At 39.4% G+C, this 121,896-nt stretch overlaps 6 protein-coding genes across 11 annotated transcripts; 3 read left to right on the top strand and 3 right to left on the bottom strand.

Annotated features, from left to right (window-relative positions):
* Positions 1-825: 825 nt before the first annotated feature.
* cfap221 (cilia and flagella associated protein 221) lies at positions 826-20,911 on the bottom strand. The gene is made up of 25 exons (XM_044345414.1): positions 20,755-20,911; positions 20,062-20,266; positions 19,233-19,333; positions 18,768-18,854; positions 18,557-18,652; positions 17,991-18,091; positions 17,702-17,805; positions 15,814-15,973; positions 13,862-13,991; positions 13,251-13,377; positions 12,951-13,062; positions 12,783-12,870; positions 11,391-11,480; positions 9,971-10,066; positions 8,725-8,812; positions 8,329-8,420; positions 7,833-7,913; positions 7,425-7,532; positions 7,105-7,260; positions 6,868-6,953; positions 6,491-6,569; positions 6,198-6,298; positions 2,990-3,082; positions 2,807-2,914; positions 826-1,419 (listed from the first exon to the last, which is right to left on the bottom strand). The coding sequence occupies exons 2-25, from the start codon at positions 20,189-20,191 to the stop codon at positions 1,284-1,286; spliced, it is 2,550 nt and encodes an 849-aa protein (XP_044201349.1). The 5' UTR covers positions 20,192-20,266; positions 20,755-20,911; the 3' UTR covers positions 826-1,283.
* Positions 20,912-21,630: 719 nt separating this feature from the next.
* LOC122976677 (secretin receptor-like) lies at positions 21,631-29,187 on the top strand. Its single transcript, XM_044345298.1, has 13 exons — positions 21,631-21,857; positions 21,942-22,041; positions 22,512-22,625; positions 23,068-23,174; positions 25,023-25,132; positions 25,277-25,409; positions 26,717-26,870; positions 26,986-27,046; positions 27,133-27,202; positions 27,314-27,405; positions 27,700-27,838; positions 27,951-27,992; positions 28,102-29,187. Exons 1-13 carry the CDS (start codon positions 21,789-21,791, stop codon positions 28,288-28,290), a joined length of 1,380 nt encoding a protein of 459 aa, XP_044201233.1. The 5' UTR covers positions 21,631-21,788; the 3' UTR covers positions 28,291-29,187.
* Positions 29,188-29,290: 103 nt separating this feature from the next.
* Positions 29,291-31,971, bottom strand: LOC122976681 (acyl-CoA-binding protein-like). The gene is made up of 5 exons (XM_044345302.1): positions 31,882-31,971; positions 31,661-31,776; positions 31,229-31,346; positions 30,510-30,572; positions 29,291-30,304 (listed from the first exon to the last, which is right to left on the bottom strand). Exons 2-5 carry the CDS (start codon positions 31,664-31,666, stop codon positions 30,231-30,233), a joined length of 261 nt encoding a protein of 86 aa, XP_044201237.1. The 5' UTR covers positions 31,667-31,776; positions 31,882-31,971; the 3' UTR covers positions 29,291-30,230.
* Positions 31,972-32,199: 228 nt separating this feature from the next.
* LOC122976676 (metalloreductase STEAP3-like) lies at positions 32,200-102,504 on the bottom strand. 5 transcript variants are annotated; one of them, XM_044345294.1, is made up of 9 exons: positions 102,308-102,503; positions 96,935-97,071; positions 58,709-58,780; positions 40,730-40,800; positions 39,598-39,831; positions 38,075-38,341; positions 37,352-37,879; positions 36,462-36,626; positions 32,200-33,962 (listed from the first exon to the last, which is right to left on the bottom strand). In XM_044345294.1, exons 5-9 carry the CDS (start codon positions 39,823-39,825, stop codon positions 33,675-33,677), a joined length of 1,476 nt encoding a protein of 491 aa, XP_044201229.1. In that variant the 5' UTR covers positions 39,826-39,831; positions 40,730-40,800; positions 58,709-58,780; positions 96,935-97,071; positions 102,308-102,503; the 3' UTR covers positions 32,200-33,674. The 5 variants fall into 5 exon arrangements, with proteins under 5 accessions (XP_044201229.1, XP_044201230.1, XP_044201228.1 ...); XM_044345295.1 differs by lacking the exon at positions 40,730-40,800 and having other exon boundaries at positions 102,308-102,504; XM_044345293.1 differs by lacking the exons at positions 58,709-58,780; positions 96,935-97,071; positions 102,308-102,503 and adding exons at positions 46,389-46,433; positions 50,173-50,221.
* On the top strand, positions 42,509-49,309 carry LOC122976680 (complement C1q-like protein 2). The gene is made up of 2 exons (XM_044345301.1): positions 42,509-46,451; positions 47,166-49,309. The coding sequence occupies exons 1-2, from the start codon at positions 45,852-45,854 to the stop codon at positions 47,343-47,345; spliced, it is 780 nt and encodes a 259-aa protein (XP_044201236.1). The 5' UTR covers positions 42,509-45,851; the 3' UTR covers positions 47,346-49,309.
* en1b (engrailed homeobox 1b) lies at positions 63,348-68,209 on the top strand. 2 transcript variants are annotated; one of them, XM_044345299.1, is made up of 2 exons: positions 63,348-64,209; positions 67,436-68,209. In XM_044345299.1, exons 1-2 carry the CDS (start codon positions 63,666-63,668, stop codon positions 67,765-67,767), a joined length of 876 nt encoding a protein of 291 aa, XP_044201234.1. In that variant the 5' UTR covers positions 63,348-63,665; the 3' UTR covers positions 67,768-68,209. The 2 variants fall into 2 exon arrangements, with proteins under 2 accessions (XP_044201234.1, XP_044201235.1); XM_044345300.1 differs by having other exon boundaries at positions 63,349-64,209; positions 67,448-68,209.
* Positions 102,505-121,896: the final 19,392 nt, after the last annotated feature.

Genomic DNA, 121,896 nt, shown 5'->3' with positions numbered 1-121,896 from the left:
TTAAATGTATATCATTGCAGTGGCTTTAATTAAATATGTAGCTATGGTATTGCGTCCCTTTTTTAGCAAAAATATAACTGCATGAATGTTCATAATACAATGGATTTTTCAATGGAATTTTCTTTTCTAAGCTGCAGTAAAAGTAAGACCACTGTCCTTTAAAAAACACCCTCTACTGTCATCTCAATGTATTCTGACAGTAAAGTAGTATGACTATAGGCTTTAGTATGTGGGTGTAACCCTATGTCTAAGCAATGTGACCCTTTTTGCGTATGTGTGAGTCCCCTAGTGTGTGTCTGTAAAAGTGGGTTCACTGTACAGTACTATCCTAAAGCACACTGCTATTAAGCAAGTACACACACACTCACTGAATGCCAAATAAATTTGGAAACCTCCTCTAATTATAAAACTCATAGAGTTGGAGCTCCCTCTAGAGGTAGAGCAGACACATACTGGATTGGACTCCATCCCAGTGAGTTCACAGGCTGTCAGCTCTTTTGAAAATTAAATTCTGACCTACTGTAAGCTACTTTCTTGTTACAACCACATAAATATGTACTGTTAAATGTTGAATTGATGTTTCAAATACATAAATGTAGAAATAATACACAATCCTGGGATAGCTTACAAATTATATTAGAGGTTGGATACTAATCAATAAGAACTGGCACCAATGAGCATTTCTGGCAATGACAATCTCTTCTAAAACTGCAGTCAAGACTCCCTGTCATATCAATGGAGAGCATGTGAATTACTTCTTAATGCATTTAAATCAAATCAACTATTTAACTGTCACCAAAGATCAAGTATGACACTGTTGTTTGCAACATAATACAGTTTAATAGTGATAAGTGTTGTGCGTTGCTCCTGACGTTGTAGTTACATTTTGCTTCTTGTATAAAAATGCAGAATTATCATTTTTTATTTAATGCAGTTGTCAGTAATGTGATGTAGCTTGTCAGAGTATACTGTAGCTGTGCTTATATACGGGTCTGTGTGGGTGGAAGGATAACAAATTTCAAGGCTTTGTAAGAGCAAAGGAGGGGAGCTTACTGGTAATTTTGAGTGGGTGGGAGGGAGGCTTATAGGTGGGTGAGAAAGTAACCAGTTTTTATTTTACAGAAGTGGCAAAACAAACAATGTAGAGTCTCGTATGGGTGAGTAGGATGAGTATAATGCTTATTTTTAGACCTGCGATTGTGTTTGCTTATGTATACGAGTGCGCACATAGCCTGTTTCCAGGTTCTTGTGTGTTTCTGGGGAGTGTATATGGGGTGTTTTGCCTATTCACGGTCCTCTCCTGGCGAATGAGAAGTTCTGTTAGTGACTCCAAGATGCTTCAGCTTGCCCATCACTCTTTTTCCCATCTGGTTGAACTCGGACGTGTAGGTTGCCTCCATCTGACGCTCCGTCTGGTGCCTGTGACAAAGCAGTGTAACATTTCCAATGAAAAAACAGTGCAATTAAAACTGATTAAATGGACTAATACAGTAGTGAATAGAAAGACTGGTAAACTAGCCTCCATTTGGCATTAAAACCACTATCAATTTAAGCCCTGCTGGGCAATATTGTTGAATTTAGTACTGTCTAACAATGCAGTATTAAAAATTTCTTCATTAAAAAAAAAACTTAATTAATCTCTACTTTGTAAAAAATATGACAAAATGTCTCTCAAAAATGGAAAAAAATCTTAGAGAAATATGATAAAAACATATTAAAATGCAAATTAAAATGTCATAAAATCATGACTTATTAAACCTGCAGTGTGGAACTTTAACAAATAAATGAACGTCCGTTACATTCAAGCCCTTGCCAGATGAGTTCATGCAATGCTGCCTATCACCACCAGATAAATCTCTGTATTTCACAGTATACCAAAGTTTTTAATCTGGTGTCAGGTTTAGCTCTCTGCTAACTTGAATGGGGATAAAATAATTTGATCATTCAGCTCTTCTAGACTTTCCAAATGTTATCGGACCGAATGGATAAAATTCTGAGAAATGAGTCATTTCGTGGGGGTTGTGTGATGCTTAAAACAATTTATCCAGGGTTTTACAACCACAAATTCTTAAAAAATAAATGAAGAATAAAACATATTACTCTACAATGTGTCAATTTTATCATGAAAAGTTGGTCACTAGTTAGACACATCAGACCCATTTTCAGTCACATAATGAGTAGCTGTTACAATAACTTTCACATTATCATGTGCTACAAGATTTACATCACTACAATGTAAATACACATATTAAGATGATAACAGGATGATGTTTATTATGAATTTATGTGATAAGAATGTGTTAGCTTATAAAAAAAAAGGAGAAAGGATCATCCTCTCTCAGTTATGAGTCTTTGTTAGTTATGCTGAAAGGCTGAAACTTCTTCCAACAACATAATCTTGATTAGTGTTCATAGTTAGAAATCTTTGATGTATCCGTCTGCCTGCTATGACAGCAGTTGAAAAGTAGTATCATCCAGCGTGTTCCAGCTCACAGGAAGCATTTGTTGGAAGGAACCCAGGTACATGATTTGCACATTCATTAACTTCATGTTTAGTTTATCCTGAACACTTCCCCTCTTCAAACGAAAAGTACATGTTTTATTGTCCATTCTAAGAAACCCTATCTGTAATACGTGACTGTCTTGAACATTCATCCTATTTATTGCCTGGGAAGTGCTTCCTTTGTGTAAATAAGCATCCATTGTGCCTAAAAACTGTTATCTCTTGCCTTGCTACTTGATTGTTGATCCCTTAGTAAACTTTGTCTTGACATTGCCGTACAATTCATCATGCAAGTACGCTTACCTGGCTGTCACTCCTGTGTGGAGGTTGCTATTGGAGACCAGTGCTTCCCCAGACAGGAATTCTGCTCTGATCATCTCTGGTGTCAGTTGGACTCCTGAGTCTTCACACCTGCACACAGGCAAACATAATCTAGAAAACCCTTCCAACAAAAGGATCAATATTGTCACTGTTATAAGTGCTTACAGTTTGTCCGTTGGTCCTGCCAGATCATCAGGAGGGCCGGTGAGAGGAGGAGGTGCTGTGAGTGGAAGTATATCGGTGCTGTAGTCGACAGACCTATGGGAAACACACACAGTGCATTTTCCCCTGAAGAGCCAGTCCACACATTACTGAATTGAGATGATGTTAAGGCAACTACTCCATCTTACTTAGATGAAAGGACTGCTAAGCGTTGTTTGAACAGGAATGATAAAAGTATGCCAGAGTAAAAGTTGATACCACTTAGGAGCAAAATAGAATCCAAACACTGATAACCTAAAGGTTTTGCTTTTGCTGGCGACCCTGACTTGACTGTGAGCAGAGACTTTAAAATGTTTGGGTCATGGGAATACATAAAGTACACAGAGAAACAGTCATATTGTGCAAATGAAGGAGTCATGACCTGGACTGGATGACACCAGCTATGTGTAAATCCATTATTCAAATCCTCCAAAAGTAGTAGTAACTATTAGCTAGTTTCAAACTAGTGACTGATTCAATTGGGCTGCTATAAAACAGTAGCCTATAAAGTGCTATAAACAGTTAGCGTGCAGCAATCAATAACCGAATACTGGATTACTGAATCAAAAATATGCATTATAATCAAACTCTTGTGTATGACAGGTTTCAGCTGCAGTCGTATGAGCTATGTGCTGTATGGTCACAGTAATATGGCTCTAAAATACTGGTAAGTAGACTGTATGCAGAGAGTTACTGTTTTAAAGTTTGTTGGTAGCTGAGACACAATTAAGTCTTTTTAATCTTTCACATACCCTGTACATATAAGGTGTAACACACACTTCTCTCTTTCTCCTGCTGTGAAGTTGCTGTCAAGTTAATACTCATCTTCTATTATGATCATCTGACATTAATCATATTGTTTGTGTTCATACAATAACTGGAGACACTGTGAAAGTATGTATGTATATGTGTGTATGTGAGGCAGTGATAGAAAATTAATAAGACTGAGCAAAGAGGCTGGGAGAAAGTCATCACTTGCATAAAAAACATCAACATATCTACAGCTATCCTGCAGATCAGTGCTGATGGGCATACAGAGAATACTTTCTCTTGTTAGGCATCTGATTATGTAACATAATGAGGAAGGTGAGGAGAAAAAAAGAGAGAGAATAAGATCCAAACCCACGCATTCATGAGTACATCATGTTAACAGTGGTGGCCCAAATTACTTAGGCGTTCAGTCAAATAAAGACTTAAAATGGTTTCAGATCTATCTGGGAACATGGCTTCATTAGCTCTGCAAATTTAACTTTGGTACTTAAATCGGCTTTAAACAATAAATTCTGTCATGCAAGACAAATTACAACATACATGAGATAAGTTTCTTGAATAGTGTCTGAAACTGTTTTGCACACCTGAGTGGTATTGGTTGAGACAGGGTGCATAGACAAGCATGCACCACAAATAGAACAGGACAGCCCTATGCTGTGTTCACTAATATACTACATCAAAATATCATAATTTATTCACTGTCCATTTAGGCTAAAGGCTGAATAAATCATTATCTCACAGTGTAAGTGTAGACAGTGTTTGGGTGTCTTTCCCTCCATATGGCCTAAATTCTGCACACAGAAATTATTGAACTTGAGGTATATAGTAGTACTGGAGGAAAGACGGATTTTAGAGAGTATTTTTCTGCCTGATGTAGCCTATGTAGTATAACACTAAAACTAAAATCATAATTTTATTAAAATAAGAGACAAACAAATCTTCCAACAGGGAGAGATGCATGTTTCAAAGGAGTTGTCCTTTGCTTTGGGATTTTTCTTGAAAAAAGAAAAAGGTATCAGTGCATATCTTGTCAATCCAAAACTACTGAAATATGGTAATTTGCATTGCAGTCATGTGTATTTTTGACAGTGTTTCGATGAAATCAGAGGTACTGAAACCTGAGGGAGAAAACTAATCTCAACACTTAGGACTGATTTTAGGAATAAACAACTAAGGGACTATTTTGCAAAAGTGGGACTGATGAGTATAAGAACACAACTACTGTACAGCATTTCTCTATCTTTATCAAACCCTAAAGGGTCATAAATAAAAGCAGCCCATTTCACAAAAACTAAATAGAATCAGTCAATAATTGAAATCCAAAATGACAACTGCTGCAAGTGCAAAATGCAGTTTCAACTCCATGAATTAAGAAGGAGTTCTGCTGGATATGTTACCAGTAGACAATTTGACATCCAGCAACCTGGCAGGTGCAGGAAGTTGTGTGGACAATTGGACGTCATGTTCCTGAAATACTGTGCGTGAGATGATGAATGGAATCCCAAGCTATGAAATATTGATGCTGTGTTTTGGCAATTCGACAGAGGGCTTAAAGAGGATGAATGTCTATATAAAGAGGAAGGAACGAGACAGGCAGACAAAAAAAGCTGTCTGTTTGGACATCTCTTGTGTTTGGCAATACATATAAATGTAATAAAACATTAAAAATATAACCAGTTGTAAAGCTACTAATATCAGCCTATGTCTTACCTAACCTTTCTAACGTACTATAACCTACCTCTGATAAATCTCATTATATCTACAGATGAACATCAAGAACAAGTTAAAAAATTGATTGATGGGATGTGTTTGCAGGAAATAAAGACAACTGCTACACATGACATTGCTACTCCCACTTGTCATTTGTTTATTGTATTTATCTCAAAAGCGTCAGTAATGAATTGATTGGGGGTCTTGCAACCAGAGGGTCATAAGTTCAAATTCTTCCACAGGCTGGAAAGATATGGTCAGAGGAAGTGAACAACAGCTACTTTCCACTCTGTAAACAAGTACTGTAAATATTAGCAGTACTAGTGCTTTTGGACCCCTCAATGCTCCAGTTGGAGCTTGTCAGTGGTTTCACATGGAAATCTCTGGGTGAATTTGACTCTCTCCTTCAACTTCTGGGTGGCTACTGCCAGTAAAAATGCTTTCCTTTTGCCTTGTTAAGTGAGTAAGAGAAAAAATGTACACAGTGATGTGCAGCAGGTAGTGGTAATAAACTCTAACTGCTGATCATCATTCATTTATGTCAGCTAACATCAACAGAGATTCTAAAATCTGTTCTACAAATAACAAAGGCAGGTAGATAAAAGGCTTTTCACCGTGCGGCTCACATTATGAAGTATCCCTCTTAATTGAATCGAGCAAATGGGTCGTACCCATTTCAGTTCTGACCCACCTGCGCAGGGCAAAGTCGCTGGTGAGAGCTGGCTGGTTGGACAGACAGTTCAAGGTGATAGAATCGAAATTCGTCCATGTCATGACTCCTTTGATCACTCCCTGCATCAAACAAATTTGATGAATGATATATTAGCAGCTGGTGGTCAAGTCCAGCAACAAAAACCTGTTTTTTTGTTTAAACAAAAACAACATATAGTGTATATGAAAAAAATCTGGTTCAAATGCTTTTAAGATAAGACTAGAAGCATCCAAAGACACTTACGAACTTGAAAGTCTCTGAAACAAACTTACCTTGCGGTCCAGAAACTTCTTCTGAGTGTGTTGGGTTTGTGTTTTGACACCACACGTGTTGATCTCAGGGTTTGTATATCTGCATACAGAAAGCACTTTCTTTATTAATATCTGGGTTTGGTCAGAGAATAATCAATACATTCAACACTCAGGTGTACAGCTGGGCACTATCGAGTAAATTCCTTTTCTTACATTTTTTACTAAAACAAAGTAAGATTTTTGTTACCATAAACATTTATTTACTGATGATTTTTTAGACAACCCCCACAGCACTGGTCTCATATTCAGATAGATTGCTTTATAAATGCAAATACCATGGAGAACTGGTTTGATGCTTAATAGAAATGGATAATGCAAGTGTAGATGAGTCTTTCTACCTGGGCAGAGGGCAGAGGTGGAACTCCAAATCACTCTCTAGGTATTTAGGAGTCGGTTTGTAAGTCTGGAGGCCTGGAGCTGGGTTCTAAAGCACAACATGATGACAGAAATATGGAAACAACACTAGTTTAAATATACAGTCATACTGATATCTGTCACGTCATGTAAGGAAAAACTACATTCTCTGTCGGTTTTGCAGTCACTTTAGATAAATGAAAATGAATAAAAAGCCTTACAAAGATTCTGAGTGGGTTTGCCAGAAAAGGTCTGAGCAGAGCTTCAGGGGCACTGAAGGTGAGATTGTCTCGAGCCTCCTTTGCTTCCACATCCTCCTCTTCATTTTCATGCTGCTTTTCCTCCCCTGCTCTGGGAGACTGTGGTACCAGCTCACTCTGAAAAGTGTCAGCGCAGTGAGGTTTTATTTAAACAAATGAAAGAACAAATGAGTAGATATCTCTGAATGACTGAGTCAAACAATATCTGGATGACATATTATGAACGAATGAGTAAATATTGACTAAATCTGGATGTTTTGGTCTGGGTGCTGTATAATTACCGGAGCTCCAGTACGAAGTGGTTTGGCTAAAGTAGTGGGTATATAAGAGTTAAATGCCTCCCAGGCTGACACAGGCCGGTAGCCCATAAGCTTGTAGTGCTGAGGAACCTAGAGTGGCAAAACAATATGAACAGACAATATGGTTATAATGAAAACACAACATTGACACAGATAAGAGAAATGATTTGTAGGATGACTTATAGAAACCAACAGAGCAGAGCTACACATTGCAGGCAAATTATAATTTCAATCTCTTGTCATATCCATTTTTATAAAGTGTAATCAATCACACATAGAATACATCAAATATATTTTATATTGTCATATTTTCCATTAATTATGCCTGCTAGGTACGTCTGTTGATTTATACGTATGGTGTTCAGATGACCTGGTGCAGTAAATACCTACCTGAAGCCTGAAGAAAGGAATATGTGCTGTCACAGTCACATCAACAGGATCCACAGGCACTGTGACCAAATTACTGGGAGCCTAGAAATATCAAGGAGACAAATGACATTATTTGTCCAATTGAGCACTGAGGCCTTTTCTCTGCAGGGCATCAGGAAAATGAAAGATTTAATCAAAGTGCGGGAAACTGAGCTTCCTCTTTGATTCCACGGTTAGATCAAAGATGTCTTTTAAGGGGAATAATGAATGAAAATTGTTTCATGTGAAGATAAATAACCAGCGCTCACTTTTCGGTAGTGTCTCATCCTCTGTGTGTCAGCTCTCATTAGCGTAGTTTAGGATTTTAATTCAATAGGCTAGATGAAGTGATTTGCAAAGAAGTTGTTTTGCTAGTAGACATTAATGGGTAGGTATACTTCAAACATAACTAGCAACTTCTAATCTGCAGTAAGACTGTCTGATATTTACAGTTTGTGCGGTTATGTAATGTACCCACCAGCTGGTCAGCTTCATCAGAGAAAATGGGGAAAGAAAATGGAAAAACTCTCTCTGAGGAGATCTTCAGATCACATGTCTTCTCTTCTTCAACTGAGAAAAACATTTTTAAAAAAAGGCAGCACAAAAAAATAAGGAAAAAAAGTTAATTTCTACATATTACCTTTCAGGGTCAGTGATAAATGTGGCAATATTCAGAGTATGACTAAATGCACACAACACCACAAATAGCCCTGCTCCTGAGGCCTGCGTGTACTGTATGTTTCAAGAACGTCATAATAACCGGAGGGGATCTGATTTCAATTTTACCTCTAGGAATAAATTCAATTAAGTATGCTTTATTGACATGGCATAATGAAATTATTTCTGAATCAAGAGATCACGGGATAAGCAAAACCTTTCTGTGCCGAGGGCAGGTTCATCATACTGTCAGACAGTTTCTTCAGCGAGGCCAGTCTCCGGTTCATTAGACATCGGATCACAACCTGTGAGAGAAGAGCACAGCGTCTTACTGTTTTACATGACTCCCAATCTGTAGAGGTTTAGAGAGTTTCTGATGGCCCGTGTTCCCAAAGACAAATCCAGTCGGGATTGGCTGATAAAAATACATCAAGCAAGTGAAGATTTTCAACGTATACTATATAAAACATATTCAAATTATTTTCTAGTTTTACATTTACAAAAAAAAACATTTATCAGCCATCAAGTCTAAAATTCGACAGCTGCGCTAGTAGCTCTGTTACTGAGATAAATGCTAACGTAAGCATGACATGCTCTCAACGACAATGCTAGCATGCTGACGTTCAGTGTTTACCATGTTCACCGTTTTAATTTAGTGTGTTAGCATGCTAACATTTGGTAAGTAGCCTTAACAAAGTACAGCTCAAGCTGATGGAAAAAAATTAGTTTTGCAGGAATTTTTTCATAGACCAAAGTTTTGGACTGACAATGGTGCTAGATAAAAGGGTAAGGGATGACAAAACTTACAAATTTTCCTGAAGTGGGCATGACAGTGCATCAAATAATTGCCGAGATATTTCACAAAAAAACAAAAATTTCAGCCTCACAGCAGTGCTTCAGGGATTATTTTGTTTTATTTGAATAACCTTTAGAGGCTTGAGGAGATAAAATACAGTAATTCACAGTAAATAAAACAAAAATGTGAGGAAAGCTTGACAAAAAAAATAAAATTGTGGGTCAGAAATATATATTCTATTTTTCCTAACCTGAGCTACCATCTCGCGACCTCTCAGATTAATCTAGCGACATCTTGTAGGGATTTTGAACCCTAGGTTGGGAACCACTGCTCAAATCTATTAGGTCAACCAAGTGTTCAGTAATAGGAAAAGAAATGTATGCTCTTCCTGTGGCTCTAAGAGGCCATGTGAGATTACTCTGCTTTTACTGGAATGCGCTCTACCCAGGAAAGTCGACCCTACTGTAATGAATATTATACATTTAGTGTGTGGAATTTACACATGGCTGAACTAAAGGGAGGGGACCCGCAGGAACACTAGCCCTCTCCCGAGGGAAGAGGAAGGTGTGTGTATGTGTGATGTGCATCAAAGCAAATGCTCATGTATGTGTGCATTTGCACATATAACCCCAGTGACTTCACTGTATTTGTACATGGATGTTTGTACCTTTCGTGCCGCCTGCTGGAACAGTCTGAGGGCTCTTTGTTTCAGTTCCCAATGAAAACTGGAGTAAAACTGGAAGGACGGGGCTCCCTCTGGGGCCTTGAGGAGGTTAAAAAGACATTTATTGCTGACTTCCATATGCTCATTTGGCATCGTTACACTGAGTTCATATAAGCAGAAGCATAAAGTGAAATTTCATGAGATCTCAGCTTGGAGTACCTAAATGACAAAAGATAGCAGAATAGTAAAAGTGAATGTTAGATTGAATTTAACTGCAGGATAGGCTGTAAAAAACAGATTAATTTGACCGAAGAAGCCCCTCTTCTGCAGAAGCGAGCAGAAGAAAATGTAAAATCCACATGTTCTATGTTGGTACAAAATAATAAAATCTTTTACCAAGACAAGATATGGTCCTACTAAGAATTAATTTGAGTTTCATATTGAAATGTTTTATATAGTGCCTTCAAAATTTCCCACAATGGAACTAAAAAAGTAGTAATAGTGTCCGTATCATGTATAATATTTTCTGCTAATAATATCACAATATAATTTTACTACTCACTATTGAGTGTCTATTTTATAAGGAGTCATGAATGAGTGAACGAGGGAAACAGTCCAAAACTAACAGTGTATTAATCCACCTTGTTCTTTCATACTTCTCTACCATGTCTGTGGTTCTAAGTCCAAAGTCCATTAATTCCCACTGAAGATGTAAATCATTAAAACTGCTCATAAATATATTGTTTCATTTTTGAAAAAAGGCTCAGTAATTTCCTATAACAGCAGGGCACTGTAGTTTTTAGCAAATGTTACTCAAACAGGAGTAATGTGTGAATTTGTTGGGGACTATTTTTAGCTGTGGATTAATACATATTTGGTGCAACAATGAGTATTTACAGCAGAAGGACGGCGCATTTGGAATTGTCTCAAAATAAACTACAGTGCCCATGTTCATGGTAATGAAGGAACATGTCACCCAGTGCAACAGTGTGGCTCACTGATGTGTTTTTAATAAATATTGGAGCTCTACAGCACAGAGGAAACAGACAATACAATAAAATTGATTGTTGGTTTTGCCTCTTTGCGGGATTTATTGACAGTAAAAAACTTAGAATATCACCAGACTTATCCTTTAACTTATAAGCCTAAACACGATGATGCAACCAATGCTGTCTGATGCTTTACATGTGATGGAGGGCTGATGAAACGCACAAGCAAATTCCTGGAACTGCAGGCAAGTAAATGTGTCACGCATGATGCCAAAATTAAGCTAATGATGAAAGGATGGCTCAGACTAGTGCAGCAATGTTGCATTCAAGTGGGGAGTTACTTTTGTCATGTTATCAGCAAAGCAAACTAAATGAAATGTGGAAATTCTGAGTCTATTTAGGAAATAAGTAAACATAAAAGAGTAGAGGTTTACCTGTCCTGCTTCACAAAGCACCCGCCTGGAGGAAAGTTTGGGTGGTCCACTGGCAAAGTCTTCCTCCTGCTTTACATCCCCCCTTTTTACCTACAACAGAATCAGTTCACAGTCTTTTTCCCCAAGGCAAAGAGATGAGACAATTGCTAAAAAGATAAGTGGCATCTACACTGTAGAAAAATGTAAAATCCTGATACCTTGACAGCAACTGCCACACATTACTGTTTTTAGTTTGACAAGAAGTAACTTACTATCAAAGCATTTTACAGTACAGTGTGTCACCTTGTCAAGAAACCTGCTAAAAGAAGCTGCAGTACAAAGGGAGACTGGTATATGGCATAAAAGTGAATGTATATGCTGTTCTTTCTATTTTTGCTCGGTACTTCAGAGTTCTAGCAATGACAGATGGTGGAAGGCTGATGGAAAAAAAATATTCCCACATGTTTATCCTCTTTTTTTAACTTGAAATCTTTTTGGCTGAAGAGGAATAGAAATGGTCTTGGCGGGGTATGTCTTAATTCTGTGAAACAATAGCTATTACTAGCTATCAATCCTTCGGCGCATTCAATTCCTTACCGCAGACTCACAAATTCTAGACTAATAAACATATTATGAGTTCAACAAAAAAGGCCAACATGTATCTTGGTTACCCAATATAGTCTGAGCGATGAAAAGATTGTGTTGCAAAGCAGTAAATCATTTCACTCTGACGCAAACAGAAGAGGAGGGTTTATCTGTCTGGTTATTTAATTTCTGGCCTGCAGTCAAGATTCAAAAGAGGACCTATAGAGGAAGATGATAGCTCTTCCTATAATAAAAACAACAGAGTTTCCATAAAATATCAAAGTATGGTGAAAGATATGAGGCTGTAAACATGCATGTGTGTGCGCGCGTTATAAACAGTGCAGGTGAAGATGAGAAGAGGGAGGAAGTACTGTTAAGTGTCTGTGAGAGTTCTGTCGACTATTCAAATAACTTCTCAAAGGAAACTCATACACGTACACAGACTCATAATTCAAAACTGATTTTACTTTGGCTGAGTCTGAGTTATTGAGTTTCCTCAATAAAATCAATCACAGAGGCAGAATGTTTTGTTTTTTTAAAGGATAAAAATTGCCGTGTGATTCAATACTGTTACAACAGAATCGGGTTATGACATCAGCATGCATATGGTGCCTTCAGAGAAAAACATCCCGCACAAGTTATTAGTTATCAACACATCCAGTACATGTCATGTTGAATTAAATGGAAAGAACAACTCAAAGGCCATAAAAATACTCAACTGTGGTTCTTGAAGGTCAGTGTCCTGCAGGGTTTTGCTCCTTTCTACTGTATTTGTTAATGAAAACAGACCCTCAGTAACCACATGTTCAAACTGAGGGAAAATCTTACCATGTATTCATGTAGTGCAATCTCTCTTTCCTCCAGTACCTGTCTCCTGGTGTGCTCCGACATGGGGTCCTTACCCAGATGAACTTGCCTGTTTGCAAGTTAAAAAAAAAACTTAATAGGGACAAAAAATGTTGACAATCAACATAACAGAGTTGTAGTTACACTTACCATCTGAGGTGGTTGGCTTGCTCTTCCTTTACATTTTGTTGAACCTTTTTTATGAAGAGGGCTTCCTTCATCTGCCTGTTTTGAAGACCTACCATACTGCCACCGGACATGACTAAAGTGAAGAGACACCAGCAAGATTAAAATACATTAGGCTGACTTTGTCATATGTATTCTATGAAATGCAATGCAAGCAACTTGAAAAAGATACAGTGCAAAAAGAGAATATGACAGGACGCAAAGTTAATTTGTACAGCCATAAGTTTGATGAAGTGACACGCATGTTACTAGAACTGCATCCACCTTCTCTCAGGTCTTTAGAGCTGAGTTTATTGGAGTCTTTGATCAGCATCTTTGCCACCCCTGCAGGGGTACAAACATCCACCGGAGGCTTCTGTGCAGGCTTAATCCCAGTCTGATCTCTCACTGTCTACAGAGCAGGAAAAAGAAAACATTTAAGTGTAGCTGTGATGTCTAGAGTGGATTTTTACTTTTTACTTAAACAACAAAATTTCAGTTGTTTCCGAAACTGGTATCAAAAAAGACAAATGTGGAACCAAAACTAAAAATGTCAGGGACTGCTGAAAGACAATGAGTCTCTCCACTCCCCCTTTATCTAAGGTGAAAAGTGAAAATTAATTAATTAAGATAGCAGACTAATAAGTACATCTTACATTGTACTTAAATAAAGACCTTAACATTTTTCATGAAAGAGAGAGTTTCTCATACCTATTTTCTGCATAAGAATGAATTCATTAACCTTTTCATGGAGCACCAGCCAACTACTGCTGCATTTCAAATTAGGATAAGATAGTGATGTGATTGATGAGTTAACTGACACAATCAGCCCTCTAATTTGACCATTTTTATACAAGTAAATGAGAAAAAACCTCAGCCAGTAATACATGCACTACCTTTGATTTGTCTGCCTCCTTGGTCGACCTGTATTTGTTTCTAATCCGAGGAGGCGTTTGGTTGGCAGGTGAAGATCCTTTGTACTCTGCAGACAACGCGTCTCCCCGACCCGGCTTTCCTTCCAGCTGACTATCATCCAAAAAGATTAATAAATAAATAAGGATGTACTCATATTGGAGTAAGACTCACCGTCATTTTAATTATGACAGAGCCGTGCACATTAGTAAGGGCTGAAGTAGATTCATCACTAATTTGACTGCAACTGACATTTTTTTGCAATTAATTTGAGTTTGCAGAGTCAATACCAGAAAAGTGTAAATGAACAAAAACAGTGGATAGATGAAAATGAAACAGTTAGGGAAGGGGGTGGCGGGCTCAATAATAGCTTCAGTTTTGTTTATGAGGTCCAGGTTCACCTCTGGAATCATTCCAGGATCAGTTCGTAACAGATTAAGAATGGCTCTTAATTGAGTGTTTATATAATGATAAATGGGCAGCTGGAGACTTGAAGGGCATGGGGGTGGCAGGGAGGCTGAACAACGAGGTCAGAAGACAGATAATGAATTTTCATTATATTTACATTTTTTTCTAGCTGCCAAATATTTTCAGAATCAGTGTCCCCCTCATGTATGTAAACGGGCATGGACGAAACATTAAAAACACATTTCAATCACTAATGATGTCCAAAAAACAACCACAGAGTTGACTCAACACCTCTCTGACACAGTATCAACAAAAGCTGAACATTATAAGCGTCACAAGGATTAATTTATGGATTTATAGCAGGGCTGTTGTGTTGAGTTGCATTAGATTGCACTACATTGACGGAGAATGCAACACAGAAGCATAAATCATTCAAGTAATAAAATTAATATGTTTACTTTAAACATGGCCTCTACTGTATCTATGTTACATAAGCCGAGCAGGGGACAGTTAGCAGCAACCTAGTGTCAGGCATTGGTTCAAGCTGGAATAAACATTGACCCTCACAGATGTGTATATTTCTTTCACGCACACATACCTCATCTTTTATTTGTTCCACTGCAGGGAACAACAAACAGAGGGAGAATGTTTTATATGCTAAACATTCATTGGGAAGCATATCCATCTTGATATCACTGCACCAGCTACCAAGCTATTTTCATGAATTATTAACTTTCGGCCGAGATAACACCAAGACAGCGCAGTGGATAGAGCTACTGCTGTGTGATGGATAGCGCTCTCATGGGAACAGAATTAAATATTAGGTTTTATACTGGCTAGAAAACAACCAGGAGCACACAAGGCCATTTTGTCTGAATCCAGTAGGTGTGTGTTTTTACCCCCAAATGAACCATCTAGTTATAGTTTGCACATAAAACCTGCAAGTTACCATTACTGAACAGCAAGAAGAAGAAGGAAAAGGTTCTTTTTGATCACTTTATCCCATCATTTATGATTTTTGTTGCTTACAAAAAGGAAGACTAGCTGGTTGTTCGCTCACCCACAATAGACACTACAGGGAAAAACTAAGAGAGTTAAAGATCTGTCAATAAAATATGTGTTTTATATAAGCAATTTGTTGTATATCTTTGTGATGGAGTGTTGTATTCTTCAAACAGTCTCTGCTATCGCTGAGTGGTACTTCTACTAGAATGTTAGTATAACCCAGAGAAGTTGGAACTTGTAGCATCAGCTGTGGGTTATAGAGAGAGTACAACAGAGTATGAGATAGAACAGTAGGATAAGATAGCACAGTAAGATGTGTTACAGTGGAGTACAAATACAACACCAAACAAATATTTTCTGGTGACTCCTGGTCAACTGACATTAGTGGAAATACTGGTGTGTTGGTATCTAATGTCTGTACCAGGGTGAATACAGAAAGAAGCCCTTTATAAAATCTTACATAAGCATAACATTTTTTGTGAACAGTGGATTTCCCTACAAAACAATCAACAGCTCTTTATACCTGAGGGCTATGTGAGGGGCGGAGCTCCCAGTGATGGTACAGAGATAGGGTTTGGTGTTGAACTGTGAGATGACCAGCTGGATGGTGACCTGAGAAGTTTCATACTGGAAAGGACTGAAGGTCACAATGATCTTCAGCTCACCATTGGCTGGTATTACACCTGGAGGAGCAAAGATAAAACAACAGAGATGAATGAATGTGTGTGTGTGTGTGTGTGTGTGTGTATGTACTTGGCTTGTGTCAGTCAACCCAACCAGGGGTACTTGCACCCCAGGGGGTACTGATGCAGCTGCTAGGGGATATGATGAAAGATTGTCGACCAGCTCAGCTAATCTGAAAAAAATATTTTAAAAATACATCCACATATTTGTGTTAAGCATGAAAATAGTGGTGCTGATACAAACGTTTATTAATGCACACATTTATCGTCACAATAACCAGTAAGCTACCAGCTATGACAGTCTGACTGCATACCTCCCACCAACCTGAGTCAGTTGTAATTCTCATTGCATGTGTGTGAAACCTAGTTGGCAAATGAGCAGAACTTGAATAGGTAGCAAAAAGTAATGGATAACTGGTTGAAATAGTTAGTTTAAAGTAGTGGATAAACAGTTAAAATAGTTAGCTTTAAGAAATGGATAAATGGTTAAAATAGTTAGCTTAAAGAAATGGATAAATGGTTAAAATAGTTAGCTTAAAGTCACTTACAAACAACTGAAATAGCTAGCTAAAAGTAATGGATAAAGCTTTGAAAGAATTAGCTAAGAGTAATTTATAAACAGTTAAAATAGTTAGCTTAAAGTATTTTACTGTATAACCAGTTAACACAGTTGAAGAAATGGATAAATAGTTGAAATTGTTAGCTTAAAGTGGTAGTAGTTGTACAAGTGCAAAGTTAATCAAATGGACCTCATTTGTTTGAGAAATTTTGTAGCAATATCTGCTTTTATAGTATACTACTATACTATACTATTTAAGTGATAAAGTTAAATAGTATCCACTTGATTCACTTCTGTCTATGAAGGGGTATTTGTGCTCATCAGATAGGGCTGTGGGCATACGTCAGAGAAGAAAGGTTGGGAACAACCGGTGTAGGTTATCCAGCCAACTGTGATATGAAATCATTGATTACTGGGTAATGACTTCAAATACAAATGAATGATCTGTGGTTACAAACGGGTGACGAATGACCTTTAAAATGATTGATGAGAGAGTGTGATTGTAGGGATGGTTCTTATTCTCTTGATCCCCAAGAGTGATAATTACTGTACCGAAAAATAATATAATGTTGAATTACTATTGTTAACTGCTGTGTGACTGAATGATTTTATATTGTGACCTGCTAATGTTTTAAAGTGGCCTTGGTTTATTGTATATATAGAAAGGAAAATGGACAACAAATGAAAAGCATTTCCAAAATGAGAAACTCAATTATGTCTCTTCTTTTCATTCCTTGTACCAAGTTAAAATTGCAGCTGTAATTCAGATCCCAAGTGCCGGTTCCGCCATGTGTTCTGATGCTTCCCAGACCATGAATACTGCGTAATGTCAGTGTTTGGAAACTGGAGGCCTCCTTCAAGTTCTGCGATGACTTATCTAATACACAACACATACCAGTCCAAGGTTTTGAGAAAACACAGCTCACTGCTCTCCAGATGGGTTATGTTCTTAATCTGGTAGGCTAAATGAAAAACACTTGAAGGAAATGCAACTTTATTTATCCATTTGACCTTTTCTTTTTGTATCTAAGAGTAACAACATGTAGAATACCATAATGTTATCTATAAAATACATGAAAAATCTGCTACAATATGTACTGTAGAAATCACATGCAATGCAATAAAAAGGTACTTTTGATGGTAAATAAATTGATTTCACTAGTTCCTACCTGCTAGAGGATGGATGGAGAAAGCCTCATGGGGCTGAATGACGTACACCTGAAACTCAAAATCAATGGGGCAGCTGCATCTCAGAGGAATAGCGTGGCTCAGGCTAGAGACAGGAGGAAACAAAGAGATGAAAGTTGTTTTTTTTTTTTATGATTTGACACCAGCAGGTGAATGGATTGGAAGCATGGTTGATTGTATGGAAGAATACAAAGAGACAGGCAAACCCTCAGGCAGGTTGGAGGTCAAAAAAAAGTCCACCATAGATGCTGCACAACAATACACACACACCTTTGTCCAAGTGGTACGGCTGGTAGGTAGATATGAGGAGGGATGTGCAGGTCATCGATGACAGGGTAAGCATGAACTGGAATAAACAGGTTCTCTTCCCCCTTAGGAAGAATGTAAGTAGGTTGAATGAACAAGACAGAGTGAAAACATGAGAGAGAAGATAAGAGAGTTTTCCAAGTAAACATGGAGACAAAAATGTACAATATGATCAGCTGCTATAACAAGTTGATGACTAACACTCTATTTGCTTGCGTGGAATAATAATATTAATCTCGAAATGAGCACCAGTGAAGACATCTAAGAGTAAATGTATGACACAGGAAATACCAACCATCTCCCAAATACCAATGTTTGGTTTCAACACAATCTTATATAAAAGCTTTCATTAGTATTTCTTGAGAGTTCTTCCTTGTATGCTCAGATAAACTAGGTTACATGAGCTTGCTTTGGAGGGCATTTGTGTCTTTTCTGTGATTGTTGTTTGTGATTTAACAGCTTCCACGAAATGAGATTTAAGCGTAAAACAAACAGCATTAACGCACTGAGGTAGACTGTAGGATCCTAACCTTGCAGTGAACCCGAACGCAGTCATAGAAGTAACGCCACTCATCAGGACGGAACTGGACCTTCAGTGTATAGGCGAGGCCGGGGATGAGTCGATACTTCAGAGGAATCAGATGGAACGAGGTTGAATCATCAGAAACAACTGATTGCACTACGGGCAAGAGGAGTCTTGAATCTTATATTCAGGTCACGATTTATAATGGAAAAAAGTACCTTTTTGGTGTAAGTTGTTTGGAAGTGCTTAGTTTGGGTGGGGATGATATGAATATTCATCACCTCGGATGAGATGTTGATTAGTTTCTGAGGGAGAGGAAGAGGAGAGAAAAGAATAATTCATTTCCATCCAATCATGTGCACTTGAGAAAACAATTTCCATATTCTGGATGCTTACATCCAGTTTCATCAAGCATATAGGGGGTAAAATCATTGCCCATTCAATTATATCCAATTTATCCTTGATGGAAATCAAATGAGAGGAATTTAAGATGGGATTGGATTTTTACTGTTATTTTATAACTGTGCTGCAATATTTTGTAAAAATCAAAATGATCTGCTTTCGGTGGGTGCATAAAGTTTAGTGAGATCTGTCATGGTGCGAGGCAGACTATTTGTCCTGTGTTTGTATATAAGAAATTGAAATAACTTATAGTAAAAACACCATGAATATTCAAAGCTCACCAGGCTCTTTAGGTAATCCTTCCCCAGGTCAAACCCACTGAAGTGAAGCTCTGAGGGCTCTGCTTGTATCAGGCTGTTGCTTTTCACTTTGGTATAGATTTCTATACCAACAAAAAAAAGAAAATAATTACTGAAACATAATTAGCTTTTTGCATCACAGAAAACTGTTTGAATGAAGGCTTACTCGAGTCTGCAAAGAGGCTCAGCATACTTGTAGAAAATCAAATATACCTCAGTTTTAGGGATTGTAAGGTGTACAAGACAATGCAAATGATATAACTAGTCCAAGCAACTATGTAAACCAATGGAGATGATGTACCTTCTGCTTTTATCACACATAGTAGATTGTTAGTCATTAGGATGGAAAAAAACAAAAGATGTGGGTGCCCAATGACTGCAAATGATAACTTTATGATCTATCCCAGAGGCAATGGAGAAATGTTCATTTCTCTTGCTTTCCTCCAAAGGGAGGTCAGGGTCAGCTGTTCTGTACATCAGCAGCATCCCTTTAGCAACTTAGACTTCAGTGTGGTGATAAAGGTCACAGTTAACACGGGGCATTTAACCTATGGTGTCTGGATGAAGGATTGTATTTCTATGATTAGCTGTCATTTACCTGCAAGTCTCTGTGTGTGTGTGTGTGTGTGTTTGTGTGTGTGTGTCTGCATACAATAGCATACTATGTCAATCATAGTCTGTAGTTAGTCTTGTATCAATTTGCTACAGTAATTAAGCTAATTGTTAATATTAATACTCAGTGTTGGCAGTGAAAGAAAATATTATTTATGCACCACATCAGAGGGTTTCAAAGGTCATGGTTAATAAGTACTTGATTCCAGTAGATGATTGGGGATGTTGGCTCGGCTACTGCTCTCCTCCACCAGCTGGCTCAGTGGCAGAGGAGTCCCTCTCCTGAGAGGCTCCGGGAATATCTGCGGGCCAGACAGGGCCACCTCCATCCTGGCAAAAGGTCAGCTCTCACTCTTCATGAGAGAAATGACAGAAGGCTGGAGGACAGTCAAGGAGACAGCAGCCTGTTGGGAAATACTATGTTAGTAAACCTGTGACTTTTTTAATCAGAGAATCAAAGAAAGTTGCGGAAGTATAGCAGCTTATTTTGAGCCTTAAAGTGAGTGAATTAAATGTGAGTATTTGTTCATCTTAACTGTCATAGTGTTGATGAAGATGCAGAAAGTACAGAGCACTAGAGACATCACATCCCCCCTAAATCTGCCATATTTGTGCTGCCCTGATTCAACTAATAAATCCAAAAAAATCATTAGGCTACATATCCTAGATAAGTTAACTTCACAGATAGTTTAAAGTTGAAACAATTTAAGAAGATATAGCTAGAAAGATACAGAATCATACCAGAATCTGATTATAGTAATTTTTATAATATTGACAGTTAGAGACGTGACAAACCTGTGAGCAAGAAGGCTACCAAAAGCTACTAGCATTAACTTAGAGACTACACAGCAAGAGTTTTACCAGCTTCTCGTGAAATACCTTCAGGACTTACTTATGTTTTACATGCACGCTCGCATTTGGTCGTTTAGATAAAATGCTCATATTCCTTCTATTTTCGTAACAAACGCCTTTCGTTTGGACGTCTCTAGTTGTTGTTAGAGGACCCTGCCATCAAACACTGTCGTTGCCATAGTGACATTTGGACTCTCAAGAGGGCGGGACAGACGTCCTGAGGGCGAATACGATTTGTCGGCTCCACGTTCCATTAAAATGTGTCAAACTAGCCAAAATAAGACCGGAAGTCAATTATTTTATCTTTCATATAAAAACCCAGACCAGAAACATACTGTTTTTGAAGTTATAGCAGGCCATTTTTGTTTGTTTTTTAATATATACTATTATACAAATTAAAGGAAATAGCACACTGTTTTTCACACTGATGCACTATACAGTATATATATGTGCCCATATTTAGGCAAGGCAAGTTTATTTATATAGCACCTCTCAACAACAAGGCAATTCAAAGTGCTTTACATGACACATAAAAGACATCAAGACAAATTGTAAGAGCAACATAAGGCAATATGAAAAAGGGTTAGGGTTAGGGAGTTTGTTCCAGATATGTGGAGCATAAAAACTGAACACTGCTTCTCCATGTTTAGTTTTCAGAACAGATAGCAGACCTGTCCCTGATTAACCTGAGAGGTCTGGATGGTTCATAACGTAGCAGCAGATCAGAAATGTATCTTGGCCCTAAACGATTCAGTGCTTTATAAACCAACAGCAGTATTTTAAAATCAATTCTTTGATAGACAGTTTAAAGATCTGAGATCTGGAGTGATGTGATCCACTTTTTTTAATGATATTATTTTGAAAGTAGAAACAGGAAGTTGCAGTTTTATTATAGCTACCTTGATATAAGCGCTCAGCAGAGTGACCTGGAGGATATCGTGCGTAATTATCGACTCTGTGCGTATAGGCCTATGTTTGATTTTCACAGCTCATATATCTGCTGCATGGCAGGATGCTTGCCTTTCATTGTTATCAGATATGCAGCTTGAGGTCTGGATGTAGTAACCTGTCTTGATGGAAAAAGGGAACCTGGCCGACACAATGAAAAAACTTGGACTTATTGGAGTGCTACTGGCAGCCCAGGTGAGAAAAAAAGAGATGCGTGTTTGATCCGAATCTATGATTTCTATATAAGAAAAAGTGCGTGAACAGCTGCGTTTATTACAGGCAAAACTGTCATCAGGCTGCCATCCTCATCATCATCTCGTCAAAGAGGAAGACAAGTGCATGAAAGATCTGCTACGTTTTAAGTCACTCAAAGCAACAGGTAAGTCAGTACAGTTTTTAAATAGTTTATTTTAGGCATATGTCACCTGATACTGATAATACTAAAATATTCAGCCACTGAAGAATACTGTTTTGTGAAAATTTCCATTGAAAAAACACTTTATGTTGGTGATCTCTGAAATGCATGAAACAAATGATTGAATAGGCCTTTTATAGTGTAACCTATTGAAATCTGATGCAATGTTTCAGTGACATCTAGTGGTCATACAATATAATGCACGCTAACGCTTGTATTTATGAAGAGAAATTTCAGAAAGTATTTTATATTGCAGGGTCAAGACTAATCCAGATATGGTGGTTTTGTAGTTTTTATCCTGCAATTAAAAACATCAAACCAAATATTTTGTTTTATATTTTATATTATATCATGATGTTATAATGTCTCTCCATTTTTTGGGTGGAATTCCATAAAATCAAAGTAAAACGTGTAATTTTTTTGTTTCTATCAAGAAAACAATATGACTGTACACTGTAAGGGAATGTGGGATTACCTGAACTGCTGGCCACCTGCTTCTCTTGGGGAAACTGTCTCTCAACCGTGTCCCGAATTTTTCAACGCAGAAGGTGAGATACTCCACACACACACACACACACACACACACACACACACACACACTGACACACAAATACAAACAGACATCCATTATCTATACCACATTGCACTGGTTAATTATTTGCCAGGAAACGAATTTGTTTTCATAAGGAACTGAGACAGCTTATCCCTCTCAGGGTCTCTCTACAAACATTCAGCCATAAAAATGCTTGTGTACATAGAGACGGCGGGTAACACATTGGAGTGCTACGTTTACGTGGGGAGATGAGGATGATAGATTTCATCATAATTTATCTGAAGAACCAGATGTTTATAGAAGCAACTGAAGAGGGAAAGTGATGGTTTTGCAGCTTCTTACTGTCAAATAAATCAGAGAACACAGACGTATTTGGCTCAGATGCATATACACTCAGAGGACAGAGACAGACCTGTGGTTGTATTGCCATTTTGCAGGTAAAGTGTATCGCAACTGCACTGCCAACGGCTGGACAGACCCTCTTGTTCCACATGAGGATGCATGTGGCTACACTTTCAATGAGACACTCCACTTTCTTGGGGAGGTTGGTGGCATCTAATACACATTCAATACATGTAGTTTATCCAATATAACGTATGACTAGGACAAATGCACCCAATTTTGCATTTACAAAATACCATAGTATCTACACATATGCCTCCTGAGATGGTTGATAAACTGTACGAATTTTATATCACCATAATTATTATTTCTATGTGTGCTGAAAGGACAAGTACACATTTTTTCAAGTCTGTCAGTCAGATGCCCAAATGAACACTGAAACAGATTTTTTTTGCTGTAATATGAAGTTGTCTAAATGAGTCAAATCAAGTAGATATCTTTCAACGTTACAGTCTTTTTAGTGCCAAAGTCCATTTTTTGTAACTATACATCCACCACAGCTCAACAAGGAAACACAAAGAGGGAATTTGATGCTAAGAAAGACTGTAAGTGTGGCAGATATCCACTTGATATGACAAACTCAGACTGCTGAAGCCTCATATAAGCTTCAGATAAACTTTTAAATGCATTTTTGCATGAAATGACTGTGTGGACACACTGTGGATTTTGGCCTCCATCACTTACATTAAAAGCACATTTGATGGGGGTCTTTTAATAGCCAGTATGAATAGGAGGAATGATTACAGTGAGGAAAACCTCTTTCAGTGTTCATACTGACACCTGACTGTTGTTTTCAGACAGACTGGAAAAATTGTGAACCTATCTTTTAAAGGAATAGCTTGAAAATTTGGGAAATTCTCTTTCTTGCCAAGAGTTACATGAGAAGATTGATTCCACTCTCATCTGTGTGCTAAGTATGGAGCTAGAGCTAGGAGACGGTTAGCTTAGCTTAGAATAAGATTGGAACCAGGGAGAAACAACTAGCTTGGCTCTGTCCAAAGGTACAAGAATCTTCCTACCAGCACTTCTAAAGCTCACAAATAAATACAATATATTTTGTTTGTTTAAAACAAACAACGATTGCAATGTAAAAATGGCAAGTTGTGGTTTTACAGGGAGTTACATGGTGGACCTGTTTCCTAGTATTGTTTTTCTTGTCTTGTTGTCATCATGGGGTTGCCAGGCAAAGTGGTTACTGGCCCAGCCATGAAAGAGTCCTGATATCTCCTTGTAAAACCACAGCTTACTGTTAACTTTACATTATGTTTTTTTTTTGTTTGTTTGTTTGTTTTTTTCTCCACAAATTATAACGTTAGGTCGTGTTATATTTGAATGGAGTCATGCTAGCTGCTTTCCCTGCTTACAGTCTTAACACTAAACTTATGTAAGAGTGAAATTGTGTCATGTACAAAATTATATAAACAAGTTTAGCATAGTCTTTTTGAATTGCTATTTAGTATCTTGTTTACACATATTTAGAGTGTTTGTACATTGAATTTGAAGCTAGGTCCTGCAGGCAATTAGCTTAGCTTAGCATAAGAAGTGGAGGCAGGGGGAAACAGCCAGCCTGGCTATAAATGTTAAAAAAAAAAAAAAATCCCACCTAGCTTTTGACAGCACCAGGCTAACTGTCTCAACCTGCCTCCACTCCATATGCTAAGATAAGCTAACTGGCAACCAACTCTTAAGAGTTTTAACATGTTACCAAACTTTCAGTTGTAAAATAAATTTGATACCTGAATTTTTTATTTGATCGCTTTATCCAGACCCAGGCCGAAATACTGTTTAAAATCATAAAATATTGTCAGCAACTTAGTATTAATTCAATCATGCATACATTTGAGCTCACTTTAAGCAATAAACATTCTCAAACACTTCTCCTCACATGAGCTGTTTAAACAATGGGAGGTGATAAACTGTATTATCAAATCATATTTGTGCTGTTATGGAGGTGATAAACTGATGAGCATGTTCTCTTTTCTTTGTTCAGCCGTTAGATTCTCATTTGTACTTCTCCTACGTGAAGACCATGTATACAGCAGGATACGCGCTCTCTCTCATCTCTCTCACCATCGCCATCGCCATATTCTGTCTGTTTAGGTGAGAAACTTTATTTTTCTTATCCCTGTGTCCCTCCTTCTTCCATAATAACCCGTGTGAAATGCAGTTTTTGAAGTGAACCTGCCCCTAAAGCTGATGAATTATGCAACAAACCTCAAACTGTGAATGTTAATATTTCTTCAGGAAGCTGCACTGTACCAGGAACTACATTCACATCCAGCTGTTCATCTCCTTTATCCTGAAAGCCATCTTCATCTTCATCAGAGACTCTCTGCTATTTAAGAATGAAGAGCTCTACCACTGTGACTCCTATCCTGTATCAATACTACCATTAACACATTTACATGCCCAGTTGATATTCATAAACTCACTAAAATATACTACATACGTTGAACATTTGCTACTTGAAAAAGATCCAGTGAATCTAAAACCTAAAACCTGTGTGAATAGTAAATCTATTCAAAGTGATCATAATTTAATCTGTAAAAGGCACATAAAATGTGTAAAAGGTTGGATGGGTGTCATTTGGATTGTTAAAAATTTTGGGTTCTGCTTATTTTCTTTGTTGCAGAAAATTAGATGAAAAGATCGACACCACTCTGTATGCTAAATATAACACTAGAACCAGGTGACAGTTAGCTTAGCTTAGCATAAAGACTGGAAGCAAAAGGGAAACAACAGCTATTCTGGCTCTGTCTTACAGTCTTACAGGGGGTTACATGCTGAAACTATTTCATGGTAGGGAGCGTTGACTTCTTGTCCTGCACATAACCTCCAGTAAAATCATGTTCTCTGTGAGAATCGTGTTGTTCTCACAGAAAAGTTTTATTAAACATAGGAGACATAATCTGTTCATTAGTGAGCTTTGAGGCGCTCATAGTCTGATGTTTATTTAACTTTTGGACCGAGCCAGGCTAGTTGTTTCATCATGCTAAAATTTGTCTATAAAAATCCTAAGCTGAATGTTTGGTGCAGTAAAACAAGTGTGTTTTGCCACAAGATGGTGCTAGTTAACTATTAGATGTCAACAAAAGCTACTTTTTTGTTACACTAATGTGAGTGTGTTGAACCAGTGTATTTCAGGGTACAATACATTATATGACCACTAGGTATCAGTAAAACATTGCATCAAATTTCTGCTGGTTAAAAAGGCTCACACCTTAGTTTTTGTATGTTGTGATCAAATTAGATGTGTTAATTTGTGAGCTATGAGTTGCTGAAAGGCAGTTTTTCTTCCTTAGGACAGAGCCAGACTAGCTGTTTTCCACTGCTTCCAGTCTTTATGCTAAGCTAAGCTAATCGTCTGCTGCTTCATATTTAGTGTACAGAAATGAGAGTGGTATCAATCTTCTTATCTAACTCTCTGCAAGAAAGCTAAGTGTATTTCCCAAAATGTAAAACTGGTCCTTTAAAAATATTGTAATATAATTTGATTATTACTTGTTTAAGCTGCTTGTTTAAGATTTTTGTATTTACCCAAAAACCTTACACTCTCTTCAGTCCATACAATCATACAACAAGGTCCATAGCAGGACTTTTACAATATTGTAACATGAACAAATCACATTCAGCCTTTAACCAGCTCCTCAACACTAATACCACTCCTGTAACTGTGTGTGGCAGGTGGCATGTAAGGTCGTGCTGATGTTTTCCAACTACTCCATCCTGGCAAACTACAGCTGGCTGCTGGTGGAGGGTCACTTCCTCTTCACGCTGGTGAGCCGCTCCTTCTTCTCCCTGAAGAAACACCTCGTCTGGTACATCGTCCTCAGCTGGGGTAGGGAATCACATATTTCTCTGTGCTTCACACATATACATATCTGAAGTTGGCTTTATGAAACACTGATTCAGTGCTTTTTTGAGACTTAACAAAAACTTACTTCATCACACAGGTATACCACTGATTGTTATTGTCTCCTGGGGGTGTGCCAAATATTTTTATGAGGATGAAGGGTAAGGAGTGTAAAAATCAGTTTCCTTCATTCATTCATACATTTATGATATTATCATATAATCATTTTTTTATTTCATTGATAAAGCTGTTGGGAAACCAGGAAACTTGAATGGATTTGGTGGATACTTCGAGTTCCAGTTTTACTCACTATATTTGTAAATACTTTCTTTATTACTAAAACCTCATTCTCTTTTTTAACATTAACATGTAAGATGTGTATTATAAAGTAGCATAGCAGCAGCGCTTATAGGTTTTTATCATTTCAGATTAATCTCATCTTTTTCTTGGGCATTTTGAGGATACTGGTGAGCAAACTCAGAATGCCAGATGCACAGAGGAATGAATTCAACCAGTACAAGTGAGTAGTACACTGATCACACTGTGGTATTGTTACAATGGCATACTGTTGATATGTAAAATTGAAGCCTGTAGTTTATTATGTACGTAAATACGCTGTTTTTGAGGTATAGACCTTGTATTTTGCATAGGATAAGGGATTAAAGAGCATTTGGATCCTTACTCCAGTTTGCTTTTATTAACATTAGCAGGTTCATTTCGACGGGACAGACATAAATACATGTGTGAGAGCTGGAAAAAGTTAATTATCTCTATTGAAATGAAAAAAAAAATGCTTCTGCTTTTCCTTCACCAGGAGGCTGATCAAATCCACATTTTTCCTGGTGGCTCTGTTTGGTCTGCAGTACATCGTGTTTGCTTTGTTACCAGTTCAAGTCAGCAGCTTAGTGTTTAAGATATGGACCTTTGCTGAGCTGGCTCTGTCATCCATACAGGTAAATGAGGTGTACGTGTGAAGCAGACAGAGCACCAGATAAACTCAGAATAAGGACAAATACAACTGCAGTCGCTGACATATGCACCTTTCTCTTTTATTTCTTCTTAAAGGGCTTTGTGGTCGCTGTCCTCTACTCTTTCATGAACGGAGAGGTAAGAACCAGTCAGCCAATTAGAGCCAAAACCTTTCAGTTCAGAAATTATACATGCAGGTTTTGATAGCGTGGAGTAAGTTGGGGATCTGTGACGTGCACATTTCCAGGTGCAGCATGAGATTCAGAGGAGGTGGAGGAGGTGGAGGCTGACTCAGCACCTGCCCAGTCGACCCAAGCAGCATCACAGCTCCGTCAGCCAGAGCGGGTCTCCTCACACACAGGTCTCCCTGCTACCCTGCTCTCCAGGCAGCCTGACAACCAGCGGGCTCCCTATGGATACTATGGACGTGATTTAAGTTGGGACTGGCATGTTTTCTTTCATTCCTTGTTGATACATATTCAATCCTGGCTTAGAGCTGACTGTCAATTAGTAATACAACTGCAGCTTGAGTGTTTACTGCTGTCAAATGCATATTTTTCTAATCCCTGGAGTGGTTTTATCTGAGAATGTCAGGATGTAAAATGTACAGTTGGTAAACTGTCAGTCTTTGTAGTAATTACACATATTTAAAATGAATATAGCAATGATTTATGTTCACATGCTACAGTTACAACCTGTAATGATGCACTTAATTGTTCAGGTGACAATAAGCCTCAAAAGGGCAATAGCAAAAATTCTAAAATATCTATTAAAGGGGTACCCATGCTATTTAGTATTACACTTCATAAAGTCAAGGGACTTGGGAAAGACAGATTTGAGAAAGAGTGGTCAAAATTGTTACAGCAGAGACTGAGATATCCTGACTTTTTGTACCTGGTACTGGTCAAGCTTCAAGAACACTGGATCCTACACTTCCCATGATGCAATTCATTAGCTTCTTTCCTTAGATAATAAGTACTTTAAACTCAACGACTCCAGTTTGTAACGTACAAGCTTTCTGTAAAAAAAAGTTTGAAGCCCAATCTGAGATAACCCTGATCAGGTTTGTTTTATCAGACTCTTCCAGAGCCAGAGAAGACATTATCACATTGTGCAACTGGGTACTTTTCCTTGTGGTGATTAAACTGAAAATTGGTTGGCTATGTGCTTATAAAACCCCAAAAACATGATTCACCATCAGCCGAACTACAGTGACTGCCCTCAAGTGTTTTTCTAGCTGCCCTGTGATCCAATTCGACAGTTGAAATGAAGCACCACCCTCAATTACAACTGTGCACAATCTGCCATCTGTACTGAACATCTGTAGGACGAAGGTGTGTCTTCTGCAGATAAGTGTCAAAACTCGCTGGACATTTGGACATCGTTGTTTCATAGAGGACAACAGCAACAAATGAAACAAAGAACAGAAACTAATGAGAACAAGTATTTATTTTTAATTGCCATTTCTGTATACAGACACTCTGTTCTGAAGGTTTCTATATGAAAATGTATTTGCATTTTAGAAAATTCACTTATTCACTTTCTTGCCTAGAGTGAGTTAGTTAGATGAGAAGAACATACTGTTTGGAGTTTTTATTTTTTTTATTTTATTTAAAAAAAAATTTGTACCTCACTTTTCTATTATTACCTTATTTTGCTATTTGGAATTTTCATCTATTTCTAATCCTGCCTCTGGTGTTTCCTCACTGCAAATTAATGAGATTTATGATAACGTTCCCCCAGTTCCTGTTTTTATTGAGCGTTGTTACTATTGAGTGCTTTATTAATTACAAAGTCATTTATCGCTTTGTGTGTGGATAGGGGGGGGCTACTGTTTTATGGTGTGAAGCACTTTGTATTACATTTTGTTTGTAAGAGAAGTGCTATACAAATAAACTCTGATTGATTGATTGGTTGAAGATTGATAACTTTCTCATGTTTGTAAAATATGAAAGCCAGCAGGCAATTAGCTTAGCTTAGCATAAAGACTGAAAGCAGGGGGAAACAGTTAGCCTAGCTCTGTCAGGCTGATTTTTTAACCGTTGGACAGAGCCAGGGTAGTTGCCAAATTTCCAGTCTGTATGCTAAGCTAAGCTAACCATCTGATGGCTCTATAGATTCAAATGAATTTCCCAAAATGATGAACTATTCCTTTAAACACTTCTATGTTTTAACCGGTGTGGAGTATCAGAAAGTATTCCAAATTGTGTTGTTCTCTAGCATTTGACCTTTTATGTCTTACATGGCAATAAAGTACTCTTAGAGAGTAGCATCATTTAAAATCAGTCCTTAAGATTCTCAAATTTCTTGTGTCTATTAAAAAAGGGAGATATGACACTGAAAATACTTGTAATAAGTGTTTGTGAGACACAAACTCTAGATTCCATATTTTGCCTTCAGCTTCTCCACCACATCAACATAGGAGGCCATTGCTTCTTCTTTGGACAGACCTGTAGGTTTGGAAACAGAAACACCAGTTAAACATCTGCTCAGCAGTTTAAAAATAAAAATCTGACACAGTCAAACCCCACATTTATGTTTTTTGTAGATAATTTCATTAATGTGTTTCAAACTAGGCTTTGTGGAAGAATAATCTTCCCTAAAACAAGATGTTTAGACATTTTCTACTGAAAAAAATAGTTCTATCAATCTGACCTTTCTTTTGATTCCATGCATCCCATTTTCCTCGTCCTGTCAAGTCAAACATCCCTGGACGGTCTGTGGATGTAAATGCAACCATTGTTCGCTGTAGTTAAAGCCATTTCCAAAACTTTGTGTCAGTTGCTCTTATACCCACACAGTAACAATAAATAACAATAACAGATGCAACACAGGTGAGCTTCAAAGTCCCTGAAAACCTATTTTCTCAATCAGCTTCTTGTTATGAGCAATATGGTTCTACATAAACACACAATTATCTGCCAAATTCAGAGCATTTTAGTAGTTATTTTGTATGAAGAATTTCTGTATTTTGTGTTTTTGAGAGTCGTAACTCTTAATGAATAACAATAAAGTGTTTTTAAACCAGGTTTTAACTTTGATTGTTGCTCATTTAGTCATGAAAATTAATGTTGTAAAGAAATAATATGGATATGAAACTTTCATATCGGTTTTCAGGGGCTTTAAAATCCTCATTTTGAATATTCATGTCAGTAATAGTGCATTTTTGTCTATGTAGACTATGTAAACTTATCAGTCTTGCCATCATTCATAGTATGACACCTAACTCGTCGGGCCTCATTTTTTCCCTCAACCACACCTCACTGTGAGTCTTTGCACAAGTACTTGACAGCCCAGAACACCACAGAACACCACAGAACAGTCTCTCTCTTTAGTGTATCTGTTTGAAATTCTACAATGTTAAAAACACTCACCTGTGTTAACATCTCCAGCTGTGGCTTGTTTATATAAACCATATAGTGCAGTCAGTTCTTCACGGTTTGGTCTCTGTTTCAGTATCTTCGCCTCTTCTGCTGCTTTTTCAAAGGATTCCTGGTAGGGGAAGAAAATACAAGCTGATACAGAGATCTGTGTCAAAGTGTTGATGAAATGCATTGTCATCTTCAAACTTATAACTCACACGGTGCAGCACTGAGAAGAAATATTGTTCTTGTAAAATAATAAGCTTATTTAAATCTTAACACAGCTAGCTACAGTAAACAGAACCATTCCTATGTTATGTAACAACCTCATTACAATTCCTGTGAAACAATAGGCCAGCATACCTGAGAGATAACTTCATAATATCATAAATATTTGATGTAACATTGTAGGGAAGGCTCATATTCAAAAGCAATAGTACTTACAGTCATGGCTGCAGAGAGAAAGTGACACACCTTGCTGTTGCAGCTGAACTCACATCCCAGTTTTCAGTCGTCAAACTCGTCCTACAATGATGTTGTCTGTCATTGTCACACATTCGCTGAGGGGAATAAAGTGGGAGGTCGCTCTTTAAGTCAACACCCTCAGCGAGGACACATTATGAATAGTCTCCATGATGAAGAAAAGTGATTATTATTCAATGTACCTGCTGTATGTTTTGCCAAATGTTTCATTATATCGTTCCCTCCCACGTGACTTACTTGTGATAAGGCTGCATGGAAAACATATCTCATTACTCTTGTGTTCCTCAATGTTAATATTCATGTCATGTAAAAGGTTTCTGTCTTGTGTGGAAAGATTATTCACCCACCACAATGTGGCAGCACCTACACAGCTAACAGGCTGTCTGCAGACTTCTTTGTCCTTACCTGATATTGATAAAAAACACTGACAACCCAATGAGCCCAATATCTACAAACCTTTTTCACACTGAATGATTAAAGCATTAAATAAAACAATGAAGAACTTGTAGAAAAAATGTTTTATTTATGTTCTAGAAATATCAGTTTGAAATTGTAACATTCATGTCTTCATGGTAAGAGACATTTAAATTTCAGTACACTACTATACTATATTTTCATTTAGATTCATAAAACATCTATCTGTGACGGTATCAGAAAATCATCTTTGGCAAAGACACAAAAACAGAGAAAATGCAAACTCACTTGAACATAAAAACACAAACGGCATCTTTTTTTGTTCATAATGAAAACAACTGAGAAGTTATTTAACAGCCCGCTCAGAGTTTTTAGTCAACTGTATTCTACTTATCAGCAGGTGAGTTAAGTACAACATACAAAATAATAATCAGTAACATAAAAAAATAGAATTAAAAAAAAGGCCAAATGTAGTTTTCTTAAATTCTGTACACACTCGTACTGTGGTTGACAATGCCAGCCAACCCACAGCAGCACAGTGTGACAGATACTTCAGCAGCAGTGCTTCAGACTTTGTTTTTCCAGATGGCACAGTAGAGCTTATGAACAACGCACTAGTAAGGGACTGTATGAAAATGATTAGGGGTGGGGGTGGTCAGAGAAGATAATATGGTACAATTAAGATAATATGATTTTCATTTTTGTTGAAGGCGGGGTGGTCTGACTTTTTGGAGAGAAGCAGTTTCTTTCTTTTTCTGTCCCCATATTTATATTTTAATTCAGCCTCCCCTTGACGTGGGTCACTTTAAATTCTTTATGCTTCGCCTCTTTTAGTGATTTATGGTTAAAGGACTTATACCAACCCAATACTGTTTTAATATTTTTGAGAGGAGGTTCATGCTTTTTTTAAAAAGTGAACCCCGTCTCCACCCAAATAATTTGCATACAGTCCCTTAACATTTAAATGAATATGACAGCACATTGAATTTTGAACATATTGCAAAACAAAATATAGAAAAAAATGAAACACTGACTTGTTGTGATGAAGATGATTGGCTATTTTTCTAACGTGGCTGACAAAAATAACTTTTACATCAAAATCTTTGAAAGACAGGAACGTACCAGACAAGAGGAAGAACCGACTACCTCTGATGATCACAGTAAAGACTCAGTTATGAATTTGTATCGCTTCTGCTAAAATAATTTTTCTTCAGTTCTGTGTTGAAGCTTCAAACGGAGTAAAAACAGAAATAATAAATTAAAGTAAAAAGCATGAGGACGAACTAAATACTCATTGTTGAGATTGCATAGTGCAAAAAGGTTGAGGGCATCAATACTCGTCAGATATCTCTAAAGACAGATATATTCTATTTAGCTACCTGTTACTTGTTTAAAGGACACTAAATCACTGAAATTACTCAGACGAGAGACATGGAAACGATCTTTCAATAGATTCCAAGCTTGTATAAATCATTTCTCTTCTGCGTGAATGTTGTTTAAGAGCTCTGCTTTTACACCTTTTTCTCTGGATCATCTAACACACATCTATACAGCACGTTCTTCACACGTTACTGACATCCTCCAGGCCGCTGTGGCAGTCGTCGTCCGGCAGGGTGAAGCGGATGTGCCGGCTCTTCTCCCAGCCGCGGCGGATCTGTCGGAGCCGCAGGGCCACGCAGGGCACGAAGAGAGCCAGGCGGCCCAGCAGGACCGTGATAGGGAGGATCAGGACCAGAATGAAGGTGGGCGGCAGGTGGAAGCGATACTGGGCCGCATCGAAGGCGCGGCCCCAGCCGTAGAGGAGTGTGTGGAGGGTGGCCATGGATAAGGCACAGTAACCCAGAGTGGACTGCAGGAGGTGGGAGAGGGGTGTCAGATTACTACATCGAGCTTTTTACGACATGGATCAGACTTTTGTAGCGGTGGCCAACACTCCTCTTAATTTAGATATTTTAATCACTATATTAAGAATGTTTAGGGACACAAAGACATTGTTTGGAAGTCCTTTACATGCCATAACGCTAAAAATATGACTCACATCGTTTAAAAAAATGAGAGAGAGTGAGATTTTCCCTTGAAGTGACTCCTCTTCAGTCCAGTCGGCCCACTACATTAGCTCACAGGCTACTGAAGACCCCGAGGAAACACACTGACCTACCACTCATGACCTAAACGAACGCCACCAGTGTATGCATGTGTGTGTGTGTGTGAGTGACTGCCATATAGCCACCTACACAGCCCACTAATTACAAAGACTTCCCAAGGTTGAGTGGGGTAGTGGTCAAGGGTTAAAAATAGCTTCTCCCTTGTTCACACACTGACTGGGCTGAGTGGATTATAATTCCCAGTGTATCTACAACTGCAATGGACATGTTGGGAGATATTTGATATCTTTACAACAAGTACAGTAAGTCTGTGCAGAAAATGGTAAATGTCTGTGAACCTGGATCACATAATTCAGAGATTAGAGAAATGCTTAAGACTAATCTGCTGCACATTTTTGTCATTTCTTACTAAAACCTGTCATATGATGAGAACATGTGCTATTTTATATAATGTGGTTTATATAATACTGTTTAGGTAGTTTTGGGGTACTAGTTCTTGTATGTGGAACTCTGGGACTAAGATATACAAGGTTCAGTTCAAATCAAACGTTATTTTGCATTGATGTGTTTATTCACAGTATTCATCTTGTCATTCTGACACAGACGATACTGAAAATGTCCTTAATTCTTAATGCAAAATGCAACATTCCTTAATTCCCAATTTGAAACATCTGTATTAAATCACAGCATCGCCACATTGTATACTGCATTCATCACTGAATTTCAATCAGTTTGGCATTTTAAAGGTGCAGTGTGGGGCTTTTGTCTCCCCCCTCTGGCAATGAGAGTAAAGGGTGGCGCTCAGCTGGGATTGCTTGACACAGGCATGTAGCACATGAACCCCAGATGACAGGCACACAGAGAGGGCAGGTAAAAACAGATATGTTTTGACAGTCCACCGGCCCAAAAAACGTATTTTTTGACAGCCTACCAGCCCACCAGCCGGGATTTGTCCCAGTATGCCCGATGGCCAGTAAACCACTGGCCGTAACCTCCTGTTGCTGCTGTAAAACTGTGGATTAATTGTTTCAGCGTCACACAACCCCCCCCGATAATTTCACTATCAGAATCTGATCTAGTAATAAGCATTGGAACTCTAATATGAGGTGTCTGTATTCTGAGAACTGAGCATGTATGATTTTGCATCGATTTAGTGTTTTGAAATTTGTATTTAAGCAGCATTTAGTGTTTAAAAGGTATACTGACACTCTGTTGTGAAAATGAGGCCAAAGAAATGAGTAAACACTGTAATTTATATACATTTTCATCCAGAACTTCCTAATTCCTTATTTCTAAACAGTTTACCCGCTGACCAGTTTCCCAAAAATGTCAGGTTTTCATGTTTAAAAGCGAGCTAGACGTGGTTGATCCCTACAAGTAGTTTCAACTAATTCAAAACATACAGATTAAGTGGACAACATCCTGCCCTTGAGGACTAAGTGTGTAATCGTGAATGAGACCAAAACAAGCGCAAACACTTCTCACACTCACAGATATTTCTATACACGCATACACACAAGATACGTGAACGCACTGTCCTGCGGCAAGCTCGGATGTGCCGGGCAGAGACTTTCACCGCGGCCGGCTGTCGGCACATGACTAATCTGACGGCCACCAGATTAGTTTAACGGAGAGATGAAAGAGGGAAAGCAGAGCAGACGGACCGCGAGGAGAGAGGAGAGGAGAGGAGAAGAGAGGAGAGGAGAGGAGAGGAGAGGAGAGGAGAGGAGAGGAGAGGAGAGGAGAGGAGAGGAGAGGAGAGGAGAGGAGAGGAGAGGAGAGGAGAGGAACTGTGTGTGTACTGACTCACAACACTCCTGACGGCTTTGTCACAGCCCAAGTTTAACACTGAATCTGGGGCAGCTGCAGGAGTGCAAACACTTGTGTGTGTGACTCCAAGCCCATGTGAGCATATAAGAGAAACAGCACGCCAGGATGTGTGTGTGTGTGTGTGTGTCAAGTGTCGCGTGTGACAATCTTTGGCTGTCATTCTGCATTAGTCGCATCTGTGTGTGTGTGCTTGTGTGTAAGGGCGGGAATCACAGAACTCACGATACGACACTATCATGATATTCTTCCCACGATAACGATATATCACAACAAAGGCGATTCTGCGTTACACGATGCATCTGCGTTTCTAGCTCCGACACAGAGAGTCTGACAGCTTTATTTTTTATTTTTTGGAAATATCGCGATACGTCGCAGTGTCCCACCCCTACATGTGTGTGTGTGACTGCGTTTACCTGTATGAAGCTGAACTCTCTCCAGTTGATGGTGTTGGCAACCGAAGGCAGCGAGGCGACAGCCAGCAGAGAGAGCAGCCCGAGGGCCATGATGCCCACGGAGACGTACAACTCCATCCTCCACACCTCCTCCTCAACCCACGGGTCCTCCATCCCCGTCTTCATCTGGACACCACAAAAGCAATTGGTTTCAGAAGACAAGCCCTTCAGTCAGCTTTACAGCCATTAGACTTGTCACTTCCAGGGATTACATTCAGGAATCAGGTTTTTTTTAACATTATGTCTGGCTGATGCGCAAAAACATATGAAAGCAGAAGAACAGCATGCTGATTTCATGTATGTGGACACATCATTGTGTTATCATAGTGTTGCAATCATTTGCAACCAAGACACAAAGCTGTTTATCAGTGTAACTGTTTTAACTAAAACCACTATGGGATATTTTGAATTTTTAAGACAAATGTTACAGACAGAATGTGAAGTTACAGACTAGGAGTAGTACTGATGCACAGACATCATACCTTAGATTTCAGTCTGAGTATCATGCTACCATCTCTGCAGGCTAAGAGATGAATTGGCCCTGAGAGGTTGTTATGCTTACATTTTGATTGTTGGCAGGTAATATATCAAAGCTGGGTAGGTCGGACAAGGCGACAACTTTTATCAATATCAGGCTCAGTGTGCTAGGCTGCGGCTATTTCCTACCAGTGCAGAACCAGCACATAGAGCTGAAAAAGTCTCAGTAGACAAGATGTGTTCATTCATTTTTTGCTTGCACTAGATTAGGAGAAATTCTGAACCTCACTGATATGATCCCTTGACGTTTAGATTGACAGATGGATGCCTTAATCTCACTCATGCACAGAGACTCCTCTGCTGCTTCCTCTCACCTGTTTCAAAGCGTTGCTGATCAGTTTGAAGCGGGCAGACTTCCTCATGGGCAGACACAGACTGTAGATGGCGTGCAGAACCGCGCACAGGAAGCTACACAGACCAAACTGCTTCCTCTTGATGAGCCAGCGGTCCAGCCAGTTAGGGAAGCGTTTGTACTTGGTGCCCCACCACAGCTGGAGGAAAGCAGCGCACAAACCCGGCATGTAAACCAGCGCCAACATCACCAAGGCGACAGAGGGAAGGGTGACGTTGACAGTGTCAATGGGCATTTTATAGAAAGCGTTCTTCCCTGATGTGATGTAGGGCTGCAGGACGTCACGGGTGAAGTTGTACAGGTAGAAGAAGATGAACAGGAAGAGGGTGCAGAGGACGGGGATGCGCCAGGAAGGAAATAGATAAAGGGGGAGGTTTTCGATCTCCAGAGAGGAGGAGAGGAGGCCCATATCCACGGGGACGAAGCCCATTCTGCGACAGAGCTGTATGACCGAGCTCTTGGCTTTACTACTGTCACTGCACAGGAAAACCTGAAGAAGAAAGAGGACAAAAAGATGAGTGAGCCCCCAAGTCCTCACTAGAATTCTTACTCCCACTATTCTTCTTCTATCTCTCCATATCTCTCTTTCCTCATTTTGTTAAATTTTCCTGCTGTTTATAACAAATCTTTTACTATTTGTTTGCAAAGCTAATCTAAACCATAACGGGCTGTTGATGTTTCCTACCTGTCTGCTTCCATCTCGAGGTCCCACCTGGAGCGTCCAGGCTGATATGGTGTTAAAGGCTTTGACTACACAACTCTCTGGAAACAGGTCAGCCAGCTGTTCGGCATTCGAGGGCCCGTCTCGGTTTATTCGCAACCCGTTGCTGACGTCCACCAGAGTCTTTCCAGCTAGCGCCGGCTTTAGGCCCACCAGCGTGGAGTGATGCTCAGGGAACACAGCAACAAAGACCAGGTCTGCCTGGCTGGCCGCCTCCATCTGGGAGGTCACCTGAAAGACAAAGAGAGAAACAGTCTGCATCAAGAGGAGTGGACGCACAGTAGAAGTACATACGATAAGCACAGGAATATTATTAGACATTAAAATAATTGTGTCCAGTTTAGTATCATGTGATGAACTAAATAATCATCCAAAAAATTATGAAACCCCTAATTTTTTGCAACTTCTGTACATTTTATTATTACTCTTACACTTATGATTGCTCCTTTCACTTCAAGTGTTATCCCAAACAAAATGTATCTCTGTTATTTATCATAATATTGTAGTTATTTTATCTGTTTTCAAATTTGTTACTTGTAATACATCATTAGTTAAGTTAAAGGAACAGTTAAATATTTTGGGAAATGTGCTAATTGACTTTCCTGCCAAGACTGAGCTGAGAGGATCGATACCACTCTTATGTCTGTTTGCTAAACATAAAGCTAGAGCCAGCAAGCCATTAGCTTAGCTTAGCATAAAGACTGGAAACAAGAGGACAAAGCTAGCCAAAGCAAACCTCTAAAGCTCACTGATCACTAAATATCTAGTTTGTTTAAACTATACAAAGACCAGAATGGAATGCTAAGCTGTTTCCAGTCTTTATTATTTCATTAAATTTTTAGCTATTACTTTAATAAAAAATATATTACGGATTACAAATGTTAGCTAATCTTTTACCTCTGTCATATGACTGTGTCATGAGAAAGTTACCATAGAAAACATGCAGCTCTAAGTGTATGAATTAGGATATAATTCATCACATTTTCATTCAAATGACTGTACATATACGCATTGATTTATATTATTTGGAGGAGAATACAAATATCAGATATTCTACCACCCGTGAAAGTTGATGCTGATACTGAAATGCACCTCTTAAGCTTTTCAGAAAGCGGTTGAGTATAAATAAAATGTATGATATCTGATAGAGGCAATGCTTTTTAATGCTGATGCAGTCTGACAATATAACAGGACATCCTTCAAAAATGATTAACTTCTTTATGCTGTTCTCATACCACAGCTGACTCGATTATCTGTTACAGTACCAACAGTTTGGACACACCTTCCCATTCACTTGAATGAGAAAGTGAGTCCAAACCTTTGACTGATGCTGTGTATATATGTATTCAGGATACTAACAGCTATTATTCCTTGTGGTTTAAGTATGAGTAAATATATAATTATCACCAGAGGGAGAGAAACAAAAACACCAGTTACATGGTGAGTGTGAGTGTCACTACGAGAGACAGGCAGACTGTGTGTGTCACCTCGGCCTCTTCGGGGAACAGAGCCACGGAGCGTTTGGGGGTCCGGCTCCCCACCACCACCTGGTAGCCGGAGGCCACCAGCCTTCTGGCGAGCGAGCGGGAGAAGTCACCCGTACCCAGGATACCGATCACCGGAGTGCCAGGTTCAGACACGGAGGCTTCGAGGTGTCTGGAGCCTCCTCCTTCGCCTCTGTCTCGTATTAAAGGCCGTGACATTTCATCAAGCATAGTGCACTGACACACAGAGAGAGGGGATAGTGTTATTCTTTTGGTTTATGTGTATTTGCATCCATATTAACTCACCTGGTTCCTACGATGTACAGAAAAAAGAATAAAAAGCAAGAAAAACTTTGTTCTAAAGCCGTAAATCTGCAGTTATGATGTTATTGTTCTTGATAAAATACTACTGTGAATTACACATAAAGATGCTCCTTTTTAGAAGCCAAAACTGGGATTCCTATTATCTCTGTGTCTCTATTGACACGTCCTACATCAGTAACTCGCATTGTCAAAGCAGTGAGTAGCGACCCAATAATAGCATAAGTATAAATGGAGATCACGCACCCTAAATACAGCAGATACATCCGCCTGCGTAGCTAGTACACACAGCTGGCTCAAAAATAGCCGTCATAATATTAATTTCATGCACAATTAACAAGCAAGTGTGACATTTACCCACTGAGTGATTCGATACATCCAACCCGCATGACGTACGGTACTTACATTAGCGGTGGAAATACTTTAAGTGTTGATTTCATTAAAATGCTGCTTTGGTAGTTATCCAGCTTTATGGCGAAGTTACCCGAAAAGCGTGACTATTCATAAATAGTCGTAAATAATGTCACATAATGTATTGAAGCTGGTCGATACGCGATAAAACATTAAATTGACAGAAATTCATATTGAATTTCGCTTCAAAAGCAGAAAAGCAGACTTGAACCACCTTGCTTGTTGTCCTTGGCTGAACTCGTGGAAACTTTTCCTCCGAATAAAGTTACTTTTCTAAACACACAGGGCGACCAAGACAAATAAAGACGTCTCCTTTTAGACAAAATAACAGCTCACATTACATAGTTTAGCTTCTGTCGGTGTTTAAAGCAACGTTATTACTTATTTACAGTTAGTCACTCACCCCGCTTTCTGAGCTGGTGCGCTTCTTCCTGATTAAATGACGCAACTGACCAATCCACGCCCTCGCCACGCCTCCACGTGTGTTCAGAAGATAAAGTAGAGAGAAAGAGAGAGAGCGCGCGAGATCCATGATGAATGTGATCCAGAAAACCACATCAAAACCTGCTCATTACTAGAACAAAACTAACTTTATTTATAAGCTGAGAAAGATAGGGGGGATTGAAGAGACAAAAGGCAATACATGAAAACCATATTAAGTGTGCATGTCTTGACAAGTGGATGGATTATCATGAAATTTAGAGCAGATTCTTATGGTGCCCACATGATGTATTAATGACTTTGATGACCTCCCAGCCTTTCTTTTCCTCCACTGCCACCATGAGGTTGACATCTGTGGTTTTTAGTGACAAAAAACAACAAATATTGGATGTGTTGCCATGAAATTTGGTTCAGACATCCCCCCTGACATGAATTAGAATAACTATTATGATCACTCGATCATCAGGTTGAAATGTTAATGTGTCCAATGCTTTGGTTTATGAGCAAATACCAGAAAAATGAATGACATTCCCATGTCTGTAGATACTCATTATTATTTCAATGGTTTTAGTTTATCTCCTGAATCATTTGTCATTCTGTTGCAAAAAGAAGAAGAAGGTTTAATAATTCTCATATTCTCTCATTGTGACCAGGTTTTTAACAGCATTTTCCCCTCTTTTCTCCATCTGCAGCTGTTGAACTGGTGTATTTGATAAACTGGCCCTGGGATTACAATGAAAAAGCAAAAGCAAAACCGTGTCAAAAAGATGTCTGACCACAGGTTACGCACTGTCAACATGACTTCATCATGTCTGCCTTTGCCACTTGCAAAAGGTTGAATCCCCCCGGCTCGCATTGCTGCATCAGTGCCACACTCAAACACACACACACACACACACACGTCCATGCATGCATGCTCTCCTACCTTCTCTTTCATGCTCTCTATCTCTCTCTGTTATGGCTTCATGTTTGTTTACCGAGCTTAAGGTCACAGTCCCTGACATATATATCTGATTTTTGAGATTTTTCATTCAGAGGTATCGATTACTGGCGTCTCCAGGTGTGGTAACCCATTAATCTTATGAGTCAAATCAATTGCAGCTATTCTGATCCAGTGAAAAACAGATTTCAGCTCACAACTCTCCCTAAAATAAGCCCGATGATCTGGAGTGAAAATGTTAAACTTGAAATTAGTAGATTGCAGGGTGTCTTAACCTTTTCTGGCTTTCGATCACTGTTTCCAGGCATATTTAATCATGACTGATGATATTTAAATGGCTTCGATGTGAACTATTGCGGCACAGAAGCAAAGACACGGTCATAAACGGTTAGTCAGAGACAGACAGGTACAGCTGTGTTAACATCTGACAGGACGTCACTGTCAGAACGTTACGTACAGGAAGGCATTTTCTTTCCGCGCTTTCAAGGACGGAGGTGTCTTCAGTGCCCTTCATCAGGGATTAGGGTCACATGTTGAGACAGGGGCTGATGTTGCAAGTTCTCATCGCCGTCTTGCTGTGGCTCAATTAGGGTTTAGTACATAAAGTGTGACATTTTAGTCTGAATTAATACAGTATGCTCTGCTAATCTGAAACGAATATAATTACAGTGTTTCACCTATAATTCACCCAGTAATGAAACCACAGTTATATAAAAGCTTTTATATACGCTGTTCTGGTTCCTGCTGGTCACCATGTGTAGAGGTTTATCAAATTAGAGGCTCGTCATCCTTTTTGTCTTCTTCTTGAAAGAACAGTTTGACTCTGTCTGTATACTAAATATGCCAGGAGAAAATTATGGCTCTGTCCATACGTATTAGGATTAAAGGGGTAATATTTAAATTCAGCATTCAATTCAGATATAAGGTAGAATTTAAGGGATTCAGGGTTTGTTTTGAAGTTGTTGTAATATTAAACTTATGTTTAACTTATAGGGAATGTAGAGGAGATGGTCAGGATTAAAGGATTACTTTGTCATTTTGGGAAATATACTTATTCATTTTCTTGCTGAGAGTTAGATGAGAAGATTGATACCAGTGTGGCATCAAAAATGCAAAAAAAGCGAATAAGAACAATTCCTGCATATTTCCCTCTATGATATTAAACAAAAGGAGTCAGAAAACATTCTCCATGTTTCAGTTTTCTACCCAATTACACACAGTTTAACGTCTGAAATCAGCTAATGATGGTCTGATTCATTTGTCACACCGTATGGTTTGTGTGCATGACGCAGCAGTCCACTAACATGCAGCGTGATTAGAAGCGTGGCATTGCCGCAGGGCGGGATCAGCTCAGTAGCAGCGGTGCATAATGTGGACAGTGTGTCGTGCGTGGCTCAACATAGCCTAAAGATACAGTTCACTGTACTAATCCTGAGTAAAGGTCATTTCTGCAGTCATGTAGCAGTGTACTGTGCTCTGTTTGTCTTCCTGCATGCTTATTTTTAAGGGCTTGTTTTGCATATGGTTATTGCTTTGTCATTTGAAAATATGATACAACAAACTGTATGACATCTCCAGCTTTGCCCGGGCTGTCTCATCCTCAGATATTTACCTCTGTTTCATTTTTGACCCAGCTCTTATGACTCGTCCTGCTCGCTCTCACCTTCAGACATCAGCAGCCCGGCAGGAGCCATGTTCTGGGGAGTCAAAGCTCAGCTGAGCACAGGATGATTTTGCTTGAGGTGTGGAGAGAGCTGGGGGGGGGGGGGGGGGGGGGGGGGGGGGCGCTTCTGCAGTGTGACCGCAGGGCTCCAGCTAAGCCTTGTCTCCGGCCTCTGAAGATTTCTCCACATCGCCTTGAGCTGTAAAGCTTCTGTTGTGGATGGAGGGCCTGTGCTCCAATTCCAGGTGCTTAGTTCCCAACCTACAGTTTTGAAGTATTTTAGCTCCTTCGGGGGAATTTTTGAGCTTGAGGACAAAATCAATAGGCACTTTTATTTTCAGTAAGCAAAGGCTCTCTTTATTGAGTATGTCAAAAGCATATAACTAACCATACAACCAACGAAAGGCATAAATAATAGTCTCATTCAGCGGTTGTGCTCATAAACCACAAACAAGTGCACAGTGGCCTCACTGGAAAAAGGAAACAAAAGAGGCTTAAGTGGTATTAAAGACATCTGTATGCAATAGAGTAATGATTGCCTGTGCGCAGCAATAGAATTTTAATTTGTTGGAGTATCTAAATTCATGGCCCGTGGCTCTCCACCTCGTGAAACAAGACATCAAATACATCCCTGCAGCTGGGGAGCTCGCAGCTGAAGGTGTTGACAGCCGTCTGACTTTTTTTGGTCCATTTCCTGCATGTATTATCTGCTCCCTCTGTGTATGAGTGAAGTGCAGTTGGTCATTTCATGTCACCACAGCGAACCTGCCCTTTAGCCATCTGACCTGACTTTGAAAGGACTCCTCGTGGTCTGAGTCGAATATTTGGTCGTGCATTTAGCTGCAGTTAAGTTTACGCTACTGTTTAAAATGTACCAATGTTGAAAGTACAATTATTTACATCTTTATTTTGGGGTGTCTATTGGATGTGATATATCTGGACATTCACTGTAATGATCTTCTGATTACATATCTAGAACATCTAGCATGCAAATGGATCACATGACCTCAAAATGATTTTTTAAAAAAAAGAAAACTTCAACAATGACTTACATAATATGTTAGATAGGTTAGACATAAATCCAAATCCCTAATTTTATAATTAGGATTAATTGATCTATGTATGAAACCATAATTTCCAATGGAGATGAATAAATAAACTATGCACTAACCATATAATGTATTCCACCCATAAAAACTGACATACACAGCTCTATACCGTTGAGATTTAAAAAATAAATATGCAACAATTTGGCATTTTGAGGTTATGTATAAATATACACATGGATTGATATATTCAGGAATACAGTAACAAATATATTTTTTCTCCATGTAAATATTCAGTGTTCTTTACTGAATTTGCATTTTAAATATTTATTGCCATTTAGAAAAAAAAAAAAACTTAATGCACCTGCTTAACCTTCCTCCTCTTATCAAGGCAGTCAAACCCAAACAGAGCACTTCCTGTTACACATTTTAAAATAAAACTCTTCATCGACAAAGATGTTGCAAATAATCATGTGTCCTGTTAATATTATGGTTACCCTGGTGAAATATTCAGATCATTCACTTAAGTAAAAGTAGCAATATAAAAAATACTACATTACAAGTGTTATTGTTAGTGTTATAGGCCTATTATCATATTAATAGATCATTATTGTTGCACTGTACTTTAATGTAAGGTGCAGTTAATTTTAACCACTTTGTGTCCTGTTGGGTAGTTTACTCTGTCACAATGTATCACCTACTATAACCTGATCTTATGATTTATGTGTAAAATCTTAATCTGGAAAGAAACAGATAAATGTGGTGGAGGAAAAAATGCTAAATGTCCTTAATGTAATGGAGTAGAAGTATGAAGTAGCACCAAATGGAATATTCAAGTAGCCTAAACAAGTAGGCATCATCAAAATACAGTACGGAGTAAATGTATTTAGTTACATGGTGACATCTGACTGCAAATGATATGCAGACATGATGAATGTGATCCAGACAGCAGCCTTAGATTTTAGGGTTATTAAAGCTGTTTTGGTTCTGATCTCCGTGGCCAAACCTCTCTCATCCATTTGAAACAGGCCTAAAGTGTCATGAAACGAAAATACGCACTTAATTTATGTCTTTCTTTTCAAATATTTTCTACATTGCAAAGCGCAACCAGTCTGTAACATACTGCTTTAATTTGTAGGCCAGATCTTCTATCTTCCGGTCCTCTCTTTGTTAACTTTGACAGCTGGACGCAGCTGGTCGCAGCTGTCCGTGCGCTCTCATCCATCCAGCCAAGACGCGCAGCCGCTCCCCGGTCACAGCCGCTGGGGATGCGCACTTAATTAACTTTATCCTTTAGTCTTTTCTCCTCCAGAAAGTCGCTCTGTCCTCTGTCACGATTCCCCTTCAGAGCGGCTCCAAGGATTTTCTGTCGTCCATTGGTCCCCGAACCGCACGGAGGAAGTGGTCGGTGGTCTTTGTGGTGACCGCTGTCGTGATGGTTTTGCTGGCCCTGGCCGTCGCTGTTCCCTTACTGCTGCTGCGCACCTCAGGAGCCTCGGCTCATTACTACGAGATGATGGGCACCTGTCGGATGGTTTGCGACCCGTACAGTCCCAAACCGGGAGGCGCCACCGCCATGAAGGTGATCCAGAACGTGAACGGTGTCGAACCGCAGCCCCCGATGGCGCAAGGGAGCCGCGGGGAGCCGGGGCGACCGGGTAAACCGGGACCTAGGGGCCCGCCGGGAGAACCAGGACCCCCGGGTCCGAGGGGGCCACCGGGAGAGCGCGGCGGCGACAGCAAACTCGGCTTCCCCGCATTAACCGGAGCTGCGGGGGCTGACAACGGAGAAGCAGAAGGTGTGAACTCCTCCAACAGTTTCAGGATCGCTTTTTACGTCGGTCTGAAGAATCCACACGAGGGATATGAGGTGTTAAAGTTTGACGACGTGATTACAAACTTGGGGAACCACTACGATTCGAGCACCGGGAAGTTCACCTGCCATGTGTCCGGGATCTATTTCTTTACCTACCATGTGCTGATGCGGGGAGGAGACGGGACCAGCATGTGGGCCGACCTGTGCAAAAACGGACAGGTAATGTTTCAATTATCAGGAACGTACAAATCACTTGTTCGTGGAAACATTAAGGGGAGCCATTACACTTATGTCAAGAATAAGAACAAGGATACAACAAAGCAACAGATTTGATTCCATTGGGTTTAATATAAAAAAAACATTAGAATGTTCCATACCAGATTATCCGTCAAAATGCGCATTTTACGCACCGAAAGCGCACAACACTGCCGTAGGATTGGTCTTTTATTCTCCTTAACACAAGTTATATAACTACATATTCTTACAATTCATATCTTTAATGAATTCAAGATAACATCAGTGCTATGTTGGTCAAATCCAAACATGTCTGCGTGCCCTGCTTGGCAGTAACACTCATGCGTAAATCCTGTTTGGATTAGTGTTTCCTCTCTGCTGTTTACAGCTCCAGCTGCATGAGTGATTATACATGAGTGTTGCCTTGTCTTAAAATTATGAGTGTCCTTTATAGATGCTGCCAAGCAATAAAATTCTAACTCAGATAAGCATTTGGCTATTTTTTAAAAATTCTTTTCACCTAATTTCCCCAATGTTTCCCTTGGATTTCAGTTTAGAATTAAAGTATTTAAACACCAAATGCTATTTTTGTGACTGCTTTTTCACTAGATTAACTTTTCTCACTTTCTATTTCTATCGTATTCTCTTGTAAAGGAAAAAAAAACCTTATTACAGAGAGTCTTTTCTCCTTTTTTCCAGGTTCGGGCCAGTGCCATAGCTCAGGATGCAGACCAGAACTACGACTACGCCAGCAACAGTGCCGTGATGCACTTGGACTCTGGAGACGAGGTCTATGTGAAACTGGATGGCGGCAAAGCTCACGGGGGCAACAACAACAAGTACAGCACCTTCTCCGGCTTTATCTTATACCCTGACTAAACACCACAGCAGGGCCAAGGACAGTAGTCATCACTGAAAACTGTTTTCATCAAAGTATACGGTCAAATATGTTTCTCTCCTTTTGAAGACAATGCACAAACTGCTTATCTGTTACTGTATGTTCAGAAAGCTGATGTTCCAGGTTTATTTAGAGCATTTACAGCCCACACACCTAACACCCCATAAATGATCTGAGCTGCGACAGCATAATGTCATTCTCATGAAGCACTTGATGCGGTGTGTGACAGCAAAACTAATCTAATGAGATTAAGGTGTAAAATAGGCTTTGGGGAACAATGATTGACATTTATCACCATTACCTGACATTTTATGGCCCAAACAAGTAATTGGAAAAAATAATTGTTAGCTACAGCCCTAATTTCAATAGAACTGGATTCACTCACAGGGGTGAAGTAAACTTGAGTAAAATTTTTCAGGGGAGTTCAACTTTGACACACAAATTTGTGCCATTGAGCGTGAGCAAGCTGACCTATAAGAGAACAGCAAGCCTAAATTGGAAGATGCTATTGTAGCTCATTAGCCATGTCGCACCACCACCTTTTATTCAACCACCTCTGTCGTATAAACTGCTCCACAAAAGAGGAATAGTTTACAGACAGTTATGAAACAGGCATCAATGGTACAAATAGTCTTTTGAATACACTGAGTGAGCTTATTGTCCCGTTAGCGACTGAGCTAATGAGCTTGCTAACTGATGGTTGGCAAGCAGCTAGCTTGGAGAGCATTTTCCCCTCTTCAGTAATTCTTTATTGAATGAAATGCATAAAACAAAAAGCAAGGGGGAGTAAACATCCCTGTTTTCCCAGACGTAATTATGACTTTAAAGTTGATGTGAACGCTATTTACAAGTTGGAAACTCGTAATTACTGGAACTCCGAAATGAAATGAACGCGGCAGTAGTCTGGATGTCACCAGGCTTCTAGAGCTATTTCGGTAAGACGCATGGATGAATTTTGCTTTGCTGATTTCTGGTGTGACCAGGCCTTTACTGTAATAACTAGAATAATGACACTTCTTAGACAAATGGTGTTTCTTGTTTTAAAAGCCCACTCTGCAGTTTTCTTTCTTTTTTTTTCCTAAAGAAAGCACATCATCAGTATTCATGGCAAAAAGCATACAGTACATCCTTCTCCCCATGAGTCACCTGTCATGCACCTTAACTGAGTGAGGTGGACCTGTTTTAGGAGACAGGATCAATAGAAATGGTCTGACGAGGTCAATGAAGGAAGGTAATAGTGCCAAAGCTGACAGACTTCACGTTCTGAATGCAAAAAACTAGTACAGGCCATGTTGTGCTTTAAGTAGTGTTCAATGTTTCAGACAATAACCAATAAACACACATGAAAGATACAAATGGATGTCTTACATCGATACTGAATCTGTTATATTTTGTTCTGCCAATAAATATTGTTTGACAAAAAGTTTGCTTTGTGTGGGAATCTCTGACCAAGTGAGTGAAAGCGATGACACCAGTTTGTAAAAGTCAACGGAACAATTGCCATTTCTACACTTTCAGACCCTTTGGTGTTTCCTGTTTAAACTAATATCATAATATCAGAGCTACATGTTTGTGTGAGCAATCTGTCCGTACATATTTTGTTCCACGCTTGCCTGAAAACTGTTAGATCCAGGGCTTCCTGTCTGAATGTGTTGCATTAGCCTACAGACTGAGGTGTCCTGCGCCACAGCTCACAGGTTCCAGGTGCCTCCCTGAATGTCCTTCGCTCCGCCGTAGCTTGCAGCTAGTTTTAGTCAGGACACCATTCTGCTCTCCAGCGTTTTGTCGTACTGCAAACCACTGTAGCTGCTTTTATTTAACAAGGTGACATTGAGGTCTGTATCGGTAACCTCACGTGTTGTTTAATCTAGTGTTGAACGCTGAAAATCTTCCACTTGTTTCAAATGCCAGTTGGCTTGTTTGAAACTAGAGCTGAAACAATTAGTCTATTCATCAATTACTTCAACAGAAAATTAACTGGCCAATATTTTGATCATTATTATTAATTTCAGTGGTTTATAAGGCAAAAATGCAAAAAAATCTCTGATTCTGGCTTTTCAAAAGTGAGGGTTTGAATCTTTTCTTTGATATATATGATAATAAACTGAATAACTTGAGTTTCAGAGTGTTTATTAGTCATACGAAACAAGCCACTAATGATTTTAACTTGAGCCCTGAGATATGTGTGAGATGTGATTTTGTACATTTTGTCACTTGTGTTTTACATTTCATAGACCAAACAATGAATAGATTAATTAAGAAAAAGTAACTAGTTGCATCCCTACCCAGATAGCATACAGAAATGGGCCACCTCAGGTGATGATGCGGCACTGCTGGCCTTCTTCTGGCCCGGACAATATGGATGTGAGCCTGAGATGACCCACCTGTAAAATAGCAAATATGGCCCAGATATCTCAAATCAAATCTGGGCCTTTTTTGGTAAAGATGCAGTGCTGTCAGGTATGTGTATTCTAGATATGGGCCAGTTCTGGTTTATCTGGTTTGTTCTTAGATGACTTGCTTGTGGCCCAGATCTGTGAAACAGGAGCGGACCACCCAAGTGCCATCATTCCACACAGTATGTGGGCCATATGAAAGTGCTGAAAGTGTCAGGTGTGGGCCACAGATCTGGGCCACAGCAATTTAGCTATCTGGGTAGTGCTAAGTTATCTTATCCTATAAATGAAACTCTAAATTTAAGAAGATGTAACTTTTTAAAAGGACCATTTTTGACATGCATCTCTCAACAGTAACCATTACTTCTGTAACTCACATGCTTTCATTTCAAAGGACAGCAGGATGACTTACCAAAATGCTGTAGGCCTCGGTAAGTTTTCATACTTCATTGAGGTATGCTGATGAAACATAAATGAAATGCTTTATGTCTTCCTCTACAATGAGTCATCCTAGATATTCTCAGATATAAAGCTGAGTGGAAGCTGGTGGCTGCCGGCTCCTGTGTTTCACTTTTGATTAACTTGTACCGAGATTTGCAAATGCTTCCCCAGACTCAAATATTGCTGTAAGCCTTCATTAAGATGATGGCTGTTTTGTGTGTGTTTGATTTTTTCTTTTTGTCTCCATCTCATCCCCACAGGAACACACACAAAACAGCTGTTTACACACCACGCCTGTCAATTTAAATGGAAATCATGGGAAACAAATATTAGCATGTCTGCTTAGATAAATCTCTATTAAGGTGTTGGCTTATTTTCCTGCTCTACAAACTGACTCTGTCCACCTCAGAAGGGATTGTCTTACTCTTAAACTGCTAAAAAAAAAACCCAAAACAACAAAGAGAAAATGGTACAGTTTATGTGCATATATGCAATAATATGTGCAATACAAATGGTAAACAATTTGTGTATGAAGAAAGCGTGTGTGAGCCTATATATTCCTGATTACCTTTGCAGATAGCTGCTTGTAGTTTCCATCTTCATATGTATGTATCATATGTATGTGATGTTTCAGAGTTAGTAGTGTTCATGCAGTTTAGAATGAGTGGGAAACATATGTTTATGCTAACGTAACTGACATTACGTGGTCAAATGTCATTAGCATAATATTTTTTTAATTTTGTAAAATGTGATTTTAAATCTTACGAGTGAACATCATTATTAAACAGCATTTTATAAAGTTTAAACCTTGCTTCGATCTAAACAGGTCATATATTAGCAAGCTAACACAAACTTTCTCAGTTGGTTCAGTTAGCTGTAATAGTTACACCGGGCAGTTACTATAACAACTAATCGCTAACCACGCAGATTTAGTGATGCATAAATCTAAATCTTAGTAAAGTCTAAGTTATGATTAGGTTAAGTTTTAACTTATGAAGAGTTGTGGCTAAAGTACTCAGATCTTTTATTTAAGTAGCAGTACCAAACAAATGTATCAGTGATTTTACAATAAAAATGAAAATCCATTACAAGTAAAGACATTCAAAATATTAAAGTAAGTTAAAAGTATTGTACTTGTTCTGTAGAAAAATGGTATCTGTGACTGATATTATATATGACATTATTAGGTTGTTACTGATGCAACAATGCATAATTAGCATTTTACTGTAACAGCTGGTTGAGGTTTAGCTAGTTTGAACTACTTTAATACAGTTCAGTAGTTTAATCCGATGATTCCCAACCAAGGGGTCGGGCCCCTCCAAAGGGTCACAAGACAAATCTGAATGGTTGTGAGATGATTTATGTGAAGAAAAGAAGAAAAACTTTTATCTTTGCCTATTTTGTGTAATATTGGATAATTTGACCTCCTTGGGCTCTGAACATCTTTGTAAATGAAACCATGTGAGAAGTTTAGAGGGTAAATGTCTCTTTCGTGAAACCGCTAACAACTCTAGATGTCTGAAATGTGAGGGGCCCCAACTACACCCTGCTTTTCTGTAAGGGGCCGCATGCCAAAACAATTAACAACCACTTATCTAATCTATAACAATACATGGTATTTTATTCTGAAAGTGTTTTGGCTCCTGGACTCCATCATTTGTATTATTGTCACTCTGCTATTTTCAGTCCACGCACCTTTATCAAGATGGAGACAGGCATTCCATGTCTGACCAAAGAAATATTAGAAAATAAAACTAGAAAACTAAATCATAAAAGCAGACAATCAATGAAGTGTTTTTTATAAAGCAGAAGGTCTCCTACACACCCCAAAAAATCACACAACAAAAGTTCAGATGTTCAAAAGCTGGTTTACATGACAAAAAATGAACAAATGATCCCCTCAGAGAGATGGAGAAAGTTTAAAGATGACAAGAGTTTGACATTCTTTAAAGATCATTTGAGTATTTTATATTATGAAACTTGAACCAGGCTCACTTTTTGAGAAGATCATTGTTCAGGAAATGTGACGTCATTAGCGGAGGCCTTTTAAAGTGTTTAAAGATCAAAGCATTATGGCCTTGGAAAGGCTCGCAGCCCCCACTGCAGACACATTTAGGATGAAAAGTGGAGCTGCTGACACCAACTGAGACATCAACAGCAGTACGTGTCACTGGCTGCCAGACGGATGCTCTCTCTCTCACAAACACACACACACACACTCACACACACACACACACACACACACGTACACACACACATAAATACAACAACACGATAGATGATCAGGCCGCTCCATCCCCCTAATCTAGGTGACAGTGAGGGATTGCTGACTGACAGACGGAGTAGTGAAATTCTCTGATAGATGAGATAAGTGGGACAAGGCCTCACATACACGCGCACGCACACACACACACACACACACACACACACATATACTATGTTCAAGGGAATGCAGCTTGACAGGCAGCTGAGCAACAGGCATCGTATTGAAGTAATGATAGCATGTGTCGCCAAGCACTCTGGTTGCCTCTGCCAAGCTGTGTGTATGTGTGTGTGATGTGTATGTGTATGTGTGTGTGTGTGTGTGTGTGTGTGTGTGTATGTGTGTGTGTGTACCTGACACCTTCATTATGTAATCTGTGATGATTTTTTAATTCAATTCTGTGGGTACAGAGTCAAATCTAATAAGAGTTCAGAATGCCAACACATACCGGCCTGCTGCCAACCATCAGCCCAAACATGTGTCTCCAGCAGTAAAGAGCAGTCTGCCTCAGTTGATTTCAGCAAAGTGTCTGATTACCAAATTGACATGAAAAATCGCCGCTGACAAGCTTCCTGCTCAGGCAGCCAATCATCAGGACATTTTTAAAACCTCTCCTCATTCTTTCACTCTACCGATTTTCTCCCTGCGATGATTGATCCATGTGTAATGTCCATGCCTGAGATGTAAATGCCAGCGTGGCCTGAGCAAAATATAAAGAGGGACATCTAAAGGGACCTGCCAAGAGGGTAAAAGCCAAATCTGAGAATTATTTACATGAGCTCACACCTAAAAACTCTCTGCTTATTCTCCTCTTTTGTTTGTTTTATAGGTTTTATTCAAGCTAATGTGCTAACAAACCACACAGCTGTGGTCACTATATAAAGTGAATTATAGATGGAATTGTGTGAAGAAGAAGATGTCTGGTGGATTAACTTAATTTGATCATATATTTAAGGAATACACTGATTTTTTAGGGACTGTACAAAAATTATTAGTTGCACATAATGTGTGTGTGGGGGGGAGGGGGAGGGGTCAGAAAAAGGGGAGGCTATTGTAATTTTTCATTTTCGCTCACACAAACAATACAAATTGTTGTAATAATTTGTTTTTGTTATGTATAGTGAACACAAATTGTTCCTTTTATTGAACAAGAAACTGACTACATTCAATTCAACAATCAGTTATCAAAATATATGCTAGGTGCACAATGTGTTTGTTGTTTATTGATCTTGAACAAATTAAAACTATATCAGCTTTACAAACTTTACAATTCAAAAATCGAAATTTGTGTTTGTGTGTTTGTGTCACAAAGTAAACACAAAGCTCTATGTACTTTCAAATAGCCTATGTGTGTGTGTGCAAAATGTCAAATAAGTTGTACACTGAATACAAAAACAAAGAATAGAAATGCTACAGGCCTTAAGTTTGTCTTAACGACAATAGAAAACAAAATCAAACTCAGTTTCTGTATCATTAACGTGACACATTATACAAATCTGCTTTTCTTCTTTCAAAGTGACAAACTGTCCACCTTCGACACTGAGTGGTAAAATACTATATATCATCATCATCATCTTTCTGTTTTTTCCGATATGTATATACTTTATATATTGTAAATGTATGCTAAACATGACTATACAGTACTGTATATGGGAAGTGACAAATTATGTTATTCAACAAATAATAATAATGATCAATAATATTATTCATAATAATAGTAATATTATTCAACAAGTTCTATAAAAAATATTTTCTGTACATCTGTAAGTTATCCTTACAACATATGAAAAAAAATCTTTCCCAAAATGAACTTAAAGAATATATGAACACTCCTGAAGATTTTGCCTCAAAGGAATTTATGCTCAGTGTTATGGTTTGTATGTTGGATGATGATTCAGCCGAATGCTGACTCACTCGATCTGTCAGTCTGTACTTTGAAAATTACATCTCTTCAGTGGATTAATCGGCCAAACAAGGGGAAAGAGGAGGGACAGGGAAAACAGTGAAAGGACTGAAAGACCTTGTCTAGTGCTGATGCGTCTCCAGCAAGTGAGCTAAACAACTTTTATGCTCACTTTGAGGTCATCGGCAGCCAGCAAGCAAAAACAGCTGAAGCAGAGGTTAATGGATGGGTGGGTGCACCTCTCACACCTATCACCCTTTATGAGCATGACGTCAGGAGGGCTTTCAAGCGTGTGAACACCAAGAAAGCAGCAGGACCAGACAGCATCAGTGGGAGGGGTCCTCCAACTATGTGCTGACCAACTAGCACTGCTGTTCACAATGATATTCAGCCTGTCCCTGGCTCAGTCTGTCATACCCACATGCTTCAAGAAGTCCACCATCATTCCTGTGCCCAAGAAAATAAGAGCAGCCTGCCTGAATGACTACAGCCCAGTGGCACTCAACTCTGTAGTGATGAAATGCTTTGAATGGCTGGTCAAGGATTACATCTGCTCCTCACAACCCAGCACACTGGACCCACTACAGTTTGCCTACCGTCCCAATCGATCAAAGGAAGACGCCATAGCACACATCCTCCACACCACCCTTTCTCACCTGGACAAGAAAGGGAACTATGTGAGATTACTGTTCATTGACTAGTTCAGTCAACATCGTAGTTCCCTCTGGGCTCGTCACAAAGATTAAACACCACACTGTGCATGTGGATTCTTGACTTCCTGATGGGCAGACCCCAGGTGGTGAGGGTAGGTGGATACACCTCTTCTATCCTCATCCTTAACACTGGAGCACCTCAGGACTGCGTTTTGAGCCCCCTGCTGTACTCCCTGTACACACATGACTGTGAAGCCACTTTTTACTCCAACACCATCATCAAGTTTGCTGATGACACAGTTGTGGTGGTCCTGATCACAGATCCCAATAAAAAGGCCTACCTGAAGGAAATAGAGGACCTGATCTGCTGATGTCAGGACAATAACCTACTCCTGAAGGTCAGCAAGACCAAGGAGCTGATAGTGGACTTTGGGAAGAAGCAGGGAAGGAACTGTGCTCCCCTTAATTTCAACGGGTCCTCGGTGGAGAGGTTGGACAGCTTCAAGTACCTTGGTGTCCACATCACCAAGGGCCCGACCTGGGCGCTGCATACTGACTCAGTGGTGAGAAAGGCAAGGCAGAGACTGTTTCACCTCAGATGCTTGAGGACATTTGGTGTATCCCCCCAAATACTGAGGAATTTCTACTCCTGCCCCATCGAAAGTGTCCTGATATCATTGCCTGTTACAGGAACAGCACCGAACAGGACCGCAAGGCCCTGCAAAGAGTAGTTCGTTCAGCTGAACATATAATAGGTGGTGCTCTACCCTGCCTAAAGGTTATTTACACCAGGCCCTGCAAGAATAAGGCTAGGAGAATCATTAAGGATCCCAACCACCCGGGTAACGGCCTTTTCTCCCTGCTGCAGTTGGGAAGAAGGTACTGGGTAAACCAGGCCAGCACTGAGAGGCTCAGGATGCCCTCCCAATCATACATATATATTTATTACTATTCCTTTTCTATTTAAACTCTTTCTAATGCACAAATTGAAGGAACTAGTGGGATTACATTTCACTGTGATTGCACGTTAGATGATTACATGTGTGTTTGAACTCAGGGTTAAGACAATACACATAAGACATTAGCGTCCAGATTCATTAACACATCTGTCAAATGCAGCACATGACATCGTGAGTACTTGCACATGTGTCTATCCATTCTTGTGAGAAGTTTATTGTACAGTATTTCGGTGGCCTTATGGGTTTTTTTCTTCACCTCTTTTCATCACTTGTCATCTGTAACACTGGCCTCTTGGATTTCCACTGATTGTATCACTGTCCTCAGAGACATTAAGATGCACTGAATTGTCATTCTTGAATAATGCCAAAGCTTATTGTTGTTGTATGAGACACTTGAAAAGATATAAACCTGAAAAGCAGTGAAAGTGTTTTCATTTGCTTAAAGCTGCTATTTGAATGATTAATAATCAATCAATTGTTTTCTATGTCATTTTCTCTATCCTCAATGTTAATTAGACATATTACTACATACTTTGGGGTTTTGGACAGTTGGTTGGACAAAATGAGATACAACTTGGATTTGGAGAAATTGTCAATCAATCAATGAACCAATTAATAAATGGCTAAAATCTTCTTCTTCATCTTCTTGGCTAAAATAAGACAGGAGCTAGTCTGCAACACAAAGGAACCTCCCAAAACATAATAAAAATATATTCTTTTTTGTCATATTTAATTCTGGCACAAGGCAAGAAATATTGTCTATAAGTAATACTATATGACCAGTTAAGGCCTTGTTAACAACCTTTACTTGCTCTTGATTGTTTGGAATTTCTTAAGATAGCTCTACTGTAAAGTGACACTATGAAGTTTTAGTTTGGGTATGGCATGTATTTACATTTTGAGAAATATGTTTATTTGATTTTGAGAGTTTGATACCACCAGGGAGTTATGTGCTTTGGACAGAACTAAGTTAGCTGTTTCCCCCTGTTTCCAGTTTAGCACTAAGGTAAGCTAATCACCTGCTGGCTTTAGCTTCATATTTAGCGTACATACATGAGAGTGCTATCAATCTTCTCATCTAACTCTCAGCATGAGTGTATTTCTTCTCTAACCCTTACTCTTTTCCTTACATACCTTACCCAAACTTAAACCCTGATCCTAATTCTGAATGTAAAACAACTCTAAATTGAATGCAAATTTTTATTATAAATTCTACACTTTATCCTAAAAGTAATCCTTAATTTTAAGTCCTTAAATCCAGGGATTACTCTATGATATCAAAAATGTCTTCACTTTAAGCCATTACATTTCTATCTTTGTGAGGACAGCTGATGGTTGCACGCAGAAATACGAGAACTCACACACATGCACACTGATGATTTGCAGGCAGGCAGGAAAATGGCATAACTGTCAAAAACACATCTCTGTCTTGTTCTCAAGGCCGGGTAATAATCGGAGTCTAAAGGAGACTACGCAGAGATCAATCACACGTACACACTTCTTCCTTTATCCCGTCAACCATCATCCACCTCTGCCTCCTCCTCCTCCCCTCTTTGTAGGCTGTCATTATTCATGTCCTGCCTTCTCCCTCAGCGTTGTCATGACAGATAGGAGTTTTAGAGCCGCCGAAATGGTTCCACCGTTCTTCCTGTACACCATCAAATCATGCTGCTAATATAAATCTATGAGTATTTGTGTTTCATTGTTGAGTCATTGCTTGCTATTAAAGCAACTGCAATGAAGTCCAGGGTTACGCCTTACATTCAAATGTACTTATATCAGTTGCTTCATAATAATTTAATTAAATCTACTCAAACTGTCTGCTTTCAAATCTGATAACGACTTATTCGAGGTATCATTAATTTATTAGCGTGTCTCTTAAGAGTGTTTTTTTGTAATCCCATGACATGCAATCTGTCTTTAATGAATATATGGGGAGTAAAGGTTACGGAAATAAGTCATTGGAGCGGGCGGCTTTTATTGTAACAAAGCCAATGAGGACTATATCTTTCATCTCTCCTCTGGCTGATAACAGTGACAGGCCGAGGATGCCAGATGAGAGAGGCGATCCTCAGAGAGTCGACTGAAAGGTTAGAGTGGCCCCAGGCAGCATGGCTGATGAGGACACACACACATGCATGCACACACACAAATCAAGACCCCTTCAGTCACGCATTCATACGGTGCTTCACACACACTGCTCAACATGCTTGATGTGTCAGATTACACTGCCAATCAAAGAGTGCACAAAATCGTATTACTATAACGGCTTTAAACAGGATTTTAATTATTATTAATGCTCGAAAAAATGTGGAAAGTTTCATAACACATAATGATAATTAATGCATTAATTGTTTTTCCAAATTTCATAGTAATCCATCCAGTTGCTGTCGAGACATTTTAACACATTATCTGAGTTTCTGCTTTATAGCAACAACATGCAGCAATGTTAGACTTGTGATTTTGTTAACGCAAGACCAGCAAAGTGTCCGCATCGATTTCATTTGCCAATTTGTAAATGAGGCCCATTTATCTTCAACTGAAGCTTTCACAAACTTCTCAGCAAGATGTAATAAGACTAAGGAGCTATCTGTCGCCCACTTCTCATTAGGACTCTAAAAAGATCCCCGAAAGCTTAATTATTTATCTGCATTAATATCCGCTCAATTATTAATGGTAGGTGAGGGTGTGTGTATGTGTGTGAAGGCCAAAGATCAACCCTCCTTTACCTCAGCTTCCCTCCTGATTAATGGATGAGCGAGAGGAGCCCTTCATGTATTATTACTGCAGAGAACCTGGACCTTAGAGAGAGAGACACAAACAGAGAGAAAGAAAGAGAGAAAGAGAGAGAGAGAGAGAGAGAGGAAACTCAGTGAATGATAATCATCGTTTAGTATGCAAACATGTCCTCTGTACATTGCTGGCATTTCAATGTTTGAAAGGGCTTGTATGGCAGAGAGAAAGAGGATGGAGAAACTCCAAATTCATTCTCGTTTGTGAAATCTCTTCAACGTTTGTGTCACATCACCACAGATGTTCTTAAATTTGACACTTGTGGCACAAAGTGATGAAATGTGAAAACGGAAAACACAAGATTTATTCACCAGTTTGAAGCTGGTGGTCATTCTTCATCAGATGGTTTCACAGGTTTTATAGCCTCAGTGTTTAGATTTGTGAGACAAGTTGAGATATTTGAAATTATCAATATATTTTTTTAATCTAATATACTTTATTTTTCAGACATTTTAAATGAAAAATGCTTTTTATATGGGTTGTATTGGCTTTTATGAAGGAAGAGAACCATTCATTTTATTTCTATGTCACTATTTGTCATTGATTAATGCTCCTGTTTTGCTTTGTAACCCTTGTTTATGTTCTTGCTTAGTTATAGTGAAATGATGGACACAGTTCATAAAGTGTCTTTCAGCTGCTTTACTCTGACATCTAGTGGACAAACACAACAGTACCAGCAAGAATTTGTTGATGTGCTGAAAAGAGTTGATATATATGGAAATCTCAATCAGGCATATGAAAATCTTAAATTTATTATTGTGCATTTTTTTAAAGAAATGAGTGTCATTGTCACAAAATAAAAATTATGTAAAACATGTTTAAAAAAAAAGATGTTTGTATAAAAAGCGGCCGTGTTTTTCAAGTCTAATAATATTTCTGATATTTTAATCAAGAAATTAAAAATCATTATATTAAATTTTAAACTATTTTTAAATGTTGTTATTAGTACAAATGATACAAATTATCCATAATTTGCTGTGTTTGTATTTCATTTTTACCTTATTTCATTACATTTGAACTTATATTTAGTTTATAAATGCTGTTCTAATGCAGCCTGGCCTAAAAGAAGATTTAATGTAAGCAGTATGTATTGAATTCATTTAGAAGTAGTTTGTCAAGATGTATTTTCAGTCAGATTCTGACATTTTTAAATATTTCATCATTCTTATAGTTGCCTGAAAGTTCATTTCCAGCTCAACGGGAGGAATTTAATTGTCAGTTTTCCACCCTTTCTTACTATTTACAGCACCTTTCTCATACATGTAAAAACTACATTGTTTTAGAAGGTGAAGGACAAATCTTTTAAAATAAACATATCAAATAATAGTCAAGAACAAAGGCTGGTTGGTTTGTCACTGTGTATGGTGACTGAAAACCAAGTCAGAGGTGAAACAGGGTCAAACATGTACATGCCATTTACACTTCAGCCACTAGATGTCGCCAAAGTCCTGTATTTGCTGTTGACCTTCCAGATGTGGATCAGTCCTCCCAGTGTTTCCTATCAGGAACCCCCCCAATAAACTTTTATGTCCAATTTAAGATGGTCTTTGTCTATATACTGAAGGAAGGTGATAATTGAACCTCTGCTTAGTAATCTTATTACATTCTCTTTTTCTTACTTTTTTTTGTAAAATATACTAAAACCCCTTAAAAACTTACACAGGACCTTCACAGCCTCCTATAAGACATAAACACATTTAGCTGCAATTAACTGACTGTTCAGCTACAATATATAAGATCATAATATACTGCTCACTTTGCTCTTTAACCTCAACCTGGAAAGATGAAGATAATGATTTAACAGAGCCCTATTTCCCGTCTTCCTCCACTGGGTGACAGCACAAGCATGCAGCTGCAGACAGAAGCCACCCACAGCTTCACAACTTTCCTCTGAGCATCACAGTTATTTAGTCATCTGAAACATTTTGAAGCCATCTGATAAAGTGAAGAAGATGATTTTTGCTGTTTTTTTTTTTTTTTTTTGGTGCCACAAACAGAGCCACCTGAAGTTGAAAAAAAAAAATCGGAAATTTCTGACAACACAGAGAAGCATAGTTGGAGTGGACATGAGCCAAAAAGTAAAATATGCTTTGTGGTCATAAAATATGACGCAGGGCTAATTTGTTACTGTTGTGGAGAAGATGACTGTTTTCTTCATTAATGCCTTTTTTGGGATGAAAACTGAATCTACTTTGATCACTAAAGATTTGATCAAAGTAAATCTTTTCTATTACACTGCATGAGGACAATGAAGCTGCTGTTGTTTATGTTTGAACATGTATAAAGACTCAAATTAGACTGAACTATTTTTGGGTGACAAAAATGACTTTTTTTTCAGATGCGAGCTCTTCCTTTAGTCATTTTGGGAGTTTGATTTTACTGCAGTGGATTATTATTTGAAGTTTCTACACATCACACCTTTTCATTTCAAATATAGTCCTAATCAATTTTATTTATGAAGCTCAAAGACTTTTTTTACTTTATGAAAAAACTGTAACTCTAAAACAAATGTACAGTTTTTTTAAAAATATCACACATCTTGTCATAAAACAACAAACTGTTGTGGGATAATTCAATTCATAGTTTGAGACATAGAGTTTGGATGATGTGACAAGAGTGTTGGCTGTTTTAAAGGGTTCAGACTAGTTTTATAGGCCTGATAACAAGCTGGAATTTCAGCTGGAATAATCTGAAGACAATATAAATAATAGAAAAGCAAACAAATGTTGGATGTAGAGCAATTGTATAGTTTGCCTTTGTTTGCTGTTTGTTTCATTTAATCCTTCAAATCAACCGAGTTGCCTGAAATGAATGATTTTCTTGTTTGTATCATAAAAGTAATTTCAGGTACAATCCACACAAACACACACACACACACACACACACACACACACACTGCCTTTACTTACAGACAGAACATCAGCTTTTCAACAAGGCTCATCATGACTCTGTGTGTGTGTGTGTGTGTGTGTGTGTGTGTGTGTGTGCGTGCGTGCGTGCGGTGCGTCCCTGCTGCTGAAGCACCCAGTATATATAGGCTACTCAATAAAAACGGGGCTGCGCTCCGTCAGTGCATTTATCATCCTATTACGGCGACAAATCCGACTCCCAATACATGAAAGGTAAAATGAATCACCAACGTTAAGCCGTCAATAAAGTCATTTCTGCAAATGGTGTCTCCGAGGGCCCCCGCTATTATTCAACAAGCTTTATCAGCACCTTGGAAATAGCGCGGCCCCTGCTTCACTTTGATTAAGGGCCCTGCCAGGGACCGGTGACAGCGTTTTTGACTCGGGTTTTATTCAGCCCTCTCCCCGTGATGAACACCGGGCTGATCGGGCGGAATGAAGACTAATTAAAAGCTATAAATTATCTCTTGCAGCCCCTCTCAAGGAGCCTCTCTTTGCGGCGCCAGATAAGAGCAGACTGAGTGCTCATTTACCCACAATGGCGCTGCGGCTAAACAGCATATTGATACTGTCCTAATTGGAATTTAATTAAGTAGCCATGGCTTCCCACTCCGGCCTGCGGGATAAAGATTTCACTGCGGCCGTGTTAAACATCAACACGTCCCCACTTTCATGCTGTTGCTATTATCATTATTAATAGTATTATTTCAAATCGCCAATTAGAGCTTGATGGCCGTTTTATTCTTTTTCTAGAGATTTTACAAAACCACCGTTAATTATCGGGACACATTCCTGCTTTCTAGGCCTTTTTCTGTTTCTGTAAAGTTCAAATTTTTTTTGTCCTGGTATTTTTCACATGAGTGAATGTGTTTTGTGATGCTGCCACAAGCTAGATTATCCAAAATCTGAATCATAAATGTGGCCTAGATGCGTCACACAGGAGCTACAGAAGCTGAAAGGACGTGAAAAATGCCAATGAAGAGAAAAGAAAAGGCTGGTGATACTGGAAATGTCCAAATAAACCTTTTTAGAGACGTTTATCTTTGAGAATTATTGGGTTTTGTTTGTGTAAGGGTTTGTTCTCTTTCATTTTCTTTTTCTAAAATAACGTTTCCAGCCCTATCACCTTCATTTTAAGAGGATTAATTGTGCTGCAGCCTTAAAATATAAGGCACGAGCCAAATTATGAATTATATATCTACATTAGGCCTCTGCAGAGAGGCGCAGGAGACATCAGAAGACTGTAGGTAAATTAAAATGAAAATTACCACAGCCTAAAGTAATTTCAGTGATATTTTTTTTTTCTAAATTAATCTCCAATTAGTATTCTTACAATAAAACAATAGTCTACATAATCAAAAATGTGATTTAACTACATAAATTTAAATGAAAAAACACATTTTCCATAACTTACTGTGTTCCCGCATGGCATTTTCACTCACTGCTATCTCACTGTTGTTTTTGTTTTGCTGTGTACATGTGTATGCACGTGCGCCTCACCGAAATCGATCCAACTACGCGCGGGCTACGAGGGCGCGTGCTCGTGCGCGGCGCGTCCTAAACCCTAATTGGACGCCGTCAATTGTGACAGGGACGATCTCCGCAGCTGATTGGTCCGCTGCACGTGTGTACGCGCACACTGGGTGTAAGAGAAAGAAAAAAAAACAGACGAGGGGAGATAACGCGGTTTAGGAGAGTTTAGGAATACACAGATATTATGCTGCACCGGGGAGAGGCACGGACACTGGTTATAACGGGGAGCTAGTCGCTATGCCAGGTCTCGGAAGACTATTAGGAGACGACATGTCGCCGCTGTAGGTGATATTATAAACTAACACAGGTATTTATTCGTTTTATTCCAGCGAGAAGGCTTGTTTTTTTTACATGCTGTCCGTCTAAATTGGATACCGACGGGGGGCGGGAGAGCGAGCAACAAGTGGAGTTTGGTGTGGAGAGGTCGAAATTTCTCACCGTCACCAGCTATATGGAAGAGCAAAAGGAGCCCAACAGCGGCCGGGACTCGACCGAGGAGGAGAGCATGTCCCTGTCGCCGAACCTCCCATCCCCTCCCATGATTTTACCCCACCAGGCCGCCCAGCAGGCCCACAGAACCACCAACTTTTTTATCGACAACATCCTCCGGCCGGACTTCGGCTGCAAAAAGGAGGCGAGCTACCGCGACCGGAGCCAGACGCCGGGTAGAGAAAACGTCAACCCGCTGGTAGCGAGGCCACATACCGGCAGCCTCTGCCTGGACTCCAACTGCAGCAGCGACAGCACCTCCTCCTCCTCCTCGCCCTCTTCTTCCTCCTCCTCCTCGTCGTCGTCCTCGCCGTCTTCCAAGCAGAACTCGTCGAAACAAGGCGAACCGGCGAGCAACGGGACTATCAGATATGCAGACAGCCCCTCGTCAATTATGATTGTGAGTGGCAGCAATGGAGCTTCTCCGCCCACAACGAAAGAAAGCCAGCCGCTGTTGTGGCCCGCTTGGGTTTACTGTACACGGTACTCGGACCGGCCCTCATCTGGTAAGGCGCTAATAGTCCCACAAATATAGTCTATCGCCTGTTTGAGTGTTGGGGAAACTGTCTTTCTCACAGTGGCCATTTAAATAAAAACCCTTCCTGACACACTTCCTCTAAACACCTTTGTCAAAGTTATGAGAGGGACTTTAAGGTTGGCAATATTTAGGGTTTAATTTCTCCTTGTAACGCAGTCACAGTGTGGCTTTGATTCATCCAATCAGAACAGAGCATTTCTTTTATACAAGCCATTTTGGAGATTTTTTTAAAAAACAACAGACTTTAAAAATATGAAAATAAGGTTTAGAAAGACAGCAAAAGATCACTAAATTAAACAAAACAGTTCACATGAATCATCTCTCTCTCTGTGTGTCTCTCACACACACATGCACACAGACATTTACGCACAATGAAGCGCATTATGAGTGATTGTATGTCGCTGAGCTATTTCTTACAAGCTATTTGCTCCTGGCCTGTAGCTACAATAAGTCTGCTCCAAAATCAGTGCTGTTATTTTTAGTGCAATTTCATAACATGACGCTAAAAAAAAGTTCTCTCCAATAAATGTAATTGTGGGCCTTCATGTCTTGTGTAAATGTAGTCTGTTGTTGGTGAAAACTCTTCTCTCTTCTTTGTGTTGCTGTTGGGCGAGAAGTATATTACATACTGTTCACTAAATATGGTGTAATAAGCTGTTGGAAGTTGAGAGTTGTGTTAAATATAATAGCTAAAATATTGCAGCTGCTGCTGTGTTTGGTTTGTCAGAAAAGCACAACATAGCTCAAATATCTCAGTTCTGTTAGACAAATATAAATACATTTAGAGTGCTGTAACAAAAATACCAGTCATCGACGAAATATTAAATTAAATTATATTAAGAACGAATCAGTTACATAAATATAAAACATTATGTTGATGTATTATTATAAGGGCTAGTATAACAACATCACACTGAGCAGCTCATACCAGTTATTTCAAGTTCCAATAAAAAATAGATTATTATCAGAGAGATTTCTTTTAAGGCCTCATTTGAATGTTTTTATCTTTTCGTATTTGACTAAATAAAATATAGAAAAAATATACAAAGATTCTCAAATTCAGTGTTTATGTTATCTTGAGGAATTTGAAGGTGGTTTTAAAACTATTTCCAGAAAAAACACAGAGAATAGAAAGTCAGAAAAAGTCATGTAGTCGACAGAGGTGATGCTCTCATGGATCATTGTTGTGCTTTATTTAAAAAATCACGAGTGTAGAGAAGTGTGAACCCACAGTGTTGTTGTGTTTGTTTTTTTCGTTATTTATTCCTCCTAATATTACAGTCTAACTGGTTTTGTGACTGTCAGCTGTTATTAGTCCACATTCAGTGTTTGGAGACTAAAGTTGGTTAAAAGGATACAGAAGCTTTATACTTTAAAGGACATAAAGTGTTCTTATTTAATAATTGTAAAAAATGGCCACAGGACACAGAATTAAGTCCTGATTTCCTGACGTCATTGTTTAAAGTGAATTATGAGGAATAACACGGATTATTCCTGTTTGGAAAGGTGTGTTTTGTTCGGCTGTAGTCTTCATATTACACATCCATTAACGTGATGATGTCACGTTGTTTTTAACGGGTTTGTCATTTTCATGATCATAATAGTGAGTTAAAGGTAATGAATGATGACGGTCAAAGACCCTTTTTTTACTTTTTATAAGGATCTATTTTTCTGTGTAGTTTGTTATATTGGGTTTGTTGTGTTTTTTATGCTTTATGAAGCTTTCTTTCAGTCTTGTGTGTTGTGAGCAGCCTATTGGATAAAATGTGTGTCATCCGGGTCTGACTTCACAACGCATGTCCTGCCTTCACTCATAAATACACACACTTACTACAGTGACCTATGACGCGTTGTGCTCTAATGCAAATTAGTTGAAATCACCAAACTTTCCTTCTTGAGCTTTATTTAATGATACATTTCGGTCAGATCTGTCCTTACAACGCGCTGTATATACATGTTTAGCCTATATGATGAAGAAATCACACACCTGGATGCTTTCCATTCATTGTATCACAGGATTTTGTTTTTTCTGCAGAGAACATTGAGATATGTTAACCTGTGTTTTCTGCAGAGACTCACTTTATTTGATTGTCAGCGAGGCGGCGGGTCGCTGCTTGTTTTGGCCAAATCACAAGTCAGATATGAGTGTCTGCATAGACTTCACACAAAGGCCTGAGTGTCTCTAATGAACCAGCATCACATGTTTATATCTATATGTACACACATGTAAGTTTTACACTTTAAAAAATTGATTCGTGTCCGATTTTTGCAGCAACATTTTCTCGCTTATTTCCCTCCAAAAAAAACCCAAACTAATTTTAAAAAGCTGTGAAGGGTGAAACAAATTGTTGGATACTTCCTGCATGAAATGCTGAGACCTAATTTCTTCTCTAATTGGCTAATTGGCATTTACACACCTGTGACCTCAACAGGTTCGTTTTAATTGAATATTAGTTAATATTAGTTGAACAGTAATTAATAGTCACGCGTGATTGTGGCTTTACAACATCAGTGGCAGCTCAGTAACTGTTAAACGCCGGTGAGAAATTCCACGTAGCTTTAATAATAAAGGCCGATTTCAAATCAGTGTAATTCTCCGGTTTGTGTTGTTATGAAAGCATCATTTCTATTTACACCACTAAGCCTCTGCTGTCAGCTAGCAGCCAGAGAGTAGCGTGTTATTACGCTGTAGTATTTATTTGTCTTGTAAAAGTTCAAATGTTTCACGTTTTCATGATGAATGCTCATTAGAACTAAACCCTGGTTTGGGTTGAGGCCCAAAACAGCAAAGTGTGGCTTTCTTTCTGCATGATGTCACCTCAGCGAGTCCAGATGTAATGTACAGTAGTATATGAATAATGAGGAGCCAATCAGATAACAGTAAAATGATTAAAATGATAAGTCATCTTTAAAAATCTAATAAAGAGAGCATCCAGGACGCTCTATGTGCGCCTGCGTGACTTACGCACTGACCAAATCATTCATATCAAACACTCTGGTGACGCATTTGATCACATTGACCAGATAATAAGACGCTTTCATCTGTCATCAGAGAGAAAGAAGCTCAGTCGATATAAGCAGCAGCTTTGATGGTAAATATTAGCGCCTCATATGTAACATGTGCTCCAGCCTTGGAAGAAATATTTCATATGTGAGGGTTCAACTCTGACATTTACGTGTTCGTGCCATTGTTGTTTCCACACCAGGCCCGAGGACACGGAAACTGAAAAAGAAGAAGAGCACCAAGGAGGACAAGCGGCCCAGGACAGCGTTCACGGCCGAACAGCTGCAGAGACTGAAAACCGAGTTCCAGGCCAACCGGTACATAACGGAGCAGCGGAGACAGTCTCTGGCCCAGGAACTCAACCTGAACGAGTCCCAAATTAAAATCTGGTTCCAGAATAAGAGGGCCAAGATTAAAAAGGCCACCGGCTACAAGAACGGCCTGGCCCTGCAGCTCATGGCTCAAGGACTTTACAACCATTCAACGACCACCGTGCAGGAGGAAAAGGAGGACAGTGAATAGAGACCCGGACATTCCTGCTGAGGGCCTCACTCTTTTGGAGATAATGAAAAATTTTAAAAAATGGACTTGAGGTGGGGTAAACGCTATTTAAAAACACAGATTTCTGTTTATGGTAACAGTATATGGACATAATTATATAAATGAACGATCGTTATTAAAGTTTATATAGCCACTGCAGTTATCATGTTGTATACAGTATATTTAATTTCAGGTATGAGCTCATCTCTCATCCGGTCACTACCTGCTGGACATTTCCATCCTTTCCGTCTGTCGCTCATTGTTTTTTTTTTTTGTTTGTTTGTTTTTTTAGGATGTCTGATTGGCTCTCTAGGTTTTGTGGTGTCCTGTCCCGCATTATTTCCTTCAACACATCAGTTCGCAGACAAGCCAAAGATTTTAATATGTTCACATGTAGTCTGAAATAAAAAAAGAGAGAAAGTTAGATGGATGGAGTTCATTTTTCTTTCTTTCATTCGTGTTTACAGCGTGAAGCGTTGAAGAGTGGTCGGTTATAATGTTTTGGGATTTAAAAAAAACAACCCATAATTAAAAAATAGGCCTATCATTATTTCACTTTAAAAAAACGAGCGTGACTTTAACCCCAACATACTTATAAAATGCCGATATGAACATTTAAAATACATTAGACTCAGATATCACGCAGCGAATTTAAAGGCGCAAACTGTCATTAACAGCTTCGGTTATGAGGAGTATTTCACATCCAGCATTTGTAGTATTTTGATATTTGAGAAAGGTGGTTGTGGCAGAAACACCCTCACACACACTCACACACACACTCACTCACACACACTAGAAGCAGCTCCTGTTTCACCACAGTTCATCTTTCAGTCAGACCCTGCTAGTTCCTCCGTGATGGATAACTATTAATGAATCTATTTCGGGCGTTTTACAACATTTCAACTTCTCTTCTAAACTCAGCTGAGCTTTGATGGAGTGAATATTATCGCAGAAACGTGTCAGAGCGGTTGTAGACGCAGAAGCACCTGGTTTCTACGCGGGATTCATTGTGACCTCATGTGACCTCAGGTTCAGGTTTGATAGAGCCTGGCTGTGAACTCTGACATGGCGTGTGTTTCTCTCTCTCTCTCTCTCTCTCTGTGTGTGTGTGTCTAACACTACAAGGTCAGCCAGAGCAGTCAGACTGAGTAATAGTAGTTTAGTCTGAGTGGAAGCTGTTTGCATTATAACTACAGCGGCTATTGAGTAATTCAAGTGATTGTTTGCAAATTTTGCTCAATTGTTAGAGATGTAAATAGAGTACTAAACATATAAACTTCACTTTTTCTTCTGTCAGTTAAAATAAGAAAAACTTTTTTTCTTTTATTCTTCAATCCACAGTTGGACATTACGTATAAAATCATAATATATTATTAAAAAGTTATATGAGGGTCTTTACGAGGGAGAAACTGAAGACTAATTTTACGGGGGTTTTTTGAGTTTATGATACTTATGTTGCATTATAGTGACGAGTCAACCTGTTTCTTTCTTTATTTGACAGCTTGTTGTATCAGTTATTAGGATGCACTTATACTTTGCATTTGCCGTCACTGTTAATAGTGTAGATTCAGTTGATCCGAGATAATATTCAGTCACTCAAAACGGCCCGTGAGAAACTTTATTATTGCTGTGGCCATACAGCTTTGTTTAGAGAAGATATAATACACAAACATTTCTTTACAAATAAAATGTTAATAAGGAGGAATTTGTCTCCTCCTGACAGCTGAATTTCTTTTGTATTTAATTCTGAAGAAATCTGACTGATTAGTTTGAAGTGTCAGCATGTAACACGCGCGACTGTGCGCGCTCTAAACAACCAACACTGATTTATATGATTTGTGTTTGGTAGCGTCGCTTATATACAGCCGGTAGCGGATCGGATTATTTAATTAAGAGCTAAGAAGCCTGCAGAGGTCTGAGGCGGCAGCAGCAGCAGCAGCAGCAGCAGCGGAGGAGCAGCAGCAGCATTCACGGCCTCCGACTTTCAGCCTTTTTAATTATTTCAAACGCTGCTGCTGCGTTTGCGTTGAGCAGCTCTGCCTATAGAGCAGGGATTTAATAAGCGCACAGCATAGCCTGTTAATAATTGATTTCAATAATAACGACGAGGGGCTTGCTGTTAGTTTATGGGCAGGTTTTAAATTTTAATTACCATTTTAAAACAATGACCTTTTTATTTGTAGTTATTTATGAAGACTACTTGTACCTCAAGGGTGACGTGCAGACAATATTGCGCATGTTAATCAGCGAAAATTGAATTGTTTTGAATTGTTTTCCCCATTGCACAGCTATATTATTATTTTTTTTTTTAAAAAAAAAGCAAAAATTAGCTTCTTCCAGGAGAGCAGGAGAGTCAGCTGCAGGTAAAATGTTTTATAAGTGTCAGCTTCCCTGCAGCATCTCTCCAGCACTGGAAACCTCCAGGGGTCATTGGAAGGGGTTTCCTGAGGGGTCCACAGCAATATTAGGAATAATTTAACGTCACTATTCACTAAAATGTATGAATGAATATTCATAGGATTTGGTTTCAGTTAGTTTGAGACTAAATCTAATTTAATCTGAACATTATTAAACAGATTTGAATGAAAGTAATGTAGGTTTGTTTGTTATTCTATAGAAAACAATAGTTCTAATAATCTGCACTAAAAAAGCGTTTTGCATTAGTTGAAGAGATTTTATTTTATTCAAGAGGTTATCAGGCTGTTTAGAAACACACACACAGGCCTAAATGTGTTTGTGAATTCAGGCTTTTTTTTGGCCATCTGGCCTGCATGTGTGAGCAGAGGTGAAGAGGCTGCTTGGCTCTTCACGGTCAGCTAACCCTGCAGCTCCAATATTATGATGATAGTTTCATTCCCCGCTGTGAATGCGGAAGAGGATCTTATGACAGTGTATTTAAAATTCATACAATTATGAAACAGCGAGAGGATTTCTCTCTCTCACTCTCTCTCTCTCTCTCTCTCTCCCCTCCCTCCCACCTTGTCATTGAGGGAAGCCGAGGGTTTATCTGTAAAACAAAGAAAAGCCAGGGATCGTTTGCATAGTTAGCATAGTCTGCCTCGCAGGCACAATATGGATTTAATTTATATGCAAATGAAAGCAATAAAAGGAGAATACACACTGGAAATCTCTCCCGTTTAAAGGAGGGGGGGGGGGGGGGGGAGTTGGATTCAGAGCAGGTAGCAGCACACATGCACGGAACAAATCAGCCTCGACCAATAAGGAGAACAACGATGTTATATAATATGCAGGAAAGATTGCAATAGTGTGTAAACTGTGCAACACAAACATCATGCAGTAGACTCCCTGCTAGGAAAGTTTGGAGGAAGATTTTTTTTTTAGCATTAGGGGGAAGTTACATTCATGAGGCTCCAGGAAACAAGATCAAACACACACACACACACACACACACACACACACACACACACACATCATGCTTTCTGACAAACATGCAGCCTATTTGCATTGGCTCAGAAAGTTGCCAGTGCATGGCGACCTTTCAGGCTTCATGCATTGCACTGATGTCGTGTTGAAATTGTCATTAGGTAGCTTTGATAGCTAAATACATCTCACATTTGTTCTGCACTCGAGTACAATTTTGAGATACTTGTACTTTACTTGAGTATTTCCATTATATACTACTTCATTTCAATGACAGATATTGTACTTTTTACATACAAAATATATGACTGCCTTATTAAATACATGGAATTTTTAGAGCTTAAACTACCCAACAGCAACATTATCTTACAACATCAAAATGCTGTTTATATGTGAAAGCATCAGTGACAATAAAACAATAATATGAAATATATAATAATTTAACATTTTTAAAGGGTAATTCTGCATAATTAAATACTTACTGGTTGCAATTCTGTACTTTCTAATGCAGGAATTTTACTTGTAACAGAAGATAATTTATACTGTATTTTTACTTAAGTTATATCTACAATTAATGAAAATACCACCCTAAATTATATTCACACTTATTAGTTTTCAAGCATATATCTTTCCTACAGTGTACATTAACATTAAAGGCATACATTTACATGAATATTTACCAAAAAAGAAGATAGGAAAATCTAGATTATGGATTGTTTGTACTTTAATCTGTATTATTTGCAGCTAAACATGTTTCCTGACCTTTCATTGATTCACCTCTACAGAAGTTTTTTTTTTTTCCTCAGCTGTAACATAATAAGATATTTACTTTGAGTGCTGGACAGTGATGCACATAAACTTGGGTCACCGTCAAGAAACATGCAGGCTAACCACCTGTCACTCAAACAAAGAGGAGAGGGCTACGAGCTGTTCACTGGGTCGTTTATTGTGTGTGATACACGCTTCTGGAAAATACATACTTATTTCTTGAAAGCTTTAAAGGGATAAATGACAAAGATGAGGATACACACAGTGAAATGCATCCATGCAGACACATACAAGCATGTGCAAAACAGCAGGAGAAGATAGAGACTCTGCACTTACACACACACACACACACATACACACGCCTATTTAAAAGAGCTTCTTAGATCACTGCCCTGTGACGGTGGGGGTGCTCAGTAGAGAAGTTTAGTGTAATTCCCTCTCAGCTGCTGCCTCCATAATATGTACTGTAAACACACTGCAAGAAAAAGAGCTTTTCTTATCCATTTTCTTCCTGGACTAACATTTAGAAAATGAGGTAAGTGACATCATGCAGCTCCTCCAGCTGTATGATGTGACACAGCACTAGTTTGTTTCATTAAACAGCTGTTTTAATCGAGTGTCAGCGCACAAACTGTTCAGACAGGACGAGACGTCGTTGTTATTCAGCTAAAAAAAAGCAACTTCAGCATATCAGCTATTTTGATTGTTTCTATACATTCTCTGACTGTACACCGCAATGACAAGTGGAAACACAGGGTGCACAGAGGACACGGAGAGTATGCACAAAGCCACAGTATTACAGATTACATGGTATAAGTCTGCCGGGCCACCAACAGTTAGAGGATCTCAGTTTTAAGACACACAGAAAAAAAAGCTAAAAGAACGTAGCTACTGAAAATGACAGTGAAGCAAATAAACAGGGTACAGTAAAGAATACTGCTATACAAAGACAATCTGATTCAATTTATGCCTGTTTAGGATGATTATTTTACCCAAAAATCAATGTAAAAGAACTGATAATACTGCAGATAATGGACTCTGACTTTGGATAATATTTGACAAAAATGCAGTATTAACATACAAACTGAGCACTTTTAGTTTTCTTGTCCATTTGAAATAGTTAGTTTCAGAAAAACAAACTTTATTTGGATAATTTAAAGTCCATAGTTCATAGGAAATATTATCTCTGTCAGTGTGTTTATTTTTAATATTTATATTGACATCAATAGAATGAGTTCATTTATAATTTGATATATTTAAAGATATTATTCAATTTAAATCACATGAATTCCACTAGCTAGAGGCAAAAGTTGAGATGGCACTTACTGCTATCTAAGGGTTTTAATTCACCATAATGACTGGATTTAGATATTATCTCATGTAGTTATGTGCAATAACAAAGTGTATCAACAGCGTGTCACATTTTTAAATTACAGATAGCAGCTAGGCAGGAATTTATGAGGACATTTAGCTTTAGCTGTCTCATCAGCTAGCTTTCACTTGATACAGTGCTCTTGCTACAGTTGTCTGAGTGTGATGGTGTAGCCGGGTTGTTATTTCTGCTTTGCGAGTTTTACATGCTTTTTTCATGGAAATTAACCATTTCTAGAGTATTGTTTTTTAATGGTAAAACAGACACCAAAAGTCAGATTCCAGTCTTAGCTCATATTGGTTTTTTACAGTAGAAAAGAATTTCAAAAAAATAGCAAATGCAGATTGTATAATGCAGCTGATTTTTTTTATATGTAGGTAAATGAATGAAAGACGAGTAAAAAAGAATATTGTACAATTATAAAATATTGTTCAATTGTAAAATTGCAGGATGAACGGGAGGTGTTGCTCATCACTTGCTTCAAATATTATTGGCTTGTCTGTGAACCGTTGAGGGGTCAAGTTGTCTTTGCACTTGACTCACTTCTATTGGAATAACATTTGCAGTGTGGTGTGTGTGTATGTGTGTGTGTGTGTGTGTGCGCACACATGTCAGACCAATCAGCGTTCAAAGAAACTCAGAATGATTTTGACCCTGATCTTTTGTGAGTGTTTTTGTTTCAGGGGTGCACATAGATTACTTCTCACCATGGCGAAATTTACTCATGACTTATTATGGGCTGTCAACTGGACTATCTGAGACTCACACACACACACACACACACACACACACAACACAAACATAAACACAAACACATACAAACAGACAAAGGTGGCATTGAAAGGGAACCTCCCACAGTGCAGCTGAGTGTCCAGGGGGCTCTCTGCTCCAACAGCCGTGATCACACCGAGCTAAATCCAGATTACATGGAGGATATACACAGCGCCACTTGTTTACTCTGCCCATCAGGGGGTGATTTGAACGGGGTGGGGTTGGGATGGGGTGTGGGGGCATCAATAACACACTGTATGTGATGCAAACTGCTTTGTTCAGGCCAAAAGTGAGGGGGGACTTTAACTTTTTTTTTTTTTTGTGAAGAAATGGATGTGTAAATAATGTTCACACGTATTTTACCTTCAATGCAAAGCTTATGAATATGAAGATAATTATTTGTGTCATCAAGTTTTATCCAGAGATTCCAACGTCCATTCAAAGGCTGCTTTTCTACTTTGTAAACACCGCAGTTTTTCTACAGGAGTCCTGTATGAAGTCATGTTTTTAGTCTACGTTTTGGCGATAAAATAGTGCTGAAGTTACATAAATCAAATGACTGTTTTATAGGGATGTAAATGAGATTTCATTTTGGTTCCTGTGAACCGACTCTGTATTTTTTTAAGATGTAAGGATGTAATTTTCCAGTGTATAGCGTGCTACCGAGAAGGCGGCGCACTTTAAGGCCGGTTATTCTGCTCTAATTAAAAAGGAAGCGTCAGGAAATGACAGTGCATCTCCAGCCACAGCTATGCGGCAGACAACACATCAATTCAGGCTGCTGGAGAGTGTTTTTTAATCTGCTTCGTCTGTGTCAAAAGAAGTCATCACATGCAGCACATTAATCGGCGTGAGAGGAGTGATTGCACAGAACTTAAAGATACAGGAAGACAAAGGGAAAAGTCTGAATTTCAATGGTACGTGTGTGGATTTTTGTTTTTATCGTGACCAATTTCTGTGGATTGTAAATATGATTTGGTTTAAAAACGATGTGTGTGGTGCACATTTTTAAACTCTTCTCATGGTGAGTGTCTGATAAAGGCATGAACACACACTTTTACACGCACGTGCACACGCACGAACACAGTGAGAACAAAGGCAGGGACACCTGGGATTCCCCCTGTTGTATGGGTGGTCACATGCACCTCTGCCTCTTCTTCATGCCTTCCACATGTGGAAGCACTTTATCTTCCCACTGCCTCTCTTGCTCTGTGTGTGTGTGTGTGTGTGTGTGTGTGTGTGTGTGTGTGTGTGTGTGTGTACAAACCACTTCACTCCACTGAGGAAACCAAAGCTGTGAGAAGAAGATGGTCATCGATGAGAACAGCGATTAAACCCGCTTCTATCCGCTGCCCCCCTGAGAGGCTTTATACTTCAGACAAGGGCTTTGCTTTTAAAGCGATGCACCACATTTCTTGCAGGAGATTGTCATGTCGGTCAACTCAGCCGTTAAGTGATGAGAACATAGACACCGCAATCAACCAAACATCCAAAGTACATCACTGACTGCATGCTAACACTTTAGCATGTAGCACCCGGTTGACTGACAGCAGGCCTTTAGCATTGTTAAAACTCAGAAGACTGATCTTTTTAAAAGTTTTTAGTGTGTTTTTGAATTATTTCTGGATTCAGTTTAAAAATAAAACAATTTCAGGCTTACTCTGTCTGCCTGGCCACCCTCTCACCCTCTTCTCACACTTCAAAAGCGGACGCGCTTGTGGAGATCTCCCTTCTCCTCCTTCCCCGCTCCGTCTTTCATCGCGGTGTCCCGGAGGTGGCGAGAGGTGATGCGGGGAAGCGATTAGTCATATTCAATTTACATACGGCTGTCACGGGCTCCTCCAGGGCTGAGCGCTGATGTCATCCGTGCGTGGGGCCCTCTGCGGCCACCCGGCGTATGGGAAGACTTCTCGCTGTCAAGGGGAAAGTGCGGGGAGGGGTTGGGTGTGTGTGGGGGGGGGGCTTCCCCTGATGGGAGCAATATCACTGTTCAAATAGTATGATGAATGTAGGGCGGCACCTTTGTCTGCATGTGTGCATGTATGTGTTTGTATGAGCTGTGAAATTTGTTCATGTGTTTGCACCTGGAGCTATACTATGCTTACCATTATATAGCATGTAGACACTGTGTTGCATGACAGCAGATATGTAGTATTTTTAAAATGTGAACTGAAATTAAAATTCTTTTCAAATATTCAATTTACACAAGTGTGATGTGGAAACTTGAAGCCTCCAGTCCAGATATACTTAGAATGGACTTTATAGTTTAGTAGGAGACATCTTGTGTCCAGCATTTAAAGGTATATTACGCAAGATTTTCTTAAAAAACAATGTATAGATTCATAAAAAAGTAATCCCTCACAATCATCACTTATGACCCATTAGAAATGTGTGGCGGTGTATGTATCTACAGAGTCCTCTGCTTGTATTTTCTTATTATTTTGCTGTGTTCAGGACGTTAACCTTTGGGCAGTGGGTGTGTAGCCCCCAGCCAATAGCATCACGCAGGGTGTGAAGTCTCATAGCATAGCGACCAGGTTACATCGCCGTCTCTCTCCTCTGCTCCGCTCTGCTCTCCGTCTCTGTGTCATGGAGGTATAAAGAGCCGCTGGTCTGTGCGTCTGCTTGACCGAGGGCGGGGCTGAGCTACACACACGCAGAGCAGAGAGGCCACAGTGGACAGGATGAAGCTCTGCATTCACACCAAATCCAGCAATGGGGCATCTTCCTGAAGGGTTGTGCAGGGTGTGGGTGTGTTTATTTGTGCTTTAAAACGTAACTGCTGTGTATCATTCAGAAAATAACATTTTATTTATCTGATTCATGGCTTTGTTTTTGGCTGCACCTCCTCCCCTCTTCATTCATTCTCTATCTTGCTCGACCACCACTGCTCCCTCTCTCTCACACAGCTCACTCTGGTGTTGTTGAGCCGGGGAGGAGGGGCCAACTTTGAATGATGTGTTAACAAACAGCTACTGGCAAATCCCACATAGTATACCTTTAAACTTTTAAAATTAAAAAGATTAACATATTCATTGATTCTCAAATTTTTAATGAGGGAGAAGGAATAGATGTAATTTAAAGATTTTAACATGACAAACTTTTTTGTGGAAAATACATACAGGATACAAATTATTATCTTAAAACATGTCTGGAGAAGAAGTTTTATTATTTTTTCTGCTTTGATAGCCAACATTGTAAGCTGTTACTTCTATCAGCTGTGATTTGAGGACTACATTACTTTGTGACTTCTTTTCCATAACTTAGTCCATGTCCTGATTTGAATCACAGGAATGTTTTTTAACTGTCTGGTCATTTGCTATCACCACAACTGGACCCATAAAAGACAGCCTACGCTAGTTCCTTCCTTTGTATAATATGAGAGAAACACAACACTAAATGAGTGTGACAGCTGCCAGTGACTCAGCAGGTGTTGAAATAACTTGAACAAAAAGTATCGTTAGCAAGCTAGGCTAACTAGCTTCCACTTTACAGTAGCCTCCATTTTCCTAGTACAAAACTAGTTTACATAATATCACATTCATTTGTCCAAAGTGACTTATAATATGTACATTCTAACGCAAAAGGAACAAGATCGTAATTCCAGGAAGGTGCTGATGGTGTCCAAAAATGTCCAAAAATTGTTTTCTACTGTTTTGAAAAATTACTGTCAACACATGCAAAGACTCTAAATTTACACTTGCACACAAATGCAGGATTATTCAATCAATACGTTGCTATGTCAAAAATAAAGTGCTTTGGTTTAACAGGTTGTTTCTTGTACACACATGGCAGTGGGAAGGAGGGTGGTCGACCGCTTCAGCTCTTCCTTACAGAAATATTAACTCATATATGGCTCTGAACTCCTCAAGGGGTCAAGAGCCGGCAGTCCATTTTGCAGTCGGCTGCTCGTAGAAAGCCGTGGAGCTTGTGCAGTTTAGTGGAGAGCCACTGGCAGACTTCCAGAGGAGGAAGTCTAAGTTATTTATGAAGCCTCGCTAGACAAAAGACAGTAAAGCTTCCCATATTCAGAGAGTCTGGCTGCTCTACCAATGACAGTGAATCCAATTTGCTGCAGTCAAGAGCAATTAATTTTGCGGACAATTGGGTAGGTTCATGTACAGTAAGCACAATATGATTTTAGATGCGATGTCTGCATGCTGTGGTTGTTGTGTAAAGAGGGAAGAGTGGCTCAAATATTCTTTAGACCACCAACGTAAACTGTCAAAAGGAGAGAAAAAAACATGTATAAACATATATATACGTATAATTTAACTTTATAATTATTCACTATGAGGTTTTCGGCCTTTTAACGCCTGAAAATCAGATTTAGAAATTTGGTTTGAGCATAATCTGATCAAACAACTTCTTAAAACATGAACTCTCCAAGACATATTTTAATGCACATATGTACACATCATCATATGCACACATGCACACATGAAGGCCAGAAGTTCAGGTTTCCAGGGTAACTCATCTCTGGATCTGGGCTGCAGAATGCGAGACCGTGAATAACTGTTTTAACACACAGCCGGCACAATGTGTGGTCTATGACATACCATCTAAAGTCTGTCTGTCTGGATGCGTGTGTGTGTGTGTGTGTGTGTGTGTGTGTGTGTGTGTGTGTGTGATATCAATCTCTCAGTGCTTTCTGTTTTGCTGTCATGTACTTGTGTGTTTATTATCTACGCAATGGGACTAGATGTGATGTTATATATACACCATCAGTGTTATGCATGTATACTTTTCAGTTTTTTACTCATCGAGTTATACTTATTTCTACTTTCATCTGAGTTAAACTTTTACTTGAGTTATTTCTATTTTTGTACATGAAAGTAGCAAATGCAGACAGGTACTGGTAATCTATTAAATTTGGGGATAAAACATGCTGAATTATGCATATAAGTATCAAAATTTGAGCTCAAATGTAACAAAATTCTTCATAAGTAATACATAATCATCATGGTAGCAAGTAACCTGATACTGTATATTTGAGGTGGTTTATAGTGTTTCCATCCCATATATCTTATCTGATCAAATTTGAGGGAATCTTGTCAAAAATGGGTTTTTTTAATGTTATATGTTTATGTTAAAAAATAATATTAGCTGATGCGATTTTTTTTTAACAATGAGGTTAATGAGATGACACAAAATATTTTCTATTCATTTCACTGAAAATTACAAGTTTGAAGTGAAGGAAAAACATTTTTCTGGAGTTGGGCAAACTATGTATCTAAACTGTGATAACTCAATTCCTTTCTAAATGTGACCACATACTGTACAAGAGTGCAGTTTTGTATTTTCACATTACTAAGCCTTAAATCTACTACTAATCTACAACTAAGGACAACAGATTGTCAGTCAAGGTACTTCACAAGTCACTTACGTTGAACAAAACCTCTCCAATCACAACAATCATTCCTGATCTAACTACATTCACTCTGAATATTATTATATTGATAATACTATATAACAATAATAGAACTGTGTAAAAATACATTATGTAAAACAGTGCAGGACCACACATAAAATGACACTGATATTCATGAATCTGTTGCCCCAGTGCATACTGGGAGGCTCCCCTACATGCTTAATTATGGATGCTACGATATAATCTCTACAAACAACTAATTTTAGGTTGACTCCATTAAGAATTTCTTATATTTTAGACAATGGGGATCAAACCAAGAGCTTGGTATCTGTATTGTATTCACTATTCTCTTTGTCCTCCTACAAGTCCCTGCAAGTACAACAAGTGTGGTCTAGGGATTTGGGTCCACCTGTTAATGATGAGTCTACACCATGGAACAAAGTGTGGGGTACAGTGGTAGAATCCTGATCATCAACAGATCTACTTGATCTTTATCCATAGGAATTACCTTTCTCTGAAAAAGCGCCACACAGTGAAGATTATTCCTCCCCACTGTGTGACCTTTGCCCTGATGGTCACATAGGTTCTTTTATGCATATGTTTTGGGAGTGTAGTGTTGTGGCGTTTTTTTGGAGCCAGGTGTTCTCCATGCTGTCGGATGTGTTGGGAACTATACTACCATGTTCACCTACAGCTATGCTCTTAAATGACTTCCAGCTATCATATCCTGGGAAACATGTATTGTTAGCAGGCCTGACTGCAGCTAAGAAGATGCTCCACTGGCAACCTCCTCACATACTTACACGCACACAATGGCTAAACACCTTTCTTGATGTGATGGTTATAAAGCTCTTGGTGGCTAGAATGCACGGTGCAAGTGAGAGAACTGTTACACAGTGGAGTTATGATAACCGGGAGGGTTTGCAGGGAGAGAGGGGTAAAATAACAGCAGAGAGGCTGAACACCTGTGTGTTGGCTATGACGAATCAAAGGGGTGAAAGTTCAGACATGCAACGTGGAAGACATGTCCATGTGAAAGATGTCCCAGTAACATAATGTCCCTGAAGTTACACAACACAAAAAACACTCACACCTATTTAAACTGTGAGAATAAGAAGCTCTACTTAGAACATTGACTTAATTAGTTTTCTTTTCGCCTCTGTGCATTAAACCCTGTAAATCATCGAGAGCAGATGGTGGCGAGGCAGAAAACAAACATCAGAGGAGAACCAGGAATGAGAGAAAGGGAGAAAAAGAGAAGAGCATAAGGGAGCTGATGTCCTGTATTTCCCGTCAAAAAGCTGCGGAGATGAACCGCAGATGTTTGTAGACAGAAGATGAGCCGTCTCTAACAGCTGGTTGGGGATCAGATTTGTGTCAGTGCGCGGGGCGACCTCCTGCAATGCTATAATGTGCTGGAAACCATACGCAATGAGCCAAAACTTACACTTCGATAGAGGGGGGAAAGTAGGATTTTTTTTTTAAAAAAAGAAAAGACTGAAAGGCTCTGCTTTCGGAACCCAAAACCTTCGCTGAAGTGCCCTTGAGCAACACCCTAAATCCTAAGCGGGGAAAGAACAAACGGATCAATGAAGAATCTTCTTTTTTTCTTTTTGTGGTAAGTCATAAAAATGACATGACTTGTCACAAGAAAGAAAAGTTATTATTACAGTTGATGTTAGGAATTGATTGTTAAATGGCTCGTCGTCGCCACCCACTAAGTAAGAGGCGGGCTTGCTGCTAGCATTACCCAGTGGTCTCAGTCAGGAATGACAACAATACTCAGAGGCTTGTTAATAGCTAACTGCACTGCCAGCACAGAAACTTTACCCCAGCGTTATGACAAGTGCGCGGTCAAGAACCATCAAAGACCAGAATCTGAAAAGTCCAAAATGCCAGACATTTTTGGTTGCTGGATGGGAATTCAGAGGTTGTATACTGTACATGTCCATGTGTGTGTATATGAGTGTGTGCATTTTTCCCATGTTTCCACAGACTTCAGAGTAGTGTGACGCTGCTCCATCAGGCTGCATTTAAGAATAGCATGCTGGTTACGCTCTCTCTTTATGTCTCTAATTTAAAAAAAGGGGGGGGGGAAAATGAACAGTCTGCCAAAAAGGGATATATGATACCGGTAAGCATGTCTGTGTGGGTTTGTAGTTGTAAGAGCTGCTTGTATTTCCAATACAGCCAAGTCAAGTGCAGGCAAGTTTAGCTAAGTTGAATATAATAATGTTTTCATTTGAATTTGTCATATGTTAGAGACCAAGCAGGGCGCAATGAGAACCGAACCCTAACCCTAACCCCAACCCTAACCCTAACCCTAACCCTAAAGGGAGAAATGTGAATATTAACTAAATTGGGCCCTAGAAGAGGTCAATAAAACAGAACTTAATGCAAAATACTGCAAACTGAACTGCAACTAAATATATAGAATTACATATAATTTAACCATATTATTATTTTTATATATCTTAAAACATGTCTTGATGGGATGGTTCATTATGCAAAAAGAAACAAAATATAATAAAATATGCAAAATGAATTAAAATCTCTCCCCAGATGTCCCCAAGACCAGTAGCATTGTACATTAAAAGGATGAACATTATATCGATGTAACTTAAAGATAAATTTACCAGAAATTATTGACGACATGCTAAATGTGTGCACTAAATGTAGAGGCAGTGCTAAAAACTTAAATGCTAAATCAAACTGTATTGGCTGTTTATATGAAGTTTCCTGTTACTGTATGATAATTTTATTCAGACAGTGCTTTAACATAATAATAATAATAAGCCAAATATAATGTACAAGATGTTATCTCTGGGTGGATGAGTTGTAGTATCACTGACATGTGAGGAGCAGACTGGTCACATTCACAGTCAGTCGGCCAAATGTCTTAACAGAAGTCATGAAAACTGTTCTCATTTCACAAATGACCAAAGCAAATAGCATGTGAGGCTTTATTTGAAGCCATATTTTTCTTTTGCTTCTTCTGCAAAGACCCTTTTCTTGGTTCGAGCTGTATTTGAAGACAGATGTGAAAAGCCACAGTTTTTCAATTTAGTGTTAAGTCGGGCCACATTTTGTCTTCTTTGGAGTTTCACTGACTTCCGACTGAGCGGAAGAACATCAATGGAAGAAGCCAAGTACGGCCGTGTTTTTATTTTAAAAACTGATTAAAAATATACTTTATTCATATAAACTTTCAGCAAGTAACCTAATAGACCGAATCTCCTATCAGTAACATAAAAGCAGATGATTAAATGAGAACGTAACACTTGAGGGTTTATTTTTGATCATATCTTCATCTTCTATTATTATTTTAGCAATACAATACTGTACAATATATAATATTACTGGATGTGAGTTTAAAAAGTATTCTGAAGTTGCAGGAGCATTGTACAGTATGACATGAGGTGTTAAGGACATTTTCCTGTTAATTAATAACATTAGATACTGATTAAAGGGCTGTATCAACAAACCTTTTCACCTCTTAACTTATGCTGATTTCATTCACCTGTTTTGAGATTTTTCATTTTGTTTCTTTTTCCCATCATATTTAATCACCTCTTCTTATTCTAACAATAATTCTGCTCCCAGTGAAGGATAAAGATAAAGAATGTCAGCAGGTGAGAAATTATTTTTCTCTAAATGTAAAGTAATTACAACTCATCGGGTGGCCAGAATATTCAGACATACAGTACTAGCACATAGTGCATAGTACATTTATGTTTGTCAGGAAGGAAATGTAGAATATAAAAAATATTCTTGATTATTGTCACTTTATTTTAACTTATCAATTATCCAAAACATATTTCCTAAAATGGTTAAAATAGGGGTTTTTTTGTTTTTTAAAAATACAGAGAACAAATGCTCACTAGAGCCCACACATGCACACACAAATTCTCCTATTTTCCCTCTGAACAATCGACTATATTATCCATGCAAACTCCTTAAACTGTTCAATGGGAAAAGCTGACTGATTGTTTTTCCATTAAGTAATATTACTGCAACACATATAGCCACAGGTCGATGCAGCGCTCATTATGGCTGCGGGCGGATAATAATTAACCACTAATGTGTGTAGAAACAGGCCCCTGATGGGCTGATGGTAAAGCAAGGCGCTCCCCAAGGAAACTAATACACAGGAGCTCGCCTCAACTGTTTATTTGCTCTACTCGCTTCACAAAGAAACCAAAGGAGACCCCACAGACTTGAAATGGGATTAAGCAGATGAATTAAGCAGGGGAGTAATTGGAGGTGGATACTCCCAGAATGATGTGAGCTTTGCCGTGCATACACTAAAATGATAACAACAACTGGTTGATTAGTTCTGAAAAATTGTGAATCATAATTGAGATTTTTTTTGAGTGTTGTGAGTCAGAATTATCTGAAAATGAAAATTACATTTAGTGCACAGGCCTCATTTTCACTCACTACTGTAAATTCGAAAACCTTTGATGCGACAGGCAAAATCTTACAGTGTAAGAGCAGGAAGGTAAATAAGACAATGCTAAGTTTATCTGTAATTTATATGGACTGTATGTAGAGAAGAGCCAGAAAGAAAATGAGAGGCAGTTGGTTAAAAACAACAAAAAGTTGATTCCCTGTGGAGGAAGTCTGGGAAGCCAGATGTTCATAAGCCTCACTGGAGTGCACGTCTGAGTACCAGTGTGCCGTTTTTGTATGTGTGTGTATGTGTTAGAGAGAGAAAGAGAGGCGTTTCCTGATCTCCTGGCCAGATGTTGCTGATCCCTGCCACTCCACAGAGGGAAGTTTATACCCAGCTTTACAGAATTAGGAAAGATCACGAAGACGAGCAACTCAGACCCACTTTTTTCTTTTTTTCAAAGTTGGTGGTATTTGATTTGACCAGACATAAATATCTCAGAGAAATTTTAAGTTCAATGGCAGCAGTGTCTAATGAAAAACATTTACAAGTTGCATTATGGTGAAGGTAGGATTCAGTTTTTTTGGAACTTGATCTATACCAAGTGGGTAGTCCTGGGTCTGAAAAGTGAAGCCAATGCGGAAGTGACTTAAACCTGCATTATCTCTAATGGCCAGCAGGGGGCGACTCCACTGGTTCCAAAAAGAAGTCTGATTGTATGGAAGTCTATGAGAAAATGATCCTATTTCTCACTTGATTTATTACCTCAGTAAACCCTTTCCTGATGAATCATAGTTTCGAGTCATCTTCAGTACATAGTGATGTTGATTTTGTAAATCATGGTCCCATTTATAGTAAAATAGACGATAAAGCAGGGTATGCTTTAGGGTGTGGTTGCCTTGTGATTGACAAGTGACTACCACGGCAACAACATTGGTTGGGTAACATAGCCAGGGATGTAACCCAAGATTCAGAGTATAGCCGTAGTTATCACTATTTCACTGTGTTTTTTAATTTCATGAAAGTTAATTGTAACATTTTGGTGGCCTAAAAAAATCTTGTTCAGCATTTGGTTGATAAAAGACCCTCTAACGAGTCAGATGTTCAGTTTTTCTGGTAAGTTCATTTTGTTTTAATGGTTTTAGGCCTGTTTTTTGCGAGCAAAACTTAGCATTAGCATTATCACAGTTAACCTCAGACTGCAAATGCACCATGTTAACCAAGCTAGCAGCTAGCGTTAGGGTCAGCTCCACCCTCTCGTCCAAATATGGTCACTTCTGGCTCCAAAAAACCAAGATGGTGACCGTAAAAATGCCAAACTTGAGGCTTCAAAATGGAGTCCACAAACCAACAGGTGATGTAACGGTGGCTATGTCCATTACTTTTTTACAGTCTATGACCTATGCAAGGAGGAAAAAAGTCAGGCTATCTCAGCCTCTACAACTTCAGTTTTACCTTTTTTTCATCTTGCACTTCTGTAAAGTTCCCCAGACTTTAACTTGAGTCGACTTGAGACAAGAATGGATCTTGTTAACCTGTAAGTTTTCATTTCTCATAGTAAACTTCTTAATATGTATTTCACATCAGGCTCAATGCTCATACAAAGACTTCATAGAAATAGTTCAACATTTTGGGAAATAAAATGGTGGTGGGAGTTAGATGGAAAGATCAATTCCACTCTCATATCTGTTCAGGAAGCGGTTAGCTAAGCTTAGCATAAAAGAATGAGGGTAAACAGCTAGCCTGGCTAACAACAATGTGTTAATAAGTACGTTTGCTGGTAGGTGGATTTTGTTACTTCTGGACAGAGCCAGGCTAGCTGTTTCCCCCTGCTTCTAGTCTTTTATGCTAAGTTAAGTTAACCTAATCATCTCTAGGCTCTAGCTTCACATTTACTGGACATGAGTGTGTTATCGATCTTCTCATCTGAAAACACCTTAATTCTGTTTAAAAAAAAGGTCACCATTACTGACTGCATTATATATTATTCCCATTAGGGTAAATTAAAAATAAAGACAGTCAAAATGAAGCTAATTGAAATTATAATGAGATTGATCTGTGATGATTTATATGCTGATTGGATGTAATAGGCAACTATTTGTTCACAGGTAATCAGTTGATTGTCTAAGTGTTCTAACTTAAATTTTATTCAAAACCAATTAAAAGCTGTTATGCAGTTTCAACTGGTACAATGTCCAGATTAGATCATTTAAAAAGGAAATAAAATAATTATTAATGTTACTGTTAATTGCAGCCGTTTTGTCTCCTTGTCCACTTGTGCCTGCTCAGTAATGCCTGTGTGTATGATATACATCAGTCTGTCTGCCTGTGGAAAATGTGCATCTGTGTTGTCATCCCGGTCTAAAGGCCTACAGTGTGTGTATGTGTGTGAAATTCAGTTTTGTGCATGTCTGTCAGTGGATTTCTGTATGTAAGTGTGTTTTTGTTCCTTTATGTCCACACATCATGCATCTGTCTTTACCCTCACACATGTGTGTGTGTGTCTCCATGTGTGTGTTCAGTGATGGCGTGGGGATCCATCTGTGTCAGGTTAACCCGCTGGGAGCCTCTCCCAGCAGGTAGTCCTGAAGGGCCTAAATCATCTGGACGGCCAGAAGCGTGAAATCCTTCCAGGCCTGGACAGATGTCTCTCTGTTCAGCACCGACTCAGCGTTCAGCGACCTCACAGACCTTTAAAGACCCTTGGAGCAGACTTTGGCTCCCAAAACGCAGATCAGACCGCGGCCAGACCATGCTGTATTATTACACACCCCAAAAAAACCCACCCAGAATCTAGACTGAGGAAAAATTGACAAAATATTCATATTTGAATCATGCAGAGGAGGCTGGACTTTGACACCAAAAGATGATTTTACTTTGACTATGAATTGAAAAAACACAACAAATAAATGAACTTAGTACCATGGGTGCCAAATGCTCTCATGAACTGACAAGATGCCAAGGCCAGGTCAGCCAGAGGCTAAACTGGTCTATATTTGTGGGTGTGACACAGCCGAAAGGCAGCAAGAGAGTGAGAGACAGAGTACTGACCTCTATGACCTGAAGACCATCTGCACACACCTTGATCTTTCACACATCAGGAGATGAAGCTTGTAAGTATACCCAGACTCAAAATGTAGCTCTGGTACTGAATTATATAATGGAGCTTAGACTTAAACGTTAACTATTTTTTTATTGTAATATCAGATGTACATAACTGAAGGGGCTTAAATGGGACATGGATCTCTTATATTACACCAACATGCATGTGGTTGCATTGGGAACATTTTAGCCCACCAGTCAGCACTATAATTTGTCCAGTGGTCACTAGGGGCTACCACTGTTCAGAACTGGCAAGAACATTATATCTAACCTGGAAATGATTTCTTAAGTCTGCAGCATTTAGTTTGTGTAAATAATGGAAGGTTTTCCAGGCTGTCTATAAACACAAGTTTGATGGTATTACTGTCCTGAAGTTACAAGAGCTGGACTTAGCAAAATAATGTAATCTAATATAACAACAGCCAGAAGCTTTGCTTTGTCACAGAGTCAGACAGGCACTCATGTATATACATACACTTAAAGCTGCTCTAATCCATATTTTTTATATTAACAATTGATTTAATAACTATATAATGGGAAAAGAGTCGCTCAAAGTGACGAACCTTCAGAGAATTATCACCCAACTCCCCAAAACTTAACTGTTTTTTTCTATTCTCATTGCACACATCCGTGTTGTTTTCAGCAGCACTGAGCAGCTGTTTTCAGTGTATGATACCTGCCTGGTGCCAAACAGCAGACAAATTCTACTGGGCAGGCAGTTTATGTAAAAATGCAACCTAATTTCTTTACTTTATCAGTCCAATGTAATTAATTAGTGAATTTATAGGGACAGAGGAAATGATTCAACAAACCTTGAGCAGCAAGTAGGCTTTGAGTTCAGAGAGGGCTAAATTAATTAATGATGAGATATGCTCTCTTTTTCTGCACATAATTGTAAAACATTTGTAAGACATCTTTTCCTTGATGTCTTTCCAGAAGCAACATTAAAACGCTCTGAATGGTTTCCTGTCAGCTTCCTGTCCGTTGGAGGCCTCCTGTACCAGCTGATTGAGGTGGTGTTATGTTTTTGGCCGAGGTGGCTGAGCCACGGGCCTAATGGGTTCCAGCTGGGCCTGTGTGTCTGCATTAAGTCCTCAAGTGGAAAAGTGGCTGCAAAGTCAAACCACCTGGTGAAGCCGAGCTGCCGGGGAGGTGTGAGGTGGTGGTGGACGAGGAAAACCCTGGAAAACCTTGCCCAAGATTATGGAGGAGGTCTTTATGTTTTCTGATTTGATTTGAAGCCACTTTATAATATGTTTTTCAGTTGCAAGAACATGGTAAGCCTAAAAAAAGACATTGACATCAGTGCAGCTAAGTTGGCTGCTGGTGGTTATTTTGGCACTATGTGACCTGTCAGCCAAAAGAACATTTGCCAATTCACGTGAACGGTTTAAGCTTACAAGTTATTTAACAGGCTTAATCTGCTACATTTTTCAATGCTCCACTATTTGACCTTGGCCCATTTCAACACAAAGCCTGACAAGAAGCAACAGGATCCGCTGCCGCTAACGACAGCTGTAATTTCATTGGCTTGATATTACAGCGTTGTCACAAGTGTAGCTACAGACAAGAGCGAATAATTCTTTTACAAGCAGCATGACAGGAGAAATGGCAACCAACTCTAGGATTTCACGTTTGTCCGGGGAGACGTCTCAGCAGCAAATACGTTTTGGCACAGGCATGCAGTGGTTGTCACATTAACATTCTCCATTTTTAAGCCTGCATTTAAACAAGAAAGTCAGCTTAGAAGATATTAATTTTCAGAACAACAGCCTTGAGGAAATACCTGTACTGCACACTCAGGGATTTAGGACTTCCTCTGGGTCTTTGCCTTGCTCAAGGGCTTTGTGTTGGTGCCCTTTTTAATAGGGAGGGACTAACATGCCTCATTCAATATGTGTGTCCTGAATTCCCAAGCACAGATTCAAACTGGCAACCCTCCAGTCCATTATGTTACCGCTGCCAAACAGTAATTTGGAAATTTGCAAGTTTTTCATGTGCTGGGTTCATGGGGCCTTTTCAAAAGTAATTCCATATGATGTTATCACATTCTTGGTAAAGTAAAGCTATTTTTAAATCCTTTTGGAGAGGCACTGTTTTTAGTTATCTGATATGAACATACAAAGCTCTCCTAATGCCCTTAATACTGTATGTTACAACTGAAGAAGATATAGTTCGACATTTTTGGAAACACACATGCTCACTTTCTTGCTGAGAGTTAGATGAGAAGATTGATACCACTCTTGTCTGTATGCTAAACATGAAGCTAGAGCTAGCAGATGGTTAGCTTAGCTTAGTATAAAAACTGCAAACAAGGGGGAAACAGCTAGCCTAGCTCTTTCCAAAGGTAGAAAGAATATGCCTACAACCTCTAAAGCTCACTAAATAACATCTTTCAATTGTTTAACTCATACAAACAACAAAATGTAAAAAGTTGTAGTTTTACAGGAAGTTATGTGCTACAGCAATTTTTGGCCAGGTTAGTACGCCCAGAGAGAAATAGTTTCAGCCCATAACTCCCTGAAAAAAACACAACTTGTTGTTTTTACATTTAAACACATAAGATATAACATGTTAATTAGTAAAACTCACTCGTGTATTGTTTTTACCTTTGGACAGAGCTAGGCTAGCTGTTTCCAGTCTTTATGCTAGGCTAAGCTAATTGGCTATTCGCTCTGGCCTCATATATGGTCTACAGACATGAGAGTGGTATCAATCTCATCTAACTCTCTGCAAGAAAGTGAAACGGAGTATTTCACAAAATGTACAAACTATTCCTTCAAAGATTAACAAATACTAGAGTAGAATTGTCTTTTTCCAGCACACACACAAACACACACTCACTCTCTGATGTTATCAGTGTGGCCCTCAGCACTGTGAGTGACCGTGCCACACTGCATCCATCACAGCTCGTCTCCGCCAGCCCACAGCTCAGGCTCAGGCTGGAAAATGGTGCGCAATGCAGCTGATGAGCTGGTGAGAGATATTTATGAGGATCCTCATAACCAGCCCATCAGATCCCAGGCAGATGACTCCCAACCCCGGGCACTCCGCTTTTTCCACAATCGCACTTAACATGTTACCTCCAGCTGTCATTCAGGGAGTGTATTTTACCATGTGGAGCAATCTGAAGCAAGACACAGTTCATCAGTAATAAGTCTGTGTTGTTTCAGAAAGACTACACTAACAACTCCATGAATATATCTTTTAAAAAGCTGAAATGACACACTTTAGTGAGCATTTACGAGACAAACACCAATATTGAATTTATTTTGCTTCAATTCTCATATGAGTCCTTATGCAACACAAATGTAATGCAGCAGTGGAACAGATTTTATTGCTTTCAAAGAAGAGTTCCTTCCATGGTTGATGGCAATGCCTGGCACACATTGTCCATAATGGAGTTTGTGGTTAAGGAGAAATAAACCCCAGTGCCCACCGGGTATCAATCTCTGTGGCTGGTAGCATTGTGTGTTGTGTCTGAGACATTACTCCTGACTCCTGCTGTTGCATGCATGTCATTCATTATTTAAAAGTTAATATTGTGAACTTATTTTTATTTGAACTGAGCAGTGAAACCAGACAATGGCAGACTACACAAAACCGCAATTTGTACGCTGCACAGCAAAAATCACAGTGTATATTGCAGGGTCAAAACTTTTTTGCATACCTGCCAAGGCGGCTGGTAGATGAAAAAATTTACCAGCCAGCCAGATTTTTTACCAGCCAAAAATAATAAATAGCTTTTTTACTATTGCAATTTGTTATTATTACTATCTAGCATGTCATCTTGGTCTCATACGCGATTCTCGATCTATATTTAAGTACTGTGCAGACCAGGGCTGTACCCAACTCAGATTTTTGTCAGTTGAATCAAATTCAGCAATCAGAAAATCCATTAACAAGAGTTTCAGTGATGATTTAATTGAGAGCTATTTTGTGTCACAGTTGAATACCGAATGTACCAGAAAGATCATGATTAGCAAAATACTTTGAATTTACTACTTGTAAATTGGAGGAACGTTCAACGTGACAGCAATGCTTGTGCAATATAGACAAAAGCCAAAGACTATATTGTATTAAGTTGCTGTGAGCTGTAAATTCACTTCTAAGCAGAAGGCAGAATATAACGTTATCTCGGAGTCTGACAAGCTCGGGCAAGGCCTCTCTTCATCTGTGCACTCTCCTCCTCCGACCTCCAACTCAGACTCACCCTGGTCGAGGTGATGTCCATTATGACCTGCTGGCTGTCTCCTTGTCCTGCCACTGGGTGCTCAGCTCTATCTTCTTGCTAAACTTTCGGGGGTTGGAAGCCATGGACATGGTGCCCGGGGCAGGTCCGTCTCCGCAGTTGCCTGTACCCATCGCAGACATCTTTACTGAGCAGACAGGATGACTCCACTCCCACAATAAATCTCCACATAGCTAGCGGGGTTTGTTTCAACTGCCTGGATGACAGCAACAAGTACCTCACGTACCGTAACCAAATATTGCGCGGTTTGATGACTGACGCAATTACATACTACGCACAACACACATAGCACGGCAGATCTGGCAGATTGAAGTGACAGCAAACCAGCATCTTTCTCCAGCGCATGTAGGAAATTCATTCTTTCCTACTACCAGAGTGGCAGGTGGTCTCCATAATTTAATCGCCAAAGACTAAATTTACCCACATTTGGTGAATGTCAAGAGTTAAATTTGGACCCTGATATTGTATTCTATAAGTGTACTTTTAACACCAGTTTTGGTGTATATATAGGTCCAAGAGTTTGATGTTCACTGAACACTGTCAAAAGTGAGAAATATACACTCCAAATACATTTGAACTCTTGAAGAGTGCAAATGTACTCTATAACTGGTACTTTTTGACACTGTTTCAGTGCTTTCCAACACCTGCAGTGTAAATTGAAAACCCTCAGTGAGTAAAAAATGTACTCCAAGTCAGTGCTTTTGTAGGACTTTGCAGAGCTGATTATGTAACACTTGGAGAGTGAAAATCTACTCTATGTCTGGTAATTTGTGACACTGTTTCAGCGCTTTCGAACATCTGTTGTGTAACACACAACAATCACGCACTCCAGTCTTTTTAATTTTACTCTGGCGTACACTCAACACTTTCGAGGGGGAATCGTTAACACTTCAGGAATGAACAGTCTACACATTAGAGTCTTGAAAACTTAAGTTTTATTTTCAACAACCATATCAAAGAAATTGTTATTCAATATACAACATTTTTAAAGTATTAAAAACACGTGTGGAGAATTTTTAAAGAATTAACTCATTCAACATGGAAAAAGATGACAAATTAACTAAAAAAAGTCTGGGTCAACTAAGACCTAATCAACCGATAAATCGACTAAAAGGGGGCAGTCCTAGACATTATGCTTCTCCTTTTCATGAGGGTTGGGATCAATTTCCTATCAGCATAGTGAATATAAATGCAAACTGTAACCCAAAATCATCCATTTTCAATAGACCTTTCTTAAATTATCAGAGAAGATATAAGCTCTCTTGGTTTCATAATTTTAGGGGGTTTTTTTACTTGGAAAATAATCCTTCTCTGAATTCTTTAAACTGAAAGTAAATTGACCTTATCCTTGACAAGAAAGTAAAAATACTTTAAAAGGCAACAGTACAAAATTCTCTTACAACAAAAGGACAATAAAGTGGATTCCCATACAGAAGTAATTAAGCTAATGTGCAAAGTAAACTGTCAAAAATCCTGCTTTGAAAAAAATAATCACCACACAGGATGGTCAAAAACCAAAAGTGTATATGGCAACCAGTTAAGTAACAAGTTTCTCATACAAACACATGCACATGAACCACATTCTGGTCATCTCTGTCAAAACCATAAGTTGTCTGCAGATCAAATGGCTTAAAGAAGCACAACTCATCAACTTTCAGCATGGAAACATTTTCATTTTTTCCCTGTATCACATGAAAGGAATGAAAATGCTCTGCAAAGCTAAGTGTCTCAAAGTTCTCTGTAAGAAGAAAATACTCTTCATTAAATGCAACAATGTCTTTTATCTGACTGGCAAATCCTCTTCTATGTTTGACATCAGAAGGCCCAGGCGATACTCTGTCCCAAAACATGTGATCCAAGAAGTCACATCAACTTCACAGTCTAAGTCCTGCAGTTCCTCTGCAATTATCTCGACTTTTGGAAAGTCATCAAGATGAAACATTTTTACTGGCCCACAGTCAATACTTTCCAATGGCATTGATTCCCAGTGGTGTGCTATAGCCATCTGATGTTTTCCAGCTAATGACTTTTGTTACATTTTTGAAATTTTTGATTTTTCTTCTTGAAAAACCTATGTTTGACTTCAAATCTCATCTTCCAAACATGGAGAATTGGACCTACTTTTTGAATGGATCTGGAACAATGAGTCATGAAGTGATGTTGAACAATGAGATGCTTCAGACATACTGTCATGACTGAAGAGAATACAATGTTCGTAATATCAAGGGCATATTCTGGATTAAGCAAAATGTCTGACGTGACCTGGTCCACAGCTTCCCGGATACTGATCTTCACAGCTCCCTTCTTTCCACTTGGTGGTGGTAGCAGGAGGTAGAACAGCAGTTGCAGTGAGGCCATGTCACTATCTCAACCTGAGAAGAAGCACCTGCTCTCAGCATGAAATACAACTGACGAAAGCCCTTGATATATCAGTATAAAAAATTTAAAAAACTCTTGTCAACAAAATACTATTTGTCTACACAACCATTTGTCATGGTCAATAAATTAAATAAGTCAACATTTGAAAAGGTGGCCAGATACACATCAGGTTAATGTCAATCATTTATCTGAGATCTCGTGATCCTCATCAGGGTTCTCCTCTGCAGACTGGATGAAGAAGTCAAGCAGGGATGTCTTGCTGTCTTGGTTTTTGGCTTGCTCTATTCCTTTGGCCTTCATTTCTCAAGGAGGTTTAATGTCTCAGCTTTGATGTCTCGGCTCCAGACAAAAGGTCAATTTCTTACAACACCAAAAGGGGAGGAAACAAGTGTAGGTGTATTTGATGATGGTGGTAGTGGGAGGAGGTCAACATTTTCATCTTTGCACAGCTGTTCTTGACAGAGAATACATTGTAAACATAATTAATGTGATATTATCAGGCCTTTTGTGTCAAGGAACCTCAGGAACACTGTGCTGCATTGCACAGGATCATGGATCAACTTTTGTCTGTGCTGGAAAGTTGCTCCCATTTTCATGAACATCTGTTCGTTGTCTGTGATGTCTTTCAGTAGAGATAAGGCCTTGCAACACTGGTCTCCCTCCAACTGCTGCTCTTCAGTCACTTCTCTCTCCAACTCTTGTCTGTTGCTGTCTGAGGTGTGAAAGCTCCTTCTCCTACCCTCACTGCTGAGTTCTCGCTGTGTGTTTTTAAGCTTCCAGGCAATGTAGGCCTCATTGCTGTCCGCGTCAAAAAAGTATGCATAAAGGATAGTTTCGGCATGAATCAATATAGCAATATAGACAAGTGTAGTAAAGAAATGTAAGACTTCCAAAATGCAGGGCAACAGTGTTACTATCCCCAATGCACACTGTGTTCTTTTGTCTCTTTTGTCCATAGGTGTAGCACAACTGCAGGGGTAAAAGACACTGTGTATTAAAACCAATACAAAGGAAATCCCATAATCCTCAAAGATGTGCTTGCGCTGCATTAGGGCTGGACAGGGGCAAATCTAGAGAAATATTCATGGGGTGGCAAGAGGGTAGCATGGAGACTTTAAGGGGTTGCAGAAATATATATGTATATATATATAGTGATTTAATCAGTCAACGTTTGTTTGAAAAAGCCCCTAAATGAAGATATTTAGGTGGTATTAGATCAATAACTAAATTGTTTTATTTCCAAATCTTCAGACAATTTTCTAAACATATGTCTGGTGAAAAAACTGGTGATGTCACCCTTCCTCTTCATTTTTACTAGTGTCTCCTACAAGATTCAGAGTGACTTAATGTTTTTCTTTTAACAGTCATCATTATTAATGATGGTGTACAACTTAACACTGAATGTTGTAGGAAGTTTGAGAGAATGTGTGTTATTTTTCCACTTGCTGTCTGTTTCAACCTCCTGCAGCCCCTCAGTGTTTCCCAATAGATTTCTGAAATAAGACTCAAGTGATCATTAATTATGTCAAAGCAAGCTTTCTTTAAGGGTTTGAATTGGCAAAAGTCCTTTTCTCTATTTGAAAATGTGGTGCAAGTGCAAACTCTTAGGTCAGCTTTGAATGAACTGTCACTGCATGGCTGACTAATGTGGCTTTATGTTTGGGGCTTGGAGCAAGTGATTTTTTTAAACTGGGTGCTTTTGTATGTTTCACTTGCATGTCTGATCTGAAATTTGGACGTTTGTCTGCAGAATGAGCAGTTTCAGAGATGTTGGTAGCTTCAAACACTCATAAGCATTGGTGAATATTTGGGTTTAGTAAGGTTTAATCCGTCCCTCAGATAATCAAACACAAGTTACTATTCCTAAATAAAACACGCTTCAACAAAACAACCCAGCCACTATCCATCTGCAGCCGTTCTGTATTTCTACGATTGGAAGTTGGCAACCCTACACACCACACATTTAGCAGGAAAAAAAAAGTCATCAGCAGTTGTTGTGTGTGGCCAGGACCGGGAGAGGCTGCACAGAAAGCTGCAGGAGCTGCTGCCGGCTGCAGGGACGGCTAGCAGCAGCATACATGGCTCTGATAGGAGGCTACGTCATCTATTGCTGCATTCACTTGCACATGGATATCGGAGTTTCGCTCTTGTGAATTTCCGACCAGCCACAACTTTTCATGCATATATTTTTGAATTAGATTGTCAAAACTGGGATGGCAGCTGGGGTGGCAAGGCATTTTTTAGGGGTGGCAGCTGCAACCCCATGCCACCCAGTAGATCTGCCCCTGGGGATGGGCAAAATACCAATATTATGTTTGGTGTCCATCTGTGTCATTGTATCATGGTTTCTTGATATCTTGAATTGCAGTTAGGGCTGATCTCTGTTGGTCGACCAATTGATTGTTTGGTTGTAAGGCCGTTGGTCATCCAAAATTACTGGAAAACCAGAGGTGCACAAAAAAGAAGACAAAAGAGAATCCAAACAATGGCTGCGTGCATGGAAAGCTGTTAAATGTTTTTAACTGGTTTACACCACAATCTGCTACAGCAGCGTGTGATGACAATTGGGGAACCTGCTGCAGAGCAGTGACTGTGACAGTCCCAATGAGCCAACCCATCTCATCGACAAACAGCTTAACCTTATGAAGTCTCAAAGATCCGCCAATCAGAAAGGGGGTGGGGCTTAGCAGGTTTAGTCAATGGATATGAGGGCCCCCAGGGCTATCTAGCTAGCTTGTTCCAAGGTTTTGCATTGGTCTGAGAGAAGAATCAAGCATTGGAAATACATGAGGACTGTTGTATTCTGTTGTCAATGGTTAAAACTTTTGTTGCATGCTGTCATGTGACTTAAAATGTTTTTGTTGCCGGACTCCGTGTGCTGCCTGTCTGAAGCTGCCTGGCTCGCTTGGAACACAGCCAGAACTTCGACCTCTGGACTTGGTAAGTCAGCTAATAGCTATGCATCAAAAAGTGTGTCTAAAAGTCAGAACTATCCCATTAAAGGATAATAAGACCACAACTTGCTTGTGAGATAAGCTTTGTAGTTTCTGCATTAGAGATAGATAAGTTTTTTGCACATTTGGAGTATATTGTACTGTTGAACAGGCTAAGGGGAGCCCATTATTTCAGTCTGGCAACCATGGATCAAGTGCGTCATACTTATATTATTCTCAAGTCTCAAGTCTGCACATAATTGATAGTGTATACTGCCCTCCTGTGGCCAAAACTTGTAATGATAGAAAAATTTGTCAGTTTATAATAGCTCAGACTCGCTGGTTTGTTTCTGCATTAACATGTCTGCGATCAAATACTATGAATATACTCTTCACTAAATCACGCACCGTAAAGCATTCTACTTACCCCAACTTTTCCACCACATCAGCGACAATAAAGTTGACGAGATCATGGTGCGTTCGGTCCTTCTTCTTTCCTCTCATTGTGTAGTCTTTAAGTATCGTCTCCCCTCCAGGCTTTTGTTCTCGAACTCTTTTGACAAGCTTGACGACAGGAAAAAGTTAAAAGTAAAAAATGATGCCAAAAATACACAATATTTACAATACAATACAATATTTATATTGATAGGTAGCCTAGTAGTTGGCAAGACTGTTTTTTGAGAAGTTCTCAGGTCAGTGGGTTGGCTCCTATCAGCCGATCCATTTAGTAGTTACTTGGATTGGTTCTGAAAAATTGGTAATTGAAAATTGGAAAGCAAATGGTGAGAACTAGGCCTGTCACGATAATTACAGAAATTTCAACGTCTTTGTTGTTGTGCATCAAACTGTAACCGTCATGGCTGCAGCCTTCCAAGAGAATCTTTGAAAAAGATGATGATGCACTCATTCAATGTGAAGGCGTGGCCGATCTGATGATGAATTCTAAGCTCAGATGCGGACGGGACAGACTCAATCAAAAGATAGACTCTCAGCAAGTCCATCACCCCAGAATAAACACTACAACAACTCCACACCAACACTATACCAAGAAACAACACCAAAGAAAGATTCTTGTGCAGCCTGAGAAGTGAACTTTATCCCCATTCTACCCCAAAGTGTATAAAACTCTACTCTGGTTGTAACACTTTGGCCTTTGCTGTGGGGTTGAATAACTCTTTAAAGTGAACATTACCTCCTGAAAGGAAGAGTTGCAAAGACTCTGGGGGCAAACCGGGATTTTACCAAGAAAGGATGAGACATTTTTCTGTTTTTCATGAATTGAACAAAAAAGAAATAATCCTAATAGGAACCAATAGTAGCGTCTTTGCAATCTTTGTCATCCTTTTCCAACCACTGCTCAAGCAAGTCACAATGTGGAGAAGGAAATCAGTTCAGCAAGCTCCGGGAGAAAAAAAGAGAACAGACATGTCAGGGTAAGTTACTGTGAAGAAAGAAAAGAGTGACAGTGAGAAAGAGCCAGTGTGATTTGGTGTCCTGTCATCTGCATTCTGGTTCCCCGTACACAAAACATGTTGCGATTGAAAGAGATGGAAAGAGGGAGAGAAAGAGAGAATCCCTCTAATCCATCTGGCATCCTTATGCTGCTGTTTAGGCCCCGTGGTGACTTCAGAGATAGAAGATGAGCATGAAAGGGAATTACAGCGAAGCCCTTTCACTGATTCCAAAAAATCTGCTCCAAATTACTTTGAGAGCAAACATCAACTTAAACAGGCTGCCTCTCCCTTCTCTCTCTCTCTCCAAGTTCACGACTTCCTCCGCAAACAAGGCCAAAAGTGGGATGGGATGAGGACCAGCAGCCATTTGAGTCCCCCTCTGATGGATCGAACATGGCACTTATGCTAATTCGCCTCGTTTTTTGGCCAGCACCACGCGCATTCTTACCCAGCCGAGACTCCATTTGGAATGTGCAGTTGTGGCAGTAAAGCAAAGCGCTCGGAGATGCTGCCGCTGCTGCTGCTTAGGCCTAAACTGTTTCTACTTACTATCTTTGTTGGATGGTTAACAGACTTTGTGGCCAAGATGCAGAGCAGCATATACAGCCATAGGCAGGCGGTTGAGCTCAAAGTGTAAGTACTGCATGTACAAGCAGGACGCCCGGATAAAAGAGGCTACAATGGAAGACAGTCCACGCAAGACCTTGGATCATTGCTAAAAATACAGATTTTCTGGTAGAGTTTATCTTACTAAATACTCAAGTCAAGAATTGTTCTAAGCAAGAGTGGGCAATATGGCTGAAATCCTCAATCAGGGTACTAATCCATATATTGCAATATTAATGTAGAGTATACTTTGTAATAATACAATTTCTGGATCATCAACTGAGAAACTGCTAATGGATAATATGAATGTTTTTGGCTTGTCCAGCAAATTAAACACTTAACAGATGACAGTACTTCATCATATTGAAGCAAAGTTAATAAAAAAATCCAATATTGCCATAAAGCAGTCTTGCTCATTGATTTGCTATATTGCCCAAAATGGTCTAATACAGCCATAGATATTAAAAGAGAACTACTATTGTATAAACAGAACTGCAAAACCTCATTCTATCTAGATGATAGACTAATTTTAATATTGCCCAACCCTAGTTAGCCCACTCACGTCATGTTTCCTGATAGTCTACTGTTTCATCTTTTGCATTTCCGCATTTGCTCAGCAACTAATCCCATTAACCTGTTTCTGTCCTGCAGCTGGAAACTTTGCATTAATTAATTTGTGGCCACTTGAGGACAACCAGCACAACACAACATTGACATATTATCACCAAAAAATGTTGACATGGCTACCATGTTGGCAAACATTACAAACATCTACACATCCAACAGAAACAAAAGAACATTAGCATTCATTTCTGAGTCATGTTTGTATCCATGTGACAAATGTCCACTCTCCTTCTAGCTCTGTTTTGGTCTCCACCATCTCTTGAAGAAAATATCAGACTCAGCTGCTAAATGCTCCACACTGTTCAACAGCTAATTGCTAACTTTGTCTGCTGTTTGGCACTTGGTAGGTAGCATGCAGTGGATTTATCAGAGCTTTTTGCTAAAAACAGCTGTCTACAGCGGCGCAAAATAACACTGATGAGACTGAATCAAAACAGTAGTCGGGCGCCTTTCAACCAAAACAATGTGCTGAAAGATGCTAAAACACTCCATAGAGCTGAGGGGAACTTTAGAGTTGGAGAATAATTGTCTGACTACAAGTAACATCTTTTATATTACAAGTAGTCATCTGATAATGTTAATATAAAAATACGGATTATATCAGCTTTAAGTATTTGTAAATGAGGCACCTTGAAGCTACTTACTGCTGCAATACTCGCTCCTCCCCACAGTTTGAAGCAGCTGTGGACACTCCTGCTCTAACATTTGATAGAAACATGCCCTGCTGTGGTCTTTCCATTATCTAAACACACATCTGCTCTGATTGATACGCTTGAAGTGGGCCAATTTCACCTCCCTGTGCGATGTGATAGCCATTTATTTGTTCAGCTTTAATTGTTGAAGCTCCTGTCAGCGAGGCACGGGAGCACAGCTGCAGAAAGGTGACACGTTGGCTCGGGATCAGGACGATTCGATACTGCTCCATGTCTGCTTTCCAAATTAGCATGAACCAAATCGAAAAATTCCTCCACCTATACGCGGGGCTGTCAGATGCCGGGTGATAAAGGCAATCTGCACCTCTCAGCCATTACAGCACTTTAAAGCGTAATGTATATTTTGATCATGAGTTTCATCTCTTTAGACATGTCAGCATGGACGTGCAGCTGCAACACTATCTCTCTCTCTCTCACTCTCTCTCCCTCTCTCTCGCACACACACTCACATACTGAATCATATATATGGTGAAGGCTTGTCCACATGTCTTATATTCATGCAGAGATTGACAGACACAATTGCATGCACATGCAATCGTATTCCTTCAGCTTAATTTGAAGGCACTCGAGGGTCAAGGATTTCTATCAATCAAAAGTTAAGAGTTCTGACAAGGGGAACGTCTTTATCCTTCGTCATAAAAACAATCTGCAAATTATTTGAATTAAAAGTGAAGGAACATTCACATCTGTGAGCCCACTGCTGGCGAGTTTTCTTTTCGTGCGCAACTTCTTTTCTCTCTACAGGCATGAGAAAATAATAAGTGGAGAGCTGAATTTGTGTCAGCGCGGCTCAGGAAAATAAGATATCATGTCTTGCTGTCGGTTTGATGTCAGGCTCTCGGAGTCGTACCCGAATGCCTCATCCCGTTGAGGCTGCAACGGAGGCCGCCAGAGTGAGGGGGGTTCAGCCAGAGTTCACGTCTACAGCTACTAACCAGCTCTCACTTCGCTCTCTTCATCAGCTCCAACTCTCTGCCACTCTATTTACTTCTTATTTCACCCCCCTCTCTGTTTTCCTTCTCATCAAGTTGTGTAACACAGTGTTCTCAGCGCTGAGCGGCATTTCCTTTGCTGTATGTTACTCAGTCGAGCCGAGCCAAACCCACGGGACGGCCTCGCCCAGTCCCAGCGTCCCTCAGATCTTCAGTTAGACACTTTGTTTGCGTCTTCATCAAATCGCTGTCAATGCGCTCTGATTTGTGATCAGGAACATGTGCTTCAGTCTACATTTTGCTGGTCAGGAGTAATCAACAGAGGTGACAGGACAAACTATACCAGGAGTTTCCAGTCCGTGACCATATGTGAAACACCCTCTCGCATACAAAGTGGAAATAAACTCGTTGTGTGTCCTGTGGTTGAGTTTAGCTGCTGGTATGTTCCGCCTCAGGAAAATATGAAAGGACTTATTAAATGCTTGAAACGCAGACGAGCTTTTTACTTTACAGAACGGTCTTCTGAAGGTCTGATTAGATCTATGTGGTGGTCTGTGTTCAAAGCTTTCACCACGCTATTTGTTTTTGCTTCCTAATTGGTTTGCATATTGAATTAAAGGGGGCCTCTACTGATTTTACATGTCAAAGTCACTTTACTTGTCATGAGTACTACTCATTACTCCCTGTGAAAACAGTTGTTTTATATCCTCTGTGGCTATGGAGGAGCTTTTTAATGTCAGGAAAAAAAAATATTTTAAAAATTTACTGAGGTGACAGCACTTTCTTGGAGACTACAGAAAGCCTTTTAACTTCAGATTTTGCCTGATAATCATCATGTTAGGAAGATTTCTCCAGTGCTAAAAGAAATCCAGGAATCGTCGTCTTGTTTCCATGGTTACAGTGCAAACAGGGACTGCTAATAGGTAATTCATGGCACAAATTCACTTAAATGTTAAGAAATATGCTAAAAAGAAAAAGGAGGGGCTCAAGGTACTGCACACACCTAGCTCTCTGACTCTGTGACAACATTGCATCCCCCAAAGCATTATGGGAAGTGTAGTCCAAAAACTCTAAGATAGAAGTGAGGAAAAAAATAGGCTAAATCCATTAATAGAAGCGTTTTTTCATTTGATTTTTGGACAGAATGAACACTGACTCTCTCCTCTATCCTCATGAACAGATATTTGCAGTGTGTTAAAAAATCATGTGAACATACAGGCATGAAACTGAGATGTATGTATTTGGAAATAAAGGGAGTAAAAACTAAGCATAAAAGCCTTAAGTTTAAAGGTTTTGGGAGTACTTTGAGGAACATGTAAAAAAAAAAGTTTCACTGTTGCTACCTCGTTTTTGTACAAATATTCAGTTTCTCGATGACATTTCAAACCACAGCAGCCATACTTTTGTTATGACAGTTTACAGTCCTTTGCTTGGATCACATGCACATCACAAACAAATATACTGTACGTACCCCTTGTTGCCCTCGGGTTGGTGACAGTGACTCAGTGTCTCTGTTGTCTCTGCTGTGATTCCACTCTGTCCCTCCCTGATTTCTTCATTTTCTCCACTCCTCTGAAACATCCCTCCGCAGCATCCACTCTGTAATCGGACGCCTGCCAAGTTTACATGCCGTCACAAACCAACTAATCTTCCAACGTTCTGAACAAAATTGCTTTTCTAACTTGAGCTATCGCTTTAACCCCCGGTCTGATGACAGATGCTCATATGCCTGTCAATGTGTCACCCAAGGCTGCGAGAACAAGCAAGTTCTTTTACAAAAAAAAAAAAAAAACAACTGCTCTGATACAGTAGCTTAGCTGAACTGTGAAACAGATCTCGACCTTTTTGGAAGACCCTGGATTCATCTCGTGTTAAAAGAAGCTTCCGTTCGAGCAAAAACCACGCCACTCAGCATCTTTTTCCACAAACATGAAGCATGCATCATTGACAAAACCAATGCTATTTAAACAGGGAAAAAAAAAAGAGAGTAAAGTCATTTTCATTTCCTGTCCCGTGCTATATACTGCTCAGATAGATCTGCCATGTTATGTGTCAGATCAGATAACCATAGAGCCTGCTCTGACATCTGCATTTGGGATAAGTTGATGCATCGCTTCTCGTGTACTGGTACAAAACAGCATGCACGAGTTGGATTGCTGTTGTGGGTTAGCATGAGATGCACCATTACAGAGATTACATGAATGTATTGTTCAAAAATAAGGAAATAAAAGAAGAATTTGGGGCTAAGCATGCAGGAAAATTTTGTCAAGCTGGGTGAAATGATTTACAGTTATTTTTTCTCCACTAATAAATATGATATTAATACATTTGCTTGACACAGTATACTGTAGGTACGTACAAGTTCATGAAAATCCACTTGGATGAAAAGATGAGCACAATTCAATCCAGGTTTCCTTAATTGAAACTCTCTCCCCCAGCTCCCTGATTAATTTATACTCTGAATGTGATCTAAATTGACCCATCCAGCCGCGAGGTATACAAGTAGCCCTGCTACTGCAGCAGACTGATATATCATTAGAGTCCCGCAGTGATCGTGGCCCCAATATTTCATACGATGGTATGAGTGACTATCAGGTGACTCCACACTGACTCCCGCTCCAGAGAGAATATGAAATTATCTCTCATCAGCGGTAAACAAGCATGCCGTCCCAGCAGCCTCCGGCTTTCAGCGGACGCCTTGAAGAATTTAGCAGTATAAATTGATCTGACTTTGACGGTGATAGTCCTGACCGCTAAACTTACACCCCCCCCCACCCACCCACCCTCTCTCCAGTCTGCTCTCTTTCTCTCTCACTATCTGTCTGCATGAGTTTCTCTCTCCGCCTCGCTGTCATTCTCTCCATGCAAGTGAAATGATACTAGGTCATAAAAGCAACTGACAATACCTCAGTCTCTTCTCCAAGACTTTCTACAAGGATTAAATGTCACCATTTTTCTCATTTTATTAAATAGGGTACAGGCAGCATTTGTCTTGACATTTCGTTTGTTTTCTGGTGAAGATCCACTAAAAACATAAAGTGAGGAGAAATGCTACTCAAGGCAGTGTGAGATCTCAAGCGACACAGGATTTGACAAGTGATGCGGGAAAAAGACAGTGGTGGGATATAAGTTCATTTACTCCAATTATGGAGTTAAGTACAATTTTCAGGTACTTGTACTTTGCTTAAGTATTTCCATTTAATTTTCCATTTTATGCTACTTTATACATCTACTCCACTGTGTTTATTTAGGAGCTTCACTATACAGATACAAACAAACGAGCAAATAAATTGCCACAAATTGACTCAAACGGCGGCATAGGTGGTGTTTTCTCAGCTTCTTCGTCGTTAAAGAGCTGAAACTCAGTTAGAATAAAGAAAGTGGAAAAATAGTTGTGCAAATAAATCTGCTTCTTGATTTTCTGTCTATGAGTGACCTATCTTTCCAGACATGGAATATGTAACATCGCTGGCTTCATCAATCTTTTTGTCATTCAGACAGAGCCGTGCTTATTTTGTAAATGTTCCTTACAGCTTTATTCAGACATGACAGAACACTTAGAGTAGGAGCCACAGTGCTTGCGCCATATTTGGCACCTGGTGTATAAGACGGAGAACAGCGGTGAGTTGAAGAGTAATGAAATCAAGAAAGAAGACGGATTTCTGTTTTCTCACTGGCTGAAATGTGTTTTGCTATTGAAGCCCTATGGGCCATCATGCTTGCTCATATGCTGTATGTATGTACTTGGTCTTACTGTGGTAGTATGAGGGGTTTTTCCTCACACCACAAGGGGAACGAAACACATTTTTTATAGAATATCCACAACAACTCAAAAATTAAGTGGGCATAGTACATTTGAAAGCACACATAACACATTTTAACATTATCAGTTTTCATCAGAGCAGTTTCTGTCCTGTGACTGTTGTTCCATTTAACATTCAATGAACCTACAGTATCTTTGGAGCTTCTTTTTTTAACTTTTTGTCCTTCACACACAGCCTACAATAGCTCATCTCTTTAGTTGTGCTGCTGTAACTTAGCAGGCGACTGTCATTTCCACAGCTCATATTATATCTCTGAGTCTGCCTGCGCGGCTCGCGATGCACCAGATCTGGCTTCTATAAAGACATAGGATAAGATTACAGCTAAATCAGTCTTGTGGCTTTTCTCTGGGAAAACTTATGAAGCCCTAAAACTCCCCCAGTTATGAGTGGGCCCAGCAGGGCTGCAGTGGAAGGTTCCCGAAAGGAGTAAGGAGTGAAATATAATACAAGCGTCACTGATCCTCCAAATAATAAGGCACTGACAGCGTGGAATGATAGCATGATAACTCATAGAAGCTTCTTAAATCCTGCACAGGTACATGACCCTCGCTTTGTAAAGAAGTCATTTTCCATGATATATACTTCACTAATTCATCTGGCACATGCTTTGTTTTTCTGCTCTCTCGTTTCCTCCGTTCTCCATTCTATTCTCTCTCCTTATTTGCACTGTTGCACACATGGTTTTGGATCTATAGCTATCCTGTCTGGCTCTCTTTCATTCAATACAAGTCATGGATGAAAAGGATTGAAGCCCTGGTACATTTAATGAAATGAAGAACCAGCAGTGCCACTGTTGGTTTACATGAAATCAATTTTAGGAGTAGCAGGGTTCCAATTGGCTGTTCATGCAATCAATCACTGAGTTGACAGACGATTTTCATTAGCCTACCACGACTCTCTCTTGCAGTTGCTGGGTAAAAGAAAAGAAATGTTTGCAAAGAACAAAAAAAGATGTCTGTATATATTTAGTCTATCAGAACAAGGTCCTCCTGCGATTTCACATCAAAGCAGAGAACAGGGAGCCAAAAGTAACAGTTTCACTTCTCCTTGATCAGCATGTGATAGCTGTTTATTGGCTTTGGAAGTCAAGTGAAGGTCAGAAACGATCTGCTGCGAGAGAGTGGGAGTCCCGCTGAGGACAAGGTGTGATTTTATTAAATCAACATGGAGCTGAGTTCTGCAACTGGCCAGTCAACGCCTATCAACTCATCCACTGAAACCTTTTTATTTCAAACACTGACTTTTTTTTATACATGTCTTGACAGCAGACACTGTCCTGTATGCCCCAATTTTCCCAGTGCAAACACACATGAATGATTCAGAAAATACACAGAAGAGTTTTAACTCGAAGGGCCTTTTCTGATGTGTCCAAATGGCATTTTAAGGACTACTGATACAACAAAATACTCCATTCTCCAAATACTGGATTTGTCTGCAGCTTAAACCTATCTGGGAAAGCTGTGAAGAAGTTCAACTCTTACCGTATAGGAAAAAGTGGGGATTGTATTAAATTTGAGGACACAACCTTTCCTTCTAGTACTGTGATATTATAGGTTTTTCGTAGCCTTAATCTTGCAAGGCTAGCTAGTTTCTTCAAGTCTGTTTATAGTATGTGTGTGTTAGAGTTAGTCAAAATTGCCCAAAAAATGATTGTGACCACTTCAAGAGCCAGCGAGAGTATACAGCACGGCTATCAGATTTACGTTCTGCCTTCATAGAGGTACTTCATCTTTAACTTTTACAAGAAAGGGCTTCAAAACTGAGGACTCTCTGTTGGTATCTTGGGGGAACTTTCCCACCACGACTAGTCTGAAAGTGTTTCATATCTTCAAGAAGTATCCAAAGCAGCTGTTGGAAAACTGTGTGTCATCTTATAACCAGGCCGATACAGTAAATATCAAACCAAAGATACTTTGTTTCAATTGTTGACCATGATTTACCTCCCTCCGTGGTAAAACTAGGAGCGCCCCAGGGATCCATTCTGGGACCAGCTTTGTTCTCATTGTATATGCTCCAGTATGGCCTCATAATTTCCAGGCATGGTATTCCATTCAACTTTTATGCAGATAATATGCAGATGTATGTAGCAGTTACACCTAAGAGCCCCACTAGCCTCTGTTCCTTGATTGTTTAAAAGATATCAAAAGTTGTATGTCAGCAAACTTTCTTCTACTAAAATTAACAAAAGTGAAATTCTTTTTGTTGGCCCTGACCATCTGCTCCTACAAGTCATCCAATCTTGTGTCGACCATCCCAGGAATATTGCTAGAATCCATACAATTTTGAGTTTTGGAAGTGTGTTTTGGAATTGATTGTCAGACCCTTACTTTCACCTTATCATCATGTTGGCTGATCCCATAGCCAGGTTTAAAACTGAAGGGAACAGAGCATTTGCTGTTAGGGCACCCCAAATGTGGTGTGACCTGCCAGAGAAACTCGGATTCAGTATCTTCTTTTAAATTTTTTCTTAAAACCCATTCAATCAACCACTAAAATCCAACATAAAATATTTACTATATTGCTATTTTATCTGCCCTTTCCACACATTTTGTTGGTAGTTCAGTCAAGTTCAGTTTACTTGAATTTTCTTATTGTCCTAATTTTTCATGTCTGGTTTTGTTCTGACACGCTTTATGTTGATTTTATCTCAAATGAACTTTATTATGATAATACTAGTAAATCCAAACTGCTTTCCTTTATTCCCTGACTTGTTTGGAGATTCAAGGCATCATTAGTTGATTCAAAGGGTTAAATTTCAGAGTACTTGATGGCACACAATTATGGGTTGAACCTGTAGCCTTTTGGTCAAACCACAAAACCACTCTCCTGCTCCAGTACCCACAGCAGAAATTGCCTACTTTTTTCAGCATCTCAGAGGGAAAAACATGCTTCTAAATGCATGTTACAATCATACAAATAACAGATCATTGGACAAATGTCTTCATGTGCTAATTTTATTATCCCTTTTTCCATCTTTCAGTAGTTGCCTCACTGTGACCTGAAGGTTAGTGGATTGAATCTGTAAATGCTCTGGGAAAGTCTGGTTCCTACTGTACTGCTGCTCCCACACTAACATTAAACTCTATATCATGTCATTCTACTCTGAAGCAAAAAAAAATCCATGGATACTCTTTGGCATTACATTTCCATGGTATGCAGCACATATCAGGAATATCTTGTCTTTCTTCTCCACAGGACCTTCGTTAGATCAGCTCAGGAAATAACTCACTGTCGCTCACCAGCTAACCTCCACTGACTCTACGAACCAATGAACCAACACGTTCATGCATACACACAGACTGTATCCTGGAGTACAGCTGGTAACAATCAGCACGGACCAGGACTTAATGAAGCTTTGACATAAGAGCTCATACTTGCTGTCCTGCAGACAGACAATCCTACCTGGCCCAGACAGTGAAGGAGCATTATCTACTCTGGATTTATGATGAATAAGACATAATTTGTTACTGCCTGTTTTAAATGCTGCATGTTCAAGAGGTCAGATTTTAAAGATACTATGCCCAGTGATTCTACAAATCAATGTATCACTGTCAAATTACCTTAGATCTCGGTATAGTGACAAACAAATGAGATCATGGTTGAGATGATCTATGTTAGAGAGCCTGTTCATGCTAGTTATTTGTCACCACTAAGACCACAATTCCCATAATCCCCCTGTTATTTCCTGAGGAATGGGGTGTTGCAACCTCTCCATAGTATGAACCTTTTTTCTGGTGCTGGAAACACCGACAGCATCCTTTTTACTGTGTATAGCAATGCAGCAGAAATATCCAACAATACATTGGGGATGGGTCATGATTTTCGATTTTTCACATAGTCATTAAATTATAAAAAATTGTTTGTGTGACTATCATCTTGTCTTAAATATATTGTCCCTTGTTTTTACCCTTGTATGGCACGTTCAGTTCGGCTCTTTTCTGTGCAGGGGCAGTATAGCATTTGCTACAGCGCTGTGAGATGGCCGAGATGCTACTGTACAAACAGAAGAAACATGCAAAGACTACTACAGTCGCCAAAAAATTCTGTGTGCAACTCCTTCAAAAAAAATAAGTGAAAATGAGGTGCAGTGCAAACTCTGCCAGGTAAAGCTAGCACATCACAAGTCTACATCAACTATTCACAGTCATTTGAGAGCAAAGCACTCAGCAGAAGGTGAGATCTTTGAAGAATGGTCGAATGGTTCCCAGTGAATGCCCATCTCTACAATACATAAGATGCAACAACTAACAGGAGGTTTCACTAGCTGAGGTTACACATTTGAAGTGTGATATAAATAATCCCTGTGTAATAATAGCCTGTGAGGAGCTCCTCTTGTTTTTCTTTTGGTTCCCAAGGAGACAGAAGTGTAGTTTTTCTCTATATACAGAAGGACTCAATGTAGCCAAGATCCAATCTGATGTGCCAAGACCAATTCTAAAAGCACGTGACCCTGGTGATTTATTTGCTGTAGTTAGACTAATATCTCAAAATGTGATTTATTGATATCACAATGCCAGACATACAGTATTGTTTTAAGGCTTTAAGCAAATATTTTTTATGTATTTATTTAACCTTTATTCAAGGGTTTGCAGAGTTGTCAGATGAAGGATCTCATTGCAACAGGAGAGCTGTCCAAGACAGAGTAATGGCTGGTTAGGTAGATTGCCTGCAGTAATGCAGGCTTTGTATCTGACCATGGGAATGAAGACAGAGCTGTACAGCAAAGCTCAATCTTCATTATAATCCTTACCTGTGGTCCAAAACTCTGTTGCCAGACAAGAACATCAATACTGGATGATTCTGCAAAATCCCAAATTATGCTCAATAACAACTAAATTTTTTTTGTGCCCACTGTCAACATTTTTAGCCATGTGAGCGGCATGGGACGACCATGTTGGTCTGTCACTTGGTCAGTCCATTACTTTGGTGAAATATCTCAACAACTATTAGATAGATTGCCATACAATTTTATACAGACATTTATAGTCTCCAGAGGATGAACCCTACTTATTTTGGTGATTCTGTGACTTTTCCTCTAGGGCTAGCATGAGGTTGACATTTGTGGTTTTGAGTGAAATTTCTCAACAGCTATCAGATGGATTGCAATGGTAAATTTGGCACAGACATTAATGACATGTAATAACTTTGATGATCCTTTGATTTGTTCTTAAGTGCCATTTCAGGTAAAATTTGAATATGTCCAATACCTTGTTTATGACAAAATACCTGCAAAACTAATGACATTCCCATCAGCCTCAGCTGTAATTGGTTTTTAGTGCTGGGTAACAAATGCCGGCATGCTAACACGCTAAATTAAGATAGATAACATTATACATGTTTAGCAACTGCATGTTCACACTGTCATTGTGAATGTGTTAGCATACTGATGTCAGCTTTTAGGTCATAGCACCACTGTGTCTAAGTACAGCCTCAAAGAGTTGCTAGTATAGCTGTAGACTCTTAGTCTTGTTAAAATATCACTTCCTACAATATCTGTGCATGGCAACTATGATAAAGGTAATGGTTATAGATACAGGCAAGATGAGGTTTCTGCAAGCAGGAGACTGGCTGTGGTCACAACCAACCAGGAAGAGAACCTGGAGAAGACCCAGAACTCATAGATCTCCCAGCTGATCCAGGTGTGCTTTAAGATCTCCCCAGAGACACCGGAGGAGGTTGCTGAAGCAAATCATGTTTTCACTGCTGCCTTAATCAGAACAAGTATTTTAAAGGTGGAGTGATGATGGATGTGGCCGAGGCAACAAGACAAGCAGCACACTTGAGAGAAAAAAACAAAACTAATTATAATATCAGCAAATGATTTCATGAATGTCATGAAATCATGAAGCATAGCCAATGAGAGGTTCATGTAAACCTTCACTTTAATAAAAAACAGTCTGCAGTTGTTATTGTAAAATTTGTCATCGACATGCATTGTTACTCTTGATTCTTTATCATCAATAAAAATCCTTTTATCTTACTATTGTTTTGTAGTTTTTATTGTAAAATTTCTATAGCCAGAAAAAATAATTAGGGAGATAAGGGACAGCCTTGTTTCAGACCTCTTGGCACCCTTTTCTGAGAATTAACCATTATTGTTTATTTAGCATTTTGAATTGTTATATAATAATCCACCAAGATTGTCTAAAAATTAGACTCATGCTTTTGCTAAAAAATAAAAACAATGTACTTTATTGCAGCATATACTATACAGCAACATCTTTGATAGAGCTGATGTTAGCTGCCTTATGTAGAGAAAAGTGCAGCTCTGCAGAGGATCAGAAAAGCTAATTTTATACTTTTTAAAAATCCAACACAATCCGACACATTTCTGTGTGTGTTTTTCTGCTGTCCCCTGACGTAAAGTGATGTATCTCCGCCACAGAAAGCCAGGTGTGATCACTCAGTGGCCTGACGGGCTTCAGGAAAAGCTCTCCAGTTGAGAAAGATTAATTAGTTAAATTGGGGCAGACATCAGTCTTCGAACAATTCTCTGTGCTGTCGCCGGGGATGGAGAGGGAGGGTGAGGAGGAGGAGAAAGAGGAAGAGGTGTTGCTGAGGCAGTGAAACATTGCAGCCAGAGCAGTGAGGATCTGTGCAGTTATGTTTTGTTTTTTCCTTTTTCATTTTTTTCTTATACCTGATGGCAGAGTGGTGCTTTTAGACATGACATGGAAAAAATAGGAGCTGTTCAGAGGAGGAGGAAAGGAAGAAGGACGCAAGGGAAGGAGGGAGGATCTGAAGCTCATCCCTCACTCTTATCTGGACAGCGAGGGCTGTCAGGTCATGTGTACAACCTTCCTGGTGCCACACTAATGATGGTCCCCCCCTTCCTCTGGACTACAAGGTCAAGTCTCCTACTCCACCCCGCTTTATCATTCCTCAGCAGAACCCTGCAGCTCTGACAGGACCGAGACTCTTCACTGCTGATTTTAAAAATAATTTCATTGCACTGGCCATGATCTAATTTGCATTCTTAAGCTATCTCAGCAAACTGAGAAAACACAGCAAAATACCTTTAGCTCGGACTGGAAGTGTTTGCTGAATCTGCATGTTCTTTATCAAAGATGCTCTCTATCGCATCCAAACAGTTACATTAACTCAAAGAAAACTGTGCTGTTCTTTTGTTCTCCATGAAGCAGTTACACTGAGGTAATTACAGGTTCAGGGCCTTGCTTAGGGGCACCTCAACAGTAATTGCTAAACACACACCTTTAGCTGAGGATGCTGGTAATAGCTGGAACTGGAGGAACTGATAAGCAGCAAACACCGTTATTGGTCGGGGCAATCTGATATAAAGAGGCTACAGATGTTTTACTTCGATCTTTTGCAGGCTCTGATTGTGTAATTTCTCTGTTTGTCTGACCCCATTTCCACTTAGTCACTTTATGTGTCTTGGGTGAATCAGATAGCTATTGGATATCATGAAAGCGAGTGTAAATGGACTAAATCTGATTGTTTAAACATCCATGGGACGTGGTTTGAGACTCATTCTAACCAAAATGCATCTGTGCCTCCAATACACATCATCTTTACTCCTCCCAAAAGTAACTATGTCAGTAGGTGGTCTATGGAGGTAGTTGCCCATGAATGAACTCAATTTCCCAGAATTCCTCAGGTCTCACACCTAGACCTGAACTCCATCCTATGGACCCCCAACTACAGACCATTGGTCACTGTAACCTAATACTCTCCATGACATCATCAGGTCAAACAAAACCGCAGTCCCCCTCTGCTCTCTCTCTGCTCTCCTGGACTCTCCATGCTGGAGGGTCTCTCTGTTCTAAGTGTGGTCTGCTCCAAGCAGACCCACAGAACTCGCTCCTTGCGACACAGAACCTGCCTGAAACAAGTTATTTAGCGCCAGCGGCTAGACACAAAAGCTGCCAAGAAGCCGCACAGGCCTGCAGCCCGCTGGAGTCATCAAAAAGGAGCAACTGGCTTCTGCATCATCCGACACCGAAACCACAACCCACCCACAACCAAGTGCATCGCCAGCTCAATAAAGCAGCAAGCCAAAACACCTCACTCCCTTCAAAGACTGGTAACATTAAACTGGGCATATCATAGAGCATAGCATAGCATATGGCTAGGCACAGGACTGCTTAATTAATCAATGTACATGTATTGATTTGGTTGAATGTTGTTCATTGAGCTCTATTGTTGTAATGTCTATTCACAGTTTCTGAACTAGTTCCCGCTCATTGTAGTGAGTTTCACTCAGGTTAAACATGCATGGTAACACCTTTATCTCACACACACTCTTTCTTGAACACATACACACACACACGTGATCTCAGCCAGCACATAGTCTGAGTTCCACCATTGTGTCTTTCTCTCTCTCTGTCTCATCAAAGGAACGTGGTCTCAGACACCATCTTGGATGTGAGTCCATCACTTAGTCAGCCATCTTGTTTGTAGTTTTTCTTTTGTCAGCCATATTTTATATTTTTAAACATTTATGTTTTGTATTTTGTTTACTGGCATGTGGTCCAAGCTGCCATTTTGAGTCAACCATTTTGTTTTTGTCTGTTAGTAAAGTAAATACTGCCAACCTCTGCTCTGCAAGAACTCCCACAATCCTTCAAACCTTTACTAGCTATTGATATGGTAAGTTTGGTTCTAGTTATTAATCAGAGTTCCAAATCGATACTTTAGTATATTTTAATGAGACTGAATCAGTGAACTGTAAATTAAATCCTATTACTTCATATAATTATTAATTATTTCTGATAGCCAAATTTAATCTAAATGCCCCACAAAAATGATGTATGATCCCTACTCGAGCTACACTGTCATGGTTGTAATTTGAAGGGTTTCCTATCCAGATAAAATTCATATGATTTAATACACTCAGTCAGATGTGTGCATCTCTGTTAGTCACATTACAAATCTGTTTGTGTTCTTGTTTTTCTGCTCTCTCGCCCACACAGATCATACCATACTTGCAGTGATCAGGAATCAGATAAGTGCTACACCAGAGAGAACAACGTCTGATTTCAGTATAATTTCACTTTGGCTGCCATTAATACAGAAACAGATGACAGAGGCTACGTCTACATTTGGGAGGAGTAAAGTCTACATATGCATTTTAACGACACAGATTATTTATACACTTTAAAAATCTGGGTAGATTGTGCCACAATCCACATCCTGAGGTAGCGTGTGCATGGGGTATTGAACTGTTATGCCCCAGTAATATGTAAAGATAGTGATGGAGATGCAGTCATCCATGCCTACTTGGACTCACAATGGACAATTGAAAAAAAAAGGTATCTAAATCTATGCAGCAGAACCAGATATCATCTTTTTTATTCCACACATTCTTCTTCCTTGTCAAAAACTGACGCCTAAATTACCCACAATGCAGATTTTTTTCATTTTCATCTGTAAACAGACTTTGATGCGTAAAACTGGTGGAGTTTTTCTTTAAATAAAGTTGGGGACACTTTTAGAGTTTGGATTAATTCCTCTGATCACAATTATTGAAATTTAACATTTTTATATTTTCCTCTGAAGCACAATGAGCAGGAGGGAAGTTGTGAGTGACATCTGTTAAGCCTTAGAGCTGGAAGGCCAAAAATAAAGTTACTGGGTTGGGCCCCTGTGCTGCATTTACAGAAATCAGCTGGAGGACAAATGGTGAGATTCCTACTCGGTGGGACGCCATAAAAAACCATCCACACGAGGGTATGCAGATACATCTCTATGTGCAACAAGCACGCTACGCACAGATGCATGCACACAGTGGACAACACATCCTCATAAAAAAACAACAAGCAAACACGACCTATAGTTACATTTACGCCATCTAGCGGCCATAGTACTGCACTCCGGCTTTCCAAAACCATTACAAATCATTGTTAAAAATGATGTTAAAACATGACACTCGCGGTTGGAAGCGGGAAGCACACAGCGGTTTCCACTTTCCACTTTTTGCCTTCTAACTATCTATCCATCCACCCAACTCGCCTCCTCCTAACAAGGCAAAATCATCTTATCCAGTCACCTTACATTGACATCATCTGAACTACGTCACTTCCCCGGGTCATAATCACTACGGCTGCTAGATAGCATAAACATAACTATAGGTTGTTTTTGCCGGCCTGAATTTTAGACCTATACTGTTGTTTTTCTCTTGAGGACGGGCTGCGGTGGAGGCAGAAAGCCTCATTACATGACTGGATCTAACAGAAACATTTTGTTGGAGCGAACATCAAGGCATCGATTCTTATCTCTGGCCAGGACGAGCTGACATAACCTCAAAGGAAAAGCTGATCCTCAATCAGCTCTTAAGTCTGAATCTCTTTACTGTTTGGATATTTAATGGCAACTTTATCTTAAACTGTAGGTGACATTGTTTCAGTCACGTCACATTTTCTCAGATTTACATCGTTTTGAATTGTCAGCGAGGGAATTGTCTGTAGCAAGCAGCATCTTTGCGCTCTGACAGAGATGGATTTGCTCTATTCTCTCTCCCTGTCGTATTCCACGCAAAGCTCGTGCTTCGTGACTAATCGGCTGCTAAATCATCTGAATTTTAGTGACATTTGATGCACTGCCTGCTCATCAGGAGCTCATACCTGAACAGCGGCAGAATAACAAAGCGGTTAGTTAAGTTACAGAATGGTTTCCCTGTCGGAATAATACTGAATCTTTGTCAGGATAAGAGCATCTGATAAAATCCCAAAACTACAGTCAGAACAAAGTCAACAAAAACTGACTCTGACATGGATGATTTCAGTATAAGATACAATTCAGCTGTCCAGATCAGCCAAGTTCAACCAATCACAGAGATGAATCTGTGGAGGAATCAAAACCTTGCATGCTACTGTAACAGCTGAGGATGTGTCTTTCTTTCTTCTACATGTTGCTTTTTTCACTACTTGCAATAACGTAGGGAATGTAGGAAACCTTATAAAGGTTGCCAGTTTAAATCTGTGTAGCTAAAGGTTGGGTCAAAGGAATCTGGGATCCGCCTTTCCAAATCAACTAGCTTTATTTTTGATTTGACATGTCAAAGTTAATTTACCAGTCATGGGGAGTATTATTCAGCCTGTGAGGAAAAAGTTGCAAAATATCTTCCGTGGCTCTGGAGCTTTCTAAAGTCTGAACATTTAAAACAGCAAAATACATTCATTTCAATTGAGTGACCACAATTAGTGGATTCACTAGCAGGGACGGGGTGAATTTCTGCTAATTTTTGCGTCAAGTTCAACTTGGGTGCAACAGCAAGCCGTCTTGACAGTGTTGAACATTGAAGGAAAGGCCAACCTCGCTGTTTCCAAAATACAAGAGTCTATTAGGTATCCTTATTTTTATTTAACCTCCTCTGTCAGAGAATAAACTGCTCTACAAAAGACAAATAGTGTGCAGACAGTTATGAGACAGGAGTCCATGACACAAATACCTCTTTTGAATCAACTGTGTGAATTATTGCCCTGTTACTGCCAATAGTCTCTATGTCACCATGAATGAATGGTGCCACTTGAGGGTGTGACCATAACTTTTACTTGGGTGGGTACTGCTTAGGGTTTTTAACAAAAAAATCTGCATGACAAATTTGGGCGTTTTAGTGGGTGGAGAGGGTCTGACAAAAGACACTAAAAAAGTATATTACAGGAGATGTAGAAGCCAGTGTTTTTGGAGCTGTCAGTCAGGAATTTTTTACTCCTGACTATCAATTAATACATTTCAAATTTGTGTCATCTCACTCCTAGAAGGCGCCAAGCACTGAAACATGCATCATCCCCAAATTGCAACTTATAGTACAGTATGTCTTCAAGCAGCAATAGGTTCATTTTTGCATTTTTTTATGTACTGGGAATGTCCCAGTCTGATTTTTGTGTCCTCAGTTTTAAAGTAATATCCTCGACACCAGACTATCAAACGGTCCTAAAAAGCCAAAAATTCATATTAGGTCTTTGTAGTAATAAGCTAAATCTCTTCAAACACCCCACCCTATTTCAAATCACTTCATCTTTATCTCTCTCTCTGCTGCACCAGGATGGTTTGATGCATGTACACCTCCCCATATCACAGAGAGAAATCCCCTGTAGTCTTGCATTAGGTTGAGTTGCCACGTTTGCAAAAAAAAAAAAAAAAATCTGAATCTGAATTATAAATAAAAGGTAATGATGCTATTATCATGCTCTCTTACTATGCTGAGCGCCTCGCCTCACCTTTCTATTTGAATAATGATTTATAATCATATTAGTTCTCTCCGGAGCCCTGCTCTGGAAAAGTAAAAAGCTATTATCCAGTTGTCAGCTTCCAGGAGACGCCGTGGGAGATGGAGCGATGATGCTGACACACGCACATACTGTAGCTTCACACACATGCTCGTGCAGGTAGAAACACACACTCATGCCCGAAGCATGCACACGTGCACATGTGGGGAGGTGTTTTGTTTTTTTCTGAAGACACACGAACAGTGCAGCCGGGCCTTTTTTGGGCTTGTTTAAGCGGCGTTTGTTTAACCCTGCTTGGAGTGCCAGGTGGGTGGGGTTTACTGCAGCAGGACAGTTCACATGGAGTCAAATCGTTTGCCAATCATAGAAAAGTACAACATATTGAATTTGTTCTTGTATCTCAGCCTTTAAAGTGGAAAACAACATGGGATTAGAAAGCCAGTTCAGCCAATTAAAAGCATAATAGCATGATTATTCTAATATACTGCTATACACTTACACTTAGGCAAACTATAAACCAGTGAGCAACACTTTTACTAGAAGAAATTAAACAGGAATAACAACTTCTTGCTAGAATATACAGCGTGAGGAAGACAAGACAGACATCTCTGAACCATATTGTGATAGATACTGAGACATGTATAGATAGATAGCGAGCCGGAGAGCAAATAAGATATCATGCATCGCTGATCAATACTGTCACCTGCTCGGCCTAATCCCCTGAAACACACTGCGACAGAACGTGATGGCTGGGTTATACAGTATCAGGTGTGATCTGGTGGAAACGTGTTTACATTGTGCATTAAAAAACTACATTTTGGGTGGAAATGTTATCATGAAGCCATTTTTACTTGACGGGTTTCAGATTGACAAAGCAGATTGCTGGGGGGGGGGGGGGGGTGAAAAATGAAATACAGGATAACTGAAGTTTGGTTTCATCAGTTTATATGGTCATTGTGTTGAGGGCTTTCAACTATGGGGGCTACAACGGGAATTATTCGGCGCAAAATGTTATTGGTGTTTTGTTTTGTTAGCAGATTTAGTCATGCACGGATGCACGGGTTGCTCTGGAGGCAGGAATAATTTTGGAGTTTTGACCAAAAAGCCAAGTTATTATTAGCAATTACCAAAAGTATTAGCAGAAAAGCTAGTGAGCCTGCTTTCTAAGCTTACAAGATGAAAACTGCTAATGAAAATAACTATGAATTGATGCAAATTTTTACTGTATTTCAATGAGACTTCCTTCTTTGCACAGTTATCGTCTAAGCTATAACTCTGCTATCACATAGTGCTGTTTTTGCGGTCCAGCCATCTTGATTATCACACTTCATGCTACATTAACTTATCAGTTTTTGTTTTGTTTAGTCCAAAAACTAATTTGCTGCAGCTGGAAAAACAATAAAACTTCACTTCCTGTGTGCTGGAGCTCTTTAAAATAAAAAAAAAACCCGATCTGACCCTTTAAACTAGCACCTCTTAAAGCCTGGAGGAAATGCTTATAAGAATGCAAAACAGGTGTTTATTTATGTGAAAATGGTTAATTGAGTCTTACTTCATTATGACTGTAAAAGCAGTATTCAGTGTATAATCAGCTGTGAGTGTGACATGGAGGTGACGGGTGCAGACGGAGTCAGGTAGCTGGGTCAGTTTCACACCATCTGACACAAAATCCCGTCTGCCGCTCCACGACGTTGCTAAAAAGGTAACGTCCATAAAAACGTCGAGCCGAGGGGTTTTTGGTTCCAGGGTAAAGCGAACGATCGCGAACGTGGGGTGAGATCTCTTTAAAGGCTATTTCGAGACACACGCTCACACATATATTAACACCTCTGTCTTGATCCATCTATCAATCTCTAACACACACACACACACACACACACACACACATAGAAGCTGCTTACAGACATCTAATCTGGTGAGATTTACATTTGCAGGCCTTGGCGGCTGGTGTCAGGGTGTCATGTCTGCTGAATGTGATCCTCCATGTCGAGAACATTATTATCCCCGTGAGGAATTTAATACGCGGGGGTAATACGCAACACATCCAGGTGCCACCTCCAACAGCCTGGTTAGAAACGCCGAGAGGCTGAGCACCGGCGGCAGAGAGAGAGAGAGAGAGAGAGAGAGAGAGAGGATATGGCGGCTTTCGGAGCTGGGAACACGCTGCTGCTGCTCTGACCTCGCCGCACCTCTCGTTTTGGACCGGGACCCATTCAGGGATGATTTCTCAACAGGACCCCGGTGGCCGCCAGCACAAAAAAGCAGGCCAGCCAGCAGTAATTACACCATGCAAATGCCATTTAGGCCTTTTAATACGGCTGGTGTCGTATCGCTTCAATTGGTTTGGCGTTTATCACCCGGCGCACATCTGTGGCGCCGGAGAGGACGGGGAGGGGCCGGCGGGGGGAAGGGGTGGGGAGTGACCCCTCTTTCTTTTATGTGCTCATTCATTCATTTTGCCTCCTCTTTCATTCCCCCTTTTCTTTTACTGATTCAAACATTACCGAGTTTATCATTCTAATACACATCCATTCAGTTTCTGGTCAAATTTTACTTCCCCGTATTCAGCATTCATAAGCATTATATAAAGATTAAAGGCTTATAACACATTATGATGTAGTTGTAAGCAGAGATAAGGGCATTTTAAGTACCATATTGGCTCAAACATAAAACAAAGCCTCCTTTTGGAACACCTGTTTTTAGAAACATTAAAAAGGAACATAAAGCCCATATTTGTGTAGCCTGTCTATCAGTCACACACTCACTCTCTCTACTGTCAGGCCCTTGGAAGCAATAAAAGTTATTTTCTCCTGCAGTTAGTATTTTTCAGACTGTCTTTTTGATCTGTGACAGCGGTAATTCTTGGCTACGCGACAGACGGTTCAAAACCCTGGTTTGGTTTCTGCTGTAAAGACAATGAAAGACACTTGCAGTGAATTTGTTTTCTTCGTGGGAGAAGGACACATTGCTGGAACCTTCGGGAAACTCCTGCAGGTTAAACTGAGCCAATCAAACACTTATAACAGACTCGCTTTAAATTAAGGCTACAAGCTACAACTTCTCCTGTGAAAACATATTTTATATTAGTGCATTTTACCATGATGTCATTCAATATTCATTTAGTTTAATTCAGTTATTGGTGCCTACAGGAGGAGTTGACAAATACATTATTAACACTTATATCTGCTTGCAACTGCATTATAGTGTGTTATAAACCATTTATTATACTGCTTATAAATGCTACACAGGGGGACTTTGAGTTAAGTTTTCCTTTTCTACTTCTATTTTTTTTTCCTTTTTTGATCACTCACTGTCTCGCAGTTATCTTTTACATCTTTTAGATTTGCACATATGAACTCACACGCCGCCGACTCTCCTCCACCTCTGCGAGTGTGTGGGTGTGTCTGAGGGCGAAGCTGCCACTGAGGCAGGTACTGGTGGCCAGCTGGTTTGAACAGGTGTACAGACTGTGTGTTCCCACCGGACTGATCTGTGCACTTGGCTGCCGACCAGAGACTGATGGGTAAAGCTTCTCCCCCCCCCTTCTCTCTCTCTCTCTCTGTTTTTTCTTTTTTTTTTTTCTTTTCTCCATCTCCCTCGGCTCTCTTCCTCCTCTTACTCCCTCCGTCCCTCTCTCTCTCTCAGACAGCACAGAGGTGTGTGTGTCTTCACGGATACCGCCATCATCTCCCTAGCGGCCTCTCCTTTGTCTTGGTTGGTCGGCGGCCGGTGGCACACACACACAAATACAAACACACACGTACTGTACACAGTCATGCATGACCGGACAAACAGTGTTCAGTGCAGGAGGCTGATGGGAGAGTAACTACGCATGAAGAAAACCTCACTACACGAAGACAGACAGACAGACAGACAGACAGAGAGACAGGTGGTTTGAGGTGAATCAAGAGAACAAAAATACACATATATACTCCAGTAATTCTACAGAAACAAAGCCGTGTTGGCGTGTGTTTGCATGTCCACATTCCAGTCATTACATCCTTCTCTAACAGTGGTAGTTAGCTAAGATGAATGGCAGCCATTAGCGGAGGGAAACAAGCTTTTTGGGGGGCACCGCAGTTTCTACTGCCAAGCTACTGCATCTATTTAGCCTCTGCAATTGATTTATTTCTCTTAAGAACGAATGAAGAAGCATGAAGGTAAAGAGGAGAAGAAAAGATATAATAATGCTGAAACTAAAGTCAAGAGAGAGAAGTGAAGAAGAAGGTAAGGACTGAGGAAGAAAGGGGCGGACACACACACGCTCGACCACTTAATGAGGAAATTAATTTACTTTTCCAGCAGGACACTGTCTCATCAGAGTGGCAAACAGAAATAAAATACAGTGTAGTATCATTCACAAAAACATCCATTCATTCTTGATATTAATGTTCCTCCGAAGTTTTCTCACTAAACTGATTCAAAATCAAAGCTACAGTTGTGCTTATCTGCTGATAACAGGTAATTGAAAATATTTGGCTGCCCATATAATAAAAAGTGCTAATTTTCAACAGCAATTATGTTTCAAAAGGAGCATGACGCAACCATATTACGTTTTAGGAAAAATTGTTCAACATCATGTAGATAATGAATGTATTTGCAAATTATTAATGAACATTTGTTTCATCATTGTGGTTTTATTTATGTTTCAGCACTCGGGAATGATTGAGGTCTTACATGATCTTTCACTAACCTTAACCAAAGTACTTTTGTTGCCCAAACCTAACCACAAGTGGATTGCGTTGCTCTAATTTGCATAGTGATAGATGCTGGTGGTCTTCAGTCTTGGCCTTAAATTGAACCAGCAGCAAGAGTGAAACTGTGCTCATTTAAGAAATTCAGTGTAACAGTAACTTAATGTCACCAAGAAGAAAAATCTGACTAATTTGAACTGAAACATTACTGAAAATTATGTAATGTCCTATCTTGTCTAATGAATTACTCACAAAAACAACTATTAACTTCAGAATTGATCTAACTCCAACTCAGGGCGGATTGAATTAAAGCTCAGAGGTTTTTGGCAGCTGATCTGTAGACCACCCATC

Source organism: Thunnus albacares, chromosome 24 (genome assembly GCF_914725855.1).
Source record: "Thunnus albacares chromosome 24, fThuAlb1.1, whole genome shotgun sequence".
NCBI lineage: Eukaryota > Metazoa > Chordata > Actinopteri > Scombriformes > Scombridae > Thunnus > Thunnus albacares.
The sequence above is the reverse complement of the archived record's forward strand: the minus strand, read 5'-3'. Positions and strand labels throughout refer to the sequence as shown.

Excerpts from the sequence above, each read along its gene's own strand:
- en1b (XM_044345299.1), top strand. The coding sequence starts at position 63,666 with ATGGAAGAGCAAAAGGAGCCCAACAGCGGCCGGGACTCGACCGAGGAG. Across the intron at positions 64,210-67,435 it reads CTCGGACCGGCCCTCATCTG|TTTCCACACCAGGCCCGAGG; the intron begins GTAAGGCGCTAA and ends GTGCCATTGTTG.
- cfap221 (XM_044345414.1), bottom strand. The coding sequence starts at position 20,191 with ATGGAGGTGGCCCTGTCTGGCCCGCAGATATTCCCGGAGCCTCTCAGG. Across the intron at positions 6,570-6,867 it reads CACCTCTGCCCTCTGCCCAG|ATATACAAACCCTGAGATCA; the intron begins GTAGAAAGACTC and ends TTCTGTATGCAG. Across the intron at positions 6,299-6,490 it reads AGAAGTTTCTGGACCGCAAG|GGAGTGATCAAAGGAGTCAT; the intron begins GTAAGTTTGTTT and ends TGTTTGATGCAG.
- LOC122976680 (XM_044345301.1), top strand. The coding sequence starts at position 45,852 with ATGGTTTTGCTGGCCCTGGCCGTCGCTGTTCCCTTACTGCTGCTGCGC. Across the intron at positions 46,452-47,165 it reads ACCTGTGCAAAAACGGACAG|GTTCGGGCCAGTGCCATAGC; the intron begins GTAATGTTTCAA and ends CCTTTTTTCCAG.
- LOC122976676 (XM_044345293.1), bottom strand. The coding sequence starts at position 50,203 with ATGAAAACTTACCGAGGCCTACAGCATTTTG. Across the intron at positions 46,434-50,172 it reads CCGAGGCCTACAGCATTTTG|GTCGGCCCACATGCTGGTCC; the intron begins GTAAGTCATCCT and ends GTTTTTGCACAG. Across the intron at positions 37,880-38,074 it reads CTCGAGATGGAAGCAGACAG|GTTTTCCTGTGCAGTGACAG; the intron begins GTAGGAAACATC and ends TTTCTTCTTCAG.
- LOC122976677 (XM_044345298.1), top strand. The coding sequence starts at position 21,789 with ATGGAAAAAGGGAACCTGGCCGACACAATGAAAAAACTTGGACTTATT. Across the intron at positions 21,858-21,941 it reads GAGTGCTACTGGCAGCCCAG|GCAAAACTGTCATCAGGCTG; the intron begins GTGAGAAAAAAA and ends CGTTTATTACAG. Across the intron at positions 22,626-23,067 it reads CGAATTTTTCAACGCAGAAG|GTAAAGTGTATCGCAACTGC; the intron begins GTGAGATACTCC and ends GCCATTTTGCAG.
- LOC122976681 (XM_044345302.1), bottom strand. Across the intron at positions 30,573-31,228 it reads AGCTGGAGATGTTAACACAG|ACCGTCCAGGGATGTTTGAC; the intron begins GTGAGTGTTTTT and ends TTACATCCACAG. Across the intron at positions 30,305-30,509 it reads TGCATGGAATCAAAAGAAAG|GTCTGTCCAAAGAAGAAGCA; the intron begins GTCAGATTGATA and ends CCAAACCTACAG.